This window comes from Typha angustifolia, chromosome 5 (genome assembly GCF_048772165.1).
Source record: "Typha angustifolia cultivar Huaian chromosome 5, ASM4877216v1, whole genome shotgun sequence".
NCBI lineage: Eukaryota > Viridiplantae > Streptophyta > Magnoliopsida > Poales > Typhaceae > Typha > Typha angustifolia.
The window spans coordinates 1,602,527-1,746,705 of NC_133243.1; the positions used below are offsets into that span (position 1 = coordinate 1,602,527).

General features: G+C 38.5%; 5 protein-coding genes and 2 long non-coding RNA genes across 8 annotated transcripts; 4 read left to right on the forward strand and 3 right to left on the reverse strand.

Moving 5' to 3' along the window:
• The first annotated feature begins 21,131 nt into the window (after positions 1-21,131).
• Positions 21,132-21,714, forward strand: LOC140760645 (uncharacterized). Its single transcript, XR_012104421.1, has 3 exons — positions 21,132-21,247; positions 21,481-21,557; positions 21,639-21,714. It is a non-coding gene; the product is annotated as an uncharacterized lncRNA (long non-coding RNA).
• An 11,211-nt stretch (positions 21,715-32,925) lies between these two features.
• LOC140760340 (dnaJ protein ERDJ2) lies at positions 32,926-53,233 on the reverse strand. 2 transcript variants are annotated; one of them, XM_073097265.1, is made up of 11 exons: positions 53,075-53,233; positions 52,256-52,480; positions 52,020-52,115; positions 48,896-49,016; positions 48,688-48,794; positions 48,357-48,574; positions 45,693-45,870; positions 45,462-45,581; positions 44,314-44,400; positions 36,597-36,707; positions 32,926-33,980 (listed from the first exon to the last, which is right to left on the reverse strand). In XM_073097265.1, exons 2-11 carry the CDS (start codon positions 52,442-52,444, stop codon positions 33,156-33,158), a joined length of 2,052 nt encoding a protein of 683 aa, XP_072953366.1. In that variant the 5' UTR covers positions 52,445-52,480; positions 53,075-53,233; the 3' UTR covers positions 32,926-33,155. The 2 variants fall into 2 exon arrangements, with proteins under 2 accessions (XP_072953366.1, XP_072953367.1); XM_073097266.1 differs by lacking the exon at positions 53,075-53,233 and adding an exon at positions 52,894-53,038.
• Positions 53,234-60,072: 6,839 nt separating this feature from the next.
• Positions 60,073-79,311, reverse strand: LOC140760649 (protein FATTY ACID EXPORT 2, chloroplastic-like). The gene is made up of 3 exons (XM_073097689.1): positions 79,128-79,311; positions 60,661-60,795; positions 60,073-60,555 (listed from the first exon to the last, which is right to left on the reverse strand). The coding sequence occupies exons 1-3, from the start codon at positions 79,189-79,191 to the stop codon at positions 60,416-60,418; spliced, it is 339 nt and encodes a 112-aa protein (XP_072953790.1). The 5' UTR covers positions 79,192-79,311; the 3' UTR covers positions 60,073-60,415.
• Positions 79,312-91,951: 12,640 nt separating this feature from the next.
• On the forward strand, positions 91,952-94,962 carry LOC140760321 (uncharacterized). The gene has a single exon (XM_073097243.1). The coding sequence runs from the start codon at positions 92,212-92,214 to the stop codon at positions 94,795-94,797; it is 2,586 nt and encodes an 861-aa protein (XP_072953344.1). The 5' UTR covers positions 91,952-92,211; the 3' UTR covers positions 94,798-94,962.
• A 6,294-nt stretch (positions 94,963-101,256) lies between these two features.
• Positions 101,257-102,424, forward strand: LOC140760475 (uncharacterized). The gene has a single exon (XM_073097449.1). It carries the CDS (start codon positions 101,306-101,308, stop codon positions 102,185-102,187), a length of 882 nt encoding a protein of 293 aa, XP_072953550.1. The 5' UTR covers positions 101,257-101,305; the 3' UTR covers positions 102,188-102,424.
• Positions 102,425-116,231: 13,807 nt separating this feature from the next.
• LOC140760393 (probable calcium-binding protein CML29) lies at positions 116,232-116,687 on the reverse strand. Its single transcript, XM_073097327.1, has one exon. It carries the CDS (start codon positions 116,685-116,687, stop codon positions 116,232-116,234), a length of 456 nt encoding a protein of 151 aa, XP_072953428.1.
• Positions 116,688-130,364: 13,677 nt separating this feature from the next.
• Positions 130,365-140,861, forward strand: LOC140760593 (uncharacterized). The gene is made up of 3 exons (XR_012104411.1): positions 130,365-130,516; positions 140,203-140,286; positions 140,378-140,861. It is a non-coding gene; the product is annotated as an uncharacterized lncRNA (long non-coding RNA).
• The last annotated feature ends 3,318 nt before the right edge of the window (positions 140,862-144,179 follow it).

Genomic DNA, 144,179 nt, shown 5'->3' on the forward strand with positions numbered 1-144,179 from the left:
ATATACCTAATATATAATTAGAATAAGGTTATCATAATTACCTATATATTATAAATCCAGTTATTTAATAAAATTTAATAAATTATTATATTTTACACGAATGGATTCTAATTGGATAAACGGCTAACATCATACTAATTAAATATTTTCATATCCTGAACCCCTTATTTGAGATCCCGTAGACCTTACTAGCGATTAGTGGTGGTTGATCGATGGACGTGGGGGATACATGTATTGGGTCTTCTGATCAGAACTGAGTAGTTGTAATAACCCAAGTAGGGTTAGAAAAAAAAAACTAAAACTTGCTGGGCACGACGTGACCAGCCACACTATGGCCGGCCTCGTGCCCAGCATGCCCTGCATGTTGTGGCAACTGTGGAGGTGCCACGCACCTCCACCGAGCCACTCTCCTCCACGCCGCAGCGACACGTGGAGGTGGGACCTGGCCCACTAGCCACTCCGCCGCCATCGCGTGACATTCTCTCTCTCTAATATTTTTTCTTTCTCTCTTACCCGCATTCTCTCTCTCTCTCTCTCTCTCTAGCTCTCTCTTTATCTTTCCCTCTAGTACACCAGTGGTCATTATCCGTTGGGAAGAGCCACCATCGGCCCTTCTATCCACAGGTGAGCCTCTCTCTCTCTCTCTCTCCTTCTCTCTCCCTCTATCTCCCTCTCTCTCTCTATCTCTCTATCTCTCTCTCTTTGTCGGCTTCCTCTCGGGACCGCCAGAGGTTTGACGCGTCGGCGAGAGGCCGGCTGCTGAGTGGCCACCAGCGGCCGTACCCCTCCCTTGCGGCCCAACCCTCTTCTTCTTTCTTCTTTTTTCTTCTTCTTCTTCTTCCTCTTCTTCTTCTCCTCCTCCTTCCCTTCTTTCTCATCTCGGGTAATACTACAGTAAGGTGCTGGGTTGAGCCCAGCACTGTGTATAGTTTTATATATATATATATATATATATATATATATATATGCATATTATTTATTACTAATTATATTTGATTATGTTATTAATTATTTAATTAGTTTAGTTAATTTCATGTATTTAATTTATATGAACTAAATCTAATTATATCATAGTTAGTAAATAAATCTAATTATATCATGTTTAGCAAAATACCTGCAACATAAATTACTATATTAATCCTAGATAGGTAATAGTAATTATTAGGGTTATGTACGTATATTCTTGCGTAATTATTTGCAGTAACTTAATTCTTATTTTTCTTAATTATCAAAGAGAATAATAGGCAGATAATTATGCTTTAAATATACTATTAAATAATATAATTACAATTAATAAATAACAAAACAAATATAGGGATGAAGGGTATATGATTACAACAAGAAATTATCTTTTAGCCGGGTCAATTTTAATTAATAGAAAGACTAACATTATATGTTATAAATAATTTCAGATTCCGATCCCCCCTGTTCAAGACCCCGTGGACTTAGCTATCGAGGCTCGATCGTTGTCGTAGCAGCGTGAATAAGTGGTTATTTGGTAATTGTAGTGGTGGTGAGTAGTCTTATCCCCTAGACGTATTTATCAAATTATGATATATTATATATTATGTACATGCATGTTTTGGCCTTCAGCATGATTATATAACTTTATATAGAGATGATTCCAATCAAGCATATTTTATCATGTATTTGATTAGGCTGATCTTGGATATGAGTACATTAGTGATATATAGAGATGATTGGAGATAATTATACTGTTATAATTTTATGTCGAGATGATTTCTATCATGAGTATGCATGTGATAGACTAGTAGGAGTATGCATATGTTAGATACATGGTTGGAGTCGGCATTGCATCATTTTTCTCTTGGCTTCTTTACTACCTAAATTCCTGAGTTGCACAATTTGTTATAGTACTGGATATGCATATGATCTATCATGTATAGGAAATCATAAAAAATACATGTGTATGTGATGTTATGGCTGAAACGTTATCTGGTCCGGACTAGTACTGGACATACTCTTAGCGTATGGCAGAGTTTGGTGATAGTTGATGGTTGTACTCTTAGCGTATGATAGGGTACAACTATCATTGATATACCCTTAGCGTATGACAAGGTATGATTATTTTCTTCTGAGATACCCTTAGCGTATGGCAGGGTATGATTTATCTCCAGAGATACTCTTAGCGTATGATAGGGTATGCTCTGAGCTTGTGGCATGATGAGTATCGAGTTTGGGGCCGGTACCGTAGTCTAGCATGATGGATGATATTTAGAGTTGAGACAGATAATTGTGATAGTGAGATATGTGGATTATATCTAGCTCTGACATATATGATTTTCTAATAATTGGCATGCATCATGCATTATCATTGATGTGACTAGTATCATTAGATCATGATTGTTATACATCATATGTTGTTATATTCGATAATGTTATATTATAATTTCATCATGAGATATATTTTTGGTTGAGGATATAATATGCTCATTCATGAGAATTGATTTCATTTATATATATGTCATTGAGGATGGATACATATATACATGCTCATACATGACATCATGCTGTTTTCTGATTTATATTATTCAGTACATGATTTACTCTCTGTTTGGTTTCACTGATTCGGGGTAAGGTCAATTCACTGAGCTTTTAGCTCATGACTCTCTTTGTTTTCTCTTTTCCAAAAATCTAGGTGAACGAATGGAGTATGATACTCCCTTTGAGGTCTTGCCAGTGGGTGAAGAGTAGAATGTGGTTAGTGTTATACGATAAATGAGTTGTCTTATCTGATGTATAAGTGGACATCCCCTAAAGTGTGTTTTTATTCTTGTTTTATATTCTAGCAGGTGATTTTATACTTGAATAATTATGTATATACCACCGTTATGTATATGTAGTTGTAAAAAGCTCTTGATGATGTGTTGTGGCCTATGTGGCGCCCAAGTAAGGTTATTTGTATACTGTTGACAGTTAGACTTGAGTTATTCTTAGTTTAGATGTTGTAGATAAAATTATGATATTGATACAGGTTTATTTGATTGTTAGTAACTAACCAAATGGTTAGGTGCCACGCATGTGCCGTGTGGGCTCGTGCCATGCACGTGTTTAAGGTTTGGGTATTACAGTAGTCTTATCCCTTAGACGCCTTTCTCAAATTATGTTATATTATATATTATGTACACGCATGGTTCGGCCTCCATTATGATTATATGACTTTATCTGGAGATGATTACAGTCGAGCATATTTTATCATGCATGTAATTAGGCTGATCTTATATATGAGTATGATGATGATATATAAAGATGATTAGAGATGACTATACTGTTATAATTTTATTTCCAGTTGATCTGTAGCATGAGTATGCATGTGATAAACTAGCATGAGTATGTATGTGATAGACTAGTATGAGTATGCATGTGATACATGTACCATTAGAGATTTCATTACATCATATATTTCTTTTGACTCCTTTTCCACATAAATTCCTAATATGCATGACTTATTATAGTACTGGATAAAATGCATATGATATGTGATGTGATTCAGACTAGATTGAATTTAGTCCGAATCACCTCGAAAGACATTGGGCTTGATAGATCAAGTCTAGTTATCTTAAATAGGCCATTAGCCTCTATATCTCCCTCCCCCCTCTTCACCAACCAGTGACACATCTTCTATTGGCAATGTCTTGTCTAGCTTCTAATCTCCCTCTATCGCTGATTTCCCTAGTCTCATTGGGTAAGCCTACTTTTCCCCCTTCGTCTCTATCTCCCGTACAATTTTTATCATAGTGTTAGGCCAATCATAGCCTTCAACCATCTATCGCAATTGCATCCGCAAACCATCAACTATTCGGCTTCCACTCCATCATCACATCCATCATATACCTAGGAATTCATGCCTCCACCCACGGATCCCAAACCTCGTGTAGATCTGAATCTCAACCGCTATGAATCGGATCAAGCCGGTTTGTAACAATCTGTCATTTAGAAGGAAAGTATGATATCTGATTAATAGGATCATTGATAGAAAGTGTGAGGATACCCGAGTGGACGCGAGAGTTAGGATGTGCTTGGTGGATGATTGATCACTCAACATAGTCGTTATCCTATGGCCTTACGTCCGAGGTCATTAATTTGTGTGCGTAGTAGACATTCGGATACATATCGTTCGCTAAAGCATATGTGGCGAGTTATCCTCACATGTTTCAATCAGCTAGAAGGGTGCTCGGTTTGGATGGATGTTGATACCCTTAGCGGATGGCAAGGTATGATTATGATTGAAATACCCTTTGCGGATGACAGAGTATGCTCTGAGCCTTCATGCATATTAATAAGACCGGGTACTAGGTGTTGACTATGCATAGTGGTCTAGTATGATGATATTATATCAAGATGTCGGTGATGATCGTGATGCTGAGAAATGCATATGATTTTATTTGACATTATAGTATGGTCATGGTCGGCATGCATCATGTGTCATATTTGAGAGAGAGTTATGATGATAGTATGACATGAAGATTGTTTATACACTGTCGAGATTTATATACTTTGATCGGTTATGACATGATATATATATTTCATTTATATATTATTGAAGATACAATCATATACTCATTAATGACATGATGCTCCTATGATTTATATTATTCAGTACATAATTTACTCTCTGTTTGGCATCACTGATTCGGGATAAGATCTATTCACTGAGCCTTTTGCTCATGACTCTCTTTATTTCTCTTCTAACTCCGCTCACATATGTGGTAAGTGATAGCAAGTTGAGATATCCTAAGAAGATATTTTAGAATGATGAGGTCTATAGGTGCGAGATGGAATAGATAATATTTTGTATAGAAATCGAGTTTTATCGTTGTTTGTTATATTTATATTTTATTGTATCAGACAATGATTTGTATAATACATGTCAGATTATAGTGTACTAATGTATTAGTTTTTTAGTTGTATCTTGCTAGTTTGTCGTGGCCTATATGGGCTTTACTAGATTATATAGTGGTCTTATGTATGTTATTGTGGACTTGGATATCCATATTAACATATTTATTTAGTTAATAGTATGATTTATTTAGTGATGAATTATGTGAGCATGGATATGTTAGAAAGTTTTATTTGATGATGTTATGATTATATAGGCATAGGAGTGTATTTGTGCGTGACAGGCCCCACTCAACCTATCACGTGCATCGTGCATGCCATGTTGGCGCGTAGGCATGCACGTGCTTGTGCCGGGTGGGCGTGTTACAGATATATTGTTATGACTTTATGTTGAGATGATATCTATCATAAGTATGCATGTGATAGACTAGAAGGGGTATGCATGTGTTAGATATATGCTTAGAGACTACATTACATCATTTTTTTCTCTTGATTTCATTCCCACATAAAATTCTGAGTTGCATGATCTGTTGTAGTACTTGATATATGCATATGATCTATCATGTTGAAAATACATGTATATGTGATGTGATTGCTAGAACGATATCTGGTTCGGATTAGTACTAAACATACTCTTACCATATGACAGAGTATGGTTATGGTTGATGGTTGTACTCTTAGCGTATGACAGGATACAACTATCATTGATATATCCTTAACGTATGGTAGGATATGATTATTTACTAAGATACTCTTAGCATATGACAAGGTATGATTATCTTCTGAGATACCCTTAGCGTATGGTAGGGTATGATTATCTTCAGAGATACCATTAGCGTATGATAATGCATACTTTGAGCTTGTGACATGATTTGTATCGAGTTTGGGGCCAAGTACCGTGGTCTAGCATAGTGGTTGATATTTAGAGTTGAGATGGATGACAATGATAGTGAGAGATATGTAGATTATATCTGACTCTGACATATATGATTATCTAGTGGTTGGCATGCATTATGCATCATCACTAATGTGACTAATATCACTGGATCATGATTGTTATACATCATATGTTGTTATATTGGGTGATGTTATATTATAATTTCATCACGAGATATATTTTGGTTGAGAAAATAATATGCCCATTCATGAGATTATATTAATTACATTTATATATATGCTATCGAGGATATATATGTACATGCTCATACATGACATCATGCTTCTTTCTAATTCACATGATTCAGTACATAATACTCTTTGTTTGGCATCACTGATTCGGGATAAAGTTTATTCACTGAGCCTTTAGCTCATGACTCTCTTTATTTCTCTTTTAGCCCCCTTAGATATGTGGTACGTGATAGTGACTTGCGATATCCTAAGAAAATATTTAGAGAAATAATTAGGTGAGCTATAGATGCAATACGGTATAGATGATAGTTTATATAGAAATTGAGTTACCGTGGTCTTTTGCACCGTCTTTGAGAGGAGAGCATCAAAGTCTTCATACCCCGACGCTCCAAATCGCCGCGTGATATCAGCACAAAATTCAGCTCAAGTTTCGATAGCCTCATTGGCATTGGCTGCTCGAAACCAATGAAGCATCGCATCTTCAAGGTGGAAGCTCACAAGCGTCACCTTATATTCTTCCGTTGTACCTTAGTATGCGAAGAATTGCTCCGCCCCATACAACCAATCGATTAGATCGCCACCTTTGAACTTGAGGAATTCGAGACGCACGATTTGTCCACGAATGCCGTTGTCTCGTTCTGGTTCATGTCCAAGTCCTTGTCTAACTGGAGGAGGATGCACCATGAAGGGTTGATGATCCCTCCTTCGGTTTTGATTAACTCGCCGTGGTTCTGGGTCGTATTGATCCGCCCACGGAACTTGATCTCCAAGGTGATCTCCATAGTGGTTCGCTCGTCAGATGGGTTCACCTACAATTGGCCTGGTGTAACCATCCTTGCTTGCCTTTGCCCATAGGGTGGTGGAAGCAGTGGCTCTTGTGGTTGCAAATTCTGAACTGGTGGCAATGGGTTCATGGAAGTGGACTCACGTCGTGGGGTCGATGGTGCATTCTCGTTCGCCATGGCTTCCCTCCTCGCCTGTAATTCCCGCATCATCTCCATCATCATCTGGTTGTTGATGGCCATTTGTTCGGAAAGAGACCCCAACACAGCTTGAACACTAGATTCTTTCGTATTCCGATTAGATCAGGCGGTTCCGCAGTTGGAAGTCCCCGCAACCGTTTCCCCCTCGTCTATTAGGAGAATCTCTTCTTCATCATCTCACTGTGCAACCATCGTGTGTCCGAGGAATGGTGGCTCTGATACCAGCTTGATATGATCTCCCCTTTAGGCTAAGATTCGATCTCTTCCAATTCTCAAATCTGGACTATATCTGGCATAGAACTTTCTAAATAGATCTCGAAATATGCTGGTGTTGGATCATCATGAAATTTTGATATGTTGTAGCCCCAGAAAAGAGCTTTCCAAGAAATCAAGTTTCGAGTGAATCGGATGTGGGGATCTCGAGATATCATTTGATTAGTGGACGGACATCAGGGGGTCTAATTAGAATCCGTAGATGGAGGCACGAGATCCTAGATGGTGGTGATTGGTGGAGGATCGGCATTAATGGGGTGTCACCAGTGAAAAGTGGTGGTGGGAGGGTTTTAGTTAATGGAAGGATTATGACAAGTGTTGGATAGATTGGAAGAAGGGGGAGGAGGGCCACCCCTAAGGGACTAGGGTGATTGGCCGATCGAGAGAGGTTAGAAGCGGCGTTGCCAGGGATCGAGAGAATGAGAGCGAAGAAGACGAAGAGGCAAGGCAAAAACTCAATTCATTAATAATGACTCTCTGGTTGCCATCCACATCCTTTAGAGGCTAACCAAACAATTCAAAATTAACCCTAAACAATACATTTTTGCGGACCGCATTCGAATGCACACGATCGTGTTCGAACGCACCTAGTTCGCTCTTCTCTGGATTTGCGAACGCGATGTAAGTGTTTGAACGCGCGACCGAACGCACCTGTTTCCCACTTCTCTAGATTTGCGAATGCGATGCAGGTGTTCGAACGCATAATTCACACTCTCTAGACGTGATGCAGGCGTTCACAACCGCATTCACAACCATATTCGAATGCACTCCACCCGCGTTCAAACGCGACTTACAGAAAACTTATTTTCTTAGGAATTAAATATTAAAACAAGAAACAAAGACATCCTAAAGTGAATCCATGCTTGAGACGACATCGGTGAAGTCTGAATCGTATCAGAGGGATGCATACCAACAACAACAACAACCTCCTGCAGCTAAGCCGAGTCAAAGCTACGATCCTAACAATGATTTCAGTGTACGGGGTTGATCGGTACGTCTTGATTTTCTAAAATTTCAAAGTGGCAATCCTCTTGATTGGATATATAAGGCCGAGAAATTTTTTGAGTTCCAAAGAATGCCGGAAGACTCCAAGGTGATGCTAGAAAGCTTCTATTTTAAAGGACCAGCCCTTCGTTGGTATCAGGACGCTACAAGGAACGGGCGGCTTGGGACATGGGCTGACCTTATAAGGGGCATTGTGAAAAGGTTTGGGCCTGTTGGATATGAATATTTTGATGCTCTTCTCACAAAGGTTGTACAACGAACTATAGTCATAGCGTACTAAGAAGAGTTCGATTAGATTAGTACACGTTGTGTTCCACCATGGTCAGACGACTTGCTAAAATCTAACTTCTTAGCTAGGCTGCAAAGTGAACTACTCTTGGATGTTGAAGCCTTGCGTCCAAGAACTTAGAGGAAGCATATGAGGATGCATTATGGAGAGGAACCAAGGCAAAAACTCATGGTCCACCCAAGAACCACGATAGCCTCATCGGCCAGTTGAAGCAATTGGTACTACAACAGCGACTCCGATGTTGGCTGCTGGAAATCCAGGACCGAGAGCTCCACTCTAGCCCTCCGCTAATGTGAAAGGGAACTATAGAGCTCCTGTCCGAACTCTCACACCTATCCAGGTGAAAGAGTGGAGAGAAAAAGGCCTATGTTTTAGATGCGATGAACGTTTCACACCCGGTCATCGGTGTGCTAAAGCAACGGAGAGCGTCATGTTGATTGATGGTCAAGATGATCCAGAGGAGGAATTAGTCGTGGAAGAGATTGTGGAAGAGCTTCTTGAGGAGGCCCTGGAGGCTTTTGAAGAGAAGGATATGCAAGCCGAAATTTCAATGCACACATACTCTGGAACCGCTGCACCAAAGACTCTTCGGGTAGATGGGTTGGTCAAGAAGCACTACGTGCGCATCCTCATTGATTCAGGGAGCACGCATAACTTCTTAGATGAATGCTTGCTGAGGAGGATTGGGTTGGAAGTGGAACTGACCAATGCATTTGATGTAGCAATTGGCAATGGAACAAAATTGAAAGCTGACAGTTTGTGTTGCCGAGTGGAAATTCGGGTCCAAGGACACGAATTAATTGTTGATTTGTATCCACTTGCCTTGCGGGGTGCTAATCTTGTCCTAATTACTCAATGGTTACAAAGCCTAGGACATGTTAACCAAGTGGGATCGATCCATAACTCTCTGATCTACATTTTTTGTGTTTACGCTCTTCGCAAATTCAAATCGCAACTAGGAAAAAATCACGATATAATGGGGGTGAAGGTGGTGGTGACGGGTGGAGTGGATGTTAGGGTTATGGATGATAATGGAGATGAGGATGGATGGTTAATGTAGTTTAAGGGATAAAGACAAAAGGGAAGAAGTGGTCGAGATCCCAAGGAAGAGGGAGGACTCAACAAACGAGGGAGATTAAAAGTTAGGAGAGACATTGCCAATAGTAGAGGTGACTGGTTAGTGAAGAAGAAAGAGGGAGATTAGGGTAGAGAGACTAGAGAGAGGATAGAGGAGGAAAAAAAATCAATATTCATTAAGCATAATGATTTTGGCTGCTATCCACACCTTTATAGAGGCTAGCCAATAAGCCAAAATAATAATTATTATCCCTAATTCTAGTGGACTCTTGCCAATCACATTCGAACACACCCGACCGCGTTCGAACGCACAAAAGGCATTTTTTGTCGATGCGAACTGATGCAGGCGTTCAAACGCGGCATTCAAATACGCCCGACCACATTCGAACGCACATTTCATGTTCTCTATTTTTGCGAACCTATTGCAGGCATTCGCAAAGGCATTCAAATGCGCCCCTTTCCGCGTTCAAACGCAACCTACAGAAAATTTATTTTAATAAAAATAAATGACTAATGCAATAGAAAAAAAGATTCTAACAAGGTGCATCACAAAACCAACTGAAGATTAAGAAGTCCAAGTGCCTATGGAGAGTTTCACAAGTGGAGTATTTAGGCCACATCATTACAGTGGAAGGAGTGGTGGTGGATCCTCAAAAAGTGGTGTGCATGACCGCTTGGTTGATCCCTACTTTCATCATACGATTGCGAGGATTCTTGGGGCTGACCGATTATTATTGCCGCCTCATTGTCGGGTATTGTAAGATCGCTACTCCTCTCACTTCTTTACTGAGGATGGACTCTTTTAGATAGACGGATGAAACCACTTCAACCTTTGAAAAACTGAAACCAGCAATGATAACGATGCTCGTTCTAGCTCTACCGGACTTCACCAAAGAGTTCGTTGTGGAATGTGATGTATCGGGAGTTGGCATAGGAGTTGTACCAATGCAAGGAGAATATCCCATAGCTTTTCTTAGCAAGGCTTTATCACAAAAATCCCAGCAATTATCGACCTACGAGAGAGAGATGTTGGCAATTCTGCATGCGGTGACAAAGTGGAGGCCTTATTTGATCAGTAGGCAATTCATTATCTGAACTGACCAAAGTAGTCTTCCATACTTTATGGGACAACGTATTCACACTCTAACACAGCAGAGATGGGTCCCAAAATTGCTAGGGTATGGTTATGAAACTCAATACAAGAAAGGAACAGAAAATAAAGCGACGGATGCACTATCGCGCCAACCCAATACTGTCGAACTTGCAGCCTATTCTTCTCACACTTTTCCTTTTCTTGACGAGCTGAGGTATGCGTGTACATCTGACCCAGACATTTTGAGATTGTTACAGGCTGTTTGCTACTGGACCGTAAGTGCATTCGGGTGCCCGCAAATGACGGATTGCGGCAGAAATTATTGGAGCACTTTTACCAAACTTCAAAGGCTGGTCATGAGGGAGTCTTGAGGATTATAGGAAGATATCACAGAGCTGCACGTGGCCAGGACTGAGGTGAGATGTAAGGAGTTTTGTTCGTGCTTGTGAAGTTTGTCAAAGGGCTAAGACAACCACCTTGAAACCGAGCGAATTACTACAGCCTCTACCGATACGGAATCGTGTTTGGGAAGACATTTCTATGGATTTGATACACTTAGGATTTTATCTAATTAGCTAAATTTAACTCTGCGCAGTTTTGGAAAAATATTTGTAGAATATTCGACACATATACAAATAATATCAAACTAGTTGGATAAGGTCGACAACCTCTAGATCTACAACTTTGATATTCATGACTTCTCCAGATTCGAAATATATCTATAACAAAATGAAAGCTTAATCCTAAAGGTATTCGGAGAAGATAAGGAATACTGGTTTAGTTGGTTTGTTAGGGTTTTATATTATTTTAGGACTTGTTGGCTAGCCTCTATAAATATGTGGGTGGCACCCAACTTTATATTGCTATTGGATTCTTGATTTCTTGCCTCCTATCTTCTCTCTAGACTCGCCCCTCGTCCCTCCTCCCTTTTCACCATCCTTCTATCTTTACTGTTGGCAAGGTTTCTCCTCGCTTCTAATCTCCCTCGACTATCGAGCCACCCCTCTTCTTTAGGATCTCGACCACTTCGTTCCCTTTGTCTACTTCCCTTAATCACTTCCATAATCCACCCTCATCTCCATACCCATCCATAACTCTAACATCCACTCCACCCGTCACCACCACCATCACCTATGTTATTCCATATTTTCGTCCCTGCTATAGTTTGAATCTACTAAGGGCGTAAATACGAAAGTTGTAGATTAGGAAGATACGGATCCAACCAAATTGGTTTCGTAATTTTCTAAATATGAAAGGTGACTGCTTCCTACAATGAATTCAGATCTTAAGGAATTATTCCGTAGCCGATCTTTTGGTTCTAGATCCCATCAATTTGGTATACGAGCTTTAACAAATTGGTATCAGAGCTTATCATTTGGTATCAGAGCTTATCATTGGTATCAGAGCCTATCAATTGGTATCAGAGCCTAACAATTGGTATCAGAGCCTATCAGGATTTCATAGAAAGTCTTCCGCTGGTACATGGTTATTCCGTTATTTTTGTGGTGGTTGACAGATTGAGCAAGTATGCGCACTTTTCTGCATTGTCACATCTATTTTCAGCTAAGTCAGTGGCTGAAATTTTTGTTAGAGATGTTGCTCAATTGCATAGCATGCCACGCACGATTGTCTCGGATCATGATAATGTATTTATGAGCAAATTTTGGATAGAGTTTTTCAGATTATAGGGTACTCGATTGAACTTCAGTTCGGCTTATCATTCACAGACGGATGGTCAAACCGAGGTGATCAATCGAGGCATTGAGCAGTACTTACGGTGCTTTGTTAGAGAGATGTCAAGATGATGGTTGGAGTTCTTACCGTGAGCAGAGTGGTCTTATAACACTGCCCACCATAGCACTATTGGCATTACTCTATTCGAGGTAGTGTATGGGCGCACGACTCTGACATTACACGCTTATAACCTTGTGGCATCTGCAGATCGGACGGAGGTGGACTTCACTTTGATGGATAGAGACGCCACATTAAGGAGGTTGCGCGCTAATCTTAAACTTTCTCAAAACCACATGAAGCAAGTTTATGATCGCAGCCATAGGGAGCAAGAGTTCGACATCACTAGTTGGGTGTTCGTGAGGGTGCAACCGTATCAATAGGTGACTTTGCGTCCAATGCAAAACCAGAAGTTAGCACATTGCTACTTCGACCCGTTTCGAGTGATAGAGTGTATCGGACTGGTTGCTTATCGTTTAGAGCTACTGAGAGTTCGAGAGTACATCCTTTCTTCCATGTTTCATTGCTGAGAGAGTAGATTGGTGTTCATCAGGTCATTGGATCAGTTCTATCAAAGCCATTAGAGGAGATAGAGATTGTGGAGCCAGTTTGAGTACTTGCGAGACGCCGACTATATCATGATACCATATTGGAGATGGAGGTTCTAATCGAGTGGCTTGGCAAGCCATCCGATGAGGTGACATGGGAGTTGGAAACGGACATCTTGGAGCATTTTCCCAACTTTACACTTTGAGAACAAGGTGGGGGAAGCGCGGTGAGCTGATACACCTTGCTAGAGTCTTTTCTTATTGCATTAGTTATTTATTTTCATTAAAATAAATTTTACGTAGGTCGTGTTCGAACGCGGAAGGGGTCGCGTTCAAATGCCTTTGTGAATGCCTGCATCAGTTTACATCGATAGTGAATGCCTTTTGTGCATTCGAACGCAGAGGCGTATTTGAACGCGATCGACGGGAGTCCACTAGAATTAGGGTTAATAATTGTTATTTTCATTTGTTGGTTAGCTAGCCTCTATAAAGGTGTGGATGGCAGCGAAAATCAGAATGTTTAATGAATATTGGTTTTTGTCTTCCTCTATCCTCTCTCTAGTCTCTCTACCCTAACCTCTTTTCTCCATCTTCACCAACTAGCCACCTCTACCATTAGCAAGGTCTCATCTAACTTTTAATCTCCCTCGTCTGTCAAGTCCTCCCTCTTCCTTGGGATCTCGACCATTTCTTCTCCTTCGTCTTTATCCCTTTATATCAACCATCCACCCTCATCTCCATTATCATCCATAACCCTAAAATCCACTCCACTCGTCACCACCACCTTCGTCCCCACTATATCGTAATTTCGTCCTAGTTGATTTCAAATCTGCAAAGGGCATAAATATGAAAAATGTAGATCAGGAGGTTACGGATCGATCTAACTTAGTTCCATAATTTTCTAACTACGAAAGAATATTTGGTGAATATTTTTTCTCGGTTACGCCGATTGCTTCCTGCAATAAATTCAGATCTTGAAGGGATCGTTCCATAAACCTACCATAAGTATATAAATGTATTCTCAATAATATATAAATGTATAATAGATATCATATCATAACTGAACAAATATCTAATTCTTGTCAATGTATACATAAATCTCTACTCTTACTATTATCATAACTCTCCCAAGTATAACATGAATGATGGATGTTGATCATAACCAATAATATCAAACAGAGAGTAAATCATATGCTGAATAATATAAATAAAAATGAGCATAATGTCATTTGTGAACATGTATATATATCCTCAATATATATATATATGAGCATATTATATCATCAACCAAATATATTTCTTATAACAAGATCATAATATAACATCACCAAATATACCAATATATAATATATAATAATCATGATCAAGTGATAATGGTCTTAACAGTAATGATGCATGATGCATGCCATATATGTCAAAATCAAATAAAATTTACATATCTCTCACCATCACAGTGATTAGTCTCAACTCTAAATATCATCCACTATGTTGGACTACAATACTCGGTCGGCCTCTAACTCGATAGTTGTCCTACCATTATGCCATAAGTTTAAAGCATACCATGCCATACGCAAAGGGTAATTCTGAAGATAATTATACCATACCATACGCTAGGGTATCTAAGTAATAATCATACCCTACTATATGTTAAGAGTATATTAATGATAGTTGTACCCTGTCATGTGGTAAGAGTACAATCATCAAGCATCATCATACTCTGTCATATGCTAAAAGTATATGTAGTACTAGTTTGGACCAGATATCATTCCAGCAATCACATCACATATACATATATTTTTATAATATTTTTATACATGATAAATATATTCAGTAATATAACAAGTCATGCATATCAGGAATTTAAGTAGTAAAGAAGCTAAAGAAAATGTGATGCAACATAGTCTCCAACCATATATCCCATCACATGCCTACTCATGCTAAAAATCAACTCGATGATACGATCTCCCTTTGGGCTAAGGTTTGATCTATCCCATTTTCAGATCTAGACAAAATCTGGCATAGAACTTTAAAAAGAATTCCAAAAGTTGTAACAGTGGGATCAATGTGAAATTTTGATATGTTGTAGCACTGGAAAAGATCTTTCCAACAAATCTATTTTAGGAATGTCGGACGGCGAGATCTTGAGATTTCGTCTGAGAAGTAGTCGAACATCAAGGAGTCCAACTATGGATCCGTGTATGGAGGCACGAGATCCTAAGTGATGATGGATGGTGGTAGACCAGCGGTAATGGGGTGGCATTGGTGAGTAAGTGGTGGTGGAGGGATTATGGATGATAGAATGGGTTAGGGCAAGGTAATAGAGACTTGAAGAAGGGGGAGGAGGGGGCCACACCTAAGGGACTAGGGTGAGTGGCCGGTTGAGGGAGGCTAGAAGCGGTAGCGCCGGGGAATAAAAGAACAAGAGAAAAGAAGAAGAAGAAGAAGAAGAAGAAGATTAGGGCAAAACTCAATTCATTCAATAATGACTCCTTGGTTGCCATCCACACCTTTAGAGGTTGACTAAACAATTCAAAAATGACAATTATTAACCCTAGAAACAGTGGATTTTTGCCGACTGCGTTCGAACGCATAAAAATCATTCGCTGTCTCTCGTTCGAACGCGCCCGATCATATTCAAACACACATTTTGCATTCTCTGTTTTTACGAACCTGATGCAGGCATTTGCAAGCGCGTTTAAACGCACCCACCTATGTTCGAACGCGACCTACAAAAAACTTATTGTTCTCTGATCGAAACACTAAAACAATTAAGAAAAGACACTCATAACAATGTATCCACGCTCAAGACGACATTGGCAAGTCCGAATTGTATCACTCGACCAATAAAATATGCACAAGATCCATCTCTAATCATTTCTAAATCATCTGCTTATTCATGTTCGAGATCAACCTAATAAATGAATGATAAAAATATGCTCAACTGTAATCATCTTTATATAAGATCATATACTCACATTGAAGGCCAAAATAGAATGTGTACGTATAAATATATAATATATCCTAATTTGAGAAAGACGTCTAAGCGGTAAGACTACTCGCCGTCTGATTAGATGATAAAAAACACATGTCCCTTACGTTCGTCAACTAAGCGTCAACCAATTGGTCCCCGGGGTCCTAAATAAGGGGTTCGGGATCTGAAAAATATTTATGTAATATAAAGTTAGCCATTAATCCAATCAGAATCTATTGGTATAAAATATAATGGTTTATTAGGTTTTATTAAATAACTAAATTTATATTATATATATATATAATTGTGATTTGGTACTATAAATTTTATTTATTTATTAAAGACTCAAGTTTTCAAATTATATATTAGGCATATAATAATTAATCTCTTTTGATATAAAACATAAAAAGATCAAATATAGAATAATACAATTAAAAATACATGTACTTGCAATATCTAAGTATAATTCAATTAGTTTGTGATTAGTATTCTTACTTAAGTAATCACTAAGTATACATAAAATAATCATTATCCGATCATATAAAAATATTTGTCAAACTTAGCGTTTTATTTTATACAAAATAACACTATAACAATAAGGTGCTAGAAATCCATTATCTACGTATATGAACGAGAATTTAAATGTATATAAGTTTAATTATTTTTAATAAAATAATAAGCTATGGATATACAAATATGTAAATATTTATAATTATAATTAATTAATAATTAATTCTAATTATATTTAGTTAATATTTATATTAGTGAGTATATAATCTTATAGTAATAAGCAGTCCAACAATTTAGTTAAGATTAACTAATTAAAAATAGAGTGAACACTTAATAGAAAACAAATAAAATAAAATAAAATAAAAATGAAATTGATAAACACGCTACAATGCTGGGCTCAGCCCAGCGCTATTTGCTACAGTGGGGGGTCAAGTGCAGCACTGTTGTAGTAGGAAGAAGAAAAGGAGGAGGGAAAGAAGAAGAAGAAGAGAAGAAGAAGAAAGGAAAGGAAGCGAGGAGCCACACCAGTAGGGAGGGGCTTAGCCGTTGCTGGCCAATTAGTGGCTGGCCTCTCACTGGTGACTCGAGTTTGGCTAACGTGAGAGAAAAAGGAAGAAAGAGAGAAAAAGAGAAGAGAGAAGAGAGGAGGAGAGGCTGGCAAATCTAAGAGAGAGAAAGAAAGGAGGGAAGAGAGGAGGAGAGACCTCACCTCGGCGGCGTGCAACGGTAGGCCGGTGTCGGCAAGAGTGAGAGAGAAAAAGAGGAGAGAGACCAAAAGAGAGGGATTTAGAGAGAGATCGAAAGAGAGGGATTTAGAGAGACGGGTGGGGGAAGGATGGCAGCAAGTGCGACGGTGGCAGGACTAGCCATAGCCAAATGGCCCGACCCTGTTGGTTCGGTTGGCGGCTGGTTGCGTGGAACGCCCAAAGCCTGCCACGGCAGGTGAGACATTTTCTCATCTACTAGGCTTGGCTTGGGCACAAGGCCAACCAAACAATTAATTGCCTAATTAAACTACTTGGATTAACTAACATAAAATACATAAATAAGAGGAAATAAAACCCATTGCTAGACAGTGCTAGGCCGAGTCCAACACTATTGCGGCCAGAAGAAGAAGAACCAAGAAAGTGATATGACTGGGATTGGACCTAGTTGTCTTGAGCTGAATCACTTTTGTTTTCAAAGAATAAGAATTCTAGTTGTTGCATTTGAAGGCGTGGAACTCGCGTTCAAACGCCTACATATGTTCGCAAATACAGATAATGTGTTTTGCCTGTTTGAACGCCCCCAACCCCATTGGAACGCGCTCAGGGAGAATGCATTGTTTCTAGGGTTATCATTTGTTTATTTTGCTGGTTAAGTTAGCTTCTAAATATGTGGAAGGCAACCTTATTATGGTTATCGAATGAATTGAGTTTTTCCTAAATATTCTCCTCTCCTTTTCTCTTGTTCCCTCCTACCACAGCTATGCCGCCTCTAACCCTGTCGACTGGCTTACCACCCTAGATCCTTAAGGGAAGGCCTACTTCTCCTTCTTCTTCTACTCTCCCTTCTATCCAAATCTCTCCACTAAAACTGAGACCATAAGAAGAAGAAGAAGAAGAAGAAGAAGAAGAAGAAGAAGAAGAAGAAGAAGAAGAAGAAGAAAAGAAGAAGAAGGGGAAGAAGAAAAGAGAAAGAAAAAGGGAAGCAGAAGGAGCCGGACCGACAGGGAGAGGCTCGGGCGTTGCTGGCAACTTGGTTCCGGCAAACCAAAGAGAGAGAGAGAGAAGAGAGAGGAGGAGGGGCTCACCTCGCGTTGGCAAGAGGGAGAGAGAAAGGGAGAGCTTAGGAGAGAGGAGAGTGAGATAGAGAGAGACTGAAAGAGAGAGAAATTGAGAGAGTGAGGGAGATAGAGAGAGATTAGAGATGAAGTGAGAGAAGAAAGGAAGAGGCTCACCGGCGTTGGTAGCATGGCAGTCGGTAGTGGAGGTGATGGCGGCGATTCGAGATGGCCAATGTCAACATACTGAAAGGGAAAGAGAGTTTGAGGGTGAGGTGGGGAAGAATAAGAGAGAGAGAGAGAGAGAGAGAGAGAGAGAGAGAGAGAGGTGGTGGGGGAGTGCCGCAGTGGTGAGGCCCACTGCAATCAGATAGCCTAGCCCATTTAGCCAGGCTGGCAGCTGGGAGCGCATGGCGCCCTCAGTGCGAGCCAATGTGCATGGCACGGCGTCAAGCCATGCAACCATTATTTTTTAAAATTTTAAATTTTATTTCATAAATGATTGATATTATTTCATTACTGTCATTATTATTATTTTTTATTATTTATTTATGTATTTTTATTATTATTTTATTTTATTGTTAGGTCTGGGTCATTACATTTGTTATTCAAGTCTAAGCCTAATGAGTTCATATCATTAATTCTCTTCTCATCTCTAATTTAGACTCGAAAGAAGCACACGAAAATTGTCTTCTCTCTTACTAATACCAATTTTCTTTCTATTAATAGGTGCTCCTCAAGTCTAAATTAGAGATGAGAAGAGAGTCAACGTTATGTAAGAGATAGAGTAGAATATTTTTGTTGTAGTTCTCAAGATGGAAGATAATATATCAAGTTAATCTCTATTCTGGGAAACTAAAAACCACGGACTCACCCACAATCTGTATGTTGATAACAAAATTTGTTATCAGTGTGACTATGTGTAGGGTTGTCAAAATAAAGGAGCAGCTTAGGCTCAACTCAGCTGAAGCTCAACTCCAACTGAGCTAAACTTATTTTGAGACTCGATTTGAATTTCGAGCCGAGCCTATATGCTCTCATTTACACCCGTTCGACGGAATTAGAGTTGATCAAATGGCCCAGCCCACCCGTGCTCGGCCCGGTTTGGACTGGGCTAAGCTCAGCCAAGACTCAGTTTAGGTTCGAACCGGCTCGAGCTCAAACCACCAATAGTGGGATAGGCTAGCCTTTTGCCCGCTCGACCCAACTCGGAAGCCCGCCCATTGGCCTGACCCAAAAGCCCACTAGTAAGCTCGAAGGAAAGCTGACTTGCCCGTAACCCAACTAGCTACACTAAAACCCAATGACATGTTGTGTACTTTGTACTGTTTAAATATTTTTTTAAATCCAACTCTCCCATTGGACCAGCCCCCGGAGATGTACAATAATGAAAATAATTTTTAACAATTTTACCTAAAAACACGAAGCAATGGAATTCTTTTTTTAAATAAGCCCAATAAGCAAGCCAGCCCGACCCATTCTCTCACGAGCCGACGGGCAGTAATAGGCTAGATTTTTCTAGCCCGGCCCGACCTACTTGCAGGTGGGCTAGCGAATACAGTGTCTAGCCCCATCAGCCCGATAGACCCGATCCGTTTCTATGATCACCTCTATGAATGAATAAAACTCCATAGAAGCAGCACTATTCGCTTTTGGAGCTGCGAATTACCGGAGAACGGACCGGGCCTAAACTGCAGCCATTATTACTTTGCCGTGTCTTTGGTAGCAGATTCTCTACAAAAAGTTATTAGGAACTTGATGCAGAGCAGATACATGGCAGCATATCATTGGCTATCAAGCTCATAAGAATATGTGTGCATATCATTGCTTGCAAACCACTCCTCTATCTCTCTCTCTCCCTCCTTTTTTTTTTTACTTTCATCTATATTTGTATATATATTCCCTTCAAATCCATCACTACCACCGTACCACTTCCACTTCAGGGATAAGTCAAATCCAAGAGAGTCGCAGCAAGTTCCTACCACCTGTTTTGCAAACAATCCGCTCTTAAACCAAACTAATAAGATCAATGGTCAGATCTACCCCTCCCTCCCTCCTCCTCCTCCGGCCTCCTCATGCCCCCTTCTCCTCCGTCGGCCTCCTACTCCTCGGGCAAGCCGCCGCCGCCTCCTCCTCATTCGGCGGCTCCTCCTCCTCCAATCAGGCTCGGACTCGGGCTCGAGTTCAGCTAAGCCGAAGCCTAAATATCAAACTAGGCTCGAATTTAATTTCGAGCCGAGCCTGAGTTAGAGCCGGCTCGCTCAGGCTCGGCTCGTGTACTCACATTTTTATTTATTTTTGTTATTTAATTTAATTTAATTATTTAATAATACCTTTTTTAAAAATTAATAATAATAATTTAAGTTTCAAATCCAATAATATATATATATATATATAAACAGCACACTATCACCTCATGTCATTTCGGCATTTAAACCACTAAGCTAACTGATGATGGCGGGATTTGCTAATTGGCGGGAGTTATAAGCGCCAATCCTCATCTTTATCACACTATCAATGATGCTACCTATCTATCTGCAACTATTTGTTCCTCATTTATGCATTTCAGGTATGCATGCAGCAGATGCAAATGCCATATTTTGTGCAGGAAAGCCAGAGAGTGTTATTACCAAAGGATAACATGCTAGTGCATTACTGGAAGTTTCTCCTCGGTCAGGAGAGACTGATCAAAGAAAGCATCCTGCAGCCCGAAATAACTGCTTAATAGCTGATTCTTGTATATAGTCAATGTTAATTATGTTTTGGGTGTATTAAAGAAATAAATAAACAAGTAGAACTTTTAGTTTACTTTTGGCTTGATAACTATTTAGCATCCAGCAAACTGTGAATCTGACTGTCTGTACTTATGTTTTGGATTCCTGTAACTACTTGCTGTACATTTGTGTGTGTATGTATAGATATGTTTTAGGGAAAATTATATTTTTTTTATCTTGTTTGTGACTTATTTTTGTTTACATGAATAGGTACAAATATACTGCTGATTCCCAACCTCAGAGGTAATCTATTAGATTGTTGAAATTCAGGATATTTGTTGTAGTTAGATTTGATTGTAAGATGTTTTCCTTTTGCTACATTGTTCGGAAGTCATGCTCATGAAGAGTAATCTAATTTGCTGATTCTGGTAGCGATAATGGTCTGTAACTGGCCCTGATAGTTGCCTAATTTTCCCTCTTTGCTCTGTGTTTCTTAATTACTCTGTTCTTTTTTCTTTTTCAATGCACCATTTCAGTAATTTTGATTGCATTTCCTGATTGTGACGGGCATGGAGACCGGAGCTGTAATTGCCCATTTGGAAGATGCTCACAAGTAACTCTTTATCTAATTGTTTACGTACCCAAGAGGCATGACTTGGAGTTATGTGCTTATTAGTTATTACTGTTTGAACAGGCCATAAAGGGATGCAATAAATCGCTTGGTCAATTTGACAGACAACAATAGCATCTGGTGATGATGAAGGTTGCATAAAGGTGCATGGCATTATCAGATTCTCTTTGAGCTCTTATCATCTGTTATATGTACCTTAATATCACTCTTATACTAGAATCAGTTTCGCCACCTAAAGATACTGGATTTGCTGCATGTTAAGCATTAGCTATGCTTTTGGAATCTGACAAGCTCTAGTTAGGCATTTTAAGTTTTAACCTATAATAGTTGAGAGGCAACTTTGTTGAATTCAGATGATGTGACTGTTCCTTCACCTTCAGTAGATAATAACGCTTGCAATAGAAGGGTAAAAGAGCTAAGGATTTCAAGCTTTCATGGCATACTGAGACTGTTATGACCTGACTTCATAGTGATTGTCTCCAAGCAGTAATGATTCATCATTTGCCCTGGCATGGTTCTTTTGTTTAGAAGTTGAGCTAAACCTCAAGTTAAAAGTTTACTTGTTCAAATGTTGCTTTGTATCTGTTTATGCTGACTACGTGATCTTCTTTTCTCTTGAAAGTTTGCTAAATGTTTCTTTTAATGCTCTGGTTTGTGAGCATCTTCTTACCTAAACTTAACCTTGAATTACAACAATAGGTTTTATGTTAATTTTGAAGGATGGTACTTCTGTTGCTATGACTGCGAATTTATGCTGATATCTACCTTGTTTTGCAGGTACGGGATGCACAGCAACATGTTTGTTGTAATTCATTTCAAGCCCATGAAGATTACATCTCTGACGTTGCTTTTGTATCTGATTCCATGCAACTAATGGGAGCATGGTGTGATGTGTTCTTTTAAACTTGCATCATTAAAAGAATGCTTGGTTGTGATGAAACATGTAGTTCCTTTAATTATAACTAGAAAAAAGTTGGCCTGTAATTTTTTTAGTTGGTTACTTGCTATATTCAATGATCTTATTGGTTTTTGTATAGCCTATATAAATGTATATGTATATTCATACAAGTGTGTATTTCGATCTTATTGTTTACAGATTTAATATATATGTATATAATTATTAGCATTTTTCACAGCAAGTCTCCCTTTTAAAGCTTTCATCTGTTGCTGTTGTATATTTGTTTTCTATGATTTATAATGGGTAAGTAAAAAAATTAAAGGGATTGCAAATTTTGTTGCTCACAGTGGGGATGGTACTTCTTTATCATTATGCAATCTACAGCAAAATAAAGTGAGTTATTTATCACCTTTCTCTTTCTTGTCAGGAATTGTTCTATCATATAATTTCTAGATTTAACACTGATATTGGTCGCATTTTTTAACTTTTTATGTCAACACCAGGTAAAATCCCAGTCTGAATTTTCAGAAGATGAATTGTTGTCACTCGTCATAGTAAAGGTAAATTTTTGTTCCTTCTAGATCCTGAAGTTTCATTTACCTGTTGACTCATTACTCATTAGCTACTGCATCATAAAAAGTTATATGATTTACATGTTGGTTGCACAACTGTGACACCGACTGGCTTTGTAAGTATGGTAACAGGTTTCCTCTTGCCTAGGCTTGCTTGACCAAAATTTGACATTAGTTATGAAATTATTTTCATTAGTTTCGAGAGACTTAGTAAAAAGTATTTCATTTCTTTATACCCTTCTCAGCCTTGAGTTTTCCTTTAGTTGACCCTATATTTCTTTGAGCTGGACTGAATGATGATGTGCTTAATCTTGTTATGGTCTTTCTTTCAATTAATTTTTCTCTGAAGTACTAGAAATATTTGTATCCCTATACATCTTTTTCTAGTTGTGCAGTAGCAAGGAACTTTTTATTTAGGATATTTTCAGTTTACAGTTCTGCAGTAGCAAGGTTTTTTCAAAGTTGATTCGTTCTAACGATTACTTATTCTGCGCCAGAACGGCCGGAAAGTTGTTTGTGGAACTGAAACTGGAGCTTTGTTGCTTATTCTTGGGGTCATTTCAAGGATTGCAGATAATCATGGGGTAATTGAAGTCATACTTTTCTAGTAACTAGAAAGATGCTTTCCAATATGACTCATAAAGGGAAGAAGAGGGTGTATGCAACGTTGCCTTCTTCTTCTTCTAGTGCTACTTTGCCTGAGCAAATGGTTAATAAGGAGAAGAAAAAGTATCCTCTGCTGTCTGCAACAGAGAAACGCTTAGATGCATACAAGAGAGTTGATGTTGCGAGAATGTGGACGCCGCCGAGATCGTCCCACAACCTTATTCAAGAAGAGCATTCTTTTGATCCATGGCGAGTGCTCGTTATATGTATTCTTCTAAATCTAACTAACGGAAAGCGGGTCAGTATTCCATTTTTACTCTGCTTTCACTTGTTGGATGATATCAATCAAGTGTAATTATGAGTTAAAGATTAACTATGTTTTATTCAAGGAATTCAGATGTAAAAAGAGTTTCTTTACTTGCATGAGAAAAGAAAAACTAAATTAGTTGAATAAATCTTCGGTATGCAGGTTAGAGATGTACTCTCGGGTCTCTTCAATCTGTGTCCTGATGCACAAGCAACAACAAAGACCCCATTGAAGGACATACAAGAAGTGATAAAGACACTGGGTTTCCAAAGGAGGCGTGCAAAGTTACTTAGGCGATTCTCTCAAGAGTATATGAGTTTAAAATGGACTCATGTGACCCAGCTACACGGTGTTGGCAAGTAAGTTAATCTAGTTCTCATCTCTATTACACAATCAATGATGCTACCTGTCAACAACTATAGGTTCTCGTTTATGCCTTTCAGGTATGCAGCAGATGCATATGCCATATTTTGTGCAGGAAAACCAGATAGTGTGATACCAAAGGATCACATGCTAGTGCACTACTGGAAGTTTCTCCTCGGTCAGGAGAGGACCGATCAAGAAAGCATCTTGGAGCCCTAAATTACTGCTGAATTCCTGATTCTTGTATATAGTCAATGTTAACTATGTTTTGGGTATATTAATGTGTAAATAAACAAGTAGAACTTTTGGTTTATTTTTTTTTTTTGGCTTGATAACTATTTTTAGCATCCAGCAAACTGTGAATCTGACTGTCTGTACTTATGTTTTGTATTCCTGTAAACTACTTGCTGTACATTTGTGTGTATATGCATAGATATATTTGAGGGAAAATTATATTTTATCTCCCCATAGAACAATTGCTGAGTCAGAAATGCATAAAGAGTACTATAAAACAAGACTAAGTATAGGGAAAATTATATTTTACCTCCCATATCTTAGGCCTAAATCATTGTGTCACTTTATTCTTTTATGGTTATACTGAAATTGAAATAGTGGTGTTTTTTGTCATATTGGGCCAATCTATAGCTTATTAGAGAAAAAGGTATAGATAATTGGAAAAGTTTTTCAATGCATTAAAAATAATACTGATCTGATTTTTAAGATGATAAAGATACATGATGTGATCCGAGCTTAATCGGGTAACATCACGGGGGAGATTGAAGTCATTAGGTAGTATTAGTTGTTTACTGTTTTTAGAAAGCTTTCTTTTCTCTCGGAACTTTGCCGAATGTTTCTTTTAATGCTCTGGTTTGTGAGCATCTTCTTACCTGAACTTAATCTTGAATTACAATAGGTTTTATGTTAATTGTGAGGGATGGTACTTCTGTTGCTATGACTGCGAATTTATGCTGATATTTAACTGGTTTTGCAGGTACTGGATACACGGCAACATGTTTGTTGTAATTCATTTCAGGCCTATGAAGATTGCATCTCTGACATTGCTTTTGTATCTGATTCCATGCAACTAATGGGAACAAGGTGTGATGTGTTCTTTTACAACTTGCATCATTAAAAGAATGCATGGTTGGCCTTTAATTTTTTTTTTTAAGTTGGTAACTTGGTATATTCAATGGTCTTATTGTTTTTGTATAGCCTATATAAATGTATATGTATATTCATACAAGTATGTATTTTATATAATTATTAGCATTTTTCACAGCAAGCCTCCATTTTAAAGCTTTCATCTGCTGCTGCTGTATATTTCTTTTCGACGATTTATAATGGGCAAATAAAAAAAAAGTCCAATTAGTATTTTTGCTTTAAAAGTTCTAGATTTAACACAGATATTGGTGCTAAGGAATGATCTACTTGGGCTGTACTTGCATTGAAATTCCATTTAGTATTTTGCTTTAAAGACTTTTATGAGATGAAAAAAAAAACTATTCTGTAGCTGACTAGTCCTTTTTGGGTCCTTTTTTTTTTTTTTGATGCCAAGGAACTGTTTCTAGCTATATATTATTGAGCTACCGACCCATTAGCTGCATCGGAAGCAATAAGATTACAAAATTCTGGGAGGGGTGTGTCCTAACCGGTTGTAACAACTAAAACCGGAGGACACGCTGGCCCTGGCTGCTGCCCAGTCAGCTATAGTATTACATTCTCTCCCTACGTATACAAACCTAGTTTCCAAACATTCCTTTCCTAGTTTGAGGCATTCATACACCATGTTTCTGATGCGCCAAGGACTATGCTCCACACTATGCAAGAATTTAATGGCCTCCTGGCAGTCTGATTCAATAATCAACCTGCATTCTCTGTTGGCCACCCCCAAATCCAGTCTGATTGCCCACGGTTCCATTTCCAAAGCCGAGTTTCCCGGGCATGGTTCCCACACTGCATGGACGAAATCTCCCTTAGCGTCTCGAAAGACTGCCGCTGCACCTCCTTAGCAAGCTCCCGCCGTGAACACCCCGTTGGTGATTACCTTTATCCACCCTTGCTGAGGTGGTTCCCAGCTCTTGCTAATTCTCTTCCCCTTCAGTTGGCTTTCCTTGATAGTCTGGCTGTGTTCTTTTGCTAAGGCTACTACCCTTCTCACCACTACTGACTCTGGCGTCTTCTTCCCACCGAAAACTACCACATTCCTCTGTCTCCAAATTGTCCACAGAGTGCAAGCTATCACACCTTTAATCTTTAAGTCTTCATCTTTGTTCGATCTCCATTCTTTCATTATCCAATCCTAGTCTATCAAGGCACTCTCAGTCCCTTCGCTGACCCTTAGTATTTTCCATACCTCCAAGCTGTATCTACATGCAAATAAAAGGTGATCTACCGTCTCTCGAAACAGCCCGCACATGGCGCATCTCTCATCAGTTCCAATATGGATGTACTGGAGGTAGGCTCTCGTTGGAAGCCTGCCTCGGAGTAGTTTCCAACAGAAGGTTCTGATCCTCGGAGCCACCGGTATCTGCCAGAGAGTCTTCCACCCTTCTCATTGGTGCTCTTATTGAGGCTACATGGAGGTGTATATGGCTTTCACTGATTGTATTCCCTTTGGGTGTGGCCACCATACCCACCTATCCTCAATGGTGGCAGCACCCATGGGGAAGGTAGATATCTCATAAGCCATATCTGAACCCGCCTCCTTGCAGAGTCTATCCATGGTCTAGTGTTGATTGCCAATGATGTCCACCACCATCAAATTTTCATCCATTAGAGACTCTGCAAGCTCCCTGGGCTGTCTGCTCCTCGGAACCTTGTGAGTCTAGGGGTCATAGGCTGCTCTCGTGTTCTTGCCATTCCCAACCAAAACGCGACATCCCATCTTTAGTTGGTTAGCTATGCGATTTAGAGCTCGCTACACCCAAGATGTGTTGTCTTAGTCTCCCATGGATGCAGTCTTCCGTACTTAGCATGTAGGAGTTTAACCCATGGAGCCTGCTCCTTGTTGAGAACCTTGAAGACCAGCTTATCGAGATGGGCGCTTCTCGCATCTCTAAGTCTTCTAACCCCGAGTCCACCTTGCCGCTTAGCAGTTGTGACCTGTTCCCAGTTTATCAGGTGCAATCCACAGATGGCGCTGTTTTCCCAAAGAAAGGCACGTGCTTTTTTGGTCATCTCATCCAGAACTGCGTCCGGCAACCAGGTACTTCCCAGCCAATATGCCGGTATCGACATCAGAGTTGCATTGATCAAGGTTAGTTTGCCGGCTTGGGAGAGAAGCTTCCTTTTCCAGCCTGCTAGTCTCTTGTCGATGCGTTCCACCATGGCTTGGTGCTCCTTCTCCTTCACCCTCTTACCCGATATTAGCACCACGAGGTATTTAAATGGCATGGCTGCCACCTTCAGCCCGAGCTTCTCACTGAGTTGTTTACTGGCATCTACTCCGAACCTGGTTGGTAGGTAAATCTCTGACTTGCCAAAGTTAACTCTTTGGTTGGTGATCTTCCCATATTGGTTTAGGCTATCCAGGATGCACTGGGCATTCTCGATAGAGGCCTCGGTCATCAAGAGCAGATCATCTGCGTACAGCAGGTTGAGACAATTGGACTTCTCCCACCCTGTATCCCTGCAGCTGCCCTTTGTCCACCTTCTCGTTAAGTATCCTCAACAGTATTTGAGTGACTATTATGAAGAGGTAGGGTGATAGCGGATCCCCTTGTCGAAGTCCACTATGAGGTGTAATCCAGTTTGTTGGGCTTCCGTTGATAAGCAAGGCAAAGTGAGGGGGACGAGATGCACGCATGCACCCAGTCACACCATTGCGGTGGAAAACCCATCCGCTAGAGCGAGCCTACTACCGCCGGCCAACTGACTCGATCATATGCCTTCTCCATGTCCATCTTGATCATCATGGTAGCCTGACCACCTTTATCTGAAGCCATGGAGTGAGAGACCTCTTGCGCCGCTAGAGTGTTGTTAGCGATGCTTCTCCAGGCTACGAAAGCCGCTTGTTCTGGACCTATGATTTTGGGAAGTACTAGCTTGAGTCGGCTGACCAGGACCTTGGCAATGATCTTATACACAACATTGCACAATGCAATGGGTCTATAGTCAACCACCATGGTGGGGTGCTCTTTCTTGGGTATTAGCGTTATGAAGGTTTCTCCCCACGATCGCGGCATAGTTGAAGAGGTAAAGAAGTGGCCAATGGCCTGGCATAGGCTTTCTCCTATGGTATCCCAATACTTGGTGTAGACTTCCGCCTACATCCCGTCCGGGCTAGGCGCCTTGCCCCTCGATAGTCTCCACACAGCCTCTTTGATTTCCTCCGGCATTACTGGCCTAACTAGCTCTGCCGCTTCTTTAGCTGAGATGCATGGTAGCATGGGCCACTCTTGTCTAATATGGTTGTGCTCTTCCACTATGCCCTAGAGCCCTTGGTAAAAGGATGTGAAGGCTTGGCAGACTTCTACAGAGTCCTAAATCCATCTCTCGCCATCGCCCATTATTCCGGGAATCTTGTTGCGTTGTCTACGTATGGTAGCAGAGATGTGGTAGAATTTGGTATTACGATCTCCTTCAGTTGCCCACCTAAGGCGAGATCGCTGCAACCACTTAATGTTAAGCTGTCGCTTGAGAGCGACTTGTCGGTTGTAATAGCTTCTTAATTTCTGTAGTCCTTCCTCAGTCAGTTGCCCATTAGTGTCCAGTTCTTCTAAGTCAGCAAGTTGAGTGTTGGTGTCCTTCAGTCTTCGTTCCACACACCCTACCGCCTCGCAACTCCACCTCCGCAGGTTTCGTCGAAGGTCACTGATGTGGTGCATGAAAGCGTGCATTGGGTTGCCACCGACTCGCCACGTCCAAGTGTCTTCAACAATTCTTTGGCATTCCTCGTACTCCATCCAGTAGAGTTCGAACCTGAAAGGCCTTCTCACCTTTTGCTTCGACTAGCGGCACGTTGAGGAGGAGTGGCGCGTGATCCAAGGCAGCTCGGTCCAAGTGCTGGACTTTGCATGACGGGTTTGCACTCAACCACTCCGTGTTCCCCAGGGTCCTATCAAGCCGAATCCACATGCATCGTTCGCCCGTTTGGTTGTTGCACCAAGTATAAGGAATTCCTTCATACCCCAAGTCGCACAGTCCCGCGTCATCCACAAACTTCGCGAAAGCTTTGCACTTAGGCCCTAGTTCCACCCCTCCACTACATCTGTTCTCTTGTGAGGATAGAAAAGCATTGAAGTCTCCTGTCAAGACCCACGGCGTGTTGATTGTAGCCATAGGTATTAACTCTTCCCATAGCTCTTTCTGAGCGTTGAGGTGGGTGCTAGCATATACCATCGACCAGATCCAAGTTTGCCCGGACTGTAAGGTGACAGTGAGATGCGCAGCGTATCTAGATGTTGCTGCCACATCCACCCACCCGAGCTCCTTCTTCTAGAGAACCAGGATCCCTCCTGATCTGCCCTGAGCCGGAATGGCAAACTAGGCCTAGCAGCGTTTGAGTGTTTTTGTCACCTGCTCAGCTTCGTCCCAGCTTGTATGCGTCTCAAGTAGGGCTAGCATATACATCTTTAGATCTTTTATCATAACTCTACATCTATCCAGTGCTTCTTTCTTGCGGGCACCTCTGTAGTTCCACACTAAGGCTTTGAACATTAGAAAACCAGTAGGTTGGGGAGAAGATGGCCAATCAGTGGTTCTGTCCTCTCTTGGAGGCGGGCATTTCCTTACTTCCTCCATTGAGATCTTCATTTGGACATTCCAAATCCATGGCTTCATATTCAAGTGCAGCAGTTCCATTGAACTCCACTAGGGCCAACTGCAACTGCTCCTCTTCCCCTTCCTTGGCCTCCTTCTCATCTCGCTCTACCAGGAGGAGTCTTCGCTTGACCTTCTCCGTCGTTTCCCCATGCTTGTCCGGCGACCTCTTCTCTTGAGCTGAGGTGGGTGCATAGCTAACCGTGGCTATCCCATCTTGTATGATATGCGCAGGGTAGGTGTCGGTGGTCCCTCGCATGTCTTCCTGGCTTCTTACTATTTTGACATAAGCTGACCGGTTAACCCGTTAGTTACCGGTACCCAACAGCACTCTTATCCCTTGCATCTCTGCATATCTCCTGTGCACGGGATCTCCTCTTGTCAGATTTTGGTTGGCGACCTCCTTCTACCCAATCTCATCATGCGTTAATTGATCCCACGCTGTGTCGCCATCTCGTTCCACCATCCATTCATCATTCTACATCCCACCGTTGGATTGCCCCTTGTTTGCGGGCCCCTTGTCCTGCTCTCCTATCCCCGTTCCCCTAGGCCTGGTTGGCTTTTGTTTCGAGGTGTACTGCTTATCCACCCCCTCTCCAGAGTTTTCCTCTGCGACCTTCTTGAGTTTCTCCCCCTGCACTCTTTTTGCATGAGGAGAAGGCGTCCGACGTAGGCTGGTATTTTTCATGATACTTCTTCCTTTTGTCCTCCTGTATATTGTGTCCTATTGATGATCTTTGCCATTTTGGCCAGAGATCTTTTTGTCCTTTGCATTTTGGTCCCTCTGGTATTGTTTCCGGTCCAGCAAGTTGGATGTTCGCCCCTCCTCCAGTGTGATTGGTCCTTGGCCTTTCCTGGACTCTGTATTGATTCGGTTAAGCCTGCTACTTCCTTGGCCTCTCTGGGTAGCCTGCTTCCTAGGCTTCCTTTGAACAGTGCACCATGGACCATAGTACAAGGTATCGTCCTCCTATGGTGGGCTAGGGTTTGGCCCTTGGGGAGCTCCCTTTCCTCCACCATCCTTGGCCTCCGGCAGCTCTTCCTCGATGTCTTTGGGCGTGAACACACACTCTTCCACCTTGTGCCCTATCCCGCCACACGTGAAACAGAATTTTGGGATACTTTCATACATGACTCTTTGGTCCACTCGCTCTTCTTTTGGCCCAAGCCAGACTGCCGTTTTCAGTGACTTGCTGAGGTCGACCTCTATGCACACCCGGGCAAATCGGCTTCTGGTGTGATGTAAGGTGGTCTCATCCACTCTCAAAGGTCTGCTGAAAAACGCTGCAACGGGGATTAGAGCTTTGAGCTCCCAATATTTCTGTGGTAAGTTATGAAGCTGTATCCAAACCGGCGCTGTAGTGAAAGATTTAAGAGATGGCCGAAAGTTGTTGCGCTAGGGTATTAAGTTGAGAACCTGTCCTTGGATAGTCTATGGTCCATTAGTCAGGACATGGCTTAGGTCTTCCTCCTTCTCGAACCTGAAAACGTAGTATCCCTCAGCCATGTCCGAAACTGAGAACTCATCTATTCCAACCCAGAGCCTGTCTAATAGTACTTTCAGACGAAACAGCGGTATGCCTTTCCCTAGGAATCTTCCAAACAGTGAGAGTTTCCATCTTGCACAACATTTCTCAAGTATTTCAGGTTCAATCACAACACTGTCCACCAACTGGGTTCTCAGTTTTTCCAGGATCTCTGCCGGAATGCTTCTTGGGTGTGTTGAGGCTCCCTTGCTGCTAGCCGCTATAGAGGCCCAAGTCCTAGCAGGTCCCTTTTGTTTTTCCTTGCCCATGTCCGACTGCTCCGGCTTCGACACCTTCGAGGATGACGCCCTTCTTTGGTGTACGTCCTCCCCTCCCGTCGTCGCTAGTGGGGACTCCATAGACGCTCTCCGGTAGACGGTAGTGTTTATCTCACACTCCCTTGCTCTTCACTATTCCAGTCTTCCTTTTCCTTTTTCTGTTACTAGTACTGGGTCCTGTTTTGTTGGTAAAAACAAACAGGCAATGACAACTAGAAAACATATCTTGATGCGGTACATAATATATGATTTCAATTGGGAACATCTTTCCAACATTTCCAGTAATTGATTACTCGAATTTATTTATATGTTTCTCGTAGCTTTGGGATTTGCAAGAGTGGTTAGATTCTCAGCTGGTTGAATCTGATTCTGATGATGACGAAATGGATCAAAAGGTGTGTTTGCATTCCATGTGTTCATTCAAGCTACATGAAACCCGGCGAATTATTTGTATAACTTTTACAGGATCAAAGAGAGATAGATTGATAAAATTTTGACTGACAAAACCCCTGCTTGTTTGTACTCTCTTGTTCTTTTATTGGGGTAAAAACACATTATGTTTTCACTTCATACATCTAAATTATTTTAATTTAATAATAAGTAAAAAATTATTATTATTTTACCCCTTGATAGGATAATACTTAATCACTGTCATTTTTTTTCACAATTGATTCTCTATCTGAACTCTCCAAAGCTAATCATTAGTACAGACGAACTAATTGCAGAGCAGGATTATTTCTCTGCATTGAGATAATGTATATAGTATGGATATATTATATAAATTAGTATAAAAGAACCACAACTACATATTTATTAGATATTAATACTTTTAACTCCAGTGGGAATTTTCAGTCATTTTGGCATAAAATATCACTAATTCTTAATATAATTTCACTACTCTATTACTTTTTTAATATACAACTAAACATTAACATAACTCGTACTGCACAAATATATAAAAGAAAAAGAAATTAATGCAACTTCCCCCCTATGGATTTGTTAATCATGGATCAGTAATTATTATCCAATATCAATGCATGTATGATGAAAGTCATGAGACTTTGATTCAGAAGGATGATCGTAAACTCTGCTTTGTAATAATCCCACTATCCATCATTGAGAGCAAATCCAGCATAAACAACAAGCTGAGTACACGTATTGAGGAGGCTGGTGTTGATATTATCTTATGAGCGAATCAAAGAACAAAAAATAAACACTTCTATTGTATATAGTTTAAAGGCAAAAAGGATGAATAAAATCACCCGCTTCCTCATTCATCAGTGCCTGAACCTTCGCTACCTGAGTTGCCCTTTTGGTGAGCTACTCCATTCGCAACCTTGCTCTTCTTTCTCTTCTCATCTTCTTCATCATCACTGTACTCACTCTCATAATCATCGTATTCTTCTTCCTCCTCTTCTTCCTCCTCCTCAATACCATCTTCCACAGGTGGCCCTTCTTCAGCCAAATGGCCCCCCCTTGTCCCTGCACGGCTCCGCTTGAGAACCTTCAATTTGAAGTTGCTCTTCGTATCGCAGCCTATCCACGCGTCGCACAAGCAATAGGAAGTTAGGTTGTAGCTCCCCTCTGCAGGGGCCTGAAACTTGCTCATTACTAATCGGCATCCCTTCTTCACCTTTTCAATCGATTCCCTGACTGCAATATTTATTTCCTTAGCATTTGCACCTAAAGCCTCCTTGGTTTCTTGGATTGCCTTAGATGCAGCTGTAATAGCAGTGGCCTCATCTAGGAAACTGACCTTCTGTGACAACCAAACATCATTTGATGCAGTGTCTGCAAGAAGCAACCAAAAGTTTTCCTCCTTGTGGAAAGGAAAAAAGGGAGCATGGGGAAGGGCGCCCGTTAAGCCATTGCCACGTTTCAGTGCAACCCAAGCATACATAGTTACAAGGTCACCCTCTTGAATTCCCTCCTCCCCTTCAGTCTCACATGTAATCTCGACTGTGACAGAAGGGATCATCTCGAGTACAAGCTCTACATCTTGCGCTTCCACAGCTGAGAGCCCTGCAATCTGAGTTAACAACTCTGTACGCTCCTCCACAGTCATATCCCGTAGCTCTTGAAAAGTGCGAACTTTCTGTACATCATAAAGTCACAGCAAGTAACATAAATTGATTATTCTGCAGCACATATACTTTTCTGACAAACTTAAAGAAATTGATCTTTTTAATTACTAAATAATCATGGAAAAAAATTCAACTTGAAGACTAACTTCTGCATATTCTGATGCTCAAACATAGATGTGCATGCATAGACCAAGAAGCAAATTTCAAATAGCACAGAAGGGTGTGATGAATTTAAGTGATTTGTAAGAACATTGAGATCAACTTAATTCTTTACGACTGCTAGATTCTATGAAGCCCTGCAAGAAGTGATTCAAAAGCATATGATGATGTGTACATAAAATTAGAATTGCTTCTGACTTTTATTATTCAACAAGAAAATGGTCTTTTATTATTCAACAAGAAAATGGTCTTTCTATAATATATCCAGAACTCAGAAAAATAGGTCCAATATGTAACAGTGAACATTATCTACAGAACTAAAACAAATTTATCCTATAAGAAATTCCTGATATGCTATTTCAGTCTTTATCACCACAGGTGAATGCTTTTCTAAAAGGGCAGTATCAACCTGATGGAGGTAAATAAAGACCACGCATCAAGATGGAAGACATGATAACCAATACAAATGATGATTCACAATCATCTTTGCAACAGTAAAAGGATCACCTACAGCTAAGGGTGAAAACGGATCGGATACGGATCGGATAGTGCTCAACCCATATCCGGATTCGTATTTTTAGTTCGGATACGGATTCGGATACGGATATTGGACGGATAGCAAAATTTAAAACTATATCCTAACTAAACGGATACGGATAATTTTCGGATAAAGAATCGGATCTTAAACGGATATTGATTAAAATTAAAATAATTATAATATTTTATTTAAATATAATTAACACAAAATTATTAAGAGTTTTACAACAAATAATTTTTTTGTATGTCAAATATATAAAATTAGAGAAATTAATCTCTATAAATAATATATAATGTATTATTAGTAATAATATTAATACTTACTATTTAAATAAGCAAACTAAAAACTGTAAATCATTTAAAAAAATATGCGGGTAAACGGATATCCGATATCTGTATCCGAAATTTTTTCAAAAATTCTATCCGTATCCGAATCCGAATCCGAGTCGGATAGAAATTTTTTATCCGAATCCGATCCGAGTCGGATCGGATAGCGGGTCGGGTCGGAGTTAATCCGACCTGTTTTCACCCCTACCTATAGCACAACAGGCTCAAATTGACTGTTTTCTATGACTGGTATCAATCTGACATCAATCTTCTAGAGTCAGTGCTAACTTCCAGACAAAACAAAATTAGAATTGGAGAGAACTACCATAAAAGTTAAAAGTCTGCTTTGTTTGGTACAATAATCTACATTGTTCAATGCAATTTGCTAAACCTAGGATCAATCCTCGTGAAAGTCCTCTTGATATAAGAGAGTCTAGACAAGGGACTAGGATAGGTTTTTTCACTTAAAAGGTATAATAGATATAGTTGACTCATTACCTAGCAACTTAAGCTTTTAGGTCCATTGATTATCTAGTATAATATCAAAAGAAAATTTTATTATAATCACGAGTTTAAACTTCTTCTAACCCCATTTAATCTTTCTTCTCTATTATTTATTCTTATGTCGTGCGGAGGGGCCACACATCGTATTATCCTTCACCTATCCTTGTGCATTGCATATGGATTGCACACGAGGATATCTTTACATCAATAACTCTTCCATCCCACTCATAAAATTTCTTCCTTATGAATTTAGTTGCAGTATTTTTTGATTTCCTTTTCCTCTTCCCATTCTAACTTCTGTAGGTTTCCCCGTAATAGGAAGATCTGCGAGAACTCTTACCCATATCTTACCATTTCTTCGGAATTGTCCGCTCATAGCATGATGGAATTGTCTCGAATTACAGGGACCTACACATATTAGTACAGTATACCGGGGTCCCCGGCCAGAACCACACGTGCAAGTTTCCCTGCATGTGGCTCGTCCGTGCTTCATCTACTCTTTCTCTTTGCCTGCTATCATTCATTCTTTTTTTGTTAGCGTAATAGTGAAAGAAGACTGGTTAACAGAATTCAGAATATTTTCTATTGTCAAGCTATTGTTATGGCAAAGGAAAACCATGAGAAGGAAGGGTACCACTATCATGTAGGAATACTTACAGATAATGCTTCAAAAAATACTGCAACTAAATCCCTGAAACTTTAGGCCAAGTCCATTTTTGGATCACTTTTTTCGGGGTTAATCCGACCTAGATCTTCCCATTTCCAAGAAGATCCCAGGCTTGATCCAAAGGTATATTATTCAAGAGCTTAACTTTTACGTCAACTGACTATCTAACAATTGATTTGGACATTTGTTAGAAATAAAACTTCTAACTAAAGATTTTCTTCATCTGAAAGTTAGAATTAAGTACTGAGAGCCAAATGAAGCTGAATCGTAAAACATATTTAAGTGGATATAGATATAAAGTGCTTTTCAACAGAGATTCCGCATTGTGATTCAAAGTGTCATTTTCTAGAACATCTCATGCAAAGCGAACAATTTCTTCCCATTTATAATTTTGGACAAGTAGCAAAGTGTATCATTAGTCTCAACACCATACCTTCCTAGCAATTTTCTTCACAGTAGCTTCAGTGAAATGTGGAAGCTGCAAAAAGGGTGCAATGCCTTCAGAGTTGCCTCCAGTAGCTTTTCTTGCACCGAGAGAAACAGCCTGCATAATAGAACAGGAAGATGAAATTATAGATAATAGAATAACCAATAACCATTTTCATTTATATCATATCAATAATCTAAACTCATTTCAACAATAAACATAATAGATGCCTAGCTATACTATTTGGAATTGGATATCTGCACTGTTTTCTCCATTTGGCTCTCACTGATCTAGGGCAAGTCCCTTCATCATAAAAAAGGGCTACTAACCATGCACTGCACAATGATTCTGTCTAATCATCACTAACTTTACCCCATCAATGACACCTCCATTTGAGATTGATTCATTTCCTACTGGCCTTCTATATGATTAATTAACACACCCAAACAATCCTAAGAGGATACGATCAACTTGGACAGATAGAAGGCATAATGGTTGGGCTTCCATGGCCGGCGGCACTAAGAGAGGTAGCGAACCGTGCAACACAGCGACAATGGATGATGGTGGACAGCGGCGTTATGATATGTCACTCTCGCCCACTCTCTTCCCACCGGTGGACTAATTGTTTTCACTTTTCTTTCACTGTCTTGATTCTTGAAATACTGTTATGCAGGGGAAATTAATTGCTAATTAGTTAGTGAATTAAGATTCCTGAAAATTATGTTTTCGTTCACTGTCTTGAACTCTCACCTTGATTCTTGAATTACTGTTAACAATATGTTATCTAGGGAATTAAATGGAGGAATTAATAGCTAATTAGTTTGTGAATTAAGATTCCTTAAATTCTGCTTTCTTTCATTGTCATGAACTCTTTATTTTCAGATTACTGTTAATCTGTTATGCTAGCGGAATTAATTCCTAATTAGTTTGTGAATTAATTGCTGCCCTGAAATGTGAATTCATTGGAGGAAGTAATTACTGTTTTTGATTTTAAAAATGTGAATTATGTTTGTGTTTTGCTCAATTTCATATATAGATATGCCACTAATTCCTCTCAAATAGCACATATGATTGGGTTAATGTCAACTGATTATTTTGTGCACATTGGGTCTCCTGATGCAAAGTAGAAATATGGTTACCTTCTAATGGGAATTAGATTTTCATTTATTTTTTATTTTCGAATGTATTTTTATCTAAAAATATTAGACTTGATTTTAGAGTGTCAAATTTGATAAAACCCCTTAAAATTTAGGATATTTGATTGTTAATTTGTTGTGAAGTAAATTTGTTAGGATTTGAATAAGATCAATTTGTGATGTGATGTAATCTCCTGCTCTATATATATAGAAGTGATAGGAATTCTGAAAACGAGAAGAAAAATGATAGAAATTTGAGAAATAATATTTTTGTGGACGATTCCACATTTATCCCTCTTCTCATACTCCCTTGTCTCTTTGTGGTGAATTCCACGCTTCCTTTGTGCCCCACAATCTATGAAGGTTTGATTTTATTTTTCTCATGACTTGGTTGGTTATCTTTTATCTTTTTTATCTATCTAGCCATACTAGCATGAAAATAGTACTTGGAGCCAGATAAAAAGATTCACAAAAGCCCTATTTTTCTCCTTAGGGGTGGATGTACCTCCTTTATCTTTTTTCCCTATCAACATGTCTCCATGTCTCCATGTCTCTAAGCCACATCACCTTCCTAATAAAAATTATGCCAACACAGTAAAATATAGATTTTGTATGAAGGTCACAAGAAAAGAATTAGTAGATTCAAGAGATATATTGCTTATGTTAGAGCCAATGTTGCACCTTATCCAATAGCTAATGAAAAGGCAAAAAAAAAAAACATATATATATATATATATATATATATTAAGAATATCTAGAGGGAAATCAAAAGAGGCAGCAAATGAGGGCAAAAGTAAACATATTTAGAGAGGGACAATTTAGAAATCTCAGATGTTGGAAGTAAAAGAGCAAGTCGAGGTCATTTGGACAAATTCATCTTTATTGATCCAGAAATTATAGTTAGAGAGCAGGAAAACATGGTACAGACGAACATATAGGATACTTTTGCAAAAGAAGAAAGAGATGAGAGTGATAATGTGCTTAGTTCATTGGGTTTACAAATTGCATCCCCTTTAATGTTGTTACTGATCAAACATTTCATATATTGATGGAAGCAGGTGGTCAATATGGCTTGAGGTTCAAGTCAACAACTACGCATAAGTTGTGTGGATCTATGCATGAGTTACTTGAGTTATTTTTTAAAAAAAGCAAATGGCTAAAATAAATGATGAATTATATGTCAATTGTGAGCTAGGGTTCGTTCTCTACGTTCAATTGAAAGCTCTAAAAATTCACATATTCATGACATTGTTGTTGATGGCATCAAAAAAGTAGGAGGATAATATTCTCCAAATTGTAACTGATAAAATTGATGGCAATTTTGCAGCTGCACGATTGCTTAAAAAAATATCCATGTACATATAGGACATCTTGTGGCGCACATTATATAGATTTGATGTTAGAGATGATATCCAAAGAATAAAGCATTAAAGATTCAATTGAATTTGGAAGGGAAGTCATAGTCTTCATTTATGAACATCACAAAATATTAAGTATGATGTGTCAGTTCATACTAAAAAGGGAGATCATGAAACCCGAAATTACAAGATTTTTCATTTCTTTTCTTATATTACAGTCTTTTGGAGAAGAAAAAAAATTTAAGGCTTATATTTCATTCTGATGAATATTTAACATATAAATAGTCAAGAACTACAAAAAGAAAGAGGGTTTATTTAAATAATGATCGTGCCGATAGTGGCACGGCACCTGACACAGGGTGTGCCACTAGTGCCAATGGTGGCACGGCACTTGGCACAGGGTATGCCACTGGCATACCCCCGTGCCAACTCATGCTAGTTGGCACAGGTCACGTGAGTTCTGAAACAGATTTTTATTAATTCATTAGAGTGGTAAATCCGAAATATATTATGGGTCATTTTCTTTTTCATGTGATATGACATGTGGAAGCTTATTTTTTTAACTTTTTTCTATTCAATCATATTGAATATTAAATTATATTATAGAGTAGTCAATTATTAATATTAGTTTTAAATAAATATATTGAATCGTATTATGTGTTCAGTAATGTTTCTATTTGACTATTGTTATCTTTATAAAATAGGCCATTTACAAAAAATATCTAAAGATAAAAGACTAATGTAGGCTTAATACATATATCTAAACTTAAAAATAAAGATTGACATGTTGAAAACCTAAAAATATTTTTAAATACCTTAAAAATATGCTAAAGGCGTGCCGGTGGCACGTAGGGGCGTGCTGAGGCTGTGTCAGTCAACATGCCCCATGCTGATCGAAGATCAGCACGACCATCATTGGTTTATTCTACTGTGTGTTGACCGGGGATCAGCACGGCCACCGTTGATTTATTCTACTGTCCTCAATTAATTTTGAAGGCAAATGTTATTAGAAGTTAAAATGTTCACTCTCTTGGATATGCTGCTTTGAGTTGTTAATGGTGAAAGAAAGTTCACTAATAGGATTTATATACAGTGAGTTGAAATAGGTCAAGGAAATAAATTATATTTTCAATAACTCCAAAGCACGAACACTGTAAAATGGGTGTTGTGGCCGTGTCCGACACACTAGAGGCGCTGACACCCCGCCAACATGTGTCAGATACGCCACGGAGTATTCGATAATTTTAAAAAAAAAAAAAAGACATGTCGTGGACACACTCATAAAACTCAAACCCTAAACACAAAAAAAATCCCAAATTGCAACCTACCTCAGATATCCTCACTCGACGACTCTCCCACTAACGAGCTCCTCTTCTATCAACAACAACTCCTCTCCCAACGCCGATGCTCCTCACTCCCACTGTCTCTCTCTCTTGGGTTTTTATTTTGATTAGTGGGTAGGTGTGTTTTTTTTCATTTATATAGCACTCCAGTAGTGAGCAATGACACCAATTTAAAATTTAAATTTAAACTTTATTTGATTTAAACACTGTGAATTAGTGATGGCCATGATCTAGTGCATTATTTTTAGTTATAGGTCAATAATTTATAACTTTACACAAACATATATAATTTATTTGTTAATTTATTTGTTAATTTATTTATTGTCGTATCCTAGCCGTGTCTGTATGCTATGTTTTTAAGATTTGTCATATCGTCGTGTTCGTATTGTGTCGTGTCTGTATCCTGTGCTTTATAGTTCAATAACAATGGAAAGCTTGACACACATCTCTACATTGCTACACATTGCGTAAATCCATAGTACTTTTATGCAGATCGCGAAGAGAGATTTAAATGGATGGAATTATTAGTTGTGTTGAGAATTTTTTACTCAGATTTATCTATTCAAATTCACATTTCAAATGTGGACATGAAAGCATATGAGAATGCCATTGAAAATTTTGGGAAACCATTAGCAAGATTCATGTAACACCCCAATTTAAAAAAAAAAAAAAAATTTTCCTGACCGACGCACGTGCCGAGCACGTGCGTCGGCCTGCCACCCTGCCACCCTCCCTCTTTTCTTTTCTTCTTCTCTTCCCTTCCTTGCCGTGCACGCCACCCTCCCCCCATCTCCCTTATCTCTTCCGTCCCTCACCGCAGCCTCCTTTCTTTTCTCTCTCTCGTGGTTGCCGACAGCCGCCGAAGCCACCGACTCGCCGACCCCCCTCCGGTAAACCTCCTTCCTTTCTTCCCTTTCTCCTTCCCCTCCTCGGCCTCGTGCTGTGCCGGACCCTTGCCACCACCGCCCCTGCGCTGCGCCGCCGGCCTCGTGCCGCGCCGCCGCAGCCCCGCATCCCCGCAGCCTCGTGGGCGCTTCCCTCCGCCTCCCCTCCTTCCATCGGTGGTGGAAGGAGATGAGGTGGAGGGATGGGGGGGGTTAAACCCCACCCATTTTCCCCCCTTAGTGGGCTGCAGACCACTGCAGCCCACTAATCCTTTGGGGTGGGCTGCAGACCGCAGCCCACCAGCCCAGTTTGGGTGGGCTGCAGGCTGCAGCCCATTAGCCCATTGTGGAGTGGGCTGCAGTCTGCAGCCCACTATTCCAACCTTGGTGGGTTGTGGCTGGGCCCCCAGCCCACCAAGGCCTTATTGCTTGTGGGTTGGGTTTGGGCCTACCCCATTTTGCCTCTAGCCTAGCCCATTTGGGGCCATTTGGACCCTATAACCCTGTTTACCATTTTCACCTAATTTGATTAGCCTGATCCTTAATTTTGGGATAATACAAAATTCCTAGGATACCCTTGACTCGTACCAAACATAAATGTGCTAATAAGATAATTAATTTTATTAGTTCGCTAATGACTTTACTTGCGTGAATTAATAGGATTGACACCGCGTGAGGAAGATTTTGGGATCCCGGACTAACTGACGAGTCTTACCATACCGTGGAGACCCCCCAGGCGAGTAGAGTTATACAAATCTAGAATAACATGATACAGTAGGAAATGTCAGTATTAATGCATGCTGTTGGTACTCCCTGTTATATCTTTTGCATATGTAGTTATTTATAAACTGTTCATCATAGTATCATGAGAATGTTAATATGTATGATAATGCTTTACATGTGTCCTGTATGGTATACCGTTGCATAGATGTATGATTGCTGTGAATATGGACTGTAATGATCATGATGACTATAACATGCTTTATACACGCATAAACACTGCACCACTTCCACCTATCATTAGTAGTCGAATTCTGACTAGGCAGTACCCCTACTCACTCAGCCCAGGGTTAAGGGTAGAGTGTATCATATATGTCTATACTATTAGCGGCCTACACCTGAGGTCGGGAAGCCTGTGTGGCATTCAGGTAGTTATACTGCATAGTTAGGACTAGATTATGATGATAGAAGAACATGATTGTGAGGCGGGGATATAACTCTAGCGGTACCCGACGACACAGGATTAGGGTGTCTGTTGATGAGCCGAGGGCTCCCGATTCTCCCGCCGAGGGCGGTGATGATTTAGAGAGAGTGAGATATGGGCTTACGACCGGGGTCCTAAGTCTGATGGCCACAGACAACCGGTCACATATAGTGTCGCCATACACGTGTAGGTGACATTACCGCTAGATGTGTATATATCCCCCCTCGATGTATGTGATGATGGATGATTGTTTCGTAAGAGTATTTACCCTGTGTGGTGAATAGCTCGGTGAGCGATGATAAGTATGATTATTGTTTTGGTAGACATGAGATGACTAAACTGCTATTTTATTGCTATGCATAACATGTAAACCTATGATTGAGATGTGTACGAATAAGAGATTGTCTCAAACTTTATATCTGTGTGAACTTATCATAATATGTTTAGGAACTAGCATGTTTCAAGATAGTGATTGGTAATCGTTATCAACTACATTGACTTAGTAAATTATGGTAAGTCATTTTAATAAGCATGTCGTAGCAAATATAGGCATACATTGGATATACACCTTGATGTCAAATATAGGCATACGGGTAGCGAGGAGGGTATGATGATGACGAGGGTATGATGATGACATTGTATCTTTTTGGACTTTAACTTAGTATTTTGGATGTATATTTGGAAGGCTTGTTGTGGCCTGTGGAACTTGTATCCGGACTCCTTTAGTTGAGTTATTTATGGTGAAATTGTGCTGTTGTGTGCCTTGTGAAATCCTTGTACTGACAGGTCATGTGATGTACCGCGTGGGAGGATTTACCCACGCGGTTTACACGTGTATTTGGAGGTTTGGGTGTTTCAATTCACAAGAAAATTTAATAATGAATTCAACACAGGCAATAATTAACATATATACTAAAGCATATCTTTTAATCTTATATATGTTTATAAGTTACTTTCTAATTTCTATATTTATTAGCTAATTAGTAGAGTGTATATAGAGTCAATTGTCATGCCCAACCAATTTTTGACCCAAATCCAAGTGGTTAGGGTGAACCAGGGACCATCCTTGGTGTGACACACAATTTCCATTATGGGACACCAATATTGCTTGTTGGGCACTCTAAGAATTGTATACTGGCTATCATACATGTGGTTGATGATTCTAGGAGATCTTAGGAGAAAATGCTTCATGTGCAAGTGATACACCTAATTACATACAAACAAGATTATCCCACTATAGTTAAATAGACACTTTTGACAAAATCATATCAAACCTACAAATGCCATGAAAATAGATATTTAAAAGTCAGCCATACATCTAAAATCTGAAAAGAGAACACCAATATCTTATTAATTAATATAATGAAGGTTATCCCACAACCAATTATATCATGAATAGAACCCATTTTCATCAAAAGCAAATCCAATGTGAACAAAAATATGCAAACTTGACCAGAAAAGTTAAACAAGTTAATCAATCTGATTCTTCGGCTCCTTATACCAGAAAATTTTCACTTTATTAGCAAAATATATTTATTGAATGAAAATATGCCTAAGACATCACAAACACAAATAAGTACAGAGTTTTCTTTATCTAGTTAAGTAGGACTCTGAAAGAGTAATAAAAAGATCAAAGAAAAATATGATTCTAGGAGCTAATCAGGAATCATTAAACTCACAAACTCGTGTGTAGTTCAAATATAAATGATGACTAACATTGGAAGAACCACCAGTATGTGATGTCACACTCTTTGGAATGTCAAAAGCAGGAAAGTGTAAAGAGAATTGATAAAAGTACCTGAATGATATGTTGAGAAAGTTCAACCACCCCAACAGCAGGCCTGAGCCATCCATGTCCATGAGGACTGCGTGGTAGGACAGCTATCTGTATATAAAGCAGAAAACATGTTCTTAGTCACGAAATTGAATAAACTAAAATAGGACAACTTGACTATGGTAAAGTCTAAAATACTGGATGATGAAGGTTTTGAAGACTATTGCCAGACATGTACAGTCATGATTTTGGACAATAGGACACATTTTAGAACTAAATTGATGAAATATTGTGCACAACCTTTTTTCTCCAAACTGTACCTAATAAACATATGCATTTAAGTGCTAGCAAACACAAGTTTCACAGCACAAATACGCCAAAATTCATATCCATAATATAATCAATGGGTATTCAGATCCTAAGATTCTTCCATGTATTTCTAGTTATATCCTGGATTCCAGAGATGACAGCCAAGTGCCAACTAATAACCTAATAACCAGAAAATACCTATCTTATCATTTTTTAAAAGAACAATGAACAATGGTGAGTATGCTCCTAATGAAACTTCGTAAGAACATTCAGGATCAATGTCTTCCATCAATCATTGGATAGATGCCATCAAAACCAACTTTTGTTCATCAAATCAGACTCGCCAGAATGGCTATTTCAGCATGAACTGTGTACCCAAGAAGGATTCAACATTGTTAAGAACTACTAGCATAATTCAAAGAAAATGTGTATTCAGATGAATGTACTAAAGCAGATGAAGGGGAGAAAAAAGACTTGTTGCTTTTTAAAGAATGATGAAAAAAGATTTGTTGCTTTTTAAAGAATGATGCCCACCACAACCCAACCCCCCAGATGCGTCGAGAAAACAAGGAAAGAAAGGGAGACACACCACACCTCAAAAAATTGTCATCCATGATTAATTCCAAAGACAAACATAAAATGAGGTCATGTCAATGTCGTTTGAAGCATTAACTCTTCATAATTCACAGTATATGAAGCTCTCAACATGCTGCAATGGAATATTTATGAGCCTCTAAACATATCATCCAAAAGGAACAAAAAAAGAAATATGTATGACAAGAAAATTTCAAAAAAGAAATACTCTGGAAGTAAGAAAAATAAAAAGGGACAAGATGAGGTGAAGTAAAAGTTCATGTAAGAACCTTCATTAGTTCTTCAAGAAGACGAGGTGCAAGTTCAAGCATGTGTTTAAAATCTTTCTGTAAAGCTGGCGTTAAAGCAAATGATTCACGAGTTAAATGAGCCTGAATCAACAACTCCATCTGCACAAGATCAAACTAATATTTTAAGCCTTTGAAGTCAGAGAAGTCTTTAGAATTAATACACAAATACAACCAACAATTTAATCCTTCCAAATGCTAACCAACAACCACCTTAACTAGCGACGGATGTTGCTTCCAAAACTTTGCTTGCTCTGTTCTAATGTTCTTCAAGTCCAGATTCAGTTCACTTCTAACTTCCACAAAGAGCTTCTGCAGGGGTTCATCATCACTTCGACGGACTGGCATTTCCATGTATTCTGCAGCCTTAATGAAGACATCCATAACCTTGCTGTTATTATTAACACTTCATTATCAGATTCATTTCCACCAAAAGAAATGCATCTTAATTAGCTGAAACAAATTCTGAGCCCTATAAAGTTCCAGCAAAAATCTAATAGTGCTATAAGTAGAGGTATATCAATGCAAGGGAAAATAAGGACAATTGTCAAGTCTCACACTATGCATTCACCCAGTATTGTATGTGTGAGAACATGATTCAAAGTAATGCTAAAATCTTAAAAGAACCAATCAACATATCAATCATATAAAACAAAAAAAAAGTACATTATTTGGTCAATAACTACTAAAGAGACTTTTCGAGTGGAGTAAGAGCGTAAGACAGAATCTAAAATATATATCTCAATGTCCATATCTACCAAAATTTCCTTGATCCCCACAAATCAGAGCATGAGCCTACAAGGTAGAGGAACACCAAAAAGAGAAGTTTTCCCTAGGAAATCTTTAGTCTGCCACCTAAGAACAAAAAGAGCAGCTAGTTGTTCTCTTCCACCAGTATGAGGTCCGTTTGTTGAATGAAATGAAACAAAACTGTACCAGCAATTTACTTATTAATATTGTCCTCTACTAGTTCCATAAAATAAGGAACCTTGAAAGGCACTGATGTTATGCCAAGAAAGAATTTAGTGATTGCTAAAGTCAAAGAAAATAGGTTTTCCTAGACAAACACCAGCAATATCCAATATTGAAGCTCTATATAGTTAAACAAGAACTGAGTTTGTGATGTGTGACAAAAGAACTTGGAAACATAACTTGAGTTTAAGGTTCACCAATATATTGCTACTGATCTTCCCTATTTCTTCATGCAACTCCCTTTTATTAAACATTTAACTGATATAAGAGAGCAAAAGCTTAGACCTACAAGGCTAGAACAAGTTTTGGATAAGACCCAGAAACCTAGATCGCGAAGATGTTGAATCCAAGATCATGGTTAGTTAGATTGCACCCACCTAGAAAAGAAACAAATAGGTTCTGCATTCTTCATTTTATTCATAGTTTCTCGTTTCGGCCGATCACGATCCGGTGGCTGGTTTCGGCCCTGCAGCAACTAGCAGCAGCTGCTGCTGCCGGCTGTTGCAGCTGCCTGCTGCGGCCCTGCAGCAACTAGCAGCAGCTGCTGCTGCCGACTGCTGCAGCTACCAGCAGCAGCCAACAACTACAGAGAGAGGGAGAGAGAGGGAAAGATAAAAAGAAAGAGAATGTGAGGGAGAGAGAGGGGGAAAGATAAAAAAAAAAAAGATAAAAAAAGAAAGAGTGAGGAAGAAAATGAATACTTCAGACTAGCAATTAGAGGGATAGGAAAAAAGAGAGGAAGGAAGAGAGATTTTTACTTTTTAGGCTTTATATGTGAGTAATTATTATTTCTTATTTTCTTATGATTTTTTCTAAATTTTTAAAATTTCTCAACATTTTTAAATAATATTTAAAATTTTATTTATTAAAATAATCCGATCCGATACAGGCGGCCGATACGGCCGATATGACCAATACGACCGATACGTATCGTTTTTCCAAACGGCCAATCCCAATACTGATTTTCGGAACCTTGCTTTTATTTACTGATTTGAGCTTCACACTACCTATGGCTGAAATCCACCAAGTATTTAGGAAGTCTTACTTGGCAAATAATTCCTTAGGAGCTCAAGATTTCTATAGTTTAGTAGTTTTGTTTAGTAGAGAAGTCAACTTTTTGGAAGATTATGGACCTAGACATTATGCGAATGTATGAGAAAAGGATGCTAGCATGGCAATAGTTTATTAAAATAGGAAGTTTTCCTTTTTAATTCTTAAACACAAAATGGCTTGTTAACCAGCATCAGCATGTCATGTTTCTTCCGTAGAAAATAAGAGAGTTACCTCTTAGCTTGGCTAGAAAACTTGAACAAAACATCAAGAATCAGAAGCTAATTATTTTACACATAAAATAGTTGTTATTCTTCCAACTTGAGTAATTAGTTTCTCATATTTATTAGCTCTAGAATCCATGTATAAAAGAAGCCATTGTGCCTGAAGATCTGAAACAGTCTCGATAAGGATTCCTTCTAGTAATGAATGAAAAGCAACCTTCAAACCTGTCACACTGAGGTATTGAAAAGAAATCTCCCTTGTAAACTCCTAAGGTCATCCAATATTTTCCTTCTACACTGTGAAGTAATACATCCTTGAGCATTGTTTTAACAACATAGAAATTCCCTATTCACTAGAAAGCAGATCCTTTTTTCCCTCCAAGTGGATACGGATATGTTGCAGTGAGAAACTTGATGGTGTTAATATATTTGGGATATATATTTCCAAATTAATCTTCTTTGTAAGAAAAGAAATGGACCACCATCAGTCTAAAGGAATCTATAATTTAAATGCATTAAAACAATATCTGCTAAAATTTAGCAAGAATGCAAGCATTATTCAGTTCCAAATACAATCATCAAAACAAATTAAGGAAAATAGTACAACTAAGGAACAGGAAATGTTTCAAACCTTGGAGCCAAAGAAGGCTTCATGAAGTAGTAATATGTGGACAAAGTTTGATGCATGACATAGTTGCCGGTATATTTTGATGACCTTGACAAATATATAACCGCTATCAATAAGGGCAAGAGAATGCAAACTCCAACAATCGCCAATAGGAGTACTCCACCAGATGCTCCATCTATATTCAGCAAGAACTGAGGTAGAGCAATTCCCATTTGTAGGCCCTAATTTCAGAAAAATGGAGTTAGTTTCAACACAATTCATGAATCGTATATTAGGCAAACATGGAGAATTCAATATCAGCTAAATGCAGAACATTATTATAGAGCCTTAATACCTGGCGCCCATCTGGGTGACCATACTTCTCATAATTTTCACGCGATACAGGATCTGTCAAAGCCTGATATGCCTTGGATATGAACTCAACAAAGAACTTGTGGGCCTCTGAAACAGCAGGACGAAATATAAGCCAAAAAAAACAAAAAAAATCCATTATCCTTCAAACAGCAATACAGAAGATAAGTAATACATGGAGCATCTTCAACCTGGATCAGGGTTTTTATCAGGATGATACAAAATAGAGAGCCTGCGATACGACTTCTTTATATCAGACTCTGAAGCACCTGGTTCTAATCCAAGAATACTATATGGCTCAAATGGTTGAACCTAGGATACAACAGTTACAACGTCAGTTCAGATAAAAAGCAGATGGCAAACAAAGTATCACGAGATTACAAACATTTCACAGATTGCAAGTTCTAAAAGAATATGATGTCTATTCTAATTCAACAGACAATAAACTACTGAATGCAGTAAAATAGTAAGTAAAATAATGAGCATCATCATTTCACTGAGCCTTGCTTCCATTTTCATTGATTTAATAGAGCATGTTGATCTTGACTCAGCATGGCAGGTACTGCAATATATGTTGCCATCAAGATTGCTTTGCCAAAATATCATTAAATTATTGTAGAGTCTAAGAACAGATTTTATGAGCTAAATTGAAGTTTCTAGCACTAAATATTAGTATGAATTATGAAACATGCCAATGGGACAGTGCTCAATTGGTTAAAATGTATGGATGTTTCCCGGCTTGAATCCTAGCAATATCAGTTTAATTGAGACCTACTTGAATCACATATTTTTATATATATATACCACATGCAATATCTCAAAAATTGGTAGACCTACTTGAATCATATACACCACTAAGATTCTAATTCGATGATCTTACCCAATATTTTTGGATTTCCACATTAGGGCAAATGACTTGGGGAAACCCAATTCCTATTTGAATTCTGAAATTTAAGGGTAACTCATTCAAATTCAAAACAAAGTATCAAAGGGGATGAAAGAACTAGAATAGAGTTGCTTTGAAGTAAGATAGCCAATACCGAGTAGTAAGAGGTCAACACAGGTGTGCATAGGGGTGACCATGGGCTAGGTAAGGGCGTAAAAGAGTCGAGCTAGAGCAAGCCGGCTCTAACTCAGCTCAACTAGAGTCGAGCTCAAGCCAGCCTAAGCCCGAATAGGAGACTGATTGGAGGAGAAGGAGGCTCGCTCAGGCTCGGCTCAAAATTAATTTCAAGCCTAGTTTGATAATTAGGCTCGACTCAACTCAACTTGAGCCAAGCTCAAGTCAGCCCGAGCTCGAGTCTGAGCCTAATTGGAGGAGGAGAAGGCGGCGATGGCTTGGTGAAGGAGGAGGCTGATGGAGGTGTAGGTCGAAAGAGGAGAAGACGGCGACAACAACTTCGGCCACTTGCCAAAGTTGGTCGCGGCGACTTGTCAAAGGAGGTGGGTTGTCCCTCCCTCTCCCTCTTCTTCTTCGACATCTATTTCTCCTCACTTCTTCTCTCTACCCAAAATTAAACTTATCACCTACTCAATCTCTTCACAAATTGAGATTGGACCTATAGTAATAGCCCTAGACCTATAGTAATAGCCCTTCAAGCAGGGTTTTATCTTGGAGGCCCAGACCCGACCTTCGAGCTTGAAAGATTTCTAGTCGATGGGTCAGGCCAAGCTCGAGCCCAAAATCAGCCCAATACTTAATGTGCTTCTAAGGCTTAAAGAAAAAGAAATGGCTATCATGATTCATGAGAGCTAGCAGTATATGTTGAAAAAGTGATTCATGAGAGCTATCAGTCTTTCTTGGAAAGGAGTCATGAAAGATTAAAAAAATAAAAAACTATAGAAGCTTTCAAGTTGAGCTATTAGTTCGGGTTTCGAGTCAAGCAAGGAAAGGCTAAGCCTAATCCCAACTAAATTAGCCTCGGGTTTGGCCTAATTTAGGTTCAAGCTAAATAATGGCCCAAAAATTTTAGGTAAGCCTCGGGCAAGCTTCAAGCTAGGTGAGCAACTCCAAGTGCAAGAAAGAGTGTTGAGATACTCCATCATATCAATGTCATTAACTCACTAGTTACATAGCAAGCCATGCTGACTAAGGATTGTCATGCCAATGGCACAACGCATGTTGACCTTATCTTGAAAAAGTGTATATTGTTGGCACGTACCATGCTAAGCCAGTTTGTCATTAGTAAACTAAATAATCTTGGTATACTAAAAAACCATCTTTAAACCTTTATAGGGCCTTAAAATAAGTTTTAGGGGCTAAATTAAAGTCCTTCAACACTACATATTATTGTACAATAATCAATTAGATGCTTATTTCATAAGTTTCCCCAAATTTCTCAAAACCTCTTTATTGGGGCAAATAACTTAAGGAGAAATATCCCTTTGAATTCTAAAAATTGATATAAATTTTAGAATTCAACACCCCAGTATATTTTGTTTAAAGTAAAATATGATCAGTTCCTAATGAGACACCAACATGTGTGATCATGAGGGAGTATTTTCAAGGATTATCAAGATACTCCCCTAATATCAACGCTAATAATTCACTGGCATGATATCTATTGACCTGTGTCGACCGGCGAGCCAATTCATGATGCTAACCATGCCGACCAACATAGTAATCCAAACTCGCCACATTGGTCAATATAGATATTTGATATGACTTAGATTAGCACTTGAGTTAAATTTGAGTTACATTCACTCATGTCATAATCAGTGATTTTGGTTTCTTAATATGGGTCAAATATTAATGTCATTGGAACCTAGAGTAATAAGAAACCAACAACTATTGAGGAGAGGAATTTTACTCCTACTTGAATGTACTATGGTATGACCATGTACCATCACCTATTCTTCTTCTTTTTCCTAGGCTCTCTCATGTAATCTGTTCTCCCAAGCAGTACCTCATTTTTCCATACTTGGACCACATGTCCTACTATATTGGACATATCATATAACATCTTTTAAGCAATTAGCACCTAAACAAACAAGTAAGCTAGATATGTTTAAGATATGTATTTAATGTTTTGAAATCCTTGCACAAGATGCTGGCATGCAGACATGGAGGAAATCTAATTCGTTTCAAAATGACTTGGTTCTTAGGAAATTAGGATATAATTTTAGGAAAAACATAAATAAATTGAATGTAACAAAAAAGTAATCTTCATGCATGGAGACAGAGTAGCAAATAGATAGCAATCTTTCAAGGATATTATCTTGCTTTCCCTTGAAAAGCTAGGAAAAAAGTATAACTGCAGCACAGTTCAATTATTAATAGGCATAACACAAATTAAGAAATACATCTCAATGTACCTCACGGCTTATATGTTTAATATAGTAAACCAGAAAAATCATAACGATCCAAAGCAGCAAAATTGTCAGATTACTACATGTTGAGAAGTTTGAGATCTGCAAGAAAGACAGAATATATGGAAAGAAGTTAAACAAAAAAAAAGGATAAATTCTAGGTTTAGGAAAAGCACAGCAACATTCAAAGGTAACATTAGAATAACCAAAAACAAATTATTAGCAAAAAGAATCTGCTTTACCCGCTTGTATATGGATTTCCGGTACTTTCCAGAACGTGAGCATACAGAACACTGGCAATGAATAGTCTTAGCCTTCTCAGATGCTGCACGACATAGCCTTAGTATTGTGTAAGGTACTAAAGGCAGCGCAATCATGGTTAAGATAAATATTAGGAAAAGAGAGCTGTTCTCCTCTGAAGCAGCAGCCATGGTTTCTCTGAAACCAATACCAAAATGAACTTTGATCTGCAAAAAGTATATGAAAACTTAAGCACAGCAATAAAAATCAACCGTCCTCTTATCTTGCGAATGATCAAGAGTAAATACGGCATCGCCCTAAGTAAAGGATCTAAAACTTATGCTCAAATCTTATAGAGCGATTTACATAAAAACAGGATCGATGTTATCGATTAATGGAAAATCTATCAGCTACCGTTGAAAACAAGTAAATCAAGGGTAAGATTTCTAATTTAGATCTGTAAATCACATACAAATATTTCTCCCATATTTAAAATTTAAAAAAAAAAAAGAAAAGTAAAGGATAGCCATCAAGGCTATTAGATCCATAGAAGTATTGACTTAAGTGAAAACAATAAAAAAATTCTAAATTGAGGACCATAATGTTTACCCTAACAAAAGTAGAACTTAAGATCACCTACAGATGCAAGTCAATGCAACCGTAGCTGGATTGCTGCAGGAAATCCTTGCATTGGTAATGATCGATGAAGAGAGAAGAGGACTCGTGGAGAACGGCGAAGGAGGAGGGTGGATTTAGGGTTTGGCAGAGAAACGAGAAGGGAGAAGGATCATGGAGAAATTCTAGAGAGCGAGAGAGAATACCCGTTGCTCCAACTACCACCGAGTCCCGCCACCTCCGCCACGGCACACGGTTCGTCCAGTCGACGATCTACGATAAGGGAAAGAGCTTCAGATTTGGGATTCTTAGGGTTAGGAGTGCAATCCTTTATTATTACCCAACTCAGCTGTAAACACCTTGCAAACGGTAACTTCAGGGAGTGTGGTCGGGTTTAGGGTGGCAACGGGGTCGGTTAAGCGGGTTCAGGTGGACCGGTCAGATTCACGTCGGGTCAACATTATCTTAATAGAAATACTATTCGATTATTAAACGGGTTATATTTAATAGACATAAACACTATCCGTTTAATAAATGGGTAATACTATACTACCTGTGTAACTCATTTAATAAATAAAATAAATAGGTTGGGTTAACACAGCACAACTTGTGTAACCCATTAATTGTATTAACATGACCCGAATAATACAGTGATATTTAATTATTTATGGTTTTACCCTATATAAATAACACATTATATAATAATCTTTTTTCAACTCAAAATTTATATAACATAAAAATAATAATTCTAAGCATTAAGCCATTAACCGTGCATTCAATCTTAACACAAATATAATCTACTATATAATAAACTCTTAGTTATACATGCCATTAACCCCCAAATCCTAACACAAATCCATTTTTTTAATTACAACAGTAACAATGACAACAACCACCATTAACTAAATTTTAGTCCCAATGTCGGCGATGAACTTCCACTCGTCTACGGAGAGATTGTACTCCTCGTCGATGGAGATCAAAGACAGAGATGGAGACGACGAGGGTAAGAGGGTACGAGGGGTAGGAGAAGTAGATCAATCAACCGATGGTGATAGCGATGGCGCAGGCGTGCAAGAAGGATGGTGATCCATCGAAGACCTAAGGAGAGAAGGACGACGGTGGAGGCGAGGTCGTGAGAGGGAGGACCGAAAGAGATTAGGTCTTGCGATTTCGAAGAGGGTGGGAGGCCCATCAAGATTTGAGATTTCAAATAGGGTGATGGAGAGAATGGTGGTGGTGGTGGTGGAGGCGAGATGCCCATCAGAAAAGATCAAGGCTTTGAGATTTAAAATAGGGTGAGAGGGTGGAAGCCCGTCTAAGATATAAGAAGAGAAGGGCTGTGGTGGCGGCGAGAGCTTATCACGAGTGACGATGGAGGCGAGAGGGAGGACGAGAGGAGATGATAGGCTTTGGGATTTCGAAGAAGGTGGGAGGCAAATGTTGAGAGAGAAGGATTTCAAAGTTGGGAAGCCGCCAGTGAGAGAGGTGTGAGGGTTACTTGTGAGTTAGGGTTAAAAGTTTAATATTTATATAGCGAAATTGGTGGGTTAGCTGGTTAATCTGATCTGACACGTATATTTAAATAGGATTATTGTATAAATTCGAACACAACCCAATTTAATCGGGTTAGGCGAGTTAACTTGTTTACAATCCGAACCCGATTAGACTAAACCTAAACCTGATTAAGAGCCAAGTTATCGTGTTGGGTTTATCGGATTGGGGTTACCTTTTGCCACCCCTAACTTCATGCTTATTTTTTATTGATTTAGGGTGACTAGCACTAAAAACACTTTCCTCCTACTATTTTCTTTCAACTTTATCCTTATCTGCATTCGCACAAAGTATGATAAACATAGTAATTAATTAATTGTAATTATTTTATATCTATACCATATATTAGGTTAATATGTATAACCTTATTAAGAATAATCAAACTAATATATATATATATATATAAAATGTATTTCTAACATCTTATTGTTAAACACTGTTTTGAATAAAAATGAATATTAAGCTTTGATAATTATCGATAATTATCGAGTAATAATTATTTTACATATAATTAGTGATTAATAAAGAGTAGAATCACAAAAATTAACTATTATTGGATTTTTTCTAAGCTTATATTTTTATTTATAATTATATATATTTAGCCTTTTATTTTATGTGTATAAAAAGCGAACAACTAGTTTTATCCATATATCCTAACTAACTAGCATTTTATAGTAATAACATATTTATAGTGTCTGAATTACATCTACAATATAATTCGAGTTATATAATAAAATAAAAAGAAGTTATTTTAAATTGAATGAATCATCATATTTTACACAAATAAATTTTAATGGATAAATAACTAATTTCATACTACCAAATATTTTCAGATCTCAAACCCTTTATTTGAGACCACATGGACCCTACTATTGATGAATTATCGCTTAGTTGATGGACGTCAAAAATACCAGTGTCTTCTAATCAGATTTTGAGTAATCTTACCTCCTAGATAGTTTTCTCATATTATGATGTATTATATATTATATATACGTATTTTGTTTTGGTCTCCCAATACGATTATATTATCTTATATAAAGATGATTACAATTAAATATATTTTATAAAGATATGATATGGAAGGTTGCTAATGCATACACTATTCAATACTTTGAAGAAAGAATGAAGGAAATAAAATCTCTCAACCAGGATGCTCATGATTGGATTATGAAAGAAAACCCTAAACATTACACAAGATACATGTTTAGCCAATTGACTAAGTGCAATAGAGTGGCAAGCAATATGAATAAGAATTTTAATAACTCAATTAGAGATATAAGAGACAAATCAATTATAACAATACTTAAGATGATAATGAGACAGATCATAAATAGATATCAAGATAGAATGCAGTTTGGTTTAAAACAACATGGCACCCAAGAATAAGCTAGAGAAAAATAAGGAAAAATATAAAAAGATTTAAAGTTATATATGCTGTAAGAAGAATATTTGAGGTTACTATAACTTTGGGTGCATTTATTGTTGACCTTAGAGAACAAATATATAGTTGTAGAAAATAGGATTTCATAGGTATAGCTTGCCCACATGTAGTTATATCTATATTTTTTTGACATAGGAGAACTAGAAAATTATATCCACGAGTGCTTCTATTTGTCAACTTACATGAGAACATATGATCATATGATAAATCTTGTATCAGATCAAAAGATATGGGACCATTGTAATTATGACCCTATACGATCACTTTTCCTAAGAAAGCAGCGAGCCTAAAAAGGTGAGAAGGAAAGTTATAGATGAGCTAAAAAAATACCCTTAGAGTCAGGAAATATTTTACAACCTTAGGGTATAATAAATACAATCAACATGGATATACTGTAAGGACTTGTGGACAATTGGCAATGAGACAAGTAGTCATTTTTACTTTTTCTTGTACTATCATATTGTTCACTTATTTGCATACTATAATTGCTACTTCTCTGGAATGTAGTGGTCCACTAGTTAGTACTGCATCTGAAAATGTGCCAACAATAAAGAGAAGATGGTTCTTCATCTAGTAAGATTTGCTACTATTCAAACTTTAGTAAACTATTCTTTTTTTACCAATTTCTAATTTTTGGTAAATTATTACTGGTTCAACTTTTTTAGAAGAGCAGAAGAACTAGAAGAATTGGAAATAAAGTATTTTCATCACAGCTAAAAAAACATTACAAGGTTCTTCTACTTCTGCCGCAAAAGAAATTCTTATATTTAGAGTTTCTTCGGTTTTTACTACTTTAGGAGTTCCTTTCACACAAAGTAGCCAGACAGAAATTTAAGACTCATCTTTACTATTTTGTCTAAGTTTGAAAGTGGACTTCTCTGTATTAAGTTAACTATGTTTAAGATTACATCTGTCTGTATTAAGTTAACTCGAGTTATTTTGATCAATCATGAGCATTTTTGGATGGCTCCTATATTTAGAGCCTTATTATATGAAGCTTGTTTTGTGGTTTATTTTCATACACTTGCTTGTCTATGATTGTATTAATTGTTCATGGAATGCTTTAGACTGTATGGGTTATGGTGTATTTATTGCTCATGATAGCAATGCTTTAGATTGTATTGGTTGTGATAGTAATGTTTTAAACTGTATTGGTTGCAATAGCAATGTTTTAGACATATTTACTAATTGTGGTGTATTGGTTGTGGTAGCAACGCATTAGACTATATTAGTTATGGTAGTAATATTTTAGATACTTAATAGTTGTGGTGTACTGGTTGTGATAGCAATGCTTTAGACTGTATTGGTTGTGGTGCATTGGTTGTGATAGCAATAGTTTAAATTTTATTGATTATGATAGCAATGCTTTAAACATTTGCTTATTAGTTGTAATGCCGGTGTATTGGTTATAGGCAAGGAGGGAGGGAAGGAGAGAATAGAACAAAAGCAAATAGAGGGAGAGAACAGGAGGGGGAAGGTTTATCTCAGGCTGATAGGAACAAATTCGGATAATATATTGAAATTTTCTATTATAAACACTACTATTGCTATAGAAGGTGATCAAGTAACTTGACACTATTATTGTAGCAAATTCGGATAATGTAGTGAACTTAGACACTAATGTGCTATATAAGGGATTAGATCATCTTCTAAAGCAATAGTAGTGTTATGCGGTATTTGCGAAGAACAAAGGATTATATACTCACATATAGGAGATCTAATATTTGAAGGTTATTAGTTATTCAGATTCCGACTTTGTTGAATGCTTGAATAATAGAAGATTCACTTCAATCTATGTTTACATGCTAGTAGAAGGAGTTATTACTTGGAAAAGTGTCAAATAGACACTTATAACCACTTTTACCATGGAGGCAAAATTGATAGTTTGCTATGAAGGATCCAACTTATGGCTGTGAAACTTTATCACCATGCTACAAATTATTGATGGTATTAAGAAACCATTGATGATCAATTGTGATAATAAGATTGCTGAGTTATATTTTAAGAACAAACGTAGCTCATCAAAATCTAAATACATTGGCATCAAATTCTTAGCTGTGAAGAAAAGGGTTCAAAGTCTTCATGTGTCAATGAGCATATTAGCACTAATTTTATGATAATTGACCCACTAACAAAGGTTTGCCACCTAAAATGCTTGTAAATATGATCATTGGACATTTTGGGTCATAAAGATGATAAATTGGAAATATGAATGTACGTGCCATATTTTTTATGTAATTTGCATGCTACATATTCATATTTGATCTATGTCATTAATTGCATTAGCATTGTGATTATTAATTTGAATCTACTACAAATATAGTAGCAAAGACCACTTTAATCCTATGCTTATTCTTTTTATAAACTAAATTGTTTAAGAATATTTATATAGTTGAATGATATTTTTTGAGCTCAATATAGTTATCTTTGTCATAAGTATTATCCGATAACATATATAAACCAAATGGAAGATTATTATTAATTTGATAATTAATGGGCTCATATGTTTAATAAAATGCACATAGCCCTGTCATTTATATTAAGCATACTTAAGTGATTTATAAGTTTCAAATTTATTATGAGTTTTAGAAATATAATTAAGTTGATATGATTCCAAATTTGTAGAAGCACATGTCACAATTGATGGGCTTATTATAATAAAGTTTATTGGGTTGTGATTCTATCAATACACAATCAATTTATATTCCCCATTATATTATGAAACTTAAAAAATGTGAAACTCATTCGTTGGAAATTCCTAATCGTCTACTTTGACATCAATGGCAATAACGATTGATTCATATTAGTTTTAATCATTTTTTCAATACCTCTAGAATTTTATCTACATGATTCAAGTGATCCTGTTTCGGATTAAGAAATTTCTTTTCGCTCTCACAAACTTGAATCCTCTTAACACATAAAGACTTGCTTTATTATATATGACTAAACAAGATACCTCAATAAAGAGATAAAAAAAATGTTCCCAAAATATCCCAAGTATGAGGACTACTAAAATAACCTTAGTAATGAGACACCAATTACTAGATGAAATAGCATATCTAAAAATAATAAGTTTAGCACTAATTTTTAACGGGCATTTGACAAGAACATAATATACTAAGAAAGGGTAGAATGAGAGAAATAACAAGCACGCCAACTTTGCTCTTTCCTCAGTAGATGAATCTCTATACCTTCTTGGCTGGAAATCACATTACCAAATCTGAAAATCAAGTCCAATTCACCATGGTTTGTAATACATCTACTCTTTAAAAGGCATATCATGGTGCAATTCACCATGGTTTCTTGCATTATCCTATAAATCAAATGAAGTACTCTGGTTGCCAAGAAGATATCTTTCAAGTACTAAATATATATTCTTCTCTTCCAAGAGTATATCTTGAGAGAAGAAAGCAAATCTTTTACCCTTTTTTTTATCATGTAAAGTCAGAAATACAAATGCAGATATTGCTGAAAAATTTAGGTAAAAGTTACTTTGGCGATCTCACTAATCTTTATATTTGCAGATTTGAGACAGAATATGAGTTCAATTGTATTAGAATCACATTAAAACTTCATAACCATTGTTATATAACAATCCAAAATCTAGTAATCAAATAAGGATCGATCGCATTTAGAAGATGTACACAGAATATAGGAAAAAAAAAGATTTAATGATCAAACTATTCAGTGTCTGTGTTATTGCAGTTTACTGAATAAACTTAACCAGTCCTCAATTAACCTCTTGCTACTTGTTGTTCACTTCTACTTCCTATACTCTGAAATTCTTCCTGTATTTTTTCCATCATTTGCTTGTAGCTCATCCTACTATTCAAAATCCTTTCACCCAAATTGAGAACATCATGCGTTAAAACTTAGTTCCAAGATTAAATTTTCCTTTTTGCATTTTCATCACCTACATCTCAACACTATTGCACTAATTTATTAAGAGTGAAAAGGAAAAGGCATTTTTGCAATTCTGTGAGAGAGAAAAGAATCCTGGTTTGATTCAGTGTATAAAATATGGAAAGTTAAAAGCAAAAGTCAAAATTCAAATCTGGATTGAAGCTAGGAAAGCTAAATCCTATTAGAGGAGATGGCCTTCCAGATCATGAACTTGAGGACCAATGGATAATGGAGCTTCTACTCTTTCTTTTTAGGATTGCAAATATGAATGTAGCAATCATTTCTTATAGGCTAAATGGAACTCTCACATTCTGGAACTATGACCCAATATCACATTACATCCATAAAGTGTGAAACTGTAATACAATTGACTCTTGAGATATATATTAGAACAAAAAAAAAAATAACAGTCTGCAATCTCTTACGCAGTGAATGTAATGTAATGGATGTATAGACACCAAGGATTTGCTTAACTAGATTGTTCCAAATATTGTACAAGACTCGTTGCGTTCTCCTATTGATTTAAGAATCTTTAGCATATCACGAACAGTAAGTAACTCACCACACAAACGAAGCACAGCAGTCCAGACTGCTGGGGACTATTAAGAGTCTTCAGTTACAGAAACACAGATTGTCCAGAGCAAACATTAGTTCAATGCAAGATATGCCAAATTTCGTTAACGTATCCACCAACCATGACCAACGATGCAACAGACACAACACCTGCAGGAAAAATCTTCCCCGACTTCTTAAAGCGAGAGCCCATCACTGCAAGAAGAGCCCCAGATATACCTAGGATATTTTGATAATAATAATAACCGTTACGGAATAAGAAGAGGATCAAATCTTAGAATACTAAGAATGGATGTAGTTAGTAGATGAAAACCCATCACCTACCTAGCCCCACAGACGACGCGAGAACTGGTGTTACAGGAAGTTGTGTGTATACGAAAGACAAGGCCGCAGCTGATATGACTCCGGCTGCTAATGATTTTGCGCTTCCAGCTTTTACATATCCCACAGCGCCACCCACTGTCACAAAATCAATTGACACAAAGTACAAGTTACGAACAAACACTAACAATGTTATTAGCTCATAAGTGTCCAAGCAAGGAAAGCAAGAAGATACAGGGATACAATATCAAGATTGCATTTACTATACAAAGATAGCTGTGATTCTGAACAAGGGTAAACACCTACCATTAATGTCTGAAATGTTGTTTCTTGAGCAATGTGACAACATTTTCTCAGCACTTCAAAATGATTTACATACAAAAAGATCTAGCATCTGAAGATTGCAGTTTATTTACAGCAAAGCATGCAACTTTTCTGTACTGTAAAAGTGGTTGAAAATTTATAACTCAAACAATAGGCTTGTAACTATGTATGTCAATCCAAATTCTAACTGCGGTTGCAGTCTTCACTTCTCCTCAATGAAAACAAAGATAAAGTATGTACTTCTATCGAGTGCAAACATTATTATCATTTCATGGGAGAGAGTCCCTACTCCCAATTCTCAAGTGTAAGAAAGAAAACTGCCAGCATATACATCCTTCTCAACTTTTCTCTTCATGACCTACACAATAAAGCTCCGATAGTTTTCATTAGAAGTTCCTCTGAAACTCTCTTCTGCCCAGAGAGCTCAAAGTTTGGGCATTACATTCCCAGTGAGAAAATATTCTGAAAACTGCTCAGGTTCTGGATAAAGGAGACAACCCCTATTTGCTTTCTAGAAACTACATAGAAAATATGGAAGTGAAGTTCATTAACTAGCATATTATGCGCTAACATCTTAACCATCTTCATCATCTCTTGTATTCTTGGTACTCTGTATGTTCAATAAAGGATCAAATTCCCAATAAGGTAACATGAACTTAGCTTTCTAACATCCAAAACAAAAGGAAAAAAGTTCATTTTTCCCCACTTCAAACAATAGAAAAATGAAATCAGGCCGAACATTCTCGTACTCATAGGAATACTTCTCCATTAATTTCTATTTTTTTTTTCCTTCAAGGTCTTTGTCAAGCCAACCACATCCTTGAGACAAGCCCTAAGGGATGGTCTGGAAGCTAAAGGAATGACAATGTTGAAACTAAAATCATTGGCTTATTGTATTTCACAAGCTCAGCAAGTGAAGTTCCTCTTTTCATTGGATAATAATTTGGCTGTGTTCTCTAGAATAGTCAAATGGTAAGTAAGATGCAAATCAAGAATCCAATAAATAAATCAGGATATGAGAATGGAAATTTCAAATCTACAACCACATCTTTTACATCAGAACGCATAATTTTGATTTGATAAATTACACATTTCCACAGATTTGGTTACCATATATATACATATATGACAGCGACAAATAAAAACAGCTTAGTTTTCAGGCCCAACCATTCTGGGTCAACTCTATTGTTAATACATAATCATATGAAGCACATATGAAACTTCTACAACATTAAGGTAAACTTGCATATCACATACACTACTAATACTACCTGCTAATTCGTCAAATATTAGTATGCCAGTAAAGATAGCACAGAATATTAGGGATCTTAAGTATCCTATCTCACACCTATAGCATGATAACTTCCACTCAAGTGAATGTTATTTAGTCACACTAGTGGCATTATTTCAGGCAAATTATAATCTGTCTAGAATAAATTGAACACTTATGAATATTCAAGACTCAATACTTTCAAATTAAACAACAATAGGGGGTATATCGTATGCTTTATGCAAATATTCTTGCTATTATGTGTGACTTACACCAGCCAGAATTATTAGTTTTGATTCAAGAAAAGCAAAGAGAGCCCAAAAACCCATGACACTCAAAGTATGTAGATCAATTTTAATACTCCCAGAAATATTGATGTCCCCTCATTAATTTCGAAATTCAAATGTGTGAAAAGTGAAAACTAGTGGAGTTATCTCAGCTAATGATATGCTGTGCACATGGATACATGGCTATATTAAACTTCTTTGGTTCAACTACAGTGACTGTTTCTTCCATGCAACTCATAAATGTTAGATTCTTTGTTGAATAAGTGCTATAATGGAATTTTAAATATGCAACCATGTTATGCTACAATGACCTTTCAATCAAAGTAGTCTGAATTTCATGTATGCATCTTCTAAGTTCAAAACACATATAGTTGAATTGATCATTTTCAGTTGTCAAAATAAAGTGGACGTATTGAAAAGAAGAAGAGGTGTACAGATTTTGTGAGAAAAATGGCCACAAGTGCCTCAATAAGTAAATGTATTTAAGTTTATAACCATCCCTCATGAATAAAGATCAGGTAAAAAAGAAGTGAGATTCTTTCGATCAGTAGGATGAGGCAGGCAGCATGAACCCAGTAAAGATCACTTTTTCAGCAAGATAAGAAGTTATATCCAACTTAATCTTGCTTCTGCAGCTCAAAGATGGCCCTAGAAGATAAGAATGCAATAAACATAAGTTCACTACTATCGTTTCACAAGCATAAGTTCAAAATTATGCTTCCAAAGCTCAGGCAACAATACACAGACATCTTTACCAGCCCCAAATGGGAAAAAAAAGAGCATAACAAATCAAAGTTATACACGGTAACATCACTGCACTTAAATAATTATAAGCATCAAATATAAGAAATCTTAGAAAATGGTAATTGATATAAGTCTTTCTTATGCATGATAATTAGATATTTGGATTTACAAATTCATGTCTACCTCTATACCCACAACAATTACCAAAAAGAATCTGAAATTTTTTTGTTGCAAAAGCATCACTCAGTTGACCAAAATCATGATCTTTAAACTTTATCTTGGATATCTGTAATGATCTAAAAAATTGTCCAACTAAAAAGTTCCAGAGCACCATAATTTGGAATGCCCAAGGGTCACCTGAGGCAAATCTCTAGAGCAACTTAGAAAGGAAAAGCTTGATTACGATCATAGTAGTATTTGGAAAGACAGAGCATTCCTACTGCAGCAAATTCTTTTCATTGAGTAACGAAGATCATCCATTGCAGGATAATGGTGAAAATTCTTAAGATTGAAGAAATTTTCAAATGAACATGCAAGTTCAGGTCTACCTACTCAAATAAATATAAGGAAGTTGATGGGAAGAGATGAAGATCCATGCTTTTTGAGAACTTATCTGCTTGGGTGTGATTATCTAATACATGTCTATATGCTCAAAGAACTGATCTGGAAGAAACAAGAGTTTGATTTAGAGGGTAAGATTGTCTACTTCTCCAGAATTTGTTATGTATGATGTCGTAAGACTTAAAATTAAGCCTCAGTAGATTGGTTTTAAACAATTTCATTTCAATAAGATGTCAAGTTAATGCCCAAATTAGCAAAGTTTGTAAAATTGTCCCATAATATAAGCCCGTCAGCCAATAAAGGCACAGACGAATAGAATGAATTCTTCAAAATGCCTATTACCACCGACTAAAGCAGCATGACCCAGTGTCAGCTCCAGAGATATAGACACATACATCCTCTTATTCCTACTTTATTTTACTGCTGACTTTGGGATGATTTGGCTCCTATGAGGTGTACCAAGGACTTGGGGAAGATAATAATTAGAGATAGTAGATTTGTACTCGGAGAAGGCTGAAGAATACTTCATAATCCACATGAAAGCAGTCATCGAGCCATTTTCTTCAGTAGGGCTGGACTAAGCTTGTGAGTATATTGACAATAACATTGAGCAACGATGGCCGTGCCACAAGCACGGACCGTGCCGACCACCGGCCATGTAAGAGAATGAGAGAAAGAGGTAAGGGATACTCACCTTTGCCATTGTAGTCGCCGTCGCCATCGCCATCGCTCACCGATTGCCGTTGCTTGCCACCCGCTTCGTGCCCTAGCCCCCAAGAGAGAAGAGAGATCGAGAGAGAGAGAGAGAGAGAGAGAGAGAGAGCGGTAGGCTCTCTTTCTCGGTATCTCTGTCTCGATCTCTTTTCACTCTCAGGGGCTAGGGCATGAAGCGATCGGCGGGCGGCGATCGGCGGGCGGTGGGCGGCGATCGGCGATCGGCGGGCGGTGGGCGGCGATCGGCGATCGGCGGGCGGTGGGCGGTGATCGGCGAGCGGCGGGTGGCGGGCGGTGGGGGACGATCGGCGATCGACGGGCGGCGATCAGCGATTGGCGACGAGGTCAATGGTGAGCGGCGATGCATTAGGAGGGGTGTCGTGCTGCACCCTCGTGCCACGTGTTGGTACGCCACCGGCACGGCCATCCTTGATATTGAGAATGCTGTTTTATTTGTTCAGTTGACCTACTATTTTATCTTAAAGGTTTGATAAAAGTTACCATCTTTCCAGCTATTAGTTGTTCTTGTTATAATCTCAAGAATCAAGCTAGAAAAAGATAGAAATAAATAAAGTACATTCAACTTTTTTGTGCTTTTGAGGTTTTCCCAGATCCCAACATATACCAAAAGGTAGCAATAGGGTCAATTTATGTAGGTTTGTGATGGATTGGCTATACACCATGAAGTCTGACTTGCCAATTTTATCAAAGCCTATTCAATAAATTGGTTGATGCTTTTTTTCTATTTTTGTTATCTAAACCTTGATTTTTTTTCTCACCTCTTCAAATTGAGTACTCGTCTTTCTTATTATTATCAAACACAAAACCCTATTAATATTCTTTGTGCTTCAAACACTATCTACGATAAGGAGTTAAAGTGACCTTAATCATCATTCTTTTGTCATACTCCTAGAGTCATCTTGATGGAAATTCCCATATTCTTCTGTCAGGTTAATAATTAGGGAATTTTATAATTTACACCTTATGTTTTGCTCCTATTATTATAAATACACTACCATATGGTATTTATCAAGGATGGTTGTGTAGGCACAGTACCGACATGTAGAATAAGGGATTGCTCTGATGGATTTGATTATCCGCTAATGCATGATGGATGGACTACACAAAATAGAAAAAATATAATTAACTTCTTAGAGTACTCAGAATAGAGATAGTATTTTTGAAGTATATGGATGCTATTGCTCATCTAAAAAATGCATATTTTATTTTTAGGTTAATGGATGATGCAATAGAAGAGAGGTGAAAAAATAATTATCTAGGTGGTTACTAATAATTAGGCAATTCTTATGTTGAGAAAGAATCTATATTGGACGTCACGTGTCACACATTTTCTTGATCTCATATTGAAGGATTTGCCAAAAATGTTGAAATTGAAAAAGCCTGAGGATGACAAATTTTATATATAACTATAGCTAAGTTCTTCATTTACTTAGGCAAATGGTTGGTAGTAGAGAAATAATCAAACCAGCATCACTAGATTAGTAGATTCAGTATTCATAGCTTTGGAGAGCACCTATCTTATTGATACGTTACAAAAGCCTCCACTTGAATCACTTGATTCCTCTTTACCGATAAAAGCTCGTACTCGATAAAATTAGTTGTTTCAAGCATAGGAAAAAATAAATGGTTCAAGTTGAATAATTTTGCATGAAAATTAAGACAAACTATTAAAGATGATTAGGTAACTCTAACTAGAGAGATGTTACCCATTGCAACAAATTTGAGAACTTCGAGACGAAGGCGGTACAAAGGCAATGGAGTTACTACGAGAGTGAATAGTGGAACAGCAATAATGGCCGCGTCAAATGGTTGCAGAGGACGGAGTAGGCAAAATTGACGACAGAGAACTAGGAGCAACAATAGAGGGAGAACAAAGACTAGGGGTCTTGGTAGTGGAATTGGCAATGATGATAATGACACTGAGGAGGAAGCAGTGGCGATAGCGGCCAAAAGGAAGCAGTGGCAATAGGTGGGGAAACACGGTGGCAACGACAGTTGTAAAAAGAAGGATGCAACAATGAAGGAGAAACAACGACTAAGAATAATCTCTAACGATGATGATGGTGAAGAGGCAATGGCAACAATGGCAGTAACGAGGCAATAGCAAGGATAGTGATAATTAGGCAGAGGTGTGGTGGAGAAGACGATAGCGACATCAACAAAGATGAAATAGCAATGCCAATGAAAAAATGACATGGTGGTGCTAAAGCCAAAGACGACGCTGGTGTCAGGAATGATAGTATGTGGCAGAAATAGTGGCGACAATGGATGAGAAGGCAATAGTGGCTAGGGTTTTCCAATGGTAGGGGAGGCTTGAGCCAAAAAAAGAGGATTAAAGGCTAATGAGTCAGATTGGTCGAGTTAGTTTAGGTTTGCACTAGCTGGCTCAAATTAAGTTGGGTCATGTGAGGGAAAAAGGGAAAATAAAGGTTAAGGGGCTAAGGAGTTTGATGGTTTGCAAAGAGGTTTGGCTTAAGTGGGGTTTGGGTTAAAAAATAGGATCTAGGTTTAAGTGGATTTGGGAGGAAAAAGGTTAACTCAAAATTTGGATAAGTTTTGGTAGTTTTGGTAAGGTAGGATTTATATTTAATAAGGAATAATAAAAGAGATAGAGGTTACTAAGAATGATACGAAAAAAGAGGCTAAATTTGTTGAGATGGCATAAAAACAAATCTCCTAAATTATTCAAAAATTTTGAGATAAAATGTTAAGGATAAGAATTTTCAATTTTCAATCAATTCTTTTCAAACAAACAATCTCCATTTTACATTTTTACTTTGCTACAGTGGTGAAGGTGGAAGACGATGAAGGTCTTGACAACGGTGACAATGGAGGAGCGGGAGAAGATGGTTGTCGAATCTCGCTTCGTGGTTCGATGGTGACGACAAGGTCTTCTTGTCCAATGAGAGGCTTGCGATAGAGTAGGATCTTCGTCTTTGATACTAATTTTGTAAAATGATGATAGGCAAAGAATAAAAAAAACAAACCAGTGGAATCCATCAATAGTGTTGGATCCACCAACGAAACAAGAAAATAGAAGATCTCAAAGTCAGAAAACATTCACTAACCTCAATAATAAACATTCATTATTTTTTACTATAACATATGTAAGATTAAATGTAAAAAAAATAAATATTAATAAACCAATATTTTACAAAATTAAAATATATTCAAATTCCATTCAAGCATTGCATATTTATCTCCCTAGCATTGCATTGCATATTTCTCTCTAGCATTACATTTAATCATTGCATATCTATCACCCTATTATTGCATTGAATTGCATATTTATCTTTCTAGCATTGCATTCAAGCGTTGCATATCTATATTTATAGCATTGCATTGCATATCTATCTTCCTAATATTGCATTGTATTACTTATCTATTTTGTAGCATTCTATTGCATTGCATATTTACTTCTCTAGCATTGCATTGCATATTAATATTAAATATTATATACTTAAATATAAATAGAAGTATAATAAAATTCTTAATAATAACGTATTTAATTGATATGATAATTTTTTTCTAAATTACATTATTGTTAAAATAACTTTTATATGTACTAATAACATTAAAATTATAATATTAATAAAATAATGTTTTATCAAATTAAATGTTAACTCCTAGATAAAATAATATACTTACTATTTAAACTATGTATTAACCAAATTAAATCTTTTTTTAATAGTAAATCAAAATTTTGGGAAAAATTTAATATAATATTATTAAAAATCTCATGTTTTAAGCTAAACTAGAACATATGAAAGTGTAACTATTTTAATATTATTAATAATCTCATTTTGCAAAGATTATTAAAAATTTCTATAATAATATTTAAAATATTATTTTCGACTATAAAATATGTACGATTAAATGTAAAAAATATAAATATCAATAAACTAACATTTTATAAAATTAAAATAAATTTAAATTGTATTGCATTGCATATTTATGATACACTTAGTTATAATCTTTTCTTATTGCATTAGGTGTTTATTTTCATTAAAATAAAATTCTTGTAGATCACGTTCAAACGCAAAAGGGTCACATTCGAACGCCCTTGTGAATGCCTGCATCAGGTTCGCAAATACAGAGAACGCATATTGTGCGTTCGAACGCGGTCGGACGAGTTCGAATGCCCGTGTTTGAACGCCTGTATCGCGTTCGCACATCTAGAGATGAAGCTTTTTGAGTGCATTCAAACACGATCGGGCGTGTTCGAACGCGATCGACGGGAATCCTCTAGAATTAGGGTTTCATATTGTTTTAGGACTTGTTGGCTAGCCTCTATAAATATGTGGATGGCAGTTAACTTTATTATGCTATTGGATTATTGATTTATTGCTTCCTATCTTCTCTCTAGACTTCTCCCTCCTCCCTCTTCACCATCCTTCCACCTCTACCGTTGGCAAGATTTCTTCTAACTTCTAATCTTCCTCGACTGTCGGGTCACCCCTCTTCTTTAGGATCTCAACCACTTCGTTTCCTTCGTCTACTTTCCTTAATCACATCCATAATCCACCTTCATTTCCATACCCATCCATAACCCTAACATACACTCCACCCTTCACCACCACCATCACCCACGTTATTCCGTATTTTCGTCCCTTCTATAATTCGAATCTTCAAAGGGCGTAAATACGAAAGTTGTAGATTAGGAAGTTACGAATTTAACGCAATTGGTTTCATAACTTTCTAACTACCGAAGAATATCTGACGAATATTTCCCATGGTTGCGCGGACTGATTTCTGTAATACATTCAGATCTTGAAGAAATCTTAGCGTAGCCTATGGATGAACTTAGGGGCATGTTCCAAACATTGTTGCATAGAGTTGACAACATTCAAAAGGATCACAATGAATTCAAGAAATATGTCGTGAATCGATTAGGTTTATCATCTCCTTGATGACGAATGGAGTTTCAAGAAGGACCAGCGGTGGGACCTCATCGAACCGATACCCCACAGGTCCAAATGCGTCATATGAGTGTCAATAATCCCCTCCTACCTATGCCTTCACATCATCCCCCACCTCTGTTACAAAACCCAAGATCGGTCATGGTGGAACCCAAAAGGTGTGCAGCATCGATACGCTTCATCGATGAGGAGGTTGGCACTATGAGGATGAGGTTGATCCCTATGGAGATGGTGATAGACGTGCTCAAGAATTTAGAGAAGGTGGTCAACATGCACAAAAGTTTAGACCTGAACCAAGGATCTTTCACGAACCCGACAATGCTATTCGGGGGAGAACTGTACGTTTGGACTTTCCAAAATTCCAAGACGGTGATCCAACGGATTGGGTGTTTCAAATTAAACAACATTTTGATTGTCAAGGTACAGCGGAAAATGCAAAAGTCCAAATGGCAAGCTTTCACCTCCAATGAACGACATTGGATTAGTATAGATCGATTATTCGTGGTAGTGAATTTATCAGATGGGCTGATTTTTGTACGAGGATCACACACAAATTTGGGACAGCGACATATGAAGATTTTGCTGCCACATTAAGCAAGATGGTTCAGAGAACGACCATATCGGAGTATCAAGCTGAGTTTGAAAGAGTTAGTAGTCATTGTGAGCCACCATGGTCCGAACGAACATTGATGAATACATTTATATCAAGGCTGTGAGAGAAGATACAAGCGGATGTTTGTGCTCTATGTCCTACTACTTTTGAGAAGGCCGTAAAGATGGAACAAAAGGATAAGACTCTAAAAATGGCAGCGAAAACCAATTGGGGCAACCGAGATGGGCGGTTTGCACCTAGAACGCCGGCTGTAAATTCTGCGATTTTAAAAACAGCGGCTGCGAGTATTAGACCACGACCACCTTTGAGATCTTTTGATGTTAGGGGAGGCACAAGACCCCCCGTTCGAACTCTCACACCTATCCAGGTGAAGAAGCGAAGGGCAAAGGGCCTTTACTTTCGATGTGATGAGCGTTTCATCCCCGGTCATCGATGTTCTAAACCGATTGGGAGTGTAATGCTTATCGATGTTCTTGAGGATGATGAGGATGTTAATGATGGAGAGTGTCCAGAGGAGGTCCATGAGGAGACCATTGAGGAGGGCGTGGAAGAAAATATCCCAGCTAAAATATCGATGCATGCATATTCGAGTACTTCCGTGCCGAGGACGTTACGAGTGGACGGACTCTTTAGAAGACATTGTGTGCACATCCTCATCAATTCGGGGAGTATACACAACTTTCTAGACGAGAGATTAGTGAGGAGATTGGGTTTGGATGCCGAACCAACTATGGGGTTTGACGTTGCTATTGGAGACGACACAAAGCTTAGGGCGGAAAGCTTACGTCGCCGGGTCAATATACGGGTGTAAGGACACGACATCATTGTGGACTTGTATTCGTTGGCACTGCAAGGAGCGAACATTGTCCTTGGTGCTCAGTGGTTACAGAGTTTGGGATCCGTCACATTTGATTTTCGAAGCATGTGGATGAAATATAAACAAGGAAATAAAGATGTGCGGCTTGATGGCATTCAGTCTTCGTCGATTCCTACATGCAGCTTATGGTGGGGCTGCCTTGTGCGTATGATTTGGCTTACTTCTTCAGTTAGGACCAGTAAGAGAGGAGCCTCAAACGAGTTCAGGTACTACTATTGAATTGTCTAATTTATTAGATAACTTTTTTAGACTATTTCAGGAGCCGCAGGAGTTGCCACCGAGGAGAACGACGGACCATCGCATAGAGATTGTACCCGGGGATGCACCGACGAACGTGAGGCCACATCGGTCTTCACATGTGCAAAAAGAAGTTATTTCAAAGATGGTTGCCGAGATGTTAGAGCAAGGCCTCATTCAACCAAGTCATAGCTCATACTCATCTCCCATGCTAGTGGTGCGAAAAAGGACGGGACATGGCATTTTTGTATCGACTATCGGGCATTAAACGCCATTACTGTCAAAGACCGGTATCCTATTCCGGTTATCGAGGAGTTGCTGGACGAGCTTGCAGGGGCAACTATATTTAGCAAGCTTGACTTAAGGGCCGGGTATCATCAAATTAGAGTTCACCAGGCGAATGTGCACAAAACTGCATTTCGAACTCCGGACGGACATTACGAGTTCCGAGTGATGCCTTTTGGTCACACCAATACTCTAGTTACCTTTCAAGACCTCATGAATGATATATTTCGACCTTTATTGCGAAGATATGTCTTGGTATTTTTTGACGATATTTTGGTGTATAGCAGGACTGAATTGGAGCATTGGCGGCATTTGGAGGACGTGTTGAATTTGTTGAAGTAAAACCAATTGAAGATCAAGAAGTCCAAGTGCCTATGGGGAGTATCACAAGTGGAGTATTTAGGCCACATCATTTCAGCGGATGGTGTAGCGGCGGATCCTCAAAAGGTTGCATGTATGACCGCTTGGCCTATTTCTACTACTACCACTGGATTGAGAGGATTTTTGGAGCTGACCAGATATTATCGCCGATTCATCGCCGAATATGACAAGATCGCTGCTCCTCTCACTTCTTTACTGAAGGACTCTTTTAGATGGACGGGTGAAGCCACTTCAGCCTTTAAAAAATTGAAAACAGCAATGACGACGACACCCATTTTAGCGCTACCGGACTTCACTAAAAAATTTATTGTGAAATGTGATGCGTCAGGTGTTGGCATAAGAGCTGTACTAATGCAATAAAGACGTCTCATTGCCTATCTTAGCAAGGCTTTATTACAAAAATCTCAGCAATTATCGACTTATGAGAAAGAGATGTTGGCAATTCTGCATGCGGTGACAAAGTGGAGGCTTTATTTGATCGGTAGGCGATTCATTATTTGAACCGATCAAAGGAGCCTTCCATACTTTATGGGACAGCGTATACACACTCTAGCACAACAAAGATGGGTCACAAAATTGCTGGGGTATGATTATAAAATACAATACAAGAAGGGAACTGAAAATAGAGTGGCTGATGTACTATCGCGCCAACCCGATACCGCCGAGCTTGCAGCCTATTCTTCTCCTACCTTTCCTTTCCTTGATGAGCTGAGGTATGCATGTATATCTGACCCCGATATTTTGAGATTGTCGTAGGAGGTGATGGATGATCCGGAGCGCCATCCAGAGTTGGAGAATCGAGGCGGTTTGCTGCTGGACCGCGGATGCATTCGGGTGTTGAAACGTATTGGTTCGGTTACATATCGTTCGGAGCTGCCGGAGGGGTCGAAAGTACATCTTGTCTTCCATGTTTCATTGCTGAGGGAGCGCATTGGTGATCATGAGGACGTTGGATCAATTCTACCGAAGCCATTGGAGGAGATAAAGATTGTAAAGCCAGTTCGTGTACTTGCTAGGCACCGACGACGACATGGTACGAGATTGGAGATGAAGATTCTAGTTGAGTGGTTTTGCAAGCCATCTGATGAGGCGACATGGGAATTGGAGACTGATATCTTGGAGCGTTTCCCCTACTTTTCACCTTGAGGGTAAGGTGGGGGAAGCGTGGTGGGCTGATACACTTAGTTAGGATCTTTTCTTATTGCATTAGGTGTTTATTTTTATTAAAATAAAATTCCTATAGATCGCGTTTGAATGCAAGAGGGGTCGCATTCGAACACCCTTGTGAATGCCTGCATCAGGTTCGTAAATACAGAAAACGCATATTGTATGTTCGAACGCGGTCGGGTGAGTTCAAATGTCTGTATCGCATTCGCACATCCAGAGATGGAGCTTTTTAAGTGCGTTCGAACGCGATCGGGTGCGTTCGAACATGATCGATGGGAATCCTCTAGAATTAGGGTTTCATATTATTTTAAGACTTGTTGGCTAGCCTCTATAAATATGTGGATAGTAGCCAACTTCATTATGCTATTGGATTATTGATTTTTTGCCTCCTATCTTCTCTCTAGACTTCTCCCTCCTCCCACTTCACCATCCTTCCACCTCTACCGTTAGCAAGGTTTTTCGTAATTTATAATCTTCCTCGACTGTTGAGTCACCTCTCTTCTTTGGGATCTCGACCACTTCGTTCCCTTCGTCTACTTCCTATATAATCACATCCACAATCCACCTTCATCTCCATACCCATCCATAACCCTAAGATCTGCTCCACTCATCACCACCATCATCACCCAGGTTATTCTGTGTTTTCGTCCCTTCTACAGTTCGAATCTTCGAAGGGCGTAAATACGAAAGTTGTAGATCAGGAAGTTACAGATCTAACACAATTAGTTTCGTAATTTTTTGACTACCAGAGAATATCTGACAAATATTTTCCCACGATTGCGCGGACTGTTTCCTGCAATAAATTCAGATCTTAAAAGAATTGTTCCGTAGCCGATCTTTTGATACAAGATCCTATTAATTTGGTATCAGAGATCATCAATTTGGTATCAGAGCTTATCAATTTATCTCCCTATCATTGTATTTAACTATTACATATCTATCTCCTTAACATTGTATTTCATCGCATTGCATATCTATCTCTCTACATTGCATATATAATGATTTAACCTAGCATATGTAACGCCTTAACCTAGCATTGCATACATAACATCTTAGCCTAGCATTACATATGTAACTCCAAGCATTACGTACACAAAATATATTAATTTATTTATCATATATTCCATTAATCTACTTTAAATCAAATCGAAGGACATTTTAGTAATTTTTCTTCTTTACCTTCACTTTATATCACATCAAATATAAGCATTATTACACCCTCATTTCAGAATACAAGTAAACATAAGAATAGCTATTCCTAGAATAAAATCATCATTTTAAAAATAACAAATTAAGATTTGATATTCTTATTCCTCTCTATTATAGATGTGAAAAGACCTCAGAATTGTTCCTATGTCACCACATGCCACGGTTTCTCAATTCATAGAAGCATTTGCATATCATATTCATTCATTACATCAAGTAATTAATTAGCAAGCGAATCGAAACTAGTAATCTTCAATATAAACTACAGGTCGATTTATATAGACAAGCTAAGACATTTTAAATCAGGTTATTAAAATTATTTATTTTACATCAGATACTTCTTCAGTATCAGGGCAATATCGATATCCAAAACTGGTGTAGAGGCCTAAATAAAGTATTTATGCTTCAAAGGGAATTTCATATTAGAGATTATGTCATAGTTCATTGGTACGTTGCAACGTCGGATATTTACCAATATGTCCTATTTTAACCTTCTTCCACTATTTTATTTTACATCTTTTCATTCCGACCTTCGATTTAGGTGAAATCAAAACCACTAAAATCCTATCTTTCGAGGCTACCACTATATAAATTTTCATAAATTTCATACTTCCAAATCATTCCAGATCTAGTTTGTAACATTGATATTAAAGCAGACGTTTCTCAAACAATGATTATCACGTGATGATCAAAGATAAACGAGGAAGGAGCGAGTTTCTCAAACATGGAGGACCAAGAACTCATCGCCTGTGAGAGTTTCTTCGGCCCCCTTCCACCACCAACAACCGCCAACGACAAGTCACTGGCATGGGCGAAGACTTTATTCAAAGAACTTTCGGCCAAATTGAAAGATAACTCAAAGGAGATACAAACGGCTATCAAGGACTCGATCTAGGCCTTAACGGCGGTTCTCCTAGCCCAACATGGCCAACTGACGCCATCGGCCACACCTAAACCAACCCCTCGCAGCGAGGAAACTTCAAATCATGAGGGAGGTGGAGAGGAGACCTAAACAATGGAAACCCCTTCAGCCCTACAGACCAATCCCACCACAGCTGTGACCCCGAAGAAGCCCTTAGAGATGGCCCCGATGCCATCTTCCTCAGCCACGGTGGAAGATAGGGCCTAAAACCCCATTTTTCCACTGGCGGCGATCCAGGTGCTCCTGGCCCAAATGGCCACGTCCTATCCCTTCCACGGAATCCCTGCACCCAAGGATGACAGGCGCAGCAAATGACCGGAAGACTGTCGTTGACATTCATTCTTGTTGTAGTGAAACCGTAGCTCGTGGTCGCTATTTTGGCCCTTTCGTAGCCACCAGTGGCCATGGTTTATTCCCCCAGCACGACTGTCATCCGGTGGTAGCCACCTCAACCGTCGGAGACTGTCGCGTGGCCGAACCCGACGGCCAAGCTCGCAACGATATCACCCGAGCCAAACCATGTCAGGGTGGCTTTGCCGGGGGTCTCCGTCGCCTCTACTCCATTGCAGTGGGGCCATGGCCACTAACCGCAACCACCGAGAGTCGGGGGACCCATCGGCGACGAGCCATGGCTACCACTACCGCAACCTGAGCCTGAGCTCGATAATTGGCTTCCATAATCGCTCCGCCGACGCAAAGGTCACATGAATGTTAATTTCCAGTGACACACTACCTAACTCAGTTATCGTCAGCACCCATGCAGCCCATAACAGCGTCCGTAGGCCAAGAATTCTTTTTAGCCCTAGGGTTAGGATTTTGGCTATAGGATGGAAAAAATGAAGTGCACATGTCTTGAGGCGTGCTGAAGTTTTTCAATCTAGCTCGACCACCTAACGTTAACCAATTGGAAACCCATGAGCTTGACTTAGGGCTCGAGAACAAGCCCAAGGATAACTGATTGAGCCGAACCCGTGGGCACACAAGCACGACATGAACCAAAAAGTCCAGCTTGCGTACTAGTCACATTGAGGACAAGGTGTCGGAAGCATGGTGGATTAATACGATCCAAATTTAATAGGACTGAATCACAGGGACATTGGGCTCAATGGATCGAGCCTATTTATCTTTTAATTGGTTCATATTTGTGTAAGCCCTTAAAACAAGTCTAATTAAATTATGTAAGTCACTAAAGCAAATCTTAGTTCGAGTCGTGAAAACCATAGTTTCCAGAATCAGGATCGGGTACCGAAAAGGTTCGGCCTGTACAGGTGCAAGCAGCCACCTACAGCAGGCAGCTGTCAGCTGCTGCTGACAGCAGCAGCTAGAGAGAGAGAGAGGAAGAGAGAGGAAGAGAGAGGGGAAGAGGAAGAGAGAGTGAGGGAGAGAGAGAGGAAGAGAAAAGGGAAGAGGAAGAGAGAGTGAGGGAGAGAGAGAGAGAGAGAGAGAGAGAGAGAGATAGAGAGAGAGAGAGAGAGAAAGGAAGAGAGAGTGAGGGAGAGGGAAAGATAAAAAAAAAGGGTGAGAGAGAGAGGGAAAAAGGAAGGGAGAGTGAGGGAGAGGGAAAGATAAAAAAAAAGAGGGTGAGAGAGGAGAGAAAGATAGAAAAAAAAGAGAGTGTGGGAGAGAATGGATACTTCAGACTAATAGTTAGAGGGATAGGAAAGAAGAGAGGGAGGAAGAGAGATTTTTTACTTTTTAGGCTTTATATGTGAGTAATTATTATTTCTTATTTTCTTATGATTTTTTTTAAATTTTTAGAAATTTCTCAACATTTTTAATAATATTTAGAATTTTATTTAATTAAAATAGTCCGATCCGATACAGGCGGCCAATACGTATCGTTTTTCCGGACGGCTGATCTTGATCCCGATACCGATTTTTGGAACCTTGGTAAAAACTTTTAGAGCTAGTCTTAGTAGGACTCATTATACATGACCTCTATATATAGAGGGACTAGGCTTCTTTGATTAACAATCCAAGCATTAAGAATTATTGAGTTTAGTTATTTTATTATTAACACATTTATCATTTTATCGTAATCGTTAGATTGCATTTATCTTCATAGGAGTAAATCGTAACCATAGAACCCTTCTAAGCACCCAAACCCTAACCACCATCCTCCACCACCATTCACCCTATTTTACAGCCGTTCATCACCACTATTGGCAATCTGCTACCTTCCGACAACCGCCGTAATATTGGATATTACCAATCTATCCCATTCTGACATTCCACCATTATTTTATTTTATATCTTTTCATCCCTACCTTCGATTTAGGTGTAATAAAAATCATTAGAACCCTAACTTCCGAGACTATCACCATATAAATTTTCATAACTTTTTTACATCCAAATCGTTCCAAATCTAGTTCGTAACATTCATGTCAGACCTGAATAGTTTTTTACTAGAACTACAAGGACCTTGCAAGCTCTCCTACCCTAGAATTGGTGCGAACACCATATTGGAAAAATCATGTATTTGAACAATGAATTTTATATGAACTTTGAGCCAAAATTTAAGTGGGGTCTACACATTATTAGTAATGGATTAATAATGAAATTGAAAAAGTTACTAGAGTAATTTAATATTATATACTCACTTATTCAAATCCATTAAGAGAAGAGAATAGATATTGGCTTTAATATCGCTATCACAACCATGGAAAATAAATAGAAGTGAGTGTAATACTTCATTTACATTGATTATTTGAAAAATTGTTGGTAGAATATATAAAGTGCCAAGTTGCTCATTGGAACGAAATGACGCATCTAGTCATGAAATGGCACATCGTTTCACATGAAGGATACACCTCTTTAGATCAAAATCGAACAACAAAATCCTATCTAACAAAAAATATAAAAATGTTGGACTTAACCTGCGCACCAACCAAACCGAACCGAGCTAAGCCTGGCCAGGCGGCACGCATCGATACCCCTTAGAGCCCAAAGATTCATGAGCAATTTGGTACTTTATATACTTTACTAATATTTCTCAAATAGGCAATATAGTACTAAACTCACTTTTCTTTATTTTTTATTACCATGATAGTCACTTTAAACCAATTTTCATTCACTTCTCTTCATGGATTTGCATAAGTGAATGCATGACATTAAAGTACTCTTTGAGCTCTTTCAATTCCACTATTAATCCATTATTAATAATGTGTGAACCCATTTAAATTTTAGCTCAAAGTTATATAAAATTCGACATTCAAATACATAATTTTTCCAACGCACCATACCTAGATCATTGATCAGACATCATGAAAGAGAGACTTTAAGGGTAGTTTAGTCTTTCCATGTTAAGGTATTTCAGTTTTTTTGTCTTTTTAGGGTTTGCCTATAAAAAAGGTTGATTATCTTCTTATTTGAGGTTAATGAATGTTTTGAGATTTGAGATCATCTATGTTACGTTGGTAAATTCCAACACCTCGTTAATAGATTCAAGGGCTTCTTTCTCATTGGTGGATTCAAATATCCCATAGGTGGATTTGGGGGTTTGCTACTTTATTTTTTCTTAGATCATAGTCCTGCATCAATTTCTTATGTAAGATAGATAGTTACAACTCTGAAATTACCAATTGAAATATACCTCATACATATCCGGAACTATTACCACAAGATCTAAGTTAATCGACAATTAAGCATATGATCTCTAGACATAAACTTAGGTCCCCATAGTTATGGACAATACAATGTTGACATCTAGAAATAAACCCAACTAAAAAGTTTTACTGCAGCAAAATTTTGAAATGCAAGTATATAAAGCCCCTAATAGACCAAATAAACTCATTAGATTGGTTCTAAACGATTTTATTTCCGCTATTATGCGAACTCCATGCCCTAATTAGCAGAACTAGCAAAGATCTATCAGATAAAGAGAAGTTAATCACCTAAAGTAAGACGCAGAAGAAGAAGAAGAAGAAGAAAACGCATTCTTACCACCGACGAGAGCAGCATAAGCCAGCGTCAGCTTCTGCGATATAGACAAATGATCATCGCCCATCTCCTCTTTATCCGACTTTATCACACCGGAGATCTAAGACACGGCAGCAATGACAAGTAATCGAGGGAGTTGATTTTGGATTCGGAGGGAGACGAGAGTTGTACTCATTATATGTTGTGAAAGAGGTCGTGGAAGCCATTTCTTCTGCTGTGGCATCTTGGGGGGACCCACGGGTTTAGAAACTTCGGACTTCTGTAGAAGACACTGGAAACGAGAAGCGTTTCGTTTTTATTTTTATTTTTATTTTTATTACTCCTCTTTTTTATACTAGTATTAGGGAAAGTTTCGAATAACACTCTATATTTATTTATTTTATGATTAATACCCATTTTTGAGGTTTTCGAAGAAAGTTAAGGATAAAATAGTCATTTAATATTTATCATTAATGATGTTAGGAAATAGAGATTTATCATAATTTAGGGAGTCATGTGCACTAAAAAGAAAGACTGTGCACGTGGAAGAATCAGCGCTTTTGTTGCATGTATATCCTCCCTAATTAATATTAAGGAAAGTTCCAAACAACACATTATATTTTAGTGATTTTCTAATTTAATACCTTGTCTTTGAGGTAATTGTAAATTAACTCTTCCTCAATGCCTATAAATTTCTTCTCATATCCTGAATCAACTTAAATAAATTAACCAATCTCTAAATAAAGAGAAATATTATGTTACAATTACTAAGTTTATATTTTAAAATTAACCAAACTCTTTAATACTCTCTGATGTGATTCGACTCAATCGAGTCACCTCACAGGAGACATTAGGTTCGCTGGGTCGAACTAGGTTATCATCGAGATTTTCTTTTCAAGTAGTTTTAGGCTATAATATTCGAACAATCACAACCCGACATTCAAACATCACAAACTCATCAAAGAATAAGTGCCCTATGGTTTTGGCATTTGAATGGCTACTACCAATGTTTGAATGAACAACCCCATCAAAGAATAAGTTCTCTCAAGTTTTGGCATTTAAATAGAAACAGCCATTATTCGAATGCCAAAATATGCTGATTACTCTTAGATTTTGGCATTCGAACGATGGCATACATCATTTGAACGCCAAATATATGCTGATTGCTCTAGGGTATCTACGTTCGAACAATGGCATCCAGCGTTCGTTGGCGTTCAAACGATTGTCGCCTGTCGTTCAAATACTTGAACCTGAGAGTGTGGTCCATCCAATGGCGTTGGAACGCTCGACGTCAAGATCATTGTGTTAGAGTTGGTTTAAATCTTGGTTAGCCTCTAAAAGTGTGAAAGGCAACTATTTTGGAGATTATTAAAGATTATTTCCTTTTTTCAATCTTCTTCTTCCTTTGCCTCCTTCTATTCCTCTCTCTCTCTCTCTCTCTCTCTCTCTCTCTCTCTCTCTCTCTATCTTCTTATCTCTCGATCTTTCGATCTAGGCCACCATCCTCTTCAAGGTTGTCATCCTCTATCCCTCCTCAACTGCCATCCTCACTAGACCTGTAGTGCCGGCCCTTTCTCCCTCATCTTCCATTCTTATTTTCCCAATTCCACCATTACCACCCTCACCACCAACATTTATAAATCTATAGCCTCCATCATCACAACCATCCATAAATCTGTAGCCTCCATTATCACCACCATCCATCCACCACCTAATCCATGTTAGCCAGGAACACAACAACTAGTAACAAAGTAGTAGATCCTCGAACCACCATGGCCACCACCAAATCCATAGTAGCAAGGCACCTAGGAGAGATATCTAGGTAACCTTCGAAGGGAGAAAACCAAGCTCCAACTTTGCCAACGATAGCCCCTTCCACAATGTCGAGGTCTATCGATTTGGTCTAGATGATGAGATTAATTCAAACCTTATTTACCCTAAGGCATTGGAGATCCTCCTTCGCAATTGGACCCTACCACCACCTCCGTCACATGATGGAGAATTATTGAAGCATACACCACCATTAATAGAGCCCTTGTTACCCCCACCAACATTGGTCACCGACCATATGCTAGCAACTGCGGTTGCTCCAGTTAGTGAAGTGTTTTCTCCACCACATCTGAGTAGCCCTATCTTGCTCATGCCTATATTGAGCCGATCGGAATTATTCCCTTGCATCCAAGCTCAAACCTCCACCACACTTGAGCCAAACCTGAATTTAAACCAACCCAGTGTCTTCTCAATCTTAGCCATATTAAAGATCCAAAAATGCTTGTTGACAATGGATCTTCACCCATTGGCTCTCCGAGAAGCAAACGTCATGATTGGCACCCCATGGTTCTATAGTTTGGGTCTAGTCACTTTTGACTTTGCAAAGACGTGGCTAGACTACAAATAGAAAAGGCTACACGTACGGATTGATAGGATTAGACACCAACCCGATGTCACCTTACAATAGATGGTATGACTGCCTAAACCACCTTGGGCAGATGGAGTGTAACATCCACACACACGTGCCCGCTGAGCATAAGGGCATCAATGGGTGGTCCCCGTCCTCCCCACTGGCCAAGTAGGCACCCTGGGTGCCTTCCTTCGCCAGGGGTGTCGGTCGGTGTGTCAGCCCTAGCTGTCGACGTAGTGGCCTCCGGCAGCCACCCTTCCTCCCTCCTTTCGGTCGAGGTGAGGAAGGAGAGGGTGTCTTAGGCTCGAGCTGGGTGCAGTTAGCCCGAGTGTTGGGCTGAGTTAGGTGCAACCTAACCCAAGTTTCAGGTCGGGCTAGGTGCAGCTTAGCATGAGCCCGCGCTTTGGATCGGGCTAAATACAACCCAGCCCAGGCCCGCATGCTAGGCTTGGCTAAGTATGGCCCATCCCGAGGCCTGCATGTCGGGCTGGGCTAGGTGTGGCTCAGCCCATGCTCTCGGGTGTGGTTGGGCTATATGCACCCCAGCCCAAGTTTAGGGTGGATAGGGCTATAGGCAGCCCAACCCAAATTGGGTATAGCCCAATCCATGTGTTTTTCTGGTTTAGGTGGGCTTTGGGTCAAATTTTGGTGAGTTTATTTTGGCTTTGTGTTGGCTAAATATAGTAATTACCCTATGATTATCTCTTTAAATTACTTAAGTTATTTTTTAATTATTTTTAATGCTGGCAACCGTGAGCCTTAATTAATCATTATTTTTAGCTGATAATAGTGTTCACTACATTAATTATTTTATAAATTAATATTAATGAGCTAGACCGTGGCCTGAGAGTGTCATTACAAATAACATATAACAGGAACTAACTCCAATTGGATATTAACATTTACTTATTATAATTTTGGACTAATTTAATTTTGTCAAAGGAGTCAGTGGTCTAGGTGTATCTATATTAATTGCTAATATCAGAGAATTAATACAGATAAATGTAGGAAAATGATATTAAGCAAATTATTTGACGAAGCTTATTAATTAAATATTGTCTATGTGATCTTCCATAAATTGATAATAGTGATTTGGGCGATAATTTAAGGATATTTTTTTATTACGTTTAATAACGCGTTAGGCCTTGGTACAGTTGTGCCAATTCTACCTGATTAAAAGGTAGGAATTACAAGAGTGACCTACTACCTAAGCTTATAGTGAATGTCAGTAAGATTATTTAACTAATTAGTGATAAGAATATTATGCTTACACTTTTATTTACTTTTCTTATCGAGGTGGACTTTATACCCTATGAGAACGATCTCGTGGTGTAATTGTAGCTAGTATTAGGAAAACGATTCAGGCAAGTGGAACTTCTATAATCTAAGAACAGTGTAAAGAATGGAATAACTTACCTTATAACATCATCACATTCATAGCATGCATGTGCAAACGTTTTTCTTACCGTTATTATTGCAAGTCATGCATGATAATTTTATTTTGTTGTTCGGTAAGATTTTGTATATCATGATTTCTACGCTTTTTTATTGGGCGTGAATATGTGTATTAGCATACAAAACATAATAATGATGGGTGTTATATTATGCTTATTGTGTTATATAATACCATATCATTTGCACACGTACACAACCATAAAGAGGGTGACTGCTGCGTCTTGACGATACCCGACATCTCCCCAACTAGGATTAGGGGCGGGAGATACCATTATACTAATATATATATTAGGGCCCACACTTGACATCTCAGTCTATTGATCCCAAGTAGCCGTTTCGCCAAGTGATGAGTGATTTACTATCGATCGACGAGAGTCATACCCTTTAGGATGTTTAAGATAGAGAGAGAAGAGTAGGATGATGTAGACTTAGTAGTATCCAATGACGTAGGGTGGGGACGTTCGTGAGCGATAGCTCATGATTTCCTTATGGTGGTGTGATGATGTGGAGCCGAGGGCTCAGGTAGTATCAATGTGCGATACTAACTTATGTGATGGACTTACGACTAAGGTCCTTAGTCTGTATGGACAATTGGTCATGTTGTTCGCCGGATAATGGGCTCGCGATTCTAACACTAGGATCTACTCTCCCTTGGGGGTATGCATTGGTCGAGTGTGAGATGATTATGTGGCATACGGGCGTAACTCTGTAAGAGCTTAAGTTACAGACTTGGTAGTCTGAGAAGATGCATGTTATGTAGTGTAGCATTGACATAGCCTCTAGGCAAAGCTTGGTATGAGCTCAAGTTTTGAGGACTTGATAGTCTAGATGATGCTTGGTAGGTTATCAAGTGCTCATGCATGTGTGCATATAGGATATGCATGATGAGTAGGTGATATTGATGCATTCTATTTGAACATGATGTGCATATATATGCTCACCACCGTTTGGTAGAATTATTTTCAAATTAGTAGGTAAACCCTAGGCCCATGGAGGATCCGACGAAAACTAGCTTTGAGTTTTATAATTCGTATTCTTAGTTTATTCATGTAAATTAAGCTAAATGACTTGTAGCTCTTGCATGGGCTTTGTCTTATTTTTATTATGGATGCACACATACACACATATTGGGCTTATTGCGGCCTTAGTATTATGGGCTTCTTTGTTTATATTATTTATGGAAATGTGAGCTTTTTCGCTTGTATGTTGTATTGAAACATTGACCAATAGGTTATGTAATAATCACGTGGGTTCTACCCACTTGAGGGGCACGTGTTTGGTGACAGGTGTTACATGGAGACATGTTGTAGTTGCTATAGCCACTAGTAGCTCCACTCAAGGGCATGGACGACGGCTTCCTTGATTGAATCTACCTCGCGGAGCAATTCTTCCAATATTAGCATACCCCAAAGGGCCAAAAGGTCCTATGAGCTTCGTTTCATCTTAAGGAGTCCACCATTAGGTGGTATAACGCAGCTCAATGAGCTCGACCACTTTAGACATGAGACGACTTCGCGAGAGCCCTTTCCACACGATTTGGTCCTTTAGATTACGAAGACTTCCAAGCTACCCTTACAAAGCTGACCTAAAGGTCTATGGTGAGGGCCTATTAAGAAGAATTTGAGAGCATTAGCAATTGAGTCTAAGGCTAGTTGGATTCGGTATTAAAGAGCACTTACATTAGCAGTCTTCAACGGGACATATTTTTATCATTCATTTGTTAGATTGATCTTAGATATGAACATGTAGATGATATATAGAAATGAATATTGGAGATGAATATATTATCTATATTTTGTTGAGTTGATCTCTAGTAAGCATGTAATAGATATATGATTTGAGACTATCGTATTATATTTTCTTTGGCTTTTTTACCACTTAAATTCTTGAGATGCATGATTTATTATGGTACTAAATAAATGCATATAATAAATCATTGAAAGGATGAAATATCATTGATAGGGTATAGAAGCATAAGGATACCCGGCTGGGCGCTAAGGTTAGGGATGCCTAGAGAGAGATTGATCATGAGAGATGCAATCTTGTAATCCATGTCTGAGGTTACTAGTCTGACTGTCTGGCAAACATTCGGGCATATGTTATTCGCTAAGGTATATGTGGCAACTTATCCTCATATAAACTTTATCAGCTAGATGGGTACCTAAGCGAATAACAGAGTATGATTATGACTGAGATACTCTAAATGGATGGCATAATATGATTTGAGCCCTTGGGCAAAATCATTAGATCGGGTACTATGTGTGGTCGTGCATGGTAGTTAGTATAATTGTATCATTCAGAGTTGACATCAATGATTGAGATATTAAGAAATGCATTAATTTTTTTTTACATTAATATTCATGATTATTGATTAGTTGTTATGCATAATATGTAGTTGCATTTGAAATTGTCATAGTATGGTCATGGTTGACATACATCATATGTTGATACATTTGAGGAATATATAACATGATTATATCACCGAATATATATATCTATAAGTGAGGTTTTATTAATATTTATCTTTTTTACATTTAATCATACACATTTTATAGTAAAAAGTAATATATAATTTTTTCAATATTTTCAATATTTTTATCTTTTATAGTCGAAAATAGTAAATTTTATTTACATTGAACATATATTTTATAATAATATGATGTATCACTATATATATATAAGTTGAGGTTCTAATATTTATCCTTTTTACATGTAATTTACATATTTTATATTCAAAAATAATATTATATTTTATTTTAATATTTTAAATATTATTATATTTTATAAGGACGATAAGATCTCAAGATATCGACTAAACAGTGGCCGAAAGTCAATTAGATTCTAGCTTGATAGCCCTCCAACGACTGGATAAATGTTAAGTTTACTCCTTGGTGTGAAGAGAGAGAAGTTATTGTAAAAGAGGGAAGTTAGAAGTTGGAAGAGGCTGACCAAAGGCTTGGGTGGTGGAAGAAGGGAGGTGGGAGAAGACGCCAATGGCTAAAGACAAGTTGAGAGAGTGATACAACTTGTTAGTGTCTTTTCTTATTACATTAATTATTTATTTTTATTAAAATAAATTTTCTGTAGGTCGTTTTCAAACGCGAAAAGGGCCGCGTTCGAATGCCTTTACGAACGCTTGCATTAGGTTCGCAAAAACAGAGAACACGAAATGTGTGTTCTAATGCCTACATTAGGTTCGCATCGATAGAGAATGCCTTTTGTGCGTTCGAACGTGGTCGGGTGCGTTCAAAAGCGATCGGCAAGAGGCCACTAGAATTAAAGTTAATAATTATTATTTTGGCTTATTGGCTAGCCTCTATAAATGTGTGAATTGCAGCCAAAATTAGAATGCTTAATGAATATTGGTTTATTGCCTTCCCTATTCTCTCTAGTCTCTCTATCCTACTCTCCCTCCTCCCTCTTCACCAACCAGCCACCTCTACTATTGGCAAGGTTTCTCCTAACTTCTAATCTTCCTCGTCTGTTGAATCCTCTCTTCCTGGGGATCTCAATCACTTCTTCCCCTTTGTCTTTATCCCGTAAATAACATCAACCATCCACCCTCATCTTTATGATCATCCCTAACCCTATCATCCTCTTCACCTGTAATAACCCAAGTAGTAAAAAACAATGCTAGGCACAACGCGACCGGCCACGCTATGGCTGGCCTCGTGCCCAGAATGCCATGCATGCCGTGGCAGCAGTGGAGGTGCCATGCACCTTCACTAAGCCAATTTTCTCCACGTCGCGACGATGCATGGAGGTGGGACCTGGCCCACTGTCCACTCCACTGCCACCGCGTGATCATCTCTTTCTCTCTCTAATTTTTTTCTCTTTCTCTTCCCCTGATTCTCTTGACCTCTCTCTCACTCCAGCTCTCTCCCTCTCTCTCTCCCTCTAGTTCCCCAATAGTCACCGACACTAGGAAGAGCTGCTGTCGGCCCTTCTATCCACCGATGAGCCTCCCCCTCTCCCCTTCTCTCTCTCTCTGTTAGTTTCCTCTCAAGACTGCCGAAGGTTTGAGTCGCCAGCGAGAGGCCAATCGCTGAGTGGCCACCAGCGACAGTACCCCTCCCCTATGGCTCAGCCCTCTTCCCCCTTTCTTCTTCCTCTTCCTCTTCTTCTTCTTCTTCTCCTCCTCCTCCTCCTCCTTCCTTTCTTTCCTCCTCTTAGGTAGCACCCTGCAACAAGCTGCTGGGCTGAACCCAGCACTGTGTATAGTTTTTTTTTAAATATATATATATATATATGCATATTATTTATTACTATTTAAATTCTATTTGATTATGTTATTAGTTATTTAATTAGTTTAGTTAATCTAATGTATCTAATTTATATGAATGATACGATTCGGACTTCATCGATGTCGTCTTGAGCTTGGATTCACTTTAGGAGTGTTTTTGTTTCATGTTTTAGTGTTGAATTTCCATCAAAATAAGTTTTTCATAAATCACGTTCGAACGCGGGTGGAGTGAGTTCGAACGCGTTTGTGAACAAGGTTGTGAACGTGGGTGAAGAGAGTGCACTGTGCGTTCGAACGCCCGTTTGAACGCACAGTGAATGCCTGCATCGCGTTCGATCACGCGTTCGAACGCCTACATCACATTCACAAATCCAGAGGAGCGAACTCGGTGCGTTCGAACGCGGTTGGCAAAAATTGCATTGTTAGGGTTAATTTTGAGTTGTTGGTTAGCCTCTAAAAGGATGTGGATGGCAACCAAAGTCATTATTGATTATTGAGAATTGAGTTTTGCCTTACCTCCTTCGTCTTCTTCACTCCCGTTCTCTCAATCCCCGGTGACGCCGCTTCTAACCTCCCTCGACCGGCCAATCACCCTAGACCCTTAGGGGCGGCCCTCTCCTCCCCCTTCTTCCAATCTATCCTTGCCCTAACCCTTCCATCAACCATAACCCCTCCACCACCAATTTTCACCGGTGCCACCCCATTAACGCCGGTCCACCTCCAATCACCATCACCTAGGATCACGTGCCTCCATCCACGGATCCAAAAGAGACCACTCTAACCATTATCCACTAATCAGACGATGTCTCGAGATCCCCATATCCGATTCGCCTGAAACTAGATTCGTTGAAAAGCTCTTTTCGAGGGCTACAACATATAAAAATTTCACGTCTATCCGACGGCGGCATATTTTGGGATCTTATTTCAAAGTTCCGTGCCAGATCTAGTCCAGATAAGGAAATGGGAAGATATCGAACCTTAGCCTAAAGGGGAGATAGTATCAATGAATTAATCTAATTATATCATAGTTAGTAAATAAATTTAATTATATCATGTTTAGCAAAATACCTGCAACATAAATTATTATAATCCTAGCTAGGTAGAGTAAATATTAGGGTTATGTACGTATATTCTTGCGTAATTGATTGCAGTAACTTAATTCTTATTTTCTTAATTATCAAAAAGAATAATAGACAGATAATTATATGTTAAATACACTATTAGATAATATAATTATGGTTAATAAATAACAAAACAAATATAGGAATGAAGAGTATATGATTACAACGAGAAATTATCTTGTAGCCGGGTTAATTTTAATTAATAGAAAAATTGACATTATATATTAATTTTAGATTCTGACCCCCTATTCAAGACCTCGTGGACTTAGCTATCGAGACTTGATCGTTGTCGTAGTAGCGTGAACGAGTGGTTGTTTGGTAAATATAGTGGTAGTGAGTAGTCTTATTCCCTAAACGCCTTTCTCATATTAGGATGTATTATATAATTATATATATATATATATATATATATATATATATATATATATATATATATATATATATATATATATATATATATGCATGTTTTGTCCTCCAACATGATTATATGACTTTATCTAGAGATGATTTTAGTTAAGCATATTTTATCATTCATTTCATTAGATTGATTTAGGATATGAGTATGCTGGTGATATATATAGATGGTTTGAAATGATTATATTGTTATAATATTATGTCGAGATGATCTTTAGCATGAGTATGCATCTGATAGACTAGCATGAGCATGCATATAATAGATGTATGATTCGAGATTGCATTGCATTATTTTCCCCTTGACTTCCTTACCACCTAAATTCTTGATATCCATGACTTGTTATAGTACTGGATATATGCACGTGATCTATGATATAAAATGAAATGCATAAATCTCATTAATAGGAAAGTTAAAAGAAAAGGCATGTAGGTATCCGAGTAGGCGCTAAGGTTAAGGGTGCCTAGATTGATGATTATGGTTGCTGATATGCAATATTTCGTGGCCCGCGTCCAAGGTCAATTGAGTATGTGCGCGCAAACAATCGGGCACCTGCCATTCGCAAGGGCATGTGTGTGGCAAGTTATCCTCATGTGATTTTTATTAACTGGTGGGGTACTCGATTTGGATGGATTTTGATATGCCCTTAACCTATGATAGGGTATGATTATGACTGAGATACCCTTAGCGTATGGCAGGTTATGCTTTGAGCCTACGGGCAGAATATTGAGATTAGATACGGGGTGTTGATTATGCACAGTGGTCTAGTATGATGATATTATATTGAGATATCAGTGACGATGGTGATGTTGAGAAATGCATATGATTTTATTATCATCTGATATACCTGATTTTCAAGTAGTCAATATACATCATATATGGTTACATTTGATATCATAGCATGATCATGGTTGGCATACATCATGTGTCATATTTGAGAAAGAGTTATGATGATAGTATGACATGGTGATCTGTTTATTTATTGTCGAGGATTATATATTTTTATTAGTTATGACATGTTATCTACTTTTTATTTATGTATTATTGAAGAACATTCATGTACTCATTCATAAAATGATGCTCTTTCTGATTCATATTATCCAGTACATGATTTACTTTCTATTTAACATCACTAATTCGACATAATGTCTATTTACCGAGCATTTTGATCATGAATCTCTTTGTTTTCTCCTTTCCAAAAACCTAGTTGAATAATTGGAGCAGGATACCCCCTTAGAGGTCTTGCCAGTAGGTGAAGAGTAGAGCGTGGTTAGTGTTATACGCCAGATGCGTTAAGTTATGCGATGTATTAGTTGTCATATCAAAGTGTCTTTACCCTTGTCCTATATTTTAGCAGGTGATTTTAAACTTGTTGAATTATATATATATCACCGTTGTGTATATATACTAGTGAAATATACTTGATGATGTATTGTGGCTTATGTGAAGCCTTAGTAGGGTTATCTGTATGCTGTTGACATTCAAACTTAAGTTATTCTTAGTTTAGATATTGTGGATAAAATTTTAATGTTGATACAAGTTTATTTGATTGTCGATAACTAATCAAACGGTTAGGTGCCACGCACGTGCCGTGTGGGCTCGTGCCAGGCATGTGTTTAGGGTTTAGGTGTTACACCACCTGTCACCACCACCATCATCCGCATTATATCATGATTTCGTCCCAATTACAATTTGAATCTGCAAAAGGCGTAAGTACGAAAAACGTAGATTAGGGAGGTATGGATTGATCCACTTGGTTTCGTAATTTTCTAACTACAGAATAATATTTGGTGAATATTTTTCTCGATTGCGTAAACTGTTTCCTATAATAAATCCAGATCTCAAAGGATCATTCTTTAGGCGTTCTATCAAGGAGAGATAAGGGCTAAAGCTAATTCAATTATCTAAGATCATTTACTTTTCTTTTTCAATTAGGGTTTCCTCCAACAAACCCTAACAAATCAACAACTAAGTTAAAACTCTAGCAAACCAATAATTTTCACTATGGTGTGTTCAAACACGCCTTATCGTGTTCGAATACGCAATTTGCGTTCTCTGTAGTTGCGAACGCGTGTAGGCGTTCGAATGGCCCCGTTCGAACGTGGGTCAAAATCTAATTCAATTATCCAAGATCATTTTTTTTAAAAAAATTAAGGTTTCCTCCACATATTTATAGAGGCTCACCATGGGGATTCGTCAACTAAGTTACAATTCTAATAAATCCTTACAAACCAACAACTAAGTTAAAACCCTAACCGACCAACAATTTTTGCCGCGGTGCGTTTGAATGCGCCTAATCGCGTTCAAACGCGCAATTTACATTCTCTGTAGTTGCGAACGCGTGTAGGCGTTCCAACGGCCCCGTTCGAACGTGGGTCCATGGCATTCGAACGCCCCCTAATCAAAAGGCCTTCAAAAGGCCTTATTCTCTCAAATAAATATAAACTAGATTAATAGGCTCATCCCAATAAACTCAATACCGCGAGTGGATCCAATCCGACCGACTCGTATCATAATAGTTATATTTATATAAGTATATAAAATTAAAATAATATTTAATAATAATAATAATAATAATAGTAATAACTTTTAAAATGTGCTTATTTTTATGAAATATTAAATTATTAATATTTATGCTTTTTAAATTAAATTTTATTTATTAAGATAAAATAAAAATACGATGACAGAAGAGAGAGAGTAAAGATAAATGATAAATTATGATAAGATGTTTAAGAAAAAGAAGAAAAAAATAATGAATTATTATTAAAAAAGATAAGAAATGAGTGATAAATTATAATAAGATATTTAAGAGAGGTTATAGTCAAAATCAATGATAAATTAGTAATTGAGTTAGAGTGAGAATAAGATATAATTTTAATAAATAATATTTATATTCTTCATATAGTTATTATGATGCTTAGGTGTTATCGTGGAATAAGAAATTTTATTATCAAGGGCTAAATTATTTATCTATTTTTAATAAAAATACTGATTATATTAGTATTTTATTTAACAGTTTAGCGTTTAATAGAACTTATTTTTGAGTAAGATTGGAATGTAAGTCATTTCTATAAATAAATTTAAAAATAAGTATATCTTGGAAAAAAACAAAAAAAGAAAGAAAACCGCACATGGCATGCCGCCATTGATTGGCAAATCAAATCAAAAGGTACAAACTAATAACCCCCCAACTTTAGTTTGCTGCTACAAATCAATACTTAGTTCAACCCCCCCAAAAGGCCAAAACCCTTTCCTCTCTAATCCAAGTCCAATCTCACCACTGTTGCGATAAACGAAACCCAAGATAGTGCGCGCCATCCTTTCCCTCCAAATCGAACCATTTACAATACGAGAGGAAAGACATAGAATCCATTCCATCCCTAATCCCTCCCATCTTCTCTTTCTACCGCCATCGGCCATTCTCTCCCTCTCTATCTCTCTTCCCAGATCCCATTGCGAACGAGAGCGAGAGCGAGATGAAGAAGACGAAGAAGCCGCCTCCCCTTCCTCCTTCAAAACCCCCCATTTCTTCCTCTCAATCATATTTTACATTTACCAACTCTTTGGTTCGTACTAAGAAGGCAGAGCCGAGTAAGAGAGAGCCGAGTAGTTCGAGCTCGAAACCCTCACTGCCGCCGTCTATTACTCTAGAAGAGAATGAAGCGCAGTTTCTTCTCCCAACGACGCCCGACTCCTTTCCCGCCTCGTCTTCCCCGCCTTCCGATCCTATCCCCGCCGACGTCGTGCATTCCGGCTCGTCGGTAGTCCCCAAGATCTCCTTCCGCGGGTGGCTGTCGTCGTCCGGCGGCGACGGCAGGTGGGACGTGTGGGTCCGCGCGATGTCTGTCGACCCCGAGTTCTCCCGCGCGTGGCGCGACGCCGGCGTCGACGGCGCCATCGCCGCCTCTGCGAGACCTCTCATCCCCGACCGCCAAGCCATGGAGGCGCTCTTCGGGTTCTGGTGCCCCGCCACGTGTACCTTCCTGTTCCCCTGGGGCGAGGCCGGGTTCACCTTGGAGGACGCGCACGTGCTCGGCTGCTTGCCTCTGACGGGGTCACCGGTTAGTAGGCCCAGCGCCACCGAGGAGGAGGACGAGCTGAGGCTGCGACTGGTGGTGGAGAAAGAGAAGATTCGAGAGCTGGATCCCAAGGCGAAGGCTAGCCGCCGCGTCACCTGTGAGAGCTGGCTGCAGTGGTTCTTGGACCTGCGAGGGGAGCGCGAGTTGAAGCATCTCGGGTTCTTGGCGTACTGGCTGGCGAAGGACGTGATCCCGCCGTCTCCCAATGGGGAAATGCCGGCACGGGTGTTCGGGCTAGCCGCTAGGATCAGTAGAGGAGAGCGGATACCTCTTGCGCAGGTTGTGACAGCCAACATCTACCATGATCTTACCACGATTGCGTCTGCGATTCTGAGCAGACGAGGCGGCCGGATTGAGGTTTGGGCGCCGTTCGGGCTTCTGCAAGCTTGGATGTGGGAGCGGTTCGAGAGGCTGCAGCCGCCGCCATCGAAAAACCTCTCATTTCCCTTGTCGAGGGCTCGTATCATCCATTGGAGCAAGAGGAGGAAAACCACAACTTATGAACACGCTGCCCGGGTGTTGCGGGATGGTGAGTCCTTTAATTGGAGGCCTTACTCCAAGAACTCGGGTCATTGGTATCAGCCAGGTTGGTATGACAACGAATCTCAGATGATTACTGTCATAAATGATGCATTTGATGTCTTCTCTGATTTCACTGCCGTCGTCTCGCCGTGTGCATTGGTCGGGTACTTCAGTGATGGTCCATTTTTATCAGAGAAGTATCATCCGCATCGAGTTGCTAGGCAGTTTGGCTTCGATCAGGTTGTCCCAGTGTTGAGCAATGTCTGTGCTTTACTGCAGAGGGTGGATAGTGTCCGCTCATTAGGAGCTGAGATCTTCGTTCCAGGCATAAATAGATATGGTGGTGTGAGCGATGATTACGTTGATTGGTGGAATGCCTACATAGAAAGCTACAGAAAAGCTCTGGAAGGATATACCACGCCAGTGCAGAACGGTGCTCAAGCTCCGAAAAATGGACTGATGAAGGATCTGGTAGTAGGTCTAGGTGTATGCAGTTTTAGCTCCAAAGTGGTGGAGCAAAGGGAAAAACATAAGGGGGGATCAAAATGTACACTTGAAAAGGAGGCTAATGAAGGGAGGAAGAGGAAATTAGAAGAGATAAGCAGAGTTAACATCAAATGCTTGGAACAAGATGAGGAAGATCGTATGGATATCAAAATAGATACTCCTACATCTGATGATAAGAAATCTGGTGTAGTCAATGTCGAAAGCGAGGAGGAGAGTGTGGATGTTGAGAAGAAGAATGATAGGCTGCTTGTTGAGGAGCTGGAGGAGTTCCTGCGCTGTGGGCTTCTCACAGAGTGGGAACCCAGCTCTCCTGAGCCAGAAGAGAAGGCAAGACGACCACGTGGTGCTGCAAGAAAGATTGAAGACCCTTATGGACAGGAGGCGATTAGAATGTATCCCCGGTTCTTTGATATGATTCCACAAGCACCACACTACATAGGTTTACTGAAGGCGAGCGTCGATGAGGATATCAGAAGAGATGTCTACCTCGCAAAGTGGTTTAGAATAGTCGGGCTGATGAAGGCAGCAGTGACAACTTCTTGTCATACTGACATTTTGGAGATTGAAAAATTGATGAAGGAAGCTATAAAACTTCAGAGTTACGGGTTTAATGTTAAGCACCTGATTGCCCGTCTGAAAGAGCCGCAAGCACGATTGAGAAGACTAGAAGCTGCTACACATAGGCTCGAAGAAGTTAAGAAGAGAGAGCAACAAGCAAGAGAGGTGGAATCTCTTTCAATCCACATAAATGAACTAGAAAGCAAGTTGAGGTACATTGAGAAAAGATTAGGAGAAAGCAGGGAAGCCATTGGTTTAGTGCATCAAGATAAGCCGGAACACAGGGCAGATGTAAGGTGCTTGCAGAAGGAAGTTGAATGCGCTGAAAGAAATCTTAGGTTAATGAAAAGCGATGTTGAAGCAATGAACACCAAAACTGAGAAGCCACCGAGTTGAGGTTTATAGTTTATGCTCCCTTTTGTTTTATAGATATGTCTTTTTGGTCAATATTTTGGATACACATATGGAACTACTTGTTCTGTCGATCTGTCAAGCAAAACTTACTGATGTTGTGAATATTTTGTTTCTTTTTCTGTTCATGTAAAGGACTATATTTTCTAATTTCAACTATCCTTTTGTCACTGGGTTTGTAGAAATTTTTTCTCACTTAGTCTCTGGAATTTTTTTTTTTCTTTACCCATTGTTTTCATTGCAGAATAACCTTGGTTATGAGGTCTGGAGTTAACCTTGAGGTAATCCAAATGCATATCTCACTCTCTCCTCTAGTCATTTGATTTCAAATTGATGCATATCTGACTGTGCTTTTATGTAAGGAAGCCATGCTCTCCGTCCTCTTCGCCGACTTCTTTCATATTTAACATCCCATAAAGTTTTGAGTTAATTGTTTGTCATAATTTCAAAGTAATAGCACATGCTTATGTAAAGATTGTTATTTTAGCGTGACAAGTATTAGGTAAGAAACTTTAACTTGACAAATTTCAGTTTTTGGATGTAGCAGGTCAAGATGAAACACATCGCATGAGCATCTTGATAGTTTCTTTTGCTGTCTCCTTGAGTAAGTCATACATTATACACCAGTATGCCATTAAGAAGGATTTCAGCCTATGAATCATTTAATTTCTACTGAAATAGATTGACCCATTTTTGTTCTTTTTATTTGGGCATGCATCTGTTTGTGAATTTGTACTGGAAGTCTCCACAATTTTTCACCTTCTACTTCTTGCAGAAGTCATGTGGGTTTTCTACCTCTGTTAAATTTAATGGATAACATTTTTATCCTTTTTCTTCCCTGAATTTCTTCTTCTGCTCCAAGTCTGTGCAATCATTAATAAATGAATATATTCACTCATGCATTTATATCAAATTTGTCAAACTTATTGAACACACATGTAACATGCTTTAACATGTTACACGTTTGACTTATGCTTCATGGTGTTCTTATGTTTAGTATGCATATGCACATAAATTTCTTTCTGTTTATACTTTATATATGTATACACACACACACACACAAATTGCTAACTCACCTCTTACTGCTTCAATGGCCAGCCTGTTTATTTCATTGGTTGGCTTATGAATATGTTGCCAAATTCCAAAAGGTTTGGTATGATATTGATGATCATTTTTAAAGTTCGAGGTGCCTTCTTATATGTGGGTAGTGCCCTAAATGAAATATGTATTTTTGAGGAGAGTCTTGAATATAGTAAGATAAAGAATCATCCTCCTCCTCAAGAGTGATTGTAATAATAGTCAGTATAATATTTAAATTAATGTTCCATTTATTAATTGCTAATTCAATTTTTTATTTTACATTACATTACTTATTATATATACTCATTTTGAAGAACTTAAATTAAGAAGTACTTCTGATACATGAAAGTTTATTTTGTGCAATTAAGCTGGTTATCTTAGTGTTCAATTACACTCCATGAACTAGTGGACTTTTTTATGATCTACATATGTAATAGGAACTTTCGATCTACCCTTCTTTGACCAATTCTTAGTTGTGTATCATTTATCTATGCTTCAGCTTTTGGTCATAATTTTCATCTCAGATCAAGCATTGTTGTGTATACCTTTTGAAACCCTTGCTTTTTTTATTTGGGTGTGTGGATACATCTCAGACCTAACTAATGATTTAAGATTGGGGCCTCTAAAAAATATAGTTTAATAAAGTGCTTCGTTTCTCAAAAAAGAGAAGGTAAAATTAATTTTGGTCAGTAAAAAAATTACTACTTTAATTTATTTTTATATTTAAATATTAAAAATAGAAAAAAAATATATAAAAGTAAGTATTTTGTTCTCTCATTCTTTAGCAATCAATCAAACACTAATTCTTACTTATATGCTCGACTCGATAAGGCTCGATTAAGCTCGATTCGAAAATAGGCTGAGTCGAGCTTAATCATTAAAGCTAGGCTCGAAATTAAATTAAATTCGATCCAAACTTGATCTCGAGTCAACTCGATCGAGTCAGCTCGATAAGGCTTGAATATATATAATATGAGTAATATCAAACTAATATGAACCATCAAATCAAAACCCTTTCATCTATTCAGAATTTCAGTAATTATTTTTTGACACAATTATATTTATTGTTTGTAATTTATATTTTAATTGTTTGTAGTTTTTTGATAGGATATTTTAGTTGCTTGTAGTTTTCTAACCTATTTATTTTTATTGTTTATAATTTATATTTTGGTAATAGTTATATCTTTATAGTTGAATTATGTTTTATTTCAAGCTTAATTCAAGTTTGCTCAGGCTCGAAAATAATTTGAAATTGATAAGACTTGAAATTACTAATTGAGCGGCTTGTTTAAGCTCGTTTAAACTTAAAATTGGCTTGAGTTTAAAATTAGCTCGGATTGAAATTATTTCAATTTAAGCTTGATCACAAAGATAGGTTCGAAATTAATTTCAATCCAAGCTTGATTAGAGTCAGGCTCGGCTCATTTACACCCCTAAATAAAGCTAGTGCCAACGGTCACACATTGTCGTGACAGTATGGCATGTTTATAAGGTTAATCTTCTTCCTTCCTTTTCCCTATTATAATAAGTTGTTAGAGTAAGGTTGCCATCTCTCTTGCACGTTTGACTTCAAATTTCTCTTATTTTTCCATGTGAAGAAATTTACGGATGGCCTAAGGTATGGTTTAACTAAGTTATTCTAGCAAGTCTGGGGGAAGACAATAATAAGTCAAAGAAAAAAACCAAGACAATCATATAAACACATAAATAATTTTACATGCAAAAGTCCCTATCAACTATAGATAAATTGGGAAATGGAGAACCCGTTGACCTCTCCCTCTCTAAAACTGCCTAACCCTCTCTAAACTACCAAACCCTCTTGACACAGCTTCTAAGGTGGAAGTTATTGCCATTCCCGACTTTGCCTCTCTAGTGTGGAAGTTGATGTGATTCAGGTCATGTTGAACCATCTCGTGGATGTTAGGCTCATGGCATGAGTCACTTATTTAGATAGTGAGTTAATTTCAGCACTTAGTTTAAGTTATTTTCAACTTATGTCAGTCGAGTCAATTTAATATTAAATTTATTGTGGTTTGGGTAACTTGTTAGCCTCCAATATATAATGTGGAGTGCAACCTAAATTAATGATATTTTAATAAATAAGTTTTTTTGACTGGTGCATTCAAACGCAAGGAAGGGGTGTTCAAATGTGTCGTTTGAATATCTACGTCGCGTTCGCACTTATAGAGACATTGTTTTGGTCGTCCATATGTCCTACGAGGCCATTCGAATGTACCCACTGAGAAAGCTTGTATTAGATCTAATTTTTTTAATAGTTTGGTGGATATAGTAGCCTCTAAATATGTGAAGGCAGCCTTAGTAGGGAATTATTAAATGAATCATTGAGTTAATCTATCTTCTCCCTTCTATTTTAAAACTTTTTATTCCTTGCTTAAACCTTAACTACGTGTCCATAAGTTAAGAAGTCTCCTATTGGACTCTTGCAGTCATGGCTTTGGTCATGGTCATGGTGTTCGAGAATCAGTGGCTTTGATACCACTTGTTGTGACCCGATCTCGGCTACCTAATTAAGCTCGGGTGTAGGAAGGCAATTTATGCAGTCGAAAGAAAATATTTTTCAAATATTTTTTTATGGACAAAAACTTATAAAACTAGATGCATTAGATCCATAACTTTATGATCTACGTTTTGATATCCACTTATCACATATTTGAGCTGTAACTAGGGCAATGTACTAGAGCAAAATTCAGTGGAGTTATGGATGATAATAATGGTGGATGGAGTGGATGTGGATTTCTTGTAAGGTTAGTAGAAGGTGCAGCACGGTGAAAGAAAGGCGGGACGGGACACGCAACTTAGGTTTGAGCAAGGATGGAGAAGTTTTGGATTAGAGGGGAGATGATAAGTTAACCTAATGATTCATTCAATAAAACTCTAATGAGGCTGACTTTCACATATTTAGAGGCTAGCCTATCTACCAATCAACTAAAGAAACTAAACCTAATGCAAGCATTCTCATCGCTGGCATTCGAACGCCCTCACATAGCTATTTGAATGGCTAAAATAGGCTCTCGGAATTTGCAAACACAATTTCAAACAACTAAAACATGCTCTTAGAATTTATGAACGCCATATTCGAAAGCACTTTTCCTTGCGTTCGAACGCACTAGCCAAAAAAATCTTATTTATCAAGAAAAACTAAGAAATTGAAATAAGAAATGGATTAGTAGGTTTTATTTGTGCACGAGATGACTCAGTTTGATTCGAATCACATCATAGATATATTTTTAGAATTTCTAATTAGTAATAACAAAATCTATAATTAACTCTCTAGGACCCATAATTATTGTTGGGCATTGATGTTTCATACAAGTCCGTTGCTATGTGTTATGCCTATTTGCATTCTCGACAATTGGGAGATTTAGTCATGATGACGGAGAATCAATTATGGATTCTAGTGAATTAATTACGGATTTTGTAATTCATAATTCTTAGGCTATATCTATAAAATCTATAATTATATCTATAGAATTTATTAAAATATTTATGGAACCTAAAGATGAATTTTTACTTATGCTCAAATCACTTAATCTACTTATATTTTAGAAAGTCTTAAATCAGTCCATATATTTACGGCTAAAGTGAGATCATTAGTTTTTTCATTCAACTAAGAGAGTGCGCCAAAAAATTTTCAAAAAAAAGAATAAATGGTGGGTTAAATTGTCTCTATTTTTTAAATTTTATAGACAAAAATATCCTTCACCTCTTATTTAAGTATTTCTTTCTTTTCAAAGAATATTCACATGTTTTATTCTTTTACTTTCTAGATTGTGTCAACTATATAGTAAGTTTTATTAAACCCAGATTTTTACGAAGTTTAATAGTTATATCGTATATAGGAACAAACAAATATAAAAAATTAAAGAAAAACCTATTTATTTTGCCTAATGAACATTATGAGAGCATTTTGGTTATTTGGGTGTGTTCCGTTAACTTTGATAGAAAAACAGATGGTTTTACTTTAGCCGTAAATACAGAAAAATGCTTGGGGCTTTTAAAAGTATAGGGGATAAACTAATTTTGAGCACAAGTACCAAGTACAGAGAAGTAAAATATATTTAGCACAAAAAATAACTTACTTCATTTTGAAAAATATATTTAATAGTACTATTGTATTCATTTAGATGCTCTTATTAAACTATAACATTTTTTTCACTTTTAGCAAGATGAAATTATTTTTAATGTCCAAACGAGATAAAATAATATTTTATATGTATAACTCTTATAACACTTTTTATATGGAAAATGATTATAAGTATGGAGGTAAAGTTGGTTAGTTATGGTTATCATTATAAAGGTGAGAGAGGTGTCCCTAGGGGTGAATACGGATCGGATAGTGCTCAACCCATATCTGGATCCGTATTTTTAGTTCGGATATGAATTCGGATACGGATATTAGACGGATAGCAAAATTTAAAACCATATCCTAACTAAACGGATACGGATAATTTTCGGATAAAAGATCGGATCTTAAACGGATATTGATTAAATTTAAAATAATTATAATATTTTATTTAAATATAATTAACACAAAATTATTAAGAGTTTTACAACAAATAATTTTTTTGTATGTCAAATATATAAAATTAGAGAAATTAATCTCTATAAATAATATATAATATATTATTAGTAATAATATTAATACTTACTATTTAAATAAGCAAACTAAAAACTGTAAATCATTTAAAAAAATATGTGGGTAAACAGATATCCGATATCCGTATCCGAATCCGAAAAATTTATCCGACCCGTATCCGAATCCGTATCCGAATTTTTTTCAAAAATTCTATCCGTATCCGAATCCGAATCCGAGTCAGATAGAATTTTTTTATCCGAATCCGATCCGAGTCGGATCGGATAGCGAGTCGGGTAGGAGTTAATCCGACCCGTTTTCACCCCTAGGTGTCCCTTAACAACTTTTTGTTACAACTGAAAAAATAAATAAAATATAATTATGTTCTCTTTTATAATGATTAGAAAATTATAAAAGGTAAACTACTTTTTTAATATTATAGGTGAACGCGTCTCTCTCTGCTAAAATATTTTCAAGGTATTATAATTATTTTATAAAAAAAAGCAAAATTACAAAATTATTTTTATTTTATAAAAATAAGGTCAAATGTCTTTCCCCAATTACCCGTGCAGACGAAATCAATCACTCTTTTGGAGTACGGACAGGCCAAAGCGACGGCGGCATCGGTGAAATGGATGATCACGTGGCGTATTCTCAACCCTGTGATGTAGCAAATGGAACTCGATACATGCATAGAATCGAGAAACTTTGGTACTATAAACCTTCGCCTTCTCTCTCCCCTCGACCCTCGTCCTCTCCCTTCCGTGCTTCTTTCTCCCTCTACCTCAAAAAAGTATCACCAAAACCATATTTTCGCTCATGGCGTCGCGAGAAGAGCATGAGCTCGAGGAGGAAGGGGAGGAAGGCGAAGCGGACTACTCCTCCCAGAGCATGTTCTCCGCACGCGAGGAGCACCGCTCGATGCGCAAGAAATGGCTTTCGGAGGACGAGGTCGTCCTGATGAAGGCGGCCTTGAAGCTTTTCCACGATGAAGGAGAAACCGGTGCCCCTCTCCTTACTTCTCTCCACCACGCCGTTCGGGGCCTCCTCTCCTTCGAGCCCACTCGGGTGGAAGTCAAAGTCGCATTCGGCATCCTCAAGCGGAGATTCGAGCGAGGACGACTCCGGCGCCGCCTCCAAAAGTACGCCTCAAAGATATGGGGAAACGGTAGCAAGAAGAATGAGGAGGTAAGTAAGTTAAAAAAGAAGAAGAAGAAGAGAAAGAAGAAGGGGGATGATGATGGCAAGGGTGACGGCGGAGGTGGTGGCATCGAGAGTGACGGCGGTGGTGGAGGAATCGAGAGTGACGGCGGTGGTGGAGGAATCGAGAGTGAAGGCGGGGATGAAGGAATCGAGAGTGACGGCGGCGGTGGAGGAATCGAGAGTGACGGTGGCGGTGGAGGAATCGAGGGTGACGGCGGCGGTGGAGGAATTAACGGTGAGGGTGACGACGAAAATGGTGGTGATGGTGAAGTCGAGCACCCCTTTCTTTTGGAGGCTTTGGAATCGCAGCCGGAGTACGCTGGCAGCAGACTTTCATCTCGACTTTCTTCTTTGAGTCGAGAGGTTGCGGAGCCACTCAACAATGGCTTTGCAGAACTCTCTGCCCAGGAGGCAAAGTTGCAGCTGCAGGTAATGAGTGTTCGTGAACGGAGGTTAAAGTTGACTGTGAAGTTGGTGCAGACACTCAGCAAGATATGAATTTGGTGATCAACCCTCAAATCTATGAAGGTAACATTTTGTGAAGGTAGATTTGCAAACAGAGTTCTGGTCAAGAATACTTATATTTTGGCAGGGATGTAAAGATAATACCAGTACCTATATTAATAGTTAATACTTATGTACATTCTAAGGCTTTTTATTTCTGCCCTTCTTGCGGTGTGATGGTAACTTGGTAGCCTTTCTATTACTTGTATGTTTCTTCTAGCACAATTGTTAGTGATATGTTCTGGATATTATTTACCCTGATGTTTTGCGATGTGGTAAAGATTTTCGGATAACTTGAATATTTCTTCCACAGGAAAACTGAACACTCTTGCTTTGAGAAAGAGTTTTGATCATGCAATTTGAGCAACACTGTCTGCAAGTCTCCAGTTCTTAAGTTGAAATTAGTATCGTTTCTTAGTGTTTTTTACCCATTGGTAATATTGCATAATTCTTATTATTACTACTTGTTTCTGTTGCTTAATATCCTTACTTCAGATCTATATGCTTAATATCGAATTATGTCGTTTATGTGCTCGAACGTTTCAAATCATGGTCAATGAACTTCAGAGATATGCAGTCTTATGGTTTATTTTCTTTGACTGGATGATTACGAACCCTGATTTTGACATATAACATCAAAGTAGATTTTCTTTTTGATGATAGTTGCATCCATTGGAAGGTCTCTACTAAAATTTGAAATGTATGCTGCATCCTCTTCGCTTGACCTGAGTTTCTTTTTATAGATTTGTAGATCATTGTTATGACTTCTGTTATGACCTAATGGATTGTGTTGTTACTTGTTCAGGCACCTTCCTTTTCTTTTATACCATCTAATCATTTTCTTCTTGTATTTTTCTTTTTGGCTTATCAAACTTATAATTTTAATTATTTGGAGTAGCCGTTGTGTTATTTGCTTTCAAGACTCTTTGGACATGACTTATTCATTTCATTTTGCTGAAATGTAACTTTTTTCATTATATAATTTGGTGTTTCCTTTGTCCTTTGACCTATAAGGAGATTATTTAATAGGTTATATTCCCTTAGTTGACCATGGATGCAATCACCATTATAGTTGTAGTATTTTTAAGTAGCATTGATGTGATCTGGGGCAGATCGAACCACCTTGTGGACATTAGGCTCATGGATCTAGATAGAGAGTTAGTTTCAACACTTAGTTTAAATTATTTTCATCTTATGTTAGTCAAGTTGGTTAATATTGGACTTATTATGGTTTCATAACCTGAATTAAGATGTTTTGATAAATAAAGTTTTTTGATTGAGTCGTTCACGTCACCTCGTGCAACCATCCCATCACCACCATCATCACCATCAACCGTCATCTCCACCATTGTATCTTTGCTTGTTTTCGCCCTAGCTGCACTTAAAATCTCCAAAGAGCGTGAATATAAAAAACGTATATCAAGAAGATGCAGAATGAACCCATCTGGTTTCGTAATTTTTTGACTATAGGAGAATATTTAACAAATATTTTCTTCCGACTATGCGAACTGCTTCCTTGTATTCGAGATTGATTGGGTAGTTGAGATCGGTTCATAACAAGTGGTATCAGAGCCATCGTTCCTTAGAGACCATGCTAACATCTAGATCCATGGCGTCGAGACCCAATGAAGGCACCTCTGTCGAAAGAGAGGCCACGGATATGGTCAGATATGAGATGAACCCAAACTCACCGGTTGGGACTTCTCCAATGACTTCCATTAAATCAGATCAAAATATTTACGAACATGATGGAGACGTAGCGAGCCATGCGAGTGTCGATGGAAGCGATGACTCAAGTCCTTTTAGGCTCACCAAGGAGCACAGCGGCAATTGAGCTTCTCACTCGCACCCGGTTTGCATCACTAATGGAATCACCTCTTTGTTAAGGGATACTGTCTCCATCATTCCGTGCTAGTCTAAAGGAAGACCATGAGGGCTTCATGGGTGGCCAAGCCAGGGGGCCCTTGCGGCCTATGCTGCCAGAAAGGCGCAACGTACCAGTGCCAACTTTTCATTGCAACTGAGCATTGGATCCGCCTCTCCATGACGATGATGATGAATGGGCGGAATATGAAGAACTAGTGACTTCTCGATATCAATCTAGGGATGTTGGATTAAACCCAAGAGAAGAAAAGGCCCAACCAATATGAAGAACGCGGAGTCCGTGCGGCGACCATTCGTTCCCAACTTCTCGCAATTTAATGGAGGCGATCCACTTAATTGGGTTTATTGAGCGAAACAATTTTTTGAGTACCAGCGAACACGTAATGTACGAAAGGTGTTATTGGCATCATTCCACCTCGAAGAGACCGCCATCCATTGGTACCAAGCGACGATCCGAGAACAGCCCTATCAGACGTGGGAAGAATTCGTTGACGACATTTCCATCCGGTTTGGACTTTCCTGATATGACGACTTTCAAGCTGCTCTCACCAAGCTGACCCAAAAAACTACGGTGAGGGCGTATTAAGAGGAGTTCAAATGTGTGAGCAATAGAGTATAGGACTGTACAGAATCCCAACTCAAAAGTACGTTCATTAGCAGCCTTCGACGGGACATCCAAGCCGAGGTGAAAGCGGTCAGACCAGCTACCCTTCTCAAAACTTTCTCTACTGCCTAGGTGATGGAGGAGAAGCTAAGAGAGCTTTATAACACATCAAGGAGCAGCGGGATAGAATGGGAGGCGAAGGATGCACACTAGCAGCCCGCAGCCGCAACCATTGTGTTGATTGGTCTATCGCGTACAGCGAGTATTCACCCCCTTCCACGGTTGATTTTAGAGGTGAGGGGACCTCCTAGAGCCCTTATTCAGTGACTCATACAAGCTCAAGTGGAAGATAAAATAACAAAGGGGCTTCGTTTCAATTGTGATGAAAGATACACACTGGGACACATGTGCTCGATCGATGGCAACGGTGATGGTGCTAGATGATGTGGATGTAGATGGTGTTGTTGAACCAGAGTAGGAGGTTTTAGATGAAGAGATTGCTGTTCAAAGACCTTTGAAAAGTAGTGAGGAAGTCCAAGCTGAAATTTCATTCCATGCTTATGCTGGGTCCATTGCAACTACTCTCCGGGTTGATGTCATTGTTAAAAGCTGTGTCATGCAGATACTCATCAACACCGGAAGCACTCATAACTTTGTGGATGAGAGGCTGGTCTAAAGGATGGGCTTGACCCCGGAGCCAATCTTAGGCTTCGACATGATGATTGGAGATGGCATGACCTATCGAACAAATAGCATGTATCGATGGGTAACCTTGAAGGTCCAATAATACGCCTTAGAATTGAATCTTCACCCATTGGCTCTTTGGAGAGCAGATGTCGTGTTAGGTACTTGATGGCTCTATGGCTTGGGGCTCATTACATTTGGCTTAAAGAATATGCGGCTGGAATTCAAGTTTAAAGGGCAACATGTGCGGTGGAATGGATTTCGGCAAAGTACGAGCGCCAATTTACAATTGATAATTGGGCTGCCCAAAATTGGGTGTCATGAAGACTTATTACAAATGTTTGGACTGTCAAACCTCCTTCGGCTGAGGGAGACACTTTGGATTTGCCTCGGCCACTGGCATCTCCACCCAAGACCATGGTGAGTGCGATGTTACAGTGGGTCAAGTCGAATTCGTGTCAAATCGATTTGGCTGACTTAGCCTCTCTTCTGGGTCCAGATCCTCCCAATAAATTAAAGCTTAAAGGAGCTTGCTATGATCGATCAAGAGTGATTGAGCTCAACTTCAAGAGGACACAAATGATTCGAGTTAAATCAGTGACGTCGATTTGGACCGATCCGCCCGAACTGAGTCAAGCAAGATTGAAAGAGCAATTCATCCACCTATCACTTTGAGGATAAAGTGAGTGGAAGCATGGTGGATTGATATGATTCGGGTTAGATCGAACCACCTTGTGGACATTAGACTCATGGCTTGAGTCACTTATTTAGATAGAAGGTTAGTATCAGCACTTAGTTTAAGTTATTTTTAACTTATGTTAGTCGAGTCGGTTTAATATTGGACTTATTGTGGTTTGGGTAATTGATTAGCCTTCAATAAATAATGTGAATAAATAATGTGAAGTGCAACTTGAATTAAAATGTTTTGATAAATAAGGTTTTTCGATTGGGGCGTTCGAATGTGGCGTTCGAACGCAAAGAAGCCGCGTTCGAACGCCTGCATCGCGTTCGCAAAGTTTGCAAAGTTGGAGACTCTGTTTTGGGTGTTCGAATGCACTTGACGAGAAAGCTTGTATTAGGCCTAATTTTTTCAATTGTTCACATTATGAAATGCTCCAAGCAAATCTCAATGTCCAAGGAATAGACAGCCGTGTCAAGGTCCGGATCGAAACGTGCCAAGACAGACCCACCCAACAAGATCTCACTATAGGCACATCAGGATCCCTATGTGCTGCGACTGGAACTTGATAAAGAACTAGACAAACAATTGGTTTAGATGGAGCTACTACTGGTGCCGTGTTTGGTGGATAAGCTAGTCTCTATATATGTGGAAGGCAGCCTCATTAGAGAATTATGAAATGAATCATTTAATTAACCTATTTTCTCCCCTCTATTCTGAGACTTCTCCCTCCTCGCTCAAACCCTAGCCACGTGCTATCTTGACACCGGTTACTCCTATCCTCCCTCCTCCTTGGAATTTTGACCACCTCCCTCGTCTTCCTTCACCCGACAGCATGTCGTGCAACCATCCCATCACCACTATTATCACCATCACCCGTCATCTCCACCTTCATCTTAGTTTTGCTTGTTTGCGCCCTAGCTGCAGTCAGAATGTGCACAGAACCTGAATATAAAAAAATGTTGATTAGGAAGATACAGAACGAACCCATTTGGTTTTGTAACTTTTTTGTTTACGAGAGAATATTTAATGAATATTTTTCTCCGACTGCGCAAACTGCTTCTCTGCATCTGAGCTTAATCGGGTAGCTGAGGTCAGTTCGTAACAAGCATTATCACGTACAATGTCGGTGCTAGTTTGATTTGGCAGTAAAAGATGCGCTGCTAACAAGTAACTTATTTATCCAAATTGATTTTACTAGCCTAGGATTATAGAACTGGAAACTTCGTGTGTAGGTATGATCACACTTGTGTGCATTAGAGTTTCATTCTTGCCCTATATGCACCTTTGATTCTCCTCTATCAAAACTTTCCATGCCATCTTCCGATGTTACAGAGAATTTCAGACAAGAGAAGGAGGTTATACTTGGTCCATCATTTAAAATCTGTAGCTCAATCCTAGTTCTTCTTAGTGCTATCTCTCTGGAGTTCTTGGAAGGTGAAGGTCTTAGAACTACAACAAAGTAATGCTAGCTCATTTTGTGGTACCTTTTGAAGATAAAGAATGCAGCAATTTCTTCTTTTATGTGAGATGCGAAGACCAAAGCAGCTATGTTCCTTTTCCTCTTTTCTACTGCCCATTTGTTACACTGTCTTGTTTTTATTTCTGTTTCAGTAAATATCAAAATTTGGTTAGATATTCATATATAACATTTTGCCTATAGAGTTGCCGTTTATTTCGAAATACTTGTATTTGAAATTTGAATAATTATTTATCCAGAGTAGTTATTAGTTTGCTGATGTACTGTGGCTGGCCATGTATATGTACATGTTTCAGAATTACCTGGCTTTCTTCCAAATTGTAGTTTAAAAGAAATTTTCTCTCATATTTATCCTGAAATTTAACAGTCTGGATGCTTGCTCTTCTTACATGGCGAATATCAGTTGATGAGTAAGATACATTCCTGTTTAGATTTTTTTTTTGGCCTACGAGTGAAGAATAGCAGAATGATGGATGGACAGCCTGGATCTGGATCTTAGGCAGCTAAGTGAAAAGCTTAATGTTTTTGACCCACAAGGTTGTCTGGGTTTTCGGTCGCAATTAGCTGTTGCTATTTGCATTGCTTTATACTAATTATATCATTTAGTAGAAAATGATAGGTGCATGTAGGCTCTGTTAGTGGACTGAAGAAGCTTGAGGAAAGATAGGAGGCTGGGTTCTAGGCGAGCTTGGTGGAATGAAGCTCTATAGTTGCAGTAATGGTGGCAGCAACTGAGGAGGGTTGGAGGCGTTGGGGTGAGGTGGTAGGTCTACTGACTGTAGTTCTAATGAGGAGGTTGTGGCCGAGGTGAGGGATGAGCTGGGTTGGGGAGCTGAGGAGGTGAAGTATGAAGTGAGAGAGTAGGGAGGAAGAAGTAGTGGAGAAGAGGGAAGAGTTAGGGTGACATCTAGAGGAGGGTGATGTGAGAGAGAGCAGGAATAGTAATACTGTTTATACCTTGGGTGCTCACCACACTTTATATACTGGCTACCCCTGACCATCTAACCAAGTAAGCCCATGACTCAATTGACTCCAGAAATAGACTTAACCTAAACCCACTAGACCCGCGGATTCGGCTACTTAATGCTACGTGCAAATAGTATAATATCTCCTATTAGCTTATTTATAGCATGTCATCATGGTTAACGATAATTAACCAATAATTAAGTAGGTCTCAATAAAGGCATAGAACAATAATTATTAAATATTTATATTATTTATAGACTAATATAGAATCTAACTCGGTTGAAATGTATCTATACTGGATCTATACTCCTCAAATAAAAGGCTTCTCCAAGGTAATTGGTACATAAGCGAAAATGGCCCCCCTAATGTAACTAATTACATAAACCATGCATTGTCGATATGAGCCCTGAGTAAGCTCCAACCACCTACTCTAACTAATTGCATAAACAAAAGATTAACGTTATAAACCTGAGTAAGCTCCATTTAAGCTTTTACATTTATTGTCCCAATAACTATAATATTAATCTAATAAGTAATCAAGGTTAATAAACAAACTCTAACCTTATTACTTTTGTTAAAGCCATTAATACCAATTGCCAAAAATTTACATGATTTATAATTTCTAACTGTAATGTTCATAATTGTCCTGAACTCAACACTAATAAATAATAGAGACATAGAATAAAATAAATAACAAATAAATAAATAAGAGAAGTTTACTTTTGGGATGGGTTGTAACCCAACTGCAGCCCACCCTAGAAATCAATTGGGTTGAGCCCTTAGGCCCAGCAAACTCCCTTGAGGCAAGGCAGGCAACATTCCTAAAGGGGGTGCTAGTCGAAAAAGGGGAAGGATGAAAGACTTGCAATAAATCCAATAAACAGGATCAATTGAATCATGTAGATATAATTTTAGAGATATTTAAATAATATAAAAACTAATCTGAATCGATAGTCAATGCCATTGATACCAAAAGGAAGAAGAAGATGAAGGAGATGGTTGAGAAATTCTAAGAGATGGGTTTTCACACTTTTCAGTTTCACACATAATGAGAATAAGAACTGAATCGATATTTTATTAAAACCTCTCTCAGTAATCACAACCTAATAAGCTTTATTGTCACAAGCCTATTAATTGTGACATGGGCTTCTACACATTTAGAACCATATCAACTTAATTATATTTCTAAAGTTCAAAATAAATTTAAACTTATAGATTACTTAAGTGGGCTTAACATTAATGACAGACCCATATATATTTTATTAAACATATGAGCCCACTAATCAAATTATTAACAATTTCCCACTTGGGCTACATATGTCACTGGATAATGCACATGGTAAAAATAACTGTATTGAGCTAAAAAATGTCATTCAACTATAGAAATATCATTTAAATAATCTGGTCCATTAAATGAATAAGTATAGGACTAAAGTGGTCTTTACTACTATATCTGTAACAAGTCCAAATCAATAATCACAATATTAATGCAATTAATGACATAGATCAAATATCGATGTGTAACATAGAAATTACATAAAAATGATCTCTGCATATCTATTTCCAACTGATCCTCTTTATGACCCAAAAGGTCTAACGATCATATTTATAAGCATCATATGCTAAACAACAATAGTAAATCATGACTTTTAGTTATAGTTGTCAAGACGAACATATAGATTATTCTTGAATCTTAGTACGTACAATAAACAAAAAATATCTTAATGTTCGATATGTGTTAAATAATCCAAACATAAAAGCAATACAAGCTCCCATTAATTTGGAATATCGTCCAAAAAGAGAACTCTCATACGACCCACATGCTCATGAAATACTTTGGGTGGCAAACCCTTTGTGAGTGAGTCAGCTATCATAAAGTTTGTGCTGATATGCTCAATTGACACCTGAAGACTCCGAACTTTCTTTCACAGCTAAGAACTTGATATCAATGTGCTTAGACTTTGACGAGCTACGGTTATTCTTGGAATATAACTCAACAGCTTTATTATCACAATTGATCATCAATGGTTTTTCAATACTATCAACAATTTGCAGCTTGGTGATAAAATTTCGTAGCCATATGCCATGGTTGGATGCTTCATAGCAAGCTATAAATTCTACTTCCATAGTAAAAGTGGCTATAAGTGTTTGTTTGACATTTTTCCAAGAAATAGCTCCTCCTGCTAGCATAAAAATATAACCTGAAGTAGATTTTTTGCTATCCAAGCACCCAGCAAAGTCGGAGTTCGAATAACCAACAACCTCCAAATGACCAGATCTCCAATATATAAGCATAAAATCTTTCGTTCTTTGCAAATACCACATAACCTGTTTTGTTGCTTTCTAATGATCCAATCTAGGGTTACTTAGATATCTACCCAACATCCCTACTATGTACGTTATATCCGGACGCGTACATACTTGAGCATACATGAGACTCCCTATAACAGAAGTATAAGGGAATTTCTCCATTTCCTTTATCTCAAGTTCAATTTTAGGGTACAGTTGTAAACTAAATTTATCACCCTTTGCAACTGGTGTATCCCCAGGTGCGTAGTTTTGCATGCCATACCTATTAAGCACTTTTTGAATATAGGCCTTTTGTGATAATCTAAGTATACACCTTGAACGATCACGATAGATCTGTATACCTAGCACAAAAGATACATCACCAAGATCCTTCATATCAAAGTGACCGAATAGAAATTTCTTAGTGTCATGCAATAAGGCTTTATCACTACTTGCCAGTAGTATATCATCTACATAAAGCACTAGAATAATAAACTTTCTCCCACTAAACTTGAGATATGTACATTGATCAACAGTGTTATCCTGAAAATCGAAAGAAGTAATCACTTGATCAAATTTCCGGTACCACTGACGGGATGCCTGCTTTAAACCATAAATGGACTTCTTTAGTTTACATACTAGGTGTTTTGAATCCTTAGATTCAAAGTTTTCTAGTTGCACTATATAAATTGTCTCGCCAATGTCTCCATTGAGAAACGCAGTCTTTACGTCCATTTGATGTAGCTCTAAGTCATAATGAGCCACAAGTGTCATGATTACTCTAAAAGAATCTTTCGTTGAAATATGTGAGAAAGTTTCTTTGTAATCAATGCCTTCCTTTTGAGTGAAGCCTTTAGCAACAAGACGTGCTTTATACCTTTCGATATTGCCTTTTGAATCCCTTTTAAAAACCCATTTGTAACCAATCGGTTTCGTACCTTCAGGCAATTCTACAAGGTCCCAAATACCATTGTCTTCCATAGATTTCATCTCTTCTTTCATGGCTTCAATCCACTTTTCAGAGTTAGCACATAGTTTGGCTTGATTGAAAGATGTAGGATCATCTTCCAATCCTGTATCAAACTCATGTTCTTGGAGATAGACAACATAATCATCAAAAATTGTAGATCTCCTTAAAGGCACTACTATTTGAGGTGGTTGAGATGCTTCCGCTATCACTGAAGGTGATTCCTCAACCTGAGTGGATGTTTCCTCTAACTGGGTTGAAGGTAGCACAATAGTGTTTAAGTTCACTACATCATCCAAATTTGCTATAATGACAGTATCAGGAATAGTTATCCGATCACCTTCTATAGCAATAGTAGTATCTATAATAGGAAAGTTGATATTTTCCTGAAAGACTATATTCCTTATTTTAGTGCTCCCACTATCCTCAATAAATTTGGCATTGCCTGCTTCGAAAAAGGACTTGGTTGAGAAGTCGTAGAACTTGAAATCTTTCGATCTTTCAGAATAACCCACAAAATAGCAGTTGTCAGTTCTTGAGTCCAATTTTCTTTCATTTGGCTTATAAGGCCTAGCTTCAACTGAACATCCCCAAACATGTAAATGCCTAATACTAGGCCTTTTGCCTGTCCATAACTCATTAGGGGTTTTTGTCACTGCTTTACTGGGTACTCTATTTAGTAAGTAAAGTGCAGTCTTTATTACCTCACCCCACAATGACTTTGGCAAAGAAGAATGACTCATCATACTTCTTAAATGTCCTTCAAGGTTCGATTTCGTTGCTCAGCTATACCATTTTGATTTGGTTTTCCTGGCATGGTATGTTGAGGAACGATACCACATTCAATAAGGTGTTGTGCAAAAGGCCCAGGACGTTGTTCTCCTGATCCGTCATATCTGCCATAGTATTCACCACCATGGTCAGATTTCACGGCTTTAATCTTCTTGCCTAGTTGATTTTTAACTTCAGCTTTGAAGAACTTGAACATGTCTAGGGATTATGACTTCTCATAGATTAGGTACAAGTAACCATAGCGCGAATAATCGTCTATGAACGTAATAAAGTATGCTTGACCATTCCATGAAGATTTAGGAAATGGTCCACATATATCTGTATGTATTAGTTCTAAGACATCATTGCACCTGTTTGCACCTTTATTTCATTTATCAGTTGTTTTCCCTTTAATACACTCTATGCAAACATCAAAGTCTGACATATCAAGAGATTCAAGAATTCCTTGTGATATCAACCTTTCTAGGCGTTGTTTTGATATATGCCCTAAGCACCTATGCCATAACATAGAAGAATTCTTATTTGTCAATTTTTGTTTTATACCTATGTTACTTGTATGCATAATTTTATTGTCATTAGAAGTCAAGGTGTTTAACATGTAAAGCTTATCAATCAAGGAACCTATACCAACCAGAACTGAATTTTAAAAAATATTAAATTTCCCATTTCCAAATGAACAAGTGTAACTGAATTTGTCCAAACATGAAATAGAAACCAAATTCCGTCAAAAAGACGGTACAACAAAAGTATTTTCCAAATCCAGAAATACATTAGGTCCTAAACAAAGCCTAAAAACACCTATAGCTTCTACTTCAGCACTTTCGCCATTTCCTGTAAAGATGTATCTTTCACTATTAGTTGGCTGTCAGCTCTTGAAACAACCCTAACCCTACATAGTAACACTTATGTGAGTGGTAGCACCAGTATCCAACCACCAAGTGTCATTAGGCACAATTGCTAAATTAACTTCTGAACTGACAAAATTGAGAAGCATACCTTTCTTTACACGCCATTTGGTGTACTTGGGGGCAATCTTTCTTCATATGACCCACTTTCTTGTAGAAGAAACAATTGAATTCTTGATTCTGTTTCTTTTGCTCTTTATGGCCTGAAGTCCTAGTTTCTGCATTTTTCTTACTTTTATCTTTATTGTTTGTCCTCTTTCTTTTCTTACTCGAGTCCTCTGAGGTGAATCTCAAATGAGCACTCTCAGATGTCTCATGCTTTAGTCTCTCTTCCTCTTGCACACACTAAGCTATAAGCTCATTCAAAATTTAATTTTCCTTTTGTGTGTTATAATTGATTTTGAACTGACTGAACTGTGTAGGAAGAGATATCAAGATTAAATGCACGAATATGTCATCAGGCATCTCTAACTTGAGTGCCTTAAGTCTTGTCACGAGATTGGACATCTCCATAATGTACTCATGGATACTTCCCTTTCCTCGATACCGTATTAAGACAAGCTTAGTCAGAATAGTGCTTATCTCGATCTTTTCATTTGCAGTGAATCGATCTGCTATCTGTTTGAGGAAAGATTTGGCATTTTCCTCTTCAAGAATTGAACCTCTGATGGATTCTGGAATGGACAGCTTTATGATCATAAGACTCATGCGATTTGATCGCTCCCATTTCTCAAATGTAATTTTCTGCTCAGCAGTACTTTCGCTGTTTAGATCTATAGGGCGATTATGCCTGAATGTATAGTCAAGATCCATGCAGCCTAACATGATCATAACATGTTCTTTTCATTTCTTGAAATTTGTATCATTAAGTACAGGGATGTTGTTAACATTTGCAGATATTGAGTTTGCTGTATAAAATAAAGAAAACTCACAATTGTTAAACAATTAATTTCCAAAAAAAAAACCTAACATAACATTAATATCAAGTCTTTGGACAGTAATATTAATTGTAAATGGTATTCTTGTCATAGTGATCAAACATTGATAATAAATCATGTCAATTAATAACTCTATCTTTGGACAGATTTACTAATTACATAAAAACCTCATAATCGTCACATATTTATCACCACATCTATATATGCAATTCAGCCAAATATTAATTTTCCTTTGGACCAACTAATATTCGCATAAATTTACATACACACATAACCAATTAATTATTCACAACAGACTAATCTACACAATAGCGGTTACTTTGGCAATATATTGTTTCAACTAATCCATTTTGAATCATTTTTCTAGAATGATTATGAGTTAATCCTTAAAATCCAAAAGAATTATGGACAAAATCTTTAATTTCTATAATTGAAAGAATTAACTTAAATAATCACTATAAACTAAATTACAATCTCCGTTGCAGTAGAAGTCTAAGAAACGGACGATCGCAAATAACGCGACTGCTAAGCGACTTTTCTCACGGAGAGATTCCGTGATCTATGCTGTGAGAAGAAAAACTTGAAACATGAATTCACTAAAAATGGATTCATGTGACCCTACTAAATTTGAATCTCGATTAAAAAATTCAGTAAAGTATTCATTGAAACATGAAAAGGTTTATATAATCTTTTACCAATTGCATACATCCATATAAAACAAAAACATCTTCTTCCGATGAAAAAAGGAACAGATCCAATAAATTGCTTTAGTCTTCCAAAATTAAAAAAAAATGTTCATTTTCATATATCCTAAATCATAAATCGTAATTTCTAAAATTTCAGAAGAAGAAAATGATGGCAACCTTAATTCTCAAAAATTATATCAAACATAATTCAACACCGCTCTGATACCAATTGAAAGACTTTCAATAAATCCAATAAACAGGATTAGTTGAATCATGTAGATATAATTCTAGAGATATTCAAATAATATAAATACTGACCTGAATCGATAGTCATTGCCATTGATACCAAAAGGAAGAAGGAAGATGAAGGAGATGGTTGAGAAATTCTAAGAGATGGGTTTTCACACTTTTCAGTTTCACACGTAATAGGAATAGGAACTGAATCGATATTTTATTAAAACCTCTCTCAGGGATTACAACCCAATAAGCTTTATCGTCATAAGCCCATTAATTGTGACATGGGCTTCTACACATTTAGAACCATATCAATTTAATTATATTTCTAAAGTCCAAAATAAATTTAAACTTATAGATTACTTAAGTGAGCTTAACATTAATGGCAGACCCATATATATTTTATTAAATATATAAGCCCACTAATCAAATTATTAACAAAGGAAACAAACTTGTCAACTAGCTACCATCCCTTTGGCCCATGAGGAACCAAACAATTCCCTCTACTGGAGAACTTGATTTGCTATAGAGATAGGATAGGAGGCAACATAGGATGTAAAACAAAATATTCATAATGAAGTATACAGGACTAACCTGTGGTTTGGACGCAGGGTTGCCTTTGCGTAAAGGAGTAAATAGTGAGGGCTTCAAGAGGATATATATATATATATATATATATATATATTTATGTGGGGATCTAGTCTAGGCTAATCCAATTCTTACTCGGTACATTTTACACATCAGTGGCATTAACAAGAACAGTAGAGAGGACTTAAAGCATTTCAGTATTAAATAATAGGTACAATTAGAGTTTTACATACTTTATGTAGGAGAGACAAGATAACACTCTTAGGGCCACATACGTAGGTGGGCAACTGTTATTGAGGCTTAGAAGCTAATTTAATACGACCATTAATATTATATAACTCCTTAGAGAAGTGATATGACTAGTTTGAAGTCCTCAAGGTTGATGACACCATCTCCATCCCCATCTAAACAAGCAATAAGATCCATGCAGTCCTCTACTGCTGCACCAGCCATTTGACTCACCACCTCAGCCAACTCCTCCCCCCTCACCACGCCGTCCGCTGGTCCCAGAGCCGAAACCGCAGCTTGGAGAACATCGGCTAAGTTCCCAAACTCCAGCTCCTTGGTGTTCATCTCTAAGAACTCTTCCAAGCTCAGCAACCCATCTCGATCCGAGTCCCCTCGCCTCATCATCTCCTTCGCCTCGTGGTCAGTCATCCTGTACCCTAGGGACGACATGATCCCTTTCAGCTCGTTAGTGGTGATCAAGCCGTTGTTGTCTACGTCGAAGGCCTTGAATGCCTCTAGTAGGGTGTTGATGTAGCTTAGGGCTTCAAGGTCAAAGGATAGAGGAGCCATCGATTGCGAAGGTAATCGTGAGGAAGCCATGGATGTATGGGTGTGTATGCATGCATGCTATGAATGCAGATGCCTCTTTCTCATTATATCATGGTATGGAGAATATGTTTCCTGGTTGCTTTGTGCTTTGTGTCCACATAGCTAGGGAATGATGATGATATTGAGTATCTTATCTTATCTTGTTGGGGCATATCCTTTTTTTTTTTAATAATGCATGCATCACGTAGATTCTTTATCAAGATAGCCCATATATAAAAAGATGAAAGAGACTTGAAAGGGTTTAACCTTTCTAAAACCTTGAATAGCATACATACAGTAACAAAACATCACCAAATTAAGGACAATATTTACATAAGCCCTAAACTCTAACCATTAGTTGCTAATATGATTAGTCTTATACTCGATCTGTAGAATTAACTATGTATGTTTGCTGGTTTGCTAATTAACACAGACACAACTTTAATTTTCAACAAGAGAGATTATATTAAAAAGAACATGTGTGTGAAAGAGAGCTAATTGTGATACTTTTGAGCCTTCTAAATGGCATATGTGTATGAAAGACAAACATTTATAAAGCTACATCCGTGCATCCTACAGTACTAGATAATCGAAAGGAATAATAAATATATCACTCTCTCACCCTTCTTTATCCATTTACTCCCTTTATTCTCAACAGGCCCACATAGAGTGGTCTTGCTACTTAGGTATATTTTACACTATGAACTACATAATAGGTTTATATGATAATAGAATCAACTTATATTGGTCAAGATCATAAGGTGTTTTAATATATAAACACTATTGTACTGTCTTGTGGTGCCACATCAGTAATGTCCGTCAAAGAGGTAGACGACAAATTAAGGAAAGGTGTTAGATGTTATAATCAATATATATATATAGTTGGAAGGTAGACATTATAATAAAACACAGTTTCGGGTTTTAGTGAAAATCTGCCAAAGTTTAGGAAATGTAAATATGATTAGGTTTTTTCTACATGTATGCCCCTCCAAAATTAATTATTTGAATCTGTAACCTTAGTTTTGCATTTATTATCATCATATCATATCATATGGATATTTATCATTAATTCAATGACTACATTTTAAATTTTAGAGAATTTTTTAACTAACATAACACCTCTTTTTCACTAAAATTTTCATATGACACTATGAGTTAATTAAAGTTGATTATTTTCAAATGAAAGGGTATCCAATAAGGATTATTATATTATAATATTAAGCTAATGTTAGAAGTATCTAAATTACTTTTTAGTTGGATACGATAGGATGATAAGATCTAGGATGAGGTTTTTGACTTGATGGGGTGAGCTAGAGTGATATATGGCTTAAATAGGGTGAGTCAAGGTTAGAATTTTTCTAAGAATATTTTAGTAATTCACATAAACCATAAACTAGGGTTAAAGGAAGTTAATCAAAGTAATATAAAAATTATAGAAAAAATGAGAGGTTAGCTCGCAAAATTCTCAAACAATGAAAGACACCAAAAAAATGGGTGCTAATTAAAAAATGATAATTTTTTTAACCAACATGTACTATATATATATTAGTTAAATTAGTTGTTAGCCCTGTGGTTTCAATGGTTTACTATTTAATTTTTATGATAATAAACAAATAATTTACTACATTAATTCGATGATACCAAATAAGTTAAAATAGTAATTATCAATTGACAAGTTTTTTTCTCTTTAATGTAAAAGCTGAATTAAGCTGATCATGTCTTAATTCATTTACCTAAATATTTGTTATAATACATAATTTTCAGTTCTCAGGTTTTATGTTTTAAAATTATGTTACAGTTTAAAAATTACAAAACTGTATTTCTAAGAAATAGATACTTGACACCAGTCCAGTTTTTAATTTATAACTTTCTTTATCTAATAAATATGATATTTTTTATGTGACAAGTAAACTTGATATTATATAATTTTTATATATAAATATATTTGAAAATTTAGATATTACCTATTTGCAATAGGATCTACAAATTGTATTTATAGCCATTTTCTAGCTGACATCTTCTATACATAGGTTTACTCTTTTAGCCATAACTTTTCAGCCAAATACCGTTTAATATAATTATTTTAATAAATTGGAAAACAACTCAAAGATCTTCAAATTTTTTCTCTCGGCTACAAAGTCCAAGTCAATTGTTTCAGTTGTCAACAAAGTGCTGTAAGGTAAAGAAAAGAAAAAAAAATCTAATTATCCTCTCCCTCCATAGTTGCGGTCACCAATTCTTGCTATACCTTGTCGCCTCCATGGCTATGTCCACTGCCTCCACAACGTTGACTGTCGTCACCTCCTTTGCAGCTCATCGCCATTGCCATTGCACCCTGTTGGAGCCTACCACTTACCACCACCACCACAGCCTTGCCATGGATGAACTGAAGAAGCTAAATCCCAACAAAAACAACTATTTGTGCTCTTTCCACCGAAGCTCTCGTTCCCATCAAATCCAAGTGCAAGAAGCGTACCACAGCAACTTGGTCTCTCTTTCTCTGGTTACTCCCCCCTTCCTCATCTTCCTCTTCTAACTCGGCATAGCCTCCAATGCCAAAGAGTACTACCCCATCTGTCAACACCTCTTCTTTCCCAAACAACTCCTCCTCCATTGCCAGTACCTTGCACTGCTCCTCTTCCTCCTTTATCATCCTAGCATCACCCATACAGTTCCTTGCTTATGAGTTGTAGAAGTTTTTAGCTTGTTTGCTGAAAAATAATGTCTCTAACTAGTCAAGAACTCATGACTTGGGGTTGGGTGTTCAAACGCCCTAGCTAGGCATTTGAACACCCTAGCCTAAGAGCAGAAAGTGGGTTTAGGCATTCGAATGCCCTATAAGACCGTCCGAATGTTTGACGGTAAGGCCATGCTTGAGTGTTTGTTTTCTGGTCCTTTATCAATGTAGGTTAGTTGGACTTGAGTATGTTCAAACTAGCTAATCGAGTTAGATCAAATAAGAGAGCCACCTACAAATAGATATGGTGCGCATCTGACTAGTTAATTTGGAATTAATTGACTCTGATACACTTAGTTAGAGTCTTTTTTTATTGCATTAGTTATTTGTTTTTATTAAAATAAATTTTTTGTAAGTCGCGTTCGAACACAGTTGGGGGCACGTTTGAACGCCTTTGCGAATCAGGTTCGCAAAAACAGAGAACGCGAAATATGCGTTCGAATGTGGTCGGGTGCATTCGAACGTCTGCATTACGTTCGCATCAACAAGGAACGCCTTTTGTGTGTTCGAACACGATCGGTGGGAGTCTACTAGAATTAGGATAATAATTGTTATTTTAGCTTGTTGGCTAGCCTCTATAAAGGTGTGGATGGTAGCAAAAATTATTATGCTATTGGAATATTGGTTTTTTGCCTCTCTATCTTCTCTCTACCATAATCTCCCTCCTCCATTTTCACCAACCTACCACCTCTATCGTTGGTAAGGTCTCTCTTAACTTCTAATCTTCCTTGTCTGTCGAGTCCTCTCTCTTCTTTGGGATCTTGACCACTTCTTTCCCTTCGTCTTTATCCCTTAAACAACATCAACTATCCACCCTCATCTCCATTATCATCCATAACCCTAACATCCACTCCACTCGTCACCACCACCATCATCTACACTATATCATGTTTTTGTCCTAGTTACGGTTCAAATTTGCGAAGGAAATAAATATGAAAAACATAGAGTAGGGAGTTATAGATCGATTACACTTGGTTTCATAATTTTCTAATTACGAGGTAATATTTGATGAATATTTTCCCTCGGTTGTACGGACTGCTTCCTACAATAAATCCAGATCTTGAAGGAATTGTTTCGTAACATATCATTGGTATCAGAACTAGGCGAACCTCGGACCTCCATTAATGGTGGAAACAAGAAAGATGGCATCAACAAGGAGATCAATGGAGAATACACCGATTAGGAAAGACTCAACCCACGATAACCCTAACAGTGAGGCTAATTCCTTTGGAACAACCACGGCAGGACCGAGTCAATCAACGTCCATGAGTGTGAACATGGGCTTGGTGGAGGAACTTAAGGGCATATTCCAAACATTGCTGTATAGGGTTGACGCAATGCAAAATGATCATAATGCTTTAAAGGAATATGTCATGAACCGATCAGCTTCGTCATCTCCTTGACAAAGATCGATGCCTCAAGAAGGACCAATGGTGGGACCACACCAAATTGATACCCTACAGGTCTAGGTGCGACATGTTAATGCCAATGATCCTCTTTTACTTATTCCTACACATCATTCCTCACCTTCGATATACAACCCAAGACTAGCGGTGGTGGAACCCGAGAGGCGTGCGGCACTAGTACGCTTTGTCAATGAAGAGGATTGGCACTTAGAGGATGATGTTGATCCCTTCGGAGATGGTGCTGGACGTGCTTGAGGATTCAGAGAAGGAGATCAACATGTACAAAGGTTCATACCTGAACTAAGGATCTTTCGCGAATCCGACAATGCTATCCGAGGGAGAACCGCATGCTTGGACTTTCCAAAATTCTAAGACGGTGATCCGACGGATTGGGTGTTTCAAGTGGAACAATACTTTGATTGTCAAGTGACAGCGGAGGACGTAAAGGTCCAAATAGCAAGCTTTTGCCTTCAAGGAACGGCATTGTATTGGTATCGATCGGCTATTTGTGGTGGAGGATTTACCGATTGGGCAAACTTTTGTAAGAGGATTATACGCAGATTTGGGACAACGGCATATGAAGATTTTGCTGCCACATTAAGCAAGATTGTTCAGAGGACGACTGAATTGGAGTACCAAGCTGAATTTGAAAGAGTTAGTAGTTATTGCGAGCCACCTTAGCCCGAATAGACATTGATGAGCACATTTATTTCAGGGCTGCGTGAGGAGATATAAGCAAATGTTCGTGCTCTTTGTCCTACCACTCTTGAGGAGACCTTTGAGAAGGCTGTGAGGATGGAGCAAAAGCATAAGGCTCTCAAGATGGCAGTGAAAACAAGTTGGGACAACCAAGATGGGCAGTTTGCGCCTAGAACGCCAGTTGGAAATTCTACGGGTTCAAAGACAGCAACTGCTAGTACTAGAGCACGACCACCTTTGAGACCTTCTTTCGATGTTAAAGGAGGCACAAGACCTTCCCGTTTTTAATTTATAACTTTCTTTATCTGATAAATATGATATTTTATATGCGACAAGTAAACTTGATATACAATTTTTATATATAAATATATTTGAAAATTCAGATATTACCTATTTGCAATAGGACCTACAAATTGTATTTATAGTCACTTTCTAGCTGACATCTTCTATACATAGAGTGATCAAGACACTCTGTCTTTTTCACTAATCGTTGAGAGAAGTTAGAGTCACCTAGGAAATTTCTTATTCATCCTAGGACTGTTCTCTAACCCCGCCAGAGTCACCTAAAAAATTCACCACAGTGATCTGATTTAGGACTTTCCCCTGGACTTCTAAATAGACTTGAGTCACCACGGAAAACCGCAAGCGATTTATACCGGGATTGTTCTCTAAGTCATACCAATGCTAGTCTCATTTTTCTTTTCACTAAAATTTAATATTTGCACAAGGTATGGTGATGCACTGAGTATAATGATTAAATGCACACAGAAAATGTAACAATTAAATTTTACACGTAAGGATAAAATAAATAAATTTGTACACAGAAAATTACATAGTCTGACAAGGTACGAAATGTAATAAAAATAAATATGTGAATGAACCCACTCATCTGAGTCTAGGTAAGATAACCGAAATCTCAAATCTCTAGCTCATGTGCTAAAAATCACCACCTTTAATAATAAATAATAATAATATTTTTAAAAAAACTATTAAAATCTTTCTACAATTTAACTCAAAATTTAATAATTTGGGCCCAATCCAACTAAACTAATGGAACCGAGTCGGGTCCCTTGGATTCGGATCCAACCTGACCCGAATCCAAAAACTTAAAAGGGAGAAGGCTAGACTCAGGCTACCCGAGTCTGCCTCCTCCAAATCGAAAAAGAACTGAGGGGCAAGAGAGAGAGAGAGAGAGAGAGAGAGAGAGAGAGAGAAAGAGAGAAAGAGAGAAACGCCGGCGGCCATCGCGGGCGACGGTTTATCGACCGTGCCCTAAGCTCCCTGACACCCACACGATGCTACTATCCTCGCGAGGTGGAGGAGAACCCGCGTACGGTGATCGACTTCATGGCTGACAACGACTGGAGCCACGAGGGCTCCAAAGGTGAACGGCCACGGCACAAGGCCAACGGCAAGAGGCTTCCAGTGATGGAGCGGCAGCGACTGAAATTGCCGGCCGACCGAAGCCAAAATCTCACGAATTAGGTATTTTTATTTTACCCTATTAAACTGAAATTAAAATTGAGGGGTGGGAGAGGGCTTACCAAGGAGTCACGTGGTGATCTTCGATGGCTCCGACGATACTCCGGTAGGCTGATTCCACTGCGTGACTCTGACGGTGAGAAAGAAGAAAACGAAGGAAAGAAAAGAGAGAAGGAGGCTAAGGGGGGTTAAGGAGAGAGAGAGAGAGAGAGAGAGAGAGAGAGAGAGAGAGAATTAGAGTTTAATTTATAGATTAAAAGAAAATCCAAATCTAATTTGATTCATATTAGGTGGGATTTCCGCTGCGCATCGTTGTGTGCTGGAGAAGGAGAGGGGAGGGGGTTGCATGTGCACCTTCCTCTCTCAAGCCCTTTTTTTTCTTCGGTTCTCACACGGTGTATTTGTGCGTGGCAGCTCCTCTCGTCCTGTTACGTGAGTTGTGTGTGCCATGTGGGTGCTTAGGTGTGCACGTGCCTATGTTGGGTGGGGGCATTACACCCACTCTACTCAACTAGTCACCAATTGGAGGAAGAGGAGTGCAGTGGGGGAGCTGGTATGGTTATAGCCACTGTTGTCGATAACCTCTAGCCTACAATAGGCTGGCTATAGCCTACATCCATCTTAGTAGGCTTCCTCGGCCTATAGTTACTACCGTAGGCTGGCTATAACCTGTAGCCACCTCAACGGGCTCTACCTAGTCTACAATCACCGCTACAAGCTCACCATGGCCTGTAGCCACTTCAGCAGGCTCCACCCGATTTGTAGCCACCGCTTAGCCCAAAGGGCTTCTCGTCAAAGTCGATGCCAGCATGGCTTGTAGCCGGCTACGGTGAACCCCTGTTACCGTAGCCCCCTAGCCCAAGATTCCTTTTCATGACCTCCCCAATAGGGAAAGGTGTCGGGTCGAACTGCATCCCCCTTCGTGAGTGACTCACATTGGTCTACCACCTCAGGCCGATTATACTCGGTGGTTACCGCGAGGCCGAAGGAGAGCCCACTAGCTCCACCAGGACTTAGGACTTATCCTCAAGCTAACTATGGACTAGATAGAGAAGGACCATGTTAGTGACATGGATGGAATCAAGAAATTGAAGGCATCACACTGGTCCTTGGTTGAAACAAGAAGACTTTGAGCTGCGTCGCAATAGGGATGATTGGAGGTGGCATGACCTGGAAGTGTAGATCCTTCACCCACCCATGATTGGACCTAGGACGACGTATGACCCTAATCGTGATAATGGCATCTATGGGCGCACTCCACAGCTTGGCTTTCAAAAATTCTAAGGAGATAACCCATTGGATTGGATTTTTTGAGATGAGTAGTTTTCTAAGTACTAGGGCATAATAAAGGATATCAATGTGCTGTTGGTGAGGTTCCATTTGGAGGGGACTGCCCTACTTTGGTACCAATCAATGAGTGCCCACCGATTGTTTGAGTCATGGACCAAGTTCATAGAAGGGCTTTTAAGGCAATTTGGGACTTGTGGCTTTGATGACTACCATGCTACGCTCTCCAAATTTGTTTAGCTAATATTGGTAACTACGTACTAGGAGGAGTTTGATAGCGTAAGTAGTAGGTATTGACCTTTGTGGTCGTAGCAGTTGTTGATCAACACATTCATCTCCTTGAGGCTTTCGAGGACAATACACGGATGGAGCTAGAGCACACGGCCTTGAAGAGTGTCATGAGGACCACACGGATCAACTAGAGAATGTGGGCATGCACCAAAGGATGTTGGTGCGGCCGGTGAACCCGAGTTAGGCCCTAGGGTCGCACCTAGACCCTACGGTATGAAGACTATCTTGAGACTAGCCGTAGGCCTTGGAGAAGAGGAGACACGTCTTATGGTTCGCACTCTCATACCGACATAGGTGGAGGAGAGACGAGCTAAAGGATTATACTTCTGGTGCAACAAGCGGTTCATTCCGAGGCATAGTTGCACCAAGGCCACTGAGAGTGTGATGCTAATTGATGATCAGGAGGACATTGGGGACCATGTGGCTGAGGATGATATTACTATAGAAGAAATAGAGGAGACACTAACCGAGATATCTCTACATGCTTATTCCAGCATGAGTAGCCCAAAGACCTTGAGATTGGACGAGCTGATGAAGAAGCAGTGTGTGCACATCCTTATTGACATTGAGAGCACGCATAACTTCTTGGATGAGCGTATCATCCAAAGGATAGGATTGGAGACCGAAGCCGACATCTGAACTTAAGGTAGAGATTAGAAATAGCACGAAGTTGTGAGTGAATAACTTGTGGCGCCAAATTGAAATCCCTATATAGGGACACATGCTCACCATGGATTTCTACCCACTCGCACTTTGAGGAGCTGACATTGTCTTGGGTACACAGTGGTTGTAGAGCTTGGGACCCGTGACATTTGACTTCGGTAGCATGTAGATGACATTCTGGCAAAATGGCAGAGTAATTTGATTCGACGTGAAGACGAAGTCAAGCCTTGCTTTGCATTGGATGAGGGAGTTGCCCTGGCCCCCATGGATTTGGGAAGACATGACGGTGAAATTTCGGCCACTAGCAGCACTACTCGAAGCTATGAGTCTAGCTAATAATGAATCAACTTAGAATGGTTCCCAACTAATCACCTTGAGGACAAGGTGACAGAAGCATGGTGGAGTATTATGATCCAGCTCGGAGGGTCCAATCGATCTAGTTTAGTTGGTTTAGTCATGAGTCCATTATTATTCTTACACTTGGTCTAGTCAAGTAATGTAGTTGACTACTTGGTTGTGTTGAGTCTAGTCTAGTTTTTTTTAGCTTTACTTGGAGGGTAAGTCACCTAAATGGGATAGTCACTATAAAAGAGGTGCAGTGAGCACCTCAAAGGCATCAAAGAGAATTGCCCTAATTTTACCCTAATCATCTCTGTCTCACATCACTCCCACTACGCTAGCCTCCTCTTAGCTCACCTTAATAGCCACGCCCAACTCCTTCTTCAGCACCGAGCCCTCTCCACCTCCCCATTTTCCTCAATGCTGCCATCACCTCCATCTATAACCCACACTGAGCCTTCTTAGCCTAAATCGCAATTGCCACCTCCCTTCTTTCTCAACATCGACACCATCCCCACTAATAACTCAACTCGACGACTCATTCTTCCATCACCGACCTCAACAATTTAGCTCAGGCACCCTTGGTCCCTTCCAACTAGCTCCCTTTAGATCTGCATTATAAGGAAGCTTTGGACTTGGAAAAGAGGCTAAATCGGCACAATCGGTTTGATATGAATTCGGGCTGTTATAATGTTGCGCTCACCAAGTCCTTAGGTGAAGTTGCTAATGACCGGGGCAAATCTAGCGTGTCCCTTCTATACAAGGGGACTTAGGCGACCCCATTATCTGCAATAAGACATCATGGTTACTAATTTTAGGCAACCCCACCATTAGATGCAAAGTGACATGGGTTACTTTCATATAGATCATTCAGGAACTTCTTGTAATGGATGATAATGGGATAAATATTCCTATTGAAATCTTCAATTGTTGGTTAAGACATTTGTTAAAATAGTTACATTTTCTTTATTTCTTTGGGCAAATTGTCATCTTTTTATGATATTTTGCTAAATGTCAGATATCTAATTTGATTTTGGTGTTGATAAAAGTCTATCTAAAAATCTTCTCCAACTTCTAATCTTTCGATCCCTTCTTCCTCGTCCCTACTCTAACCAATTTAGCCTATCTTTTTATTGATGTTTATCATCAATAAAGATAAGACTAACTAAAACCAACTACAATTGAAATGTGATAAGTATTAGAAGTAAGGTTTATAAGTCCAATCATCACCGCACACTTTTGTGCAATGACATCAAATAACATCTTCTTACTGTCCATTTTATTAGCATTGAAAAAGTCGCACAAATTTAGACATGATTAACTATTAGGTAAATTTCTTGATCCTAGTGGTAAAAAATATGCACGAAATAATAACTATTCCATTACCTTGAGCTACAACAAATTTTTGCTTCCGATGAGGTGCCATGATTATAAAAGATGATTTGTGAGAGAGATGAAGAAGAAGAGAGAAGAGAAGGAGAAAATGATTGTGGGGCTTTGAAGGCTTTTTGGTTGATGGTATCTCCAATGGCCAAGGTCGATGGAATTGTGGAGATGAGGAGAAGAGGGGGAGAAGAGGAGGGGAAGAGAAGATGACCGCGTGGAGGATGTTGGGTATGTTGTGGAGGGTTCCCAATGCTGTCTTGTGATTGCCTTGCTTGTTGAAAAAGGTTTCGTCCATGCCCGTATTTCCTGCATCATCTCCATCATTATTTGCTTGTTGATGGCAATCTGTTTGGAAATAGACCCCAACATGGATAGAACGCTAGGTTCTTCCGTATTCCTATTAGATCGAGTGATCGTCATTGGAAGCGCTTGTCCGAGGAACGGTGGCTCTGATACCAGCTTGATACGATCCTTCCTCGGCTATAGGCTCTGATACCAGATTGATACGAACCCTCTTTTGGTGCTATGGCTCTGATTCAAGATTAATACGATCTTGCACGGAACTTTGAGATCAGATCCCGAAATATCCCGCCGTTGGATCGCTGTGAAATTTTGATATGTTGTAGGCCCGGAAAAGAGCTTTCCAACGGATCTAGTTTCAGGCAAATCGGAGATGGGGATCTTGAAATATCGTTCGTTTAGTGGACAAACGTCAGGATACTCTGTTTTGGATTCCGTGGATGAAGGCACGAAATCCTAGGTAATGGTGGATTGTGGAGGGCCGGTGTTGATGGGGTGGCACCGGTGTAAAAGTGATGGTGGAAGGGTTATGGATGATGGAAAGGTTAGGGATAGCGATGGATAAATTGGAAGAAGGGGGAGAAGAGGGCCACTCCTAAGGGACTAGGGTGATTGGCCTGTCGAGGGAGATTAGAAGCGGCGTCGCCGGGGAGATTGAGGGAACGGGAGCGAAGAAGACGAAGGAGGCAAGGCAAACTCAATTCTCAATATTCAATAATAATTTTGGTTGCCCTACACATACTTTTATAGGCTAACCAACAACTCAATCTTATCCTAAAACACAATCTTATCCTAAAACTCAATCTTATCCTAAAACTCAATCTTATCCTAAAACTCAATCTTATCCTAAGGTAAATCCAAGCTTGAGACGATGTCGGTGAAGTCCGAATCGTATCATACAACAAATTTTTGCTTCCGATGAGGTGCCATGATTATAAAAGATGATTTGTGAGAGAGATGAAGAAGAAGAGAGAAGAGAAGGAGAAAATGATTGTGGGGCTTTGAAGGCTTTTTGGTTGATGGTATCTCCAATGGCCAAGGTCGATGGAATTGTGGAGATGAGGAGAAGAGGGGGAGAAGAGGAGGGGAAGAGAAGATTTTTTTTAGGTTTTAGGTTTCAAGTATATTTTTGTTAGTATTATAAAATTTTAGTGACTAATTTTATTAATACAGTAACTTTCAACCCAAAGTTGCAGATAAGTAAAAAAAAGTGCAAGTAAATTACAAATAATCTCACATGGGTGAGATATTTTCAACAATCTATGTGTATACTTCAAAAAAAGAAGTTAAATGAAAGAACATGAAAGTAGTTATAATTTAGGGTCCAAGTATGTATATATACATACATACATACATACACGAGAAGCCTTTGCCCAATCTCTAAATCCAAAAGACCTCTATGTTCCTTAGAACTAGAAACCATCCTCCACTTATTTTTCTTCTATAGGGTTGTTCTTACCTTATGAGAGCCGTTGAGAGTTAATCTTGGTGTTAATCTTAATTTTTGGGATGAGTGGGTTAATAATTTTTGGCTCTTCAAAGATGACATTCAAAATACAAATACAAAGACCTAAGCCTTGGATGTAAGCCCTCGTTGCATTTACTCTATGGCAAATATAGAAATATTGTAATAAGGTGGTTTTTAAAAATGAGTGAGAAGATATTAAATAGGTTTGGTGGCGTTCGATGTTATTAACTGATGAATATTATTAAAACCTTTATGCTGGATCCACAAAAACCTTGAACCCTGGTTTCCTAGTTCACTAGGAGCCTCGTCCCCCAAATTGGATTAAAGTCAATTTGGATGGATCCTTTGTGGATTGGTCAGAGTTTGGGGGTGGCAGGGTTTGTGATTCGGCAGGCTACTTACTTGCCTATTTTTGCAGGGGTCAGATGTGAGAAGTATGGATCGGTTCTGATAGCTGAAGCTACTAAGTGATACATTTTAGTTAGGGTCTTTTCTTATTATATTAGTTTTTTATTTTTATTAAAATAAAATTTCTATAGGTCGTGTTCGAACGCAAAAGAGGTCGTGTTCAAATACCCTTACAAACGATTGCATCAGGTTTGCAAAAACAAAGAACGTAAAATGTGCATTCGAACGCGATCGGGCGCGTTAGAACGCTTGCATCGCGTTCGCATATACAGAGAACGCTTTTTGTGTGTTCAAATGTGATCGAGCGCGTTTGAATGTGATTGGCGGGAATCTTCTAGAATTAGGGTTAATAATTGTATTTTGGTTTGTTGGCTAGCCTCTATAAAGGTGTGGATGGTAGTCAAATTCATTATGCTATTGGATTATTGATTTCTTGTATTCTATCTTCTTTCTATTCTCTCTACCCTAATCTCCCTCCTCTCTCTTCACCAACCTACCACCTCTACTGTTGGTAAGAGTCCTCCCTATTTTTTGGGATTTCGACCACTTTTTCTCCTTCGTCTTTATCTCTTAAACAACATCAACTAACCACCCTCATTTCCATTATCATCCATAACCCTAACATCCACTCCATCCGTTACCACCACCATCATCTGCAATCAGGGAGTTACGAATCGATTCCATTTGGTTTCGTAATTTTCTGATTACAGGAGAATATTTGATGAATATTTTTCCTCGGTTGCACGAACTGTTTCCTGTAATAAATTTAGATCTTGAAGGAATCATTCTATAGACCTATCATTGATATTAGAGTCTATCAAATTGGTACTGTAATCTTATCATTGGTACTGTAACCTTATCACTGAGCTCTCTTATTTTTGAAAGATAATAATTTTACTGATATTTGTATAAAGTCCGACTCTCTTCTCTTAATCAATATTATAAGGGCATTTCTATAACCCCGTGGTCGGTGGAATCCATCAAAGATGATATCTTAGTCTTAACTAGTAATTATTATAATTGTGAAGTTAATCCTATCTTTTGCGAGACTAACTCCAACTGGGATGATGACTTTCTCAATTTTTTTTTTTTTTTTTGTAAGGTTGGCTATTTATAAAATTATCATGTTTTTATAAAAAAAAAATCTTAAAAAAAAATAATATCCAAAAGCCCTAAACCCACCTCGCCCGATCTCCACTTTCAAAATCCATACCTCTGACTCTCCGACGGCCACGCCAACGGCCACACCTCCACCGCTGCTCCAAGCCTCCGTGGGTGACCCCTCAAAGCCTCCACCGGCTACTCCTCCACCACTCCGACAGCTACTTCTTCAATAACATGAAAGGTACGCATCAAAATTATTGTCAGGGTTTAAGCTTGGTATACGGTAAATTTTCTCAGTACTAGAAGTCTAGAAATATTGTCATTTTTGCAATCTAGCCCAAGAGATAAGCCTTCTTTATAATTCTATCATCCTCTTTAGCTTTTGCATATTGACCCAACTTCTGCTCTTCTTTCTTGTACCCACTTGCATTTGTTCAAGTGAGACTAGTTCGAGTTCGTCGGCGTCGCGATGAGTGAGAGGGAGTTCCACACTTTTCTTAGCTTGTTCTTGTTTAACAATGTCAAGAAATCTTGATAGGAGAGGCTTGTAAAATTGCTGTTTGTTCTGAAATTGCCTTACAGTTTTTGGTTTTCTTCTCTTATCTCCACTTGCTCTGCTTCTGTGAACTGGAGCCTGATCTCTGTCTTGTTGACCTTTTGTCTGTCCTATGCCCATGAAACAATGTCAAGCTACCAATTTGAGCTCGAGCCAATCCAAGAGCCAAAATTATCCAGCTCCTTTCGATCTCTGAGCTGAGAAAAAAATGCCTATCGGGCCAAGCCAAGCTAGAGCTTGAGCTCGGCTCAGTCTACACCCCTAATGTTATATGCTATCTTTTGCTTTTTTTGCAAATATACATGTATATATTGCCATTAGAATATAAATATACATTTTTATTTTATTTATTTATTCTCCTTTCCTAGATGTATTTTAGCCTCTTTTTTTAGGAATTATAATATCCCTCTAAAGAATCGATATGCCAAAAACAGTCCCCCCAGATATGTACCGGTTATGGTTCCATACATGTGGGATACCTCCCAATACATATTCAGAGTATTCAGGAAAAAATTAATTTAAATATTGGATATGGGTAGGATACAGCCGGATACTCTCATGATATGTGGGATACATTTTTAAGTTTATTGGTTATACCTAGGCCACGCATCTTAGAGCCGCGAGGGTTCAACGACATGTGCGACATGAAGGAGGTTGAGAAATTTCTTTGGGACATAGAGTGGTACCTTAAGGTATTGCTACTTGAGGATGAGGGCGAGGAGGTCCAAACCGCATCCATGCATTTCACTGACAATGTCATGCTATGGCAGCATCGATGATCGGCGAAGATTGAGAAGGGTCTTTACCATATCGACTCTTGGGTGCACTTGAAGCGCAAGTTAAATGCACAATTTTACCTTAAAAATGTTAGAGTTCTTTGCCCGGAAGGACTTGCGGAGGCTAAAGTATAGCGGGACTCTTGCCAACTATGTCGAAGAGTTCACCCATTTGATACTGTCTATCTCAAATATATTGAAAGATGATCACGTGTTCTTCCTTGATGGATTGCAGCCATGGGCATACAAAGAGTTGGTGGCCAGAGGAGTTAATGACCTCAACGCCGCCATCTCCATTGCAGAAAATTTTTTTGAGTATGGGAGGAGAAGCGATCATGTTGCCAAGCCAAAATCGTTGACATTTGGCAATGGCAATAGCAATGGCAATGGCCATGATAATGGTAGCCAAGAAGTTCGTAAGGAAGGTACCAAGAAGACTTTCGAATGACAAAACCAAGGGTTGACATATCAGCCCTAAAATGCAAAGATTTCATGCTATGTTTGCGAAGATAACCATTGAGCACGCAATTTGTCAAATCGAAAAAAATTGCACGCTATCCGATTCACGTAGGAAGAGGACAACGATGATGACAATATGATTGGAGCTATTCAACTCATCAATGCCATTCAAATACAGACTTGGGATGATAAGCTCTTTAAGGAGAAGGGTCTAATGTACGTCAACATGAAGGTAAAAGGTGAAGCCACTCGAGTGATGATCGACATCGACGGAACCCACAACTTCATGCTACTCGTGGAGGCCAAACTACTTGGCCTCAAGTTAGAGAAGGAAAATAGCCAAGTGAAGGCTATAAACTCCTAGTCTTTGCTTAGTATTAGGCATAACTAATGTCGTCGAAATCCAGTTTAGCGCATGGAGGGGGTAGACTGACATAACAGTGACAAACCTTAATGACTTTCAACTCATCGTCGGTTTGAAGCTCCTTATTGCTGCTAAAATCATGTCGATGCCATATCTTGGAGCGGTGAGGATCTTGGATAAAGTTATGCCATATGTTGTGCGGAATAACAAATGCTAAGATACGCAAGACATCAATTGCAAGAAGCAACGACGGTGTAGTCATAAAGAACTATGAGCGCACGACTAGGGTAGTCATGCATTAGGCGGGGGATAATGTTACACCCTATTGAAATTTTGATCGAAATTAAAGTGCCATAGTAGTCCAAGAGTATTAGCGATGTAGTAGCAAAACCTAACTCAAAGGACATTGCGGTATTTAAGCCAAACTCAAGTTTATCTATTGCTGGACAAGTCTTAAGCTTATCCATTGCTGGATCAATAAGGGTAAAGGACCATACCTTTTCGATCTTATCCATTCCCTTCTAAATATCTAGGAAAGATATTTGTTAGGGTAACTTAGTAGCTTAGTTTTCTTGCTATATAAAGGCTTAAGCCCACTACTTGTAAGATATTTAAAGTTGAGTAAATAAAAAGAAGTGAGACTTTATCAAGATAGTTTTTCTCTAAGTATTAGTGAAGATTTTCTCTCTTTTTTACTTCTATATTGACTTTAGTTCAATGCTTACTTTATCTTGTGAAGAAGCTGAAGTGCTACGCGGATTTGCCAAAACGCTTAAAAACCATGGTTTCCAACCGATCGAAATCCCAGCCGATCGAAATCCAATCCGTTTCGGCCGATCCCGACCGAAACGGGTGGGAACGGGTCGGATTTGACCCGAGGGACATCAATAATTGATGTCCCCACCCCCACTACCTCTTTCCCTTTTCTCCCTCTCTTTTCGTTTTTTCTCTCTTTCTCTCTTTTCTTTCTTTCTCTCTTTCTCATGGGTCTCTTTCTCACCGGCGACTGAGTAGATCTCCGATGACCTCGACCTCCGGCGATGTTCTCCGACGAAGATTCGACGACCTCAATCTCCGGCGACCTTGGGTAAGTTTTTTTTTTTAAATTTTTTTTTCATTGTACTGCTGCACCTGCAGCAGGTGTTGCTGCGCACTTGCAGTAGCAGCACCAGCAGTGGTAGCAACACTTGGTGCTGCTACAGTTGATGTAGTTATGCAGTTATGTCTTATAAATTTTAAATTATTTCATATTTATTTTAATTTTTGTTTATGTGTTTTAGTTGCAGAGTTAAAATATCAATGGCTCAAAAAGAGTAGTCATATGATACCGACATCGGGTGGTAACATTATAGCACTATTGGGCAAGATAAAAGACGTGTTAAATGTAACTGGTGTGGAAATGAAATGAGTAGTGGTGTCAACCGTTTGAAAGAACATTTAGTTGAAAGACAAGAAAATATAGCAGCTTGTACTCAAGTGTCCTTGGAAGTTAGAAAGTAGATGTTGGTTTATTTAATTGGCAAAAAGAAGGATAAATAATCTGCACAACAAAGAGAGTTAATGGTTCGTGAATAATTGATGCATAATCCTGTACACATTGATGATGATAACGGTGAGCAAAGTGAGGAGGATGAGGAGAGACAAATGAAAAGAGTAATGAAAGAGAGTAGAAATATGCGAAAGAAGTAATGATATTATGCAGATATTTATATCATAGGAGTAATATATAAAAATTAAGAATATGAAACATAAAGATAAATCTTTAGGTGACTTTGAAAAATATGGCTCTTAGAAATACATTTTGGGATAATATTACAATTGCTACCGCAGTATTTGAGCATCTTGTCAAAGTATTAAAACTTGTAGACAGTGATGACAAGTCTGAAATGGGTTTCTTATATGATGGGTTTCTTATATGAGGCAATGGATATAACAAAAGAATCAATAAAAAGAATATGGGCCAAAGTTATAGGAAATGGTGGAAGATGATTGATTCTAGATGGAACAAACTACATAGAGATATACACACTGCCGGTAGGCATGCTTTTAAGTTTTATGTTTTAATTTATTAATTTACTTTTATTTATGAATATTTAAAAATTTGAATGCTTATAAATTTTAAATTTCTACAGAGTATTTTCTTAATCCAAGATTCCAATTTTCTAAAAATGTCAATAATAATAGTGAAGTCTTGTTAGATGTTAGGAAGGTAATCAGTAAGCTTGAGCTCAACAAATTATTTGCGATAAAAAAGTGAATTATGATTCAATTAAATAATTTTATTATTATTTGTTTTAAGTTTTAACTTTCAATATAAACAGTATGCAATAAGCTAATAATATATTTGTAATTTTAGATAGAGAGATAGATTAAGAACTAGGCAATTCAGTATTGCTAAAGTTGCTGTAGCTATATCTCATAATATTCTAGCTGAATGGTGGTCTATCTATAGATGGGAGGAGGTACTAAATTTGTCGCCAATAGCAAAGAAAATTTTAAGTCACACTGTGTTTCATCATAGTGTGAAAGAAATTGGACTACTTTCTCCTTAATCCACACAAAAACATGCAACCGATTGATAATGAAAAGATTGGAGAAGTTAATTTTTTGTCATTATAATATGAGATTGAGGAAGAGAAATTTAAGAAGAAAGATAGAAAATGAACAACTGATTGATTTAAATCATGTTTTTTTATTGAAGAAGACCCCTTGACTCCTTTGATCAGAGAAATAGAGGATGGGTTATTAGATGACAGAGATAACCCATGGTTAAATGAGATATTGGGAGAGACCACGACGAGGGCAGAGACTTGTATGAGTTGTTCAGCAGTGAGAGAAGACAAAGAAGGCAAGGCAAAACTCAATTCTTCAATAATCAATAATGACCTCTGGTTGTCATCCACATCCTTTTAGAGGCTAACCAAACAATTCAAAATTAACCCTAAACAATACAATTTCACCAACCGCGTTCGAACGCGCCCGACCGCGTTCGAACGCACCGAGTTCGCTCTTCTCTGGAATTGCGAACGCGATGCAGGCATTCGAACGCGCCTGTTTCCCACTTCTCTGGATTTGCGAACGCGATGCAGGTGTTCACAGTGCGATCGAATGCACAATGCACACTCACAACCCATTCACAACCCCGTTCACAACTGCGTTCGAATTTACTCCACCCGCGTTTGAACGTGACTTACAGAAAACTTATTTTAATAGAAATTAAACACTAAAACAAGAAATAAAGATACTCCTAAAGTGAATCCATGCTCGAGATGACATCGGTGAAGCCCGAATTGTATCAATCCACCACGCTTCCATACACCTTGTTCTCAAGGTGACTCGAGTCAAACTTGCTGTGTTCAGTGGATCATCTTTAGTCGAGCTTAGATACTTATACTCCTGGCCCAAGGGGGAACTTAGGTTCGTCTACATTGAGTCCACTTGGCCTCAGGTGGTCGAACCAATTGACTCAATGTTAGTTCAGCAATAAAAATTTGGTGCATCCGATTGAGCTCAGGAGGTTGAGTTAGATGTAGTTCGTGGATCCAGATTAGTTCCTCCTAGTGACTCGAGTTAAGTTCAACCAGCCGAACTAACTGTTGGTTGTGCTCAGAATCATTCTGCCCACTCCATGGATTAGGATCCATGTTAAATGTATCTTGGTATAAGCAAACTCGACTTAAGTCAAGTAGAGTGTTTTTGATCATGTCCCTTATTTGACTTAACTGAGTCCCCAAGTCCAGAGATGACTCATACTTGACTTGACCCCTTTGGCTCTTAGGTCCAACCCAGCTCATGTCTAGCAATTCAACTTAGTCAAGCCCAACAATGTAGCCTTCTTGAAATTCTAACTACTTAGGGTCTTCAAAAAAAATTTGAAATCCCTAATATTTCTCCAATAATTCCATCTTCATCAGCCATTGCTGAGTAGTGACCACCTTCGCAATTGCTCTGGCAGGGTTCTCGGTGGTGTGGTGGCGGTCGACGGCGAAGAAAGGCTGAAGTTGGCCCAAAAAATGAAATCTTCAGGTCCTTCTTCTCTGTCCCGTTGCAGCCACGACAAGGAGCCTCCAACCATCTGGAATACTAAAATAGTTGCTGGTGAGGTCCTCCTTGGGGTGGCAGCGGTTGACTGCTGTGGAAGGCTGAGGTTGACAAAAACAAAATATTCATCTCCTTCATTTAGTCGCAGCCATGGCAGGGAGCTTTCAGTCGTCTGGGTGAGAAAAGCAGCAGGCCACGAGGTCTTTACAGGGCCGTGAGCGGTCGGTGCTGCCATGGGTGGAAGATTACGGCCTTCTCCTTCGAGTTGTAGCTCGGCAGAGAGCTGCAACGTCATCTCCGGTGACGATGCTGTCGCGGTCGACCATCGATTGACCAAGGAGAATAGTGGAAGGTCGCTGGAGGCCATACGCGATTTCTTCCTGGTTGCCGACTCGTCGCGGTTGCAAAGGGAGGTGGTGTAAGGCAGCCCAAGTGCCGGAACTCGCAGTTCTGGATCATCTCCCTCACCACTAATGAGGATTCCTGATGAGGGATATCCAACGGCCATGTGTGGTCTTCCTCCATTTAACAGTGGTTCGCACGGTTGTCGACTCGTCGAAGTACTCCGTTTTGACGTTGAAAGAATCTGTCCAACTGTCGAGCTCGCCGGATGAAACTGCTGCCTTGAAGCTGGATTCTTCGTCGTTTCTGCAGGGATCGGGAAGGGTGCAGCCAGTCTCACGGTTTGTCAGCAAGGTCTCTGGTGCATGGGAAGATATGGAGGTTTCGAGGGCTGCTACGATGGTTGAGGATCCCATTGTAGCCGGTGGCAATTTGTTGTGGCTGACCATGGGTTGGGGTGTAGAAGCTCGATCTTGCTGGATAGTCGAACTCTCACCTATTTTTATGGGGAATGGGGAGGCCGTGGAGGATGTTGGGTATGTTACGGAGGGCTCCCCATGCTGCCTTATGATTACCATGCTTGTTGAAGGTTTCGGCCACGCCCGTATTTCCCGTATCATCTCCATCATCATTTGGTTGTTGATGGCCATTTGTTCGAAAAGAGACCCCAACCATCTTGAACACTAGGTTCTTCCGTATTCTGATTTGATCGGGTGGTTCCGTGGGTGGAAGTCTCTACGACCGTTTCTCCCTCTATTAGGAGAATCTCTTCTTCATCTCGCCGTGCAGCCATGGCTCTGGTTGTCGTCATAGGAAGTGTGTGTCCGAGGGATGGTGGCTCTGATACCAAGCTTGTTACGTTCTCCCCTTAGGCTAAGGTTTGATTTCTTCCAATTCTCTGATCTAGACTAGATCTGGTACGGAACTTTGAAATAAGATCCCGAAAGATTCCACTGTTGGATCGACGTGAAATTTAGATATGTTGTAGCCCTAGAAAAGAGCTTTCCAACAAATCAAGTTTCAGGCAAATCAGATATGGGGATCTCGAGATATCGTCTGATTAGCGGATGGAGGCACGAGATCCTAGGTGATGGTGGTTGGAGGCGGACCGGCGTTTGTGGGGTGACACTGGTGAAAAGTGGTGATGGAAAGGTTATGGTTGATGGAAGGGTTAGGGCGAGTGTTGAATAGATTGGAAGAAGAGGGAGGAGAGGGCCGCCCCTAAGGGTCTAGGGTGATTGGCCGATCGAGGGAGGTTAGAAGCGGCGTCGCCGGGGATTGAAAGAACGAGAGTGAAGAAGACGAAGAAGGCAAGGCAAAACTCAATTCTTCAATAATCAATAATAACCTCTGGTTGCCATCCACGTCCTTTTAGAGGCTAACCAAACAACTCAAAATTAATCCTAAACAATACAATTTTGCTGACCGTGTTCGAATGCACCGAGTTCGCTCTTCTCTGGAATTGCGAACACGATGCAGGTGTTCGAACGCGTGATCGAACGCGTCTGTTTTCCACTTCTCTGGATTTGCGAACACGATGCAGGCGTTCATAGTGCGTTCGAACGCACAATGCGCACTCTCACAATCCGTTCACAATCTCGTTCACAATCGCGTTCGAACTCACTCCACCCGCGTTCGAACGCGACTTACAGAAAACTTATTTTCATGGAAATTAAACACTAAAACAAGAAACAAAGACACTCCTAAAGTGAATCCATGCTTGAGACGACATCGGTGAAGTCCGAATCGTATCACCTGATAATACATATGATGGTGAGATCGGTCCATCTACATTTGTTGAGGGAAGTCAAAAAGGCATAAAGATTGAAGACAGAGAAACTGAGGATATATATACATATCAGCGACGTCGTCACGGGATGCATTTTGGTTCCTATGATTATGGTACATCGAGTATTTATTGTTTGAAGTCATCACAAGATCCATATGTTAGTTATTATCCTCAGTATCCTCAGTATTCTCAGGCATAAGATCCAAATGCTGGTTATTATCCTCCTTAAACGCAAGTTACACAATAAGATCCATACAATATGACTAGTATGATGGAATCACTTTTTGGAGCATCAGGTCCCAGACATCAATATTTGCAAACTTATGGTGATTATGATGATGAAAACTATAGAAATTTACGAGAACTAGCTCGATATTCATCAACATTTTAAATTTTGAGTAAGTTAATATATTTTTTAAGTTTTTAGACTTCATATGTGAGTAATTTTTGTTTTCTTATTTTTTATTTTTTTACATTTTTCTGCATTTTAAATAATATTTAGAATTTTATATAATTAAAAAATAGTTCGATCCGATACGAACAGCCGATACGGCCGATACGTATCATTTTTTAGGACGGCTGATACCGATCCCGATACTGGAAACCTTGTTAAAAACATTAAATTCGTGAGACATTGCTCTTTTGATAGAGCAGCATCCTTAAGGCAAGGAGCAGTCCACCCTGCTTTTCCTGAAATAAGAACCATAAATAAGTCTAGTTAAGATAGCTAAAGAGAATTCCTTGTAAACGAAGTCTCAAATTCCACATACCATGACAAAGAATAATTAGGCAACAGTGTTATAGTACATAGAACATTTTAAAAATAAAAATAAAATAATAAGCTCTAAACAAAAACCTTTATTGTGCAACCAAACCTTCACATCTTATATATCTAGAACAAACAAGTATTCCATGACCAAAACATGAAGCCTTAAGAGCAACGTGTCATGGACTTAATGTTTTTGAGCGTTTTGACAAATCCGCTGATACACTTAGTTAGGATCTTTTCTTATTGCATTAGGTGTTTATTTTCATTAAAATAAAATTTGTGTAGGTCCAGTCAAATTTCCCTACTCTTAGTGTGCTTGGTTGTAGCTGGCAACTATTGAGTTGGAGTGGAATTCTTTTATAGACTTAGCAGAGTAAGTAATAGAGAGATAAAGGAGGTAGATGGTTTTTAAGATAGGGTTTATAAATTAGATAGATGATAGGGTCTAAAAGACCAAATTAGAATGCAATCGAGCCTAACAAGCTTTTTTTCAATTGAGGGGTGGCTTCAAAAGTCCACAACCCCCTTAATTGCCCTCGGATCAAATCATCAATTGGATGATAAGATCCTGCAGCAACCTGGAAATCAGGTATTTTTTTTTTCCTACCGTCATATGCATGAAGCATCGAATTTAGACAAACTAGTATCTGGCCCTCTTGATTTTTTGATTCTCTTCATTCTGGTAAATTTTGTATGTTTTATTATAAAGTTTAGAACAAGGATGGATTTGCCTATGAAAAATATTTAGTTATCCAAATTGTTATGCTTTCTTACCTCATAACTTTCTGCAATGTCCACAACTTTTACATGATTGTAATTGTCCCTTCTTAGATTATTTTAACAATGTGAACCTTATACCAAAAGTGCAAGTTGGTACATGGTGATTTGAGTGAATACAGCATACTTTATTTTGAGGTGAGCTATTATCTTTATTTGTATATGAATTATTATCCTTCTTGCATGACAAGCAAATCTCATGTTTTACCTTCTCTTTGCTGCACTGCAGGGTCATTTATACATCATTGATGTTTCTCAATCAGTGGACCTTGATCCACCCATCTGCACTGGATTTCCTAAAGGAAGACTGCTTGCATGTTACTGCAAGTAGATTTTCTTGTCATGGTCACCAACTAAATTCTTGTTTACTTGAGTATCTCATAAACAACCGTCGACCCATGCTGCTTGCAGGATTTCTTTAGAAAACATGGGGTTGCTGTAACAACTGTGAAGAAGTTATTTGATTTTGTTATTGATCTGTCTATTGCTGATGAAGATGTCGATAATTATCTAGAAAAGGTAGCTATTTGGTACAATGCCAGGCTCAGATCTGCAGAAGAAGTGTTCTTTGGAGGATAAAACCGACACAAACACAGACACAGGACGATGAATCTTCTGCCTACACCGGTGAAGAAGATTCAGGCTACAAGGTTGAGCCCAAGCTGGATCCTGAAGAAAAAAGAGCAGCTCGGAAAGAGAATAAGAAGAAAGTACAGAACAAAAAAAAAAAAAAAAGGCTCCCAAGACGAAGATCCCCAAGGCTGAAAAGAAAAGGAGGAAAAAAACTGGCAAAAGCCAAATGTAAGAGGTAGCAGATTCCCTTTGTCTGCACACAAGGAAGATTTTGTAATGTTAAAACAAATTATAAGTAGGAATTGTTGCTTTATTCTTTGAGGCCCTTTATTTGAAGTTATTGTTAACTAGTGTTAGTCTGTCTCTCGTTAGTATCTGGGGCCTGCCTGCCTGCCTACCTGATGAGTGGGATCTGTAAAAACAAAAAGGAATAGTAATAGTAATAGTATTTCCCATAGTTAGATTCTATCCTGTAACTTGTACCAGAGCTTGCTTTTTGGATCATTCATTTAGTTAAAAGAAATTTGAGGTGCAGCCAATTGTAACAGGATTTAAGGGAGTTATGAATAATTATCAAGAATCGCATTAAGGTAAGATACAGATAATGTGGTAAAGATGGAATTATAAAGTAATTTGATGTACGCATATACCTGATGTCATTATGTTTTATATGGTGCATTGACGTTAACATACATTTATTTAGTTACCAATCAAATGCAATGGTTGCATCTATTTTATTTCTGTATCAAAATCGACAAATTTCAAATGCCATAACAAACTAAGATAACCACCACCAAAAGAGTGATTGCAGACAAGGAAGAACTTATAAATGTCGTAACAATACAAAAATTTATTAATATACGTCAAACTCAAAATAGCTGGCGATCTTTGGCACAATGCCAGGCTCGCTTAAAAGATGAATAATATCATACTGACATACAATTAAGAAGAAGGCCCGCGCACACACAGTTGATCCTCTGCCGGCAATCAAACGCCTATGAGATGAGCGTTTCAATAAAATGCTTAACAGATAATTATTATTCTGTATAATCTGAAACAAGTAAAACTGAAACGAAACACCGAAACAATTTGTTATTTACAATTACTGAAAGAAATATTGAAATAGAAACTGAAACACAAACACTGCTATAGATTTACCTGGGAAAAGCAAATTTTCATGTCAAGGTGTGGAATGAGTACAGAGAAGCAAAGCATATATAGCAACTCAACATTTAGATTCTGTTAAGGAGAAATCTATCTCAACCAGAGATATCTATGTCCACCATAAATCATCATAACTAGAAGAGCAGCTACTGTCAATTGTTGACACTAAGAGTCAACTAACCAAAGTTGACAACTTAAAAATAGAAGGCATGGCTAATGGTAGAAGACCACCTTCTAGTGGATTGACTCCAATAACAAACTATCATAACCACAATATTTGAAGCCAAATGAAGCAAATTTAGAAACTGCAACTGAAACCGGAAATAGAAACTGAAACACAAACGCTGCTGACGAAACCACATGTACACATATCGTCTAGAAAAAAAAAAAAGAGAAATGCTAGAAGTAAGTTTATAACATATAAACAAAAACCATATCTAAACTAAAAGAGTAAATTCACACATATGAGGCATGTCTACATATGCTCGCTGCTCCTTTGAAGTAATTGCCTCCTCTATAGCCTACTTCATAGTAGATGTAGCATGCTCTGGAACCTCCGTTGCTTGCTTCGCAGTAGATGTACATGCTCCGCAACCTCAGTAGCATGCTTTGAAACCTCAGTAGCATGCTCCATAGTAGATGTAGTCTGCGCCTTTTAAATCCCTCTCCCCCTCCCTTTCCATCTGGCTCTACCTCTGGCTCTACCTCTACCTCTACCTGAAGTAGATGGTATTGGAAGATGCACTGCAAGAGCTAGTACTAGCTGATGCTTTGTAGGAAGAGCTTGTAAACATCTCGACTCATCAACCATATGTAATGTGCTAATGCACATGTCAACAATCCCACGCATTGATGCTCGACCATCACTGTTACTCCACACAACAAGTGCATTTGAACTTCGACAGTGGATATTTGATAAAATATAAATTTATACCAAATATTTAGTAGTTAAAAAACTTCTACCATCCACTCCGGTAGCTTTGTGCCTCCATCCACAATCTACAAATCCACCAAAACTCAAGCTAATCTAATGATAGGATCCTAAGGTTATCTTAACCCTAACATTTCGTGGTAGATCTAGCTCTCACATTGGGAGACAAAACTAAAATTTATGGGTAAATTCGAAGTCGCACCAATTTTATGAGTTAGAATGTACCCTCGGATCATGACCCGAATGAGATCGTATCACATTTGGATCCAAGACTCTCTAGCTAAAGCTCTATCAAGTCTGCTCCAAACTCAAGCTCTCCCTGCTCGGTTGTTCCTCTAGATGAAAGGGACCCCAGATCAATGAAAGCATTGTAAGAAACAAAGAAGTAATTTTCATGTAGAGATTTTCAAATGGGCCACCTAATGGGATCTGACACCACTTGATAAGCTCTGATACCAAATTGCTATGATCTGGAACCAAAAGATCGACTACGGAACAATTTTTTAAGATTTAAATTTATTATAAGAATCAGTCTGCGCAACTGTGTAACAATATTCGTCAAATATTCTTCGGTAGTTAGAAAATTCCGAAACTAATTGGGTTGGATCTATAACTTCCTGATCTACAACTTTTGTATTTACACCCTTTCCAGATTAGAACTGTAGCAGGGACGAAAATACGGAATAACGTGGGTGATAGTGGTGGTGACGGGTGAAGTGGATGTTAAGGTTATGGATGGGTATAGAGATGAGGGTGGATTGTGGAAGTGATTAAAGGAAGTAGACGAAGAGAATGAAGTGGTCAAGATCCCAAATAAGAGGGGTGACTTGATAGATGAGGAAGATTAGAAGCTAGGAGAAAACTTACCAACGATAGAGGTGGAAGGATGGTGAAGAGGGAGGAGGGAAAAGTCTAGCGAGAGGATAGGAAGCAAGAAATTAATAATCTAATAGAATAATGAAGTTAGTTGCCTTCCACATATTTATAGAGGCTAGCCAACAAATCATAAAACAATATGAAACCTTAATTCTAAAGGATTCCCGTCGATCGCGTTCGAATGCGCCCGATCGCGTTCGAACGCAGTGCAAAAGCGATACAAGCATTCGAACGCACAATATGCGTTCTTTGTATTTGTGAATCTGATGCAGAAGTTCACAAGGGTGTTTGAACGCAACCTACAAAAATTTTATTTTAATGAAAATAAACACCTAATGCAATAAGAAAAGATCCTAACTAAGTGTATCACCACCATTTATATATTTGCAAGCATATGAATTGGGGCGTAAGCAAAAACAAAATTTATTTTCTATTTATATTCCACAAACTATAGGTACAATATAATCTTAAATTTCTTAGTTAATAT

What these genes read in the sequence shown, in the direction of transcription:
- LOC140760340 (XM_073097265.1), bottom strand. Translation starts at nt 52,444, where the DNA reads ATGGCTGCTGCTTCAGAGGAGAACAGCTCTCTTTTCCTAATATTTATC. An exon ending in TTAAACATATAAGCCGTGAG is followed by an intron (nt 49,017 to 52,019) that starts GTACATTGAGAT and finishes GTTGTATCCTAG; the next exon opens with GTTCAACCATTTGAGCCATA. An exon ending in TTTCTCAACATATCATTCAG is followed by an intron (nt 36,708 to 44,313) that starts GTACTTTTATCA and finishes TCTATTATGCAG; the next exon opens with GCTGTTTCTCTCGGTGCAAG.
- LOC140760649 (XM_073097689.1), bottom strand. Translation starts at nt 79,191, where the DNA reads ATGGGCGATGATCATTTGTCTATATCGCAGAAGCTGACGCTGGCTTAT. An exon ending in TTATGCTGCTCTCGTCGGTG is followed by an intron (nt 60,796 to 79,127) that starts GTAAGAATGCGT and finishes ATTTTGTGACAG; the next exon opens with TGGGTGGCGCTGTGGGATAT. An exon ending in CGCGTCGTCTGTGGGGCTAG is followed by an intron (nt 60,556 to 60,660) that starts GTAGGTGATGGG and finishes AAAATATCCTAG; the next exon opens with GTATATCTGGGGCTCTTCTT.
- LOC140760321 (XM_073097243.1), top strand. Translation starts at nt 92,212, where the DNA reads ATGAAGAAGACGAAGAAGCCGCCTCCCCTTCCTCCTTCAAAACCCCCC.
- LOC140760475 (XM_073097449.1), top strand. Translation starts at nt 101,306, where the DNA reads ATGGCGTCGCGAGAAGAGCATGAGCTCGAGGAGGAAGGGGAGGAAGGC.
- LOC140760393 (XM_073097327.1), bottom strand. Translation starts at nt 116,687, where the DNA reads ATGGCTCCTCTATCCTTTGACCTTGAAGCCCTAAGCTACATCAACACC.